The 134,282-nt window shown below is 61.3% G+C and overlaps 9 protein-coding genes and 1 long non-coding RNA gene across 17 annotated transcripts; 5 read left to right on the top strand and 5 right to left on the bottom strand.

Annotated features, from left to right (window-relative positions):
• Window positions 1-2,030: 2,030 nt before the first annotated feature.
• On the top strand, window positions 2,031-7,932 carry LOC142825585 (ATP-sensitive inward rectifier potassium channel 14-like). The gene is made up of 3 exons (XM_075917484.1): window positions 2,031-2,459; window positions 6,098-6,827; window positions 7,371-7,932. Exons 1-3 carry the CDS (start codon window positions 2,434-2,436, stop codon window positions 7,908-7,910), a joined length of 1,296 nt encoding a protein of 431 aa, XP_075773599.1. The 5' UTR covers window positions 2,031-2,433; the 3' UTR covers window positions 7,911-7,932.
• Window positions 7,933-12,685: 4,753 nt separating this feature from the next.
• On the top strand, window positions 12,686-26,257 carry LOC102447982 (cytohesin-2). Its single transcript, XM_075917485.1, has 12 exons — window positions 12,686-12,844; window positions 15,138-15,285; window positions 15,417-15,483; window positions 15,708-15,826; window positions 16,287-16,367; window positions 16,658-16,770; window positions 18,042-18,190; window positions 18,327-18,438; window positions 21,198-21,274; window positions 21,621-21,692; window positions 23,469-23,623; window positions 23,938-26,257. Exons 1-12 carry the CDS (start codon window positions 12,826-12,828, stop codon window positions 24,023-24,025), a joined length of 1,200 nt encoding a protein of 399 aa, XP_075773600.1. The 5' UTR covers window positions 12,686-12,825; the 3' UTR covers window positions 24,026-26,257.
• Window positions 26,258-26,929: 672 nt separating this feature from the next.
• LOC142825584 (neuronal pentraxin-1-like) lies at window positions 26,930-37,197 on the bottom strand. The gene is made up of 5 exons (XM_075917483.1): window positions 36,112-37,197; window positions 30,221-30,413; window positions 27,866-28,113; window positions 27,229-27,408; window positions 26,930-27,139 (listed from the first exon to the last, which is right to left on the bottom strand). Exons 1-5 carry the CDS (start codon window positions 36,649-36,651, stop codon window positions 26,930-26,932), a joined length of 1,371 nt encoding a protein of 456 aa, XP_075773598.1. The 5' UTR covers window positions 36,652-37,197.
• A 1,944-nt stretch (window positions 37,198-39,141) lies between these two features.
• LOC142825582 (uncharacterized) lies at window positions 39,142-43,460 on the bottom strand. The gene is given in 3 exon segments (XM_075917476.1): window positions 39,142-39,516; window positions 40,509-41,962; window positions 41,965-43,460. Coding segments are annotated over 3 exon segments (2,838 nt in total). The 5' UTR covers window positions 43,186-43,460; the 3' UTR covers window positions 39,142-39,353.
• A 677-nt stretch (window positions 43,461-44,137) lies between these two features.
• Window positions 44,138-48,189, bottom strand: LOC142825593 (uncharacterized). The gene is made up of 3 exons (XR_012899975.1): window positions 47,964-48,189; window positions 46,205-46,336; window positions 44,138-45,198 (listed from the first exon to the last, which is right to left on the bottom strand). It is a non-coding gene; the product is annotated as an uncharacterized LOC142825593 (long non-coding RNA).
• Window positions 48,190-48,373: 184 nt separating this feature from the next.
• LOC142825583 (BAR/IMD domain-containing adapter protein 2-like) lies at window positions 48,374-67,050 on the top strand. 5 transcript variants are annotated; one of them, XM_075917481.1, is made up of 14 exons: window positions 48,387-48,625; window positions 51,744-51,819; window positions 51,937-52,023; window positions 55,686-55,747; window positions 56,043-56,114; window positions 56,503-56,640; window positions 57,893-58,045; window positions 58,396-58,608; window positions 58,755-58,974; window positions 61,320-61,521; window positions 62,179-62,250; window positions 62,519-62,693; window positions 62,964-63,007; window positions 65,327-67,050. In XM_075917481.1, the coding sequence occupies exons 1-14, from the start codon at window positions 48,578-48,580 to the stop codon at window positions 65,397-65,399; spliced, it is 1,635 nt and encodes a 544-aa protein (XP_075773596.1). In that variant the 5' UTR covers window positions 48,387-48,577; the 3' UTR covers window positions 65,400-67,050. The 5 variants fall into 5 exon arrangements, with proteins under 5 accessions (XP_075773593.1, XP_075773597.1, XP_075773592.1 ...); XM_075917478.1 differs by having other exon boundaries at window positions 48,374-48,625; window positions 51,744-52,023; window positions 58,770-58,974; XM_075917482.1 differs by lacking the exon at window positions 58,396-58,608 and having other exon boundaries at window positions 48,374-48,625.
• Window positions 67,051-71,279: 4,229 nt separating this feature from the next.
• Window positions 71,280-93,096, bottom strand: LOC102456784 (serine/threonine-protein kinase LMTK3-like). Its single transcript, XM_075917475.1, is given in 17 exon segments — window positions 71,280-71,670; window positions 72,043-72,276; window positions 72,763-72,877; window positions 73,251-73,573; window positions 74,395-75,907; window positions 75,909-76,809; window positions 78,570-78,696; window positions 78,699-78,715; window positions 78,938-79,059; window positions 79,193-79,277; window positions 79,498-79,646; window positions 79,954-80,041; window positions 80,695-80,813; window positions 81,742-81,818; window positions 84,038-84,188; window positions 84,501-84,634; window positions 91,109-93,096. Coding segments are annotated over 17 exon segments (4,260 nt in total). The 5' UTR covers window positions 91,197-93,096; the 3' UTR covers window positions 71,280-71,653.
• Window positions 93,097-99,241: 6,145 nt separating this feature from the next.
• Window positions 99,242-103,864, top strand: RPS9 (ribosomal protein S9). Of its 2 annotated transcripts, none has more exons than XM_075917505.1 (5): window positions 99,242-99,367; window positions 100,637-100,752; window positions 102,329-102,451; window positions 102,565-102,751; window positions 103,422-103,688. In XM_075917505.1, the coding sequence occupies exons 2-5, from the start codon at window positions 100,656-100,658 to the stop codon at window positions 103,534-103,536; spliced, it is 522 nt and encodes a 173-aa protein (XP_075773620.1). In that variant the 5' UTR covers window positions 99,242-99,367; window positions 100,637-100,655; the 3' UTR covers window positions 103,537-103,688. The 2 variants fall into 2 exon arrangements, with proteins under 2 accessions (XP_075773620.1, XP_075773619.1); XM_075917504.1 differs by having other exon boundaries at window positions 99,256-99,367; window positions 103,619-103,864.
• Window positions 103,865-105,054: 1,190 nt separating this feature from the next.
• On the bottom strand, window positions 105,055-109,996 carry LOC142825590 (suppressor of cytokine signaling 3-like). 3 transcript variants are annotated; one of them, XM_075917500.1, is made up of 3 exons: window positions 109,436-109,996; window positions 108,079-108,298; window positions 105,055-106,173 (listed from the first exon to the last, which is right to left on the bottom strand). In XM_075917500.1, the coding sequence occupies exon 3, from the start codon at window positions 106,118-106,120 to the stop codon at window positions 105,509-105,511; it is 612 nt and encodes a 203-aa protein (XP_075773615.1). In that variant the 5' UTR covers window positions 106,121-106,173; window positions 108,079-108,298; window positions 109,436-109,996; the 3' UTR covers window positions 105,055-105,508. The 3 variants fall into 3 exon arrangements, with proteins under 3 accessions (XP_075773615.1, XP_075773616.1, XP_075773614.1); XM_075917501.1 differs by having other exon boundaries at window positions 108,261-108,298; window positions 109,436-109,995; XM_075917499.1 differs by having other exon boundaries at window positions 108,191-108,298; window positions 109,436-109,995.
• A 17,109-nt stretch (window positions 109,997-127,105) lies between these two features.
• LOC142825588 (leukocyte immunoglobulin-like receptor subfamily B member 2) lies at window positions 127,106-131,837 on the top strand. Its single transcript, XM_075917497.1, has 4 exons — window positions 127,106-128,139; window positions 129,258-129,293; window positions 129,570-129,842; window positions 129,987-131,837. Exons 1-4 carry the CDS (start codon window positions 128,109-128,111, stop codon window positions 130,580-130,582), a joined length of 936 nt encoding a protein of 311 aa, XP_075773612.1. The 5' UTR covers window positions 127,106-128,108; the 3' UTR covers window positions 130,583-131,837.
• The last annotated feature ends 2,445 nt before the right edge of the window (window positions 131,838-134,282 follow it).

Genomic DNA, 134,282 nt, shown 5'->3' on the forward strand with positions numbered 1-134,282 from the left:
GCTGCCTTGTAGCGCTGTTGGTAGGATGCGGGAAGTGTTCAGGGTCCATACGATTAGCTTAGTGACTCTATAGCGCCTGGCACCATAGTGGGGGGAGGGTCTCCCAGGCATTATGGCAACCGGGAGGATAAATGATACTCGTAATAAATGTCTGCTCCTCGCCCGAGTCCTGCTTCGCGCTTGAGCTTCTGCAGTATCATGTGTCATGGAGTTCCGCAGGTCAGCCACGTGCTATGGTAACTGCTCTGCTCGAAATGTGCTGCCTTTGGAGGTCCTGACCCTCGCCCACTGTTGCGTTAATAGGGGAGGGGGGGTATGATAATGACTCATCCGGGCACCTGTAACACCCCGACCCCCGCTGCTCAGAGAAGTAGTTAACCCTGTCCAGGCCAGCATTGCCCTCACTGGCGTGTGACTGTAATACAGGGGCCGTTGTAACGTTCGTAATAAAACGGCTGCAGGCTTGAAAGCGGACCCTGGCTTGTGTGGAAATATTATTTTGGAAGAGGTTTTCTGGGGGCTCTTGAGTGCGCCCTCTGGTGTTCTTGTAGGGTCTCGGAACTGCTGGACTCACTCCCAGAGTGGCTGATTATTGTAGGGTTGCTCAGAAGCACAGGCGTTGCTCACAGATTATTTGTCACGGTCGGGTCTCTCAGGAGCCTGGGTTTGCACCCAGACTGGTTTCCTACTCCGGGAGGGCGGAGGGTGGTGCTTGAGCTTTTGGGTTGTTATGGTAGGGTCTCCCGCCCGCGGCTTGGTTACTGCAGGTTCTTTGGGAGCAAGGGACTGTACACGCTGGTTTGTTATTGCAGGGTCCCCCTGCAATCTCCTAGCAGCCTGGCCAGACTATGGGCAGATGTATGAGCATGGGAGGGGGGAGGCTGTAGGGGATGGAGCGCTGTAGGGGGAGGGAGCTGGGGTGGGGCTGTATGGGCATGGGGAGCTGTAGGGGGAGGGGGTGGGGCTGTAATGGCATGGCGGTCTTTAGGGGGATGGGGTGGGGCTGTATGGGCATGGGGGACTGTAGGGGGAGGGGGTCTGTATGAGCATGGGGGGGCTGCAGAGGGCGAGGGGGTGCAGGGGGTGGGGACCTGTAGAGGGTGGAGATGTTGTAGGGGGAGGGGGCAAGAGGTACAAAGGGGAGCCGGGCTCCGCTTCAGCCCAGTCCCCTTTTCCAAACTAAAACTACAACTCCCATGAGCTCCCTCTCTGCAGGGGGGAGGTAACCCCAGCCCCCTCCCCTGAGGACATGGGACGCAGGACAGAGAAGGGGGAAGCTCCCCACACACCCCACCCCCCACCCTGGGGCTGGCAACCTTCCACCTGTCCATGGGAGGGAGACAGCAGCCTGCAGCTGTCTAGGGCCTTGCACGAATTCTTGGTCCTGTCGTGCAAGGAGTCGTGCACGAGTGGGAGCAGATACGGGCGCCGGCCTGGCTCCGGCTGGAGTCAACTCCCGAGGGGCAGAGGAAGAGAGAAAGGCGGCCAGGAGCCTTTCTTGGCCTCAGTATTCCCTGGGCCCACCCCAGAGGGGCTGCGGTCCCAGCGCCAGACGAGGGGTCCCGTATTCCCGACCCCTGCGCCCCACCCGAGAGGAGCCACATCCCAGTGCCAGGCAAGGGGTCCCATCTAACCAGCGCCCCCCATGTCGCACCCCAGAGGCCTCCTGCTGCCAGGCTACGGCCCATCGATCCCAGGCTGTCCAGGACGATTCGCGGATGCAGGAGGCAGCCCGTCCCCTGGGAGCATTTTCCATCCATTGATCACCCCTTGTGCGATCAGCTGGGTGGCCGGAGCAGCAGCTGGATCAGAGAGAGCAAGAGACTGTGGGGAGGAGAAAGGGTGTATGGAAGGAAGAAAGAAGAGGGGTGGTTGGGAAAGAAAGAAAGAAAGAAAGAAAGAAAGAAAGAAAGAAAGAAAGAAAGAAAGAAAGAAAGAAAGAAAGAAAGAAAGAAAGAAATACCTACTTTTCCATCCTACCTTTATTACTTCTTTCTATCTATTCCCTTTCTTTTCCTGTCCCCAATTCCTTTCTTTCTTTCTTTCTTTCTTTCTTTCTTTCTTTCTTTCTTTCTTTCTTTCTTTCTTTCTTTCTTTCTTTCTTTCTTTCTTTCTCCACATTCACTCCTGTCAGTGACCCGAGAACCGGACTCCAGCTGGAGCCTGGCAGAAACCCGCTCAAGCTGGAGTGGACCCTGGCAGCGCCCCGGCCTGCACCCCCTCACCTCCCCCTGCCAGCTCACCCCAGGGCTGGGCCCGGGGCCAAGTGTCTGCAGCACCCACGTGGGAGCGTGCGGGGGGCAGCGCGTGTGACCGGGAGACCCAGCCAGACCCCGCGGCTCCAGCGAGGGGAAGGGCGCTCGAGCCCGGCAGGGGCGAGGGGGAAGTGGGGAGGTGGAGGGCTGGCGCGGGAGGACTCGGCGCGGCGGAGAGATGCGGGACGGGCTGGTCTCGGACGGGTAAGGGATCCTGGCCTGGCCACCACGGGGACCTGGGGCAGTGGAACTGGGGGCGGGGCTGGGGCACTGGGGCTGGCTCCATTCCTTGGGCATCCTGCCCCCAGTACCCCTGCCCAAGGCCATCCCCTCAGGAGGGGGTCGGCTTGGGGGCTGCCCGCAGGAGATGACAAGGGGACCCCCCAAGGACCAGGTAGGCACGGATGCCCAAGAGAGACAGAGGTGAGGGGGGTGGGGATGGAGGGAGGGGCAGGGAGAGGGGGGTGGGGATGGAGGGAGGGGCAGGGAGAGGAGGGGTGGGGGGATGGACAGAGGGGCAGGGAGAGGGGGGTGGGGATGGAGGGTGGGGCAGGGAGAGGAGGGGTGGGGGGATGGACAGAGGGGCAGGGAGGGGGGTTGGGGATGGAGGGTGGGGCAGGGAGAGGAGGGGTGGGGGGATGGACAGAGGGGCAGGGAGAGGGGGGTGGGGATGGAGGGTGGGGCAGGGAGAGGAGGGGTGGGGGGATGGACAGAGGGGCAGGGAGAGGGGGGTGGGGATGGAGGGTGGGGCAGGGAGAGGAGGGGTGGGGGGATGGACAGAGGGGCAGGGAGAGGGGGGTGGGGATGGACAGAGGGGCAGGGAGAGGGGGGTGGGGATGGAGGGTGGGGCAGGGAGAGGAGGGTGGGGGGATGGACAGAGGGGCAGGGAGAGGGGGGTGGGGGGATGGACAGAGGGGCAGGGAGGGGGGGATGGAGGGAGGGGCAGGGAGAGGGGGTTGGGGGATGAAGGAAGGGGCAGGGTGAGGGGGGTGGGGGGGATGGACAGAGGGGCAGGGAGGGGGGGATGGAGGGAGGGGCAGGGAGAGGGGGGGTGGGGGATGAAGGAAGGGGCAGGGGGGGGAGGGGGGATGGACAGAGGGGCAGGGAGAGGGGGGTGGGGATGGACAGAGGGGCAGGGAGAGGGGGGTGGGGATGGAGGGTGGGGCAGGGAGAGGAGGGTGGGGGGATGGACAGAGGGGCAGGGAGAGGGGGGTGGGGGGATGGACAGAGGGGCAGGGAGGGGGGGGGATGAAGGAAGGGGCAGGGAGAGGAGGGGAGGGGGGATGGACAGAGGGGCAGGGAGAGGAGGGGTGGGGGATGGCCGGATGGAGGGTTTGAAAGTTGAGGGCAGAGTGATTGGCTGTACAGATGAGGTGCATGTGGAGCCAGCAGATGGATGGGGGAGGCTGAATGGAGGGGTGGCTGGATGTGGGGTGGCTGGTTGGGGGCGATGGGGATGGTGGGATGAGGCAGGCAGCTGGCTGGTGACGGGAGCTGGGGCAGGGAAGTAGGGGGGCTCCAGGAGCCAATGGGAGGGGCTGGGGGAAGAGGGATCCAGTGGATAGGTCAGGGGATGGAGGCCAATGGGCGGGATCCCCTGTGTGGGGCAGGGGACAGGAGGCCAATGGCGGGTCACCGGGGGGTGGAGAGTCCAGTGGCCGCACTGGGGGGGAGGGGAGAGAATGATGACCCCGATTTAGAGTTGCCCCCAAGAGAAAACGCGTAGGCGAGCTCTTGTTATCCGTGCAAGAGAGACGTGCACAGTGGTTCTCCCCTGCCCTTGTCACAACTATTTACACCAGGCCTGATAATAAACAACAGTGTTTTATCCCGTTCGGCGGAAGGATTTCAATGGTTGTGGGTGAACACAGCCAGATCAAAACAAGTTCCTATATGAAACCAAACCAAAACCACCCACATCAGTCGTTCGAATCCACTAAGAAACGTGCCACGTGCAAATTCTTACCCCAAACAGCTGTTCTTACCGCGGGAAAAGCTGCACCTCAGAGCTGGGTTTTACTCTGACTTGCTCTGCAGCTGCTTTGCCTCTCTTCGGGGGGAGCCAGGCAGTTCCCAAGGCCAGCAGAAGACCAAGGCCTGATGGAGTCCCATGGTTCAAATGGACTTTCCCCTGGGGCGGGAATCTTTTGTTCTACATTCCCCAACGCCACGGAAAAATCCCAGGGTCAAGACGGATCCCAGGACCCGGTGCTATGGTCACATGTCTTTCTAGGACCAACCACCGTCCGGGCTCACAGGACAGACGACTATTGGTGTAATCACAGCGCCATTAAATTTCTCCAGCGGTTCAGTAACGACTCTCACTAGCACACTAGGGGTATGTCTACACTAGGTCGTTAATTCGAGCTAGGTAGGCAAATCAGGGAACCAGAGTTGCAAATGAAGCCGAGGATTTAAATATCACGGGCTTTATTTGCATGTTCCCGTCCGGCCCCCATTTTTAAATCCCCCTTAGTCCGAACGAACTGCCCACGGCCACACGCAGCAGTTTCAAGTTAATCCGAGCTAAGTCCTTAGTGGAATGAGGAGTAACAGTGAATCCGAACTAAGGACTTAGTTTGGATTAACTTTAAACTGCCGTGTGTAGCCGTGGGCAGTTCGTTCGGACTAAGGGGGGGTTTAAAAATGGCGGCCGGACGGGAACATGCAAATAAAACCCGGGATATTTAAATCCCAGGCTTCATTTGCAACCCTGATTTGCCTATCTAGCTGGAATTAATGAGCTAGTGTAGACATACCCTCGAAGACTCACCCAGCGGTGCCCAGGTCCAGAGCCAGCCCCACACTGCGGCCGGCAGCTGCTCCTTGGGGCAGGCCGGGGTGGCGGGAGCCGTGCTTCCGGCCAGCGGCTGCTCCCTGGGCTGGGTAGAACTGCCCCTGCTGTCACACCCCTTCCATTCTGATGATGGGACACAGTCCCATTCCAGGCACGTCCCATGGTCCGGCCACCGCCAGAGCCTGGCCTTGCCTTACGTTCGAAGTGGAGGAAGCTGCCTGCCCCATTTGGTGGTCCTCGCTCGGACCGCTTAGGAGGAGTCCTGGAACAGACGAGCTCACGGACGGACACACGGGAAGACAGATGTGGAGACTGGCTAGGACGCAAAGCAGATTGACCACGACAAACAGAGCCACCCGTCACGTTTCTCGCTTCGCAGGCGGGAATGATACAGACCCGGCCGAGTGTAACTAGAACTTGGGGTGGTTATGTGGCCTGTTTTGCGTAATGCATCTTCACGCGATGCAGAGTCCTAGTCACAGGCCAGTTTTCACAAAGTCTGGGCTGTGACAGATGGGGCTGATCCCAGGGCAGGGAGCAGGCAGGATACCAGGGTAGATGGGCCTGTGGGGCTGATCCGAAGGGGACAAGAGGAGGCAGGATACTGGGGTAGATAGGCCCATGGGGCTGATCCGAGGGGGACAAGAGGAGGCAGGATACTGGGGTAGATGGGCCCGTGGGGCTGATCCGAAGGGGACAAGAGGAGGCAGGATACCGGGGTAGATGGGCCCGTGGGGCTGATCCGAGGGGGACAAGAGGAGGCAGGATACCGGGGTAGATGGGCCCGTGGGGCTGATCCGAGAGGGACAAGAGGAGGCAGGATACCGGGGTAGATGGGCCCGTGGGGCTGATCCGAGGGGGGCAAGAGGAGGCAGGATACCGGGGTAGATGGGCCCGTGGGGCTGATCCGAGGGGGGCAAGAGGAGACAGGATACCGGGGTAGATGGGCCCATGGGGTTGATCTGGGGGAGTGGGACACCGTGCCCCATGACTCCCTCTCCTCACTCCTGCCTGTCCGTCTCTCTCTCTCTCCCCCCATCTCCAGGACGGGAAGAGCCCCGCTGCTGTCCTGCGGTGCCGTCAGCCGCTGTCCCCCCCCCGTGCCCGCTGAGGCTCTGGAGCGGGGGGTGCCCAGGGCCATGGCTCCGGAGCCGCTGCGGGACGAGGAGGCGGCAGGGGGGGAGCCGGGGCCGCCCGCCCGCCGCAGCCGCTTGGTGAGGAAGGACGGGCGCTGCGAGGTGGAGTTCCTCAACCTGGAGGCGCAAAGCCAGCGCTACCTGGACGACCTGTTCACCACCTGCGTGGACGCCCGCTGGCGCTGGCTGGTCCTGTTCTTCTGCCTGGCCTCCCTGCTCTCCTGGCTGCTCTTCGGCCTGGCCTTCTGGCTGCTGGCCGCCCTGCACGGCGACCTGGGGCCCGCGCCCGCCCCCCGCCCGCCCTGCTTCACCGAGCTCTCCGGCCTGCTGGGGGCCTTCCTCCTCTCGCTGGAGACCCAGACGTCCATCGGGTACGGGGCCCGCAGCGTGACGGAGGAGTGCCCGGCCGCCGTGCTGGCCGTGGCGCTGCAGTGCCTGGCCGGCGGCCTGCTGGACGCCTTCCTGCTGGGCGCCCTGGTGGCCAAGATGGCCAAGCCCAAGAAGCGCAACCAGACGCTGCTCTTCAGCCGCTGCGCCGTGGTGGCCCTGCGGGACGGCAAGCTCTGCCTCATGTGGCGCGTGGCCAACCTGCGCCACAGCCACCTGGTGGAGGCCCACGTCCGCGCCCAGCTGCTGCAGGTGGGAGACGCGGGGCGGGGCGGGGGGGGGAGGACTGGGGGAAGAGGGAGGTGGGCTCTGGGAGGGGAGTAAGGTCCAGTGGTTGGAGCTGGGAGCCAGGACTCCTGGGTTCTCTCCCTGGCTCTGGGGAGGGAGCGGGGTCTAGTGGTTAGAGCCATGAGGGTCTGGGAGCCAGGACTCCTGGGTTCTCTCTCTGGCTCTGGGAAGGGAGCGGGGTCTAGTGGTTAGAGCCATGAGGGGGCTGGGAGCCAGGACTCCTGGGTTCTCTCTCTGGCTCTGGGGAGGGAGCGGGGCCTAGTGGTTAGAGCCGTGAGGGGCTGGGAGCCGGGACTCCTGGGTTCTCTCTCTGGCTCTGGGAGGGGAGTGGGGCCTAGTGGTTAGAGCCGTTGAGGGGCTGGGAGCCAGGACTCCTGGGTTCTCTCCGCAGCCCTAGGAGGGGAGTGGGGGCCGAAGCGGGACAGGGATATGTCTCCAGTGGCTGCGGTGGGGCGGGGGGGCTGGCGGGGGTGGCCCCACTTACACCCCGTCGCCACCCCCCACCAGCCCCGCATGACCCCCGAGGGCGAGCTCCTGCCCCTGGACCAGCGGGACGTGGACGTGGGCTTCGACAGCGGCACCGACCGCCTCTTCCTGGTGTCGCCGCTCACCGTGGTGCACCAGATCGACGCCGACAGCCCCTTCTACCGGCTGGGGCCGGCCCAGCTGGCCCGGGCCGACTTCGAGCTGGTGGCCATCTTGGAGGGCATGGTGGAGGCCACGGCCATGACCACGCAGTGCCGCACCTCCTACCTGCCGGGCGAGCTGCGCTGGGGCCACCGCTTCGCCCCCCGTCCTGGCCCGCCGCCGCCGCGGGCGCCACCAGGTCGACTTCCGCCACTTCCACCGCACCTACCCCGTGCCCGGCACCCCCCGCTGCAGCGCCCAGGAGCTGGGCCAGCAGCGCCCCGGCCCAGCCCGCGCCACCCTCTGCTACCTCAACGAGCTGGCCCCCCGCCCCGAGGGGGGGGAGGAGGCGGAGGAGGGCAGCGGCCGGCGGCACGGGACGAAGGTGCCACGGGTGGCCCCAGGGACCTGGAGACGTGACGGTGGCCACGGAGGAGGGGGCCCGGAGGGATGGCTGGAGGGGGAGGGGTTGGGGGACCAGGTCCTGGGGCGGGTGAGTTGGGGGGGAGTCTGGGTTTTGGAAGGGGTGGGGGGACAGGTCCCTTATGGGTTGGGGCTGGCTCATGGGTGGGTTTGGGGCTCAACTGTTGGGAGTTACAGGCACAGCTCTGGGGATCTGGGGGCAATTCTTGGGGGGGTGGTTTCTTGGGGGGACAGTTCTGGGGGCAAATCCTGGGGGTGGGTTCTTGGGGGGGTACTCCCCCAGCTGAGGGGCTCAGGCTCCACCCAGGAAGGAGGGTCCGTAGAGGGCAGCCGAGCGTGAGGCCCCCTGCTGGCAGGGAAGCCTGCAGAGCAGCTGTGTGTCATAAGCCCCGCAGTGCAGGGAGCTTTGCAAGCAGGGGGCTGGGATGGAAGGAGCAGCCCCAGCGGAACTGAGCCGATCCTGCCCCTGCCTGTCCATCTGTCCACCCATCCGTCTCCCCCAAGCAGCCCCAAAGTGACATGGGAATAAAAAGGCTTTGCAGAGGGAAATTGGACCCGTCTGATTATTGGGTGGTGAATGGGGTTGGGTGGGTCACCCCCCCCCGGACTCCTCACCCCATCAGCCAAGCCTGCTCCCCCAGGTAGCCCCAACTCCGCCAGCCAAAGCTGTCCCCCAGAACACCTAGGCAAGGACCCTCCCTTCCCCTCCCCCCCAACCCTGCATCTGGTGGGCTCTGCCCTGGCCCAGGCACAAAATAGTCAGCACAAAATCCCTTTCCGAGAGCGCATTGCCCGGGGGCTGGCTGGGGTGGGGAGGTGGGATGGATGGGGGGTGGAGGGAGGCTAGCTGGGGAGTGCCAGTTTAGTAGGGCTGGGGGGGGGCTATAGCCCCCCCAATTTGGAGTGGCCTAGGCAGGATAAGGGCTGTCCTCAAGGAAGGGCAGTGGGGTGGGTTCTGGGGCGGCTGGGGGGACGGGGCATCCTGCATTTCACACTAAAGCTCTGCTCAGAACCCTGGCTCCAGCAGCCGCTCTTAGCTGCACCCGAATTTGAGTTACTCCCCACTTTGCCTTGGGGGCAGGGAGTTTGCTCCTCAGCAGAGGGCGGCGGGGTGAGGGACTTGTCTTTCCGGTAACTGAAGGATCCTTAGAGGCTCAGGAAAGGAAGGGCAGGAACGAACAGGGGAGCTCCATTGGGGCCGCTCTTCAGAAACGATCCGGGGTGACCGGGGAGGTGGCAAAATTTGCCAAGGACACACAATTACTCAAGTTCCTCAAGCGCACAGCAGGCCGCACAGCGCGACAAGGGGGCCTCACAGGCCTGGGCGAGGGGGTGACACGAGGGCAGGTGGAATTCGGTGACGCACGTGGAAAAACTGAATCCCAGCTACCGATACAAAAGCGGTGGGGTCTGAAATAGCTGTTCCCACACAAGAGCGAGAGCTTGGGATGCTTGTGTAGATAGTTCCCTGAAAACATCCGCTCGGTGCGCAGGGGTCGGGGGAAAAGCTCACCGGAAATTGGCAATCATTCAGATGTGTTCACCCCATTCTTAAAAAAAAGATCGATTGGGAAAGGCATAAACAGGGCATCCGAAATGACTCGGAGGTAAGGCGCAGCTTCTGCGTGAGGAGAGATTACCAAGATGGGGACTTTCCCAAAATGACTAGAGGGTAGAGGCAGACATTCAAGGTCTAGAAAATCACGACCGGTGTGGAAAACCTGAGGAATTTACTCCTTGGCTGACAGAACACAAGGTCGCCCCATTAGAGTTCTAGGCAGCGGGTTTAAAACACAGCAGAGCAATGCGTTTCTTCACTGTCAACCTGTGGAACTCCTTGCCAGGGGACGGTGGCAAGGCCCAAGGTGTAACAGGGTCCCAATAAGAACACAATAAATTACTGGAGGAGGAGTCCATCAGGGAACAGGATGGGTCTGGATGGAGGGATTCTGGAGGAGGCCAAGCACAGCGGGTCCAACCTGATCCCCGTGGGAGCTTGGCAAAGTTTCACTCCCTAAACCCAGCCACTGAACGGCAGCCACGGTGGGGACAGCGCGGACTTCTAGTGTCCCCTCCCAGGCCCAGCCTGGCTTCCTCCCCATCCCTGCCTGCCCCCCAGCCTGGGCTAAGCCCCCTCCCCCCAGCCCAGGCTGCCATGGGGCAGAGTGTGTAGAGTGTGGGGGGGTGTATGTGACTGTGCTCTCGAAGGTGCGGTGCTGTCACCAGTGGCTCTGCTGACACCTTGTCCTGGTGATAAGGGGGAGGCCCAAAATAACCCCTCAAGAGCCCCTAATCGTGGGTCATGAGATAGAGGATAGGCCGGCCTGGAGGGCAGGGGGGGCCGTGCAGTCTGATCCGGGCCATTATGCTCCAGGGCCCACTCTGGATTGACCCTGGGTTGGGGAGAGGCCGAATCCGGCCCTTCCCCCGCTCTGCCACCCCCCTGAGCCCAAGGGCAAGAGATCACAGATGGGGATTAGTGGAGGAGGGACGCAGCCAGATGCCTGCCCCCCCCCCCCCGCCCAGCCTGCCCTCCCCAGCTGCTAACGCCATTCCCGGGCATCCGAGGTCCGTCCCCTCGTCGTCAGGGCCACGGGGCTTGGCAGGGCCCCTGGTCTGGGGCACAGTGTGTGCCAGGCAGACCTTGTGCAGCTGCCCTGCCGGTGCCCCTCACTCCCGACCCACAGCCCCTGCCAGCCCAGCCCTGGGCTCCCCCCCAGCCCTACCGGTGCCCCTCACTCCCGACCCACAGCCCCTGCCAGCCCAGCCCTGGGCTCCCCCCCAGCCCTACCGGTGCCCCTCACTCCCGACCCACAGCCCATGCCAGCCCAGCCCTGGGCTCCCTCCCCAGCCCTACCGGTGCCCCTCACTCCCGACCCACAGCCCCTGCCAGCCCAGCCCTGGGCTCCCCCCCAGCCCTACCGGTGCCCCTCACTCCCGACCCACAGCCCCTGCCAGCCCAGCCCTGGGCTCCCTCCCCAGCCCTGCCGGTGCCCCTCACTCCCGACCCACGGCCCCTGCCAGCCCAGCCCTGGGCTTCCTCCCCAGCCCTACTGGTGCCCCTCACTCCCGACCCACAGCCCCTGCCAGCCCAGCCCTGGGCTCCCTCCCCAGCCCTACTGGTGCCCCTCACTCCTGACCCACAGCCCCTGCCAGCCCAGCACTGGGAGCTGGGGTAGGTGGAGGTGACCCTCAGGGGAAGCCACGTGTGTGTGTGTGTGTCCCGTATGTCCTAGTGTGTGTATGCGAGTGTGTGACCATGTGTGTATGTGTGTGTGTCAGCGTCCGTGTGTGTGTGGATCCATGTTTGTGCATGTCTGTGTGTCCCTGTCTGTGTGCATCTGTGTGTGTGTCCGTGTGTCCTTGTGCCCGTGTGTCCATGTGTCCGTATGTCCCCGTGTCTGTGTGTATCCATGTCTGTGTCCGTGTGTCCGTGTGTCCGTGTGTGTCCGTGTCCGTGTGTCCGTGTGTGTCCATGTCTGTGTCCGTGTGTCCGTGTGTCTGTGTGTCCGTGTGTGTCCGTGTGTGTCCGTGTCCGTGTGTCCGTGTGTCCGTGTGTGTCCATGTCCGTGTGTGTCCGTGTCCGTGTGTCCGTGTGTCCGTGTCCGTGTGTCCGTGTGTGTCCATGTCCGTGTGTGTCCGTGTGTCCTTGTGCCCGTGTGTCCATGTGTCCGTATGTCCCCGTGTCTGTGTGTATCCATGTCTGTGTCCGTGTGTCCGTGTGTGTCCGTGTCCGTGTGTCCGTGTGTGTCCATGTCTGTGTCCGTGTGTCCGTGTGTGTGCGTGTGTGTCCGTGTGTGTCCATGTCCGTGTCCGTGTGTCCGTGTGTGTCCATGTCCGTGTGTGTCCGTGTGTCCGTGTGTCTGTGTGTGTCCATGTCTGTGTCCGTGTGTCCGTGTGTCCGTGTGTGTCCATGTGTCCGTGTGTCCATTTCCATGTGTCCGTGTGTCCGTGTGTCCGTGTCCGTGTGTCCGTGTGTCCATGTGTCCCCGTGTCCGTGTGTCCGTGTGTCTGTGTGTCCGTGTGTGTCCGTGTGTGTCTGTGTGTCTGTGTGTCCGTGTGTGTCCGTGTGTCCGTGTCCGTGTGTCCGTGTGTGTCCGTGTGTCCGTGTCCGTGTCCGTGTCCATGTGTCCGTGTGTGTCCGTGTGTCCGTGTGTCCGTGTCCGTGTGTCCAGCCGTGGGGCATCCCAGGGGCCCTGCATGGGGGGGAGGGGCCTGCCACCTGAGGAGTTGAATATAAATAAATATCTTATTAATATTCATGAGACTCGATTAATTATTCATCACCTTGGCCCCTTAGTAACGGCCAAGCCCCAGCCGGCCCCTAGCAACGGCCTGTTCTTTCACCTCTGTCCCCTGAGCACAGTCAGGGCGAGGCCAGGGAAGGGCGCTTCAGTCTCCTATTGGCTAGTTTGTCCATTATTCACAGTGATTGACAGCCAAGGAGGGAGCGACTGTGGCTGTTCGGACTTTCATTGGCTGCTTGAGCTGTCACTATAATCACAGGGAGGTGTGTTGGATTCTCAGTCATTGATTGGTCGAACTGGATGTCAATTACTGGTAAGGCCGGCTGTCGTACTCCTTGTGCGTCTCATTGGACGAGCTATATTTCAATCTCACAGCTGGGTCGGGTTTTAATCAACCCTCTGGTGCCCATTGGTTGACCTGGCTATCAATCTTAAAATCTGACGGGTTCAGACGGGAGTCTTCTCCTCCCATTGGTTGTCCTTAGCGGGAGGGGTGGTGTTTCTCGGACCCCCGCTCCCCCGTTGGCTGGTCCTGGGGAAGGAGGCGGGACGTTCCCCCGCAGTGCCAGGCCGGGCGGCTGCGGGAGGAGGAAGCCGCCACCGACGCGGCAGCGCAGACGAGACCTGCCCTGGGCCGGAGCAGCCCAGCGACCGCTGCGGACGCCATGGAGGACGGAGTCTATGGTAGGGGCCTAAGGCTGTACCACTTTCAGAGGGGGAGCAGGGACACACCCATTCACTGCTGGCGAGGGGGGTGGAACCGTCCACTCCCAGGGGGCGGGGTTGGTCTGGGCTGAACCACTCCCTCCTTTGTGGGGTATGTGGGCTGTACCATTCTCTTGCTGGTGGGGAGGTGGCAGGGCTGTACCATCCCTCCCCTTGAAGGGGGGGTGTGTGGCCTGAACCATTCCACCCCAATGGGTATGTTGCCCTTTTCTCGTGTAGAGATGGGTTGTACCATTCCTCCCTAATGGGGGGGTAGGAGGCATTGAGGACAGGGTTGGGATGAACCATTTCCTTCCAGATGGGGAATGAGGAGAGGGTTGGGTTGTTCCATTCCTTCCCTTATGGGCGGGGGGCTGGGTTGAACCATTTCCTCCCCCATGGGGGAGCGGAGGGGAGTTGGGCAGAACCTTTTCCCTCCTTTGTAGGGGTGTGTGGGCTGTACCATTCTGTTGCTGATGGGGGAACTGGCGGGGCTGTACCATTCCCTCCTTTAATAGGGACCGTGGTCAGAACCATTAGGGTTGGGGGAGTTGGGCTGTACCATTAGGGTTGGGGGAGTTGCTGTCCATAATGGAGACTAGGCTGCCTTATTGGGGGAGGTGGGAGGAAGGGGCTGGGCTGAACCATTGATTCCCTATGAGGATGGGGGGTGTTGGACTCAACCATTATTGTCCACCCTCCCTTGCAGCTCCTCCCCGTTGACTCCCTGTTCTGGCCAATCAGAGGCAGGGGCCGGGTCCTTGGCAGGCCCCTCCCTCCGACATGCTGCTGGCCCCGCCCCCGACGGCTCTGGGAGCTCCTGGGGGCAGGGGCTTTGTTCTCTGTCCTGCAGCCCCTGGCGCCGGGGCCCCGATCCAGGCCGGGGCTCCCCGCGGGCCGACAGGATCCAAGTGACAGACCCATGTGCAGCGGGGGCCCGATCCGGGGGCCCGAACTCCGAGTGAACAGTAGCCCGGAGCCGGGCTCCTGGGACGTCCCGGGGCAGTCAGCCCGCCCTGCGCTCGGGGCCTCAAAGCCAGGGCTACGGCCGGGAACGTGCCCAGATTCTGCACGTCAGCGACACTGCTCCGTGTGGGCCTGGGGAGGCAGGGAATAGCCACAGCGCAGGGCTCCCCGGCCGCACCCCACGTCTGCAGCCGCGTCTCTGCAGTGGGCAGGAGATAAGAACATCAGAATGGCCAGACTGGGACAGACCAAAGGTCCAACCAGCCCAGCGTCCTCTCTGCCAACAGTGGCCAGTGCCAGGGGCCCCAGAGAGAGTGAAGGGAACAGGGAATCATCCAGTGATCCCCCAGCCTCTGGCGAATGGAGACGAGGGACACCATCCCTACCCACCCTAGCTAATAGCCATTGCTAGGCCTTCCTTCATGAATTGATCTAGTTCTTTTTTGAACCCTGTTAGAGTCCTGGTCTTCACAACATCCTCTGTCAAGGAGTTCCACAGGTTGTGCGCTGCATGAAGACAAACTTCCTTTTGTTTGGTTTAAACCTGCTACCTACTCATTTCATTTGATGACCCCTAGTTCTTATGTTATGGGAACAAGTAAATGACTTTTCCTTATTCACTTTCTGCACACCACTCATGATTGTATAGACCTCTGTCCTATCCCCCCTCAGTCTCCTCTTTTCCAAGCTGAAAAGTCCCAGTCTTTTTAATCTCTCTTTGTATGGGATCCGTTCCGAACCCCTCATCATTTTTTATGCCCTTTTCCGAACCTTTTCAAATGCCAATCTGAGATGAGGTGACCACATCTCTACTCGGTATTCAAGATGTGGGCACCCCATGGATTTCTTCAGAGGCAATAAGATATTCTCTGTCTTACTCTCTATCCCTTTTTTAATGATTCCTAACATTCTGTTTGCTTGTTTGACGGCCGCTGCACACTGCGTGGATGTTTTCAGAGATCTGTCTACAATGACTCCAAGATCTCTGTTGAGTAGTTGTAGCTAAATTAATCCTCATCATATTGTATGTGTAATTGGGATTTTTTTCCCCCAATGTGCATTACTTTACATTTATCAGCATTACATTTCAATTGCCATTTTGATGCCCAGTTGCTTAGTTTGCTGAGATCTTTTTGAAGCTGCCACCTCACTGTTTACCCCTGTACAAACACTCCCATATCCCCCTCACGCTGCAGGTGTCTGTCACTGGAAAGTCGAGACCCATTCACACACACACCCCAGTTTCTCTCTCGCTCCTAGAGCAGGGGAGCTCCCGCATCAGGCTAACCTGTGACCTCCATCTCAGTGCCCCCGGACCTGACCCCCGAGGAGCGGCTGGAGCTGGAGAACATCCGGCGGCGGAAACAAGAGCTGCTGGTGGAAATCCAGCGGCTGAGAGATGAGCTGAGCGAGGCCATGAATGAGGTGGAAGGGCTGGAGGCGAATGAGGGCAGGTAACGAACGTGCTGAACCCCCCCCAGCGCCAGGCGAGGGGTCCCCGTTACCCAGCCCCTGCCCCTCCATGGGCGCTGCCGGGGCTGTTGCAAGTGCTGAACCATGTGGTTATTCCCCATCCAACCCACAGCAAAACCCTCCAGAGGAACCGGAAGATGGGGATGGGCCGCAAGAAATTCAACATGGACCCTAAAAAGGTAGGAAGCGGGTGGGTGCCGGGGCTCCTGGCTTCTCGCTCTGCGCCTGGGAGGAGCTGGGGTGTCGTGGGTAAAGCAGGGGGCGGGGCTGGGAGCCAGGACTCCTGGGTTCTTTCCCTCCATGAGTGTCAGTTCCCCCAGGGGAAGGTGATACCTGGGCAGGGGGTTGGGAGCCGGGCGGGGTCTGTCCCAGGGCTCCCAGCTCCGTTCTCTCCGCCTCACAGGGGATCCAGTTCCTGGTGGAGAACGAACTGCTGCACAACACGCCCGAGGAGATCGCCCGCTTCCTCTACAAGGGCGAGGGGCTCAACAAGACGGCCATCGGCGACTACCTGGGGGAGAGGTGAGGGGGCGGGGCCAACGGGGAGGGGAGGAGCCATCACGGGGGGGAGGGGCCATCGGGGACTACCTGGGGAGATAGGATGGGGCGGGGCTATCCAGGAGGGTTGGAGACTAGCTGAGGGGGCGGGGCCATTGGAGATTAGCTGGAGGGTGGGGCCATTGGGGACTACCTGGGAAGACATGAGGGGGCGGGGCTATCCAGGAGGGTTGGAGACTAGCTGAGGGGGCGGGGCCATTGGAGATTATTAGCTGGAGGGTGGGGCCATTGGGGACTACCTGGTGACTTAGGGATGTGGCTATGGGGGACTGCAGAGGGCGGGGCCATAGAGGACTAGCTCAGGGGGCGGGGCAGGCCTGTGGGCAGAGACAGGGATGCTGTTCTCTCTGATGGGGAGGGGGCAGCCAGAGAGGAGCATGGGAGGGGATTCGCTCTGACCTCTCCCTTGGCCCCGCCCCCGCAGGGAGGAGTTTAACATTGCCGTGCTGCACGCCTTCGTCGACCTGCATGAGTTCACCGACCTCAACCTGGTGCAGGCCCTCAGGTGAGCCGGGGCCGGGCGGGGGGGGGGAGGGGGATCTGCAGGAGGAAGGTTTGGGAGAAGAGAGGGGGAGGGGGAAGTTTGGAGGGAAGAGGGACCTGGGGGAGGAAGCTGAGGCAGGGGAATTTGCAGGGGGGGACGTTTTGCGGGAAGGGGGGGCGGAGGGAGGGTGGGAAGGTTTAGGGGGCTGGAGGAGCTGGGGGAGGGGGTTGGGGGGCAGTTCACCCTCCCCTTTATTCCAGTAATGGGGAGGCTGGTGGGGCCCCCACTTACATGCCCCCCGTCCCCCACAGGCAGTTCCTGTGGAGCTTCCGCCTGCCCGGGGAGGCCCAGAAAATTGACCGCATGATGGAGGCCTTTGCCCAGCGCTACTGTCTCTGCAACCCCGGCGTCTTCCAGTGCACAGGTACCGTGGGGCCCATGCCTGGGCTCTCCCTGGGCAGGAAGGGGAGCGGGGGCTAGTGGTTAGAGCAGGGTGGTGTTGGGGGGGCACTGGGAGCCAGGACTCCTGGGTTCTTCTGGCTCTGGGACAGTGGTGTGGACTCTCGCCTCACTCGGGGGCCGCATACAAGCGAGAAGCAGCAAAACTCCAAATCAAACCCTCACTGACGTGGCCCCCGACTGAGGCGAAAGCTGCCTCCCACATCCCCCTCCCACACCAGTGCCGGGGCGGGGGCCTTCCTGGTAGAGTTTGCACCTGTCACAAGGGGGCGCTGCTGCTGCTCGCGGGCAGACAGGGCTCCTGGTCGTACAGTATAACCGGCTCACAGAACAAGAGACCCACAGGAGACAAGCTGTATCTTTAACAAGTTTTATTGTGAGCAATTCAGAAGCAGTTTTAAAAGCTGTGTGTGTGTGTGATCTAGTAATTAGTAATTAAAAGGCATTAAAAGCAATATTTAAATGGATAATTAACAATCTAAATCTAATCCTTAACCCAATTTAGGAGCCTAATTCTTAATCCAATTTAACACACACACACATACACATCCCACTCACCCCCTGGGGCTGGCCAGACCCCAGGTAATGTTGGTTAATTTGGTTGAGGCACGTCCGACGTGCACGTCACCCCAATATGCCGAATTGATGGACTCCCACTCGTGGGGCAAAATGGTGTGGTATATAACCTCTCGGGGGAGACACACAGTCCGGGTCCGGGTGGGATGTGTATGTGTGTGTGTGTTAAATTGGATTAAGAATTAGGCTCCTAAATTGGGTTAAGGATTAGATTTAGATTGTTAATTATCCATTTAAATATTGCTTTTAATACTTGTGATGTATTAAACACCTTCTTCGGGTGTTCTCACGACAGATCTTGGGGGCGTCCTGCTTACACCACCCAATTCTGAAATAATGGAGTGTCCTTGACTAGGTCTCTCCCTTGTCCCTCCTTATCTGGGAACGTTGCCTCCTCCTTCACCCTCAGCGCACACACGGTTCTTCTATTTCACACCGTCCTTTTTCTTGAAGTTGTAAACAGTCCACGTCCCTCCAGGGCTCTTGCCTGGACCTCAGGGTGGCCTCTCTCCAGTGGGGGGGTGGAGCACCCCAATGCTCGGGGGGATCCCTAAGCCTCTGAGGGCTGGATCCAGGGACCGCGTCTGGCCCCCGCTCCTGAGGTTCCCCACCCTGGCCTAGCGGGTCATTTCCTGCCAACCGACCTCCCTTCTCCCCCAGACACCTGCTACGTCCTCTCCTTCGCCGTCATCATGCTCAACACCAGCCTGCACAACCCCAACGTGCGGGACAAGCCCACGGTGGAACGCTTCATCACCATGAACCGCGGCATCAACGACGGGGGCGACCTGCCTGAGGAGCTGCTGCGGGTGAGGCCGGGCCCGGGGCTGGGGGAGAGAGCTGGGGCTAACCTCGGGGCGAGGTGGTGGAAGGGGCGTGGCCTCATTCTGGCCCCACCCCTGGGCGGGGCATGGCTCGTGGGTGACTCCGCCCCTCGCCCCCCAGAACCTGTATGACAGTATCCGGAACGAGCCGTTCAAGATCCCCGAGGACGACGGGAACGACCTGACCCACACGTTCTTCAACCCCGACCGGGAGGGCTGGCTGCTTAAGCTGGGTGAGAGCGGGACCTCCCGAAGCCCCTCCCCCCCAACCTCCCCCCTCCCCTCCGCCGCTCCCCCCCCCGCGATCTCTGCATGCCTCTGCGCTCTCCTCTCTCTGTGTCCCACCGACCCCTCACTGTGTCCTCAGAGCACCCACCCTCCTTCCGCAGCTCCAGAGACCCCCTCTTCCCCCCCCCCCCCAGCTAGCCTCAGCACGGGCTCCTGGGCCCCCCGGCTCTCACCCCATCAGTGTCAGCTAGAACTCTCCCCCCCCCCCCCCCCCCCCCAAGTCTGTCTCCCACCGCCCAGCCTCCGCTCCAGCTCCTGGTGTTCCTCTCCCCGTGCCCACCTTTGGCCAGGACTCTTGGCTTGGGGTCTGCCCCTGTCCCCGGCCACCTGGCTCTGGCGAGGGTTCCTAGCTTTGTTCCCCCCACACTCCCAGCCTCACCCAGGACTCCTGGGTCCCCCGTGACCCCACCCCCTCTGACACCCGGCCTTGGCCAGGTCTCCTCCTCTCCATCCCTCCACACACCTCAGTCACGTGTCTCTCCCTACCCCACTAGCTGGGCCTTGGCCCGGCCACCTGAATGCGTCTCTGCTGCCTTCCCCACTGGGGCTTTTGAGGGCATCTCCCCCCGATCCCCCCACGGCTGAGATTCCGGGTGGTGGGGGGCTGCACAGCAATAGGGGGAGCTCCTGCCCCCCATGCTACTCCCCACCTTTAAGACAGCTGGGACCCCAGTTCCCCCCCCCCCCCCCCAAGTTTGGAGGTAGAGTCCTCCCGACTAGCGGGGCCATGAAGGGTGAGGACGGGGTTTGTGAGGACGCCACGGTCTGACTTTCTCCTCAGGTTGAGGCCCAGGATAGGGGGTCTGGGGGTCACGGGGGGGGGGGAGCTGGAGCAAGCAGGATGGGGGGCATGTTCTCTAGGCCGGGAGGTCCTAGGCTGAGTCAGCGGGAGAGAGCTGTGGGGACCGGGGGGGGGGGGGGGGGGCGTGGAAGTGGGTACAGACCTGAGCCGGCCTTGCTGGAGGCCGGACCCTCAGGCTGCCTCTAGGGGGCGAGCAGGAGTCCTCTCCCAGGGCAGGGGAGAGGGGAGGGAGGCCTATTGGTCAGAGGGGGGTGCTGCTGGGAGCCAGGACTCCTGGGATCTCTGAGAAGAGTGGGGTCTAGTGGTTAGAGCTGGAGGGACAGGGGGGCGCTGCTGGGAGCCAGGACTCCTGGGTTCTAATGCATCTCTGCCCCAGGGCGGGTGTAGAGCCCCCCCTCCCCCCATGTATCAAACCCCCATGACCCCCGCCAGCAAAAACTCATTCCTTCCTCCCCAAGCCTGCTCCCCCCCCCCCCACCTCCCCCCAGCTCCCATCCCTGCGGCAGGGGGTTGGTTTGACCGTGTTTTTCCTCCTCACGTTGATGTAACTGATTTTTCCTCTTTCTCTCTCTTCTCTCTTCTCTTCCCCGCTCCCCTCTTTCTTTCTCTCCCTCCCCCGTTTTCCTCCCCTCCCCCCCACTCCTTCCCTCCACGGCCCCCCACGGCCCCCCCACTCCCTCGCCGCTGATGCCACTTGCTCTCGGGTCTCACCGTCCCTCCCCAGGAGGTAGGTAACAGAGCGGGGATGGGGGGGGCCCAAGTAACGTCTCGTCCCATTGGAGCCAGATCACTGGGGTAGAAATCTGCCCCCCCCCCCTCCAATCCTGCGAAGCATTTGAATTGGCTGGGGGGGGGGGTCTGGCTGCTTGAGGGGAAGGGGGTCGTCAGCTGCACCCCAGCAATGGTCCCAGATTGGGCTTTGTCTCCACGGGGGTCCCCCCTCCCCTCAAGTAGGTCTTAGGGATTATAGCAGTGGGTGCTGGGAGCTTCCTGGGTTCTCTCCCCGGCTCTGGGAGGGGAGTGGGGCCTAGTGGTTAGAGTAGGAGGCGGCTGGGGGCCAGGACTCCTGGCTTCTCTCCCTGGCTCTGGGAGGGGAGTGGGGCCTAGTGGTTAGAGTAGGAGGCGGCTGGGGGCCAGGACTCCTGGCTTCTCTCCCTGGCTCTGGGACGGGAGTGGGGCCTAGTGGTTAGAGTAGGAGGGGGCTGGGGGCCAGGACTCCTGGCTTCTCTCCCTGGCTCTGGGACGGGAGTGGGGCCTAGTGGTTAGAGTAGGAGGCGGCTGGGGGCCAGGACTCCTGGCTTCTCTCCCCTGCTCTGGGAGGGGAGTGGGGCCTAGTGGTTAGAGTAGGAGGCGGCTGGGGGCCAGGACTCCTGGCTTCTCTCCCCAGCTCTGGGAGGGGAGTGGGGCTTAGTGGTTAGAGTAGGAGGGGGCTGGGGGCCAGGACTCCTGGCTCCTCTCCCCGGCTCAGGGAGGGGAGTGGGGCCTAGTGGTTAGAGCAGGAGGGGGCTGGGGGCCAGGACTCCTGGGTTCTCTCCCCGGCTCAGGGAGGGGAGTGGGGCCTAGTGGTTGGAGCAGGAGGGGGCTGGGGGCCAGGACTCCTGGGTTCTCCCCCCAGCTCTGGGAGGGGAGTTCGGTGAGTGACACCAGTTTCTCAGGCTTCATCCCCTCTCCCTTGGCAGCGCTATGGCAGGCTCAGAGCCCAGGGACACCGCGTGGGTCTTGTGCTTGAAATCGCCCCTCCCCATGCCCGGCTGGGGGCGCCGTATCCATCTTGGCCTGCCCTTGGCCAGGCCGGGTCCTTGTCTCTCACTGCCCCCAGGTGGACCAGGCCAGCAGAGTCGATTGCTCCCCTTCCCGGCTGCCACTGACCCCCCCCCCCCCCCATCTCTGTTTCCCCTACAGGCGGGCGCGTGAAAACGTGGAAAAGACGCTGGTTCATTCTGACTGACAACTGCCTGTACTATTTCGAGTACACCACGGTGAGCCCCGCCCCCCGCCTCCGGAGCCCTTGTGGGCTGGTATCTGCCCCTCAGGCCCATCTACCCCGGTATCTGGGCTCTGACAATGCCTAGAGCCTCCGCCTCAAAGGAAAACCCAGGCATCCCCTAGTGGTCAGTGGTGGAATCGCCTCGGGGGAGCCCCCACCCCCGATCTCTCAGGGGTCGCGCAGGACCCCACAGGCAGCCCCTGCCAGGACTTGGGTGGGTTCTTCCCCTCCCCCTCTCAGGCCCAGGGCCTGCTCTTCCCACTAGGCCCCACAGCCAGGGTGGGGAGTTCCGCAGGCCAAGCCGGTCCCCCCTCACTCCGGCTTTGTTCCTCGCTCAGGACAAGGAGCCGCGAGGGATCATCCCACTAGAGAACCTGAGCATCCGGGAGGTGGAAGATCCCCGCAAGCCGGTGAGGGCAGCGCCCCGGTCCCTCCCCCCGTCCCCTGCTCTGTCCCCGTGGCCCTTGTCTGTCTGTTGCCAGCCCACTCCTTGCCCTTCGGCGCCTCCCTCCTTGTTTTCTCTTGTAGCTGTGCGGCCTGTCACCTGCCCTCCCTCCCTCCGCACGCCTCCATCGTCCCTCCCTCCCTTCCTCCGCACGCCCCTCCCTCCCTCCCTCCGCACGCCTCCATCGTCCCTCCCTCCCTCCCTCCGCACGCCTCCATCGTCCCTCCCTCCCTCCCTCCCTCCCTCCCTCCGCACGCCTCCATCGTCCCTCCCTCCCTCCCTCCGCACGCCTCCATCGTCCCTCCCTTCCTCCCTCCGCACGCCTCCATCGTCCCTCCGCACGCCTCCATCGTCCCTCCGCACGCCTCCATCGTCCCTCCGCACGCCTCCATCGTCCCTCCGCACGCCTCCATCGTCCCTCCGCACGCCTCCATCGTCCCTCCGCACGCCTCCCTCTGCACGCCTCCATCATCCCTCCCTCCGCACGCCTCCATCATCCCTCCCTCCCTCCGCACGCCTCCATCGTCCCTCCGCACGCCTCCATCGTCCCTCCGCACGCCTCCATCGTCCCTCCGTCCCTCCCTCTGCAAACCTCCATCATCCCTCCCTCCACGCGTCCCTTCCTCCATCCATCAACACACCTACATCCCTCCCTCCCTCCGCCCCTTCCTCCCTCCCTCCCACCTCCATCATCCCTCCGTCCCTCCGCACGCCCCTTCCTCCCTCCCTCCCTCCGCACGCCCCCATCATCCCTCCCTCCCTCCGCACGCCCCCATCATCCCTCCCTCCCTCCGCACGCCTCCATCATCCCTCCCTCCCTCCGCACGCCCCTTCCTCCCTCCCTCCGCACGCCTCCATCATCCCTCCGTCCCTCCGCACGCCCCTTCCTCCCTCCCTCCGCACGCCTCCATCATCCCTCCGTCCCTCCGCACGCCCCTTCCTCCCTCCCTCCCTCCCTCCGCACGCCCCCATCATCCCTCCCTCCCTCCGCACGCCCCCATCATCCCTCCCTCCCTCCGCACGCCTCCATCATCCCTCCCTCCCTCCGCACGCCCCTTCCTCCCTCCCTCCGCACGCCTCCATCATCCCTCCGTCCCTCCGCACGCCCCTTCCTCCCTCCCTCCGCACGCCCCCATCATCCCTCCCTCCCTCCGCACGCCCCTTCCTCCCTCCCTCCGCACGCCTCCATCATCCCTCCCTCCCTCCGCACGCCCCTTCCTCCCTCCCTCCGCACGCCTCCATCATCCCTCCGTCCCTCCGCACGCCCCTTCCTCCCTCCCTCCCTCCCTCCGCACGCCTCCATCATCCCTCCCTCCCTCCGCATGCCCCTTCCTCCGTCCCTCCGCACGCCTCCATCGTCCCTCCGCACGCCTCCATCATCTCTCCCTCCCTCCACGCCCCTCCCTCTGTCCCTCCGCACACCTCCATCATCCTTCCCTCCCTCCCTCTGCAAACCTCCACCATCCCTCCCTCCACGCGTCCCTTCCTCCCTCCATCCACACACCCTCCCTCCCTCCCTCCCTCCCTCCGCACGCCTCCATCATCCCTCCCTCTATCCCTCCGTACGCCTCCATCCATCTGTCCCTCCCCGGTACCGTGCTGGGCCCGTATTGTCCCGTATCTCGCTCCCAGCTCTTGGCTTTTCCTTTCAAGCATATCTGAGCTGAGTTGCCGCGGGAGGTGGGGGGGGCTCGTCGCTGGGTGTGACCCGTGACTGATTCTGTCTCTCCTCCCCCCCCAGAACTGCTTTGAGCTCTACATTCCCAACAACAAGGGCCAGCTCATCAAGGCCTGCAAGACGGAGGCCGACGGGCGGGTGGTGGAAGGGAACCACATGGTCTATCGGATCTCCGCCCCCACGCAGGAGGAGAAGGACGAGTGGATCAAATCCATCAAGTGAGTTGCACCCCCCCCCCACCCGTCCCCTCTCCGGGAGAGAACCCAGGAGTCCTGGCTCCCAGCCCCTGCCCAGCGTATCGGGGGGGGGGGGGGAGGGGGAGGGGTTGGTGATTCCAGCTCCTGACAGGGGGAGGTGAGAACAGATGGGGGGGACGAGGTCTGGTCCGCCCCAGTTGGGGGAGGGGAGGCCTGTCCAGTGATGGTACATGAGCCATGGGGCCCTCATGGGATGACTCTACCCCAAAGCCGGAGCTCTGACTTAGCCTCCCCCTCGGGGACCCCCGCCCCCCCTAATGCCCCGCTCTCCCCAGGGCCGCTGTCAGCGTGGACCCCTTCTACGAGATGCTGGCCGCCCGCAAGAAACGCATCTCGGTCAAGAAGAAACAGGAGCAGGCGTGAGCCCGGCCGGCCGGCTGCCTTTCTGCACCCTCCCACTCCGCCCCCTTGGGGGCCACTGAGACTGACACCCCCCCGAGCCGGGGGGCCCTGCCACGGACAGACAGACAGACAGACCAGCTTCCCCTTCCCCAGCACCTGTGTGCACCACCAGCCGGCTCAGACTTCTGACTCGTCCCTCCCCCTGCAGCCCCCTCCCCAGGAGCCCCTGGTGCCAGGGACCAGCAGACCCCTCCCTTCCTGGGGGGAGGCTGCGCCTGGAGAAAGGGGGGCTCAGCCATATCACGGGCTGAGGACCTTGCCGCAGGTTCCAGTCAGGAGTGACTCCGGATTCACCCTGGGGGAGCAGAGATCGGAATCCAACCCTGTCCCTATTGCAATGGGGAGTGACTCCGGATTCACCCCGGGGGAGCAGAGAGCGGAATCCAACCCTGTCCCTATTGCAATGGGGAGTGACTCCGGATTCACCCCGGGGGAGCAGAGATTGGAATCCAACCCTGTCTCTATTGCAATGGGGAGTGACTCCGGATTCACCCCGGGGGAGCAGAGATTGGAATCCAACCCTGTCCCTATTGCAATGGGGAGTGACTCCGGATTCACCCCGGCAGAGCAGAGAGCGGAATCCAACCCTGTCTCTATTGCAATGGGGAGTGACTCCGGATTCACCCCGGCAGAGCAGAGAGCGGAATCCAACCCTGTCTCTATTGCAATGGGGAGTGACTCCGGATTCACCCCGTCAGAGCAGAGAGCGGAATCCAACCCTGTCTCTATTGCAATGGGGAGTGACTCCGGATTCACCCCGGGGGAGCAGAGATTGGAATCCAACCCTGTCCCTATTGCAATGGGGAGTGACTCCGGATTCACCCCGGGGGAGCAGAGATCGGAATCCAACCCTGTCCCTATTGCAATGGGGAGTGACTCCGGATTCACCCCGGCAGAGCAGAGAGCGGAATCCAACCCTGTCTCTATTGCAATGGGGAGTGACTCCGGATTCACCCCGGCAGAGCAGAGAGCGGAATCCAACCCTGTCTCTATTGCAATGGGGAGTGACTCCGGATTCACCCCGGGGGAGCAGAGATTGGAATCCAACCCTGTCTCTATTGCAATGGGGAGTGACTCCGGATTCACCCCGGGGGAGCAGAGATCGGAATCCAACCCTGTCCCTATTGCAATGGGGAGTGACTCCGGATTCACCCCGGCGGAGCAGAGAGCGGAATCCAACCCTGTCCCTATTGCAATGGGGAGTGACTCCGGATTGATCCTGAGGCCCCTAGGTTAGAATCGGGCCTTGCCCCCATTGCAAACGTAACTGACTCTGGATTGACCTTGACTGACTCAGCTCCTCAGCACTTTTCCTTCATGGGGCTGGGGATTTTTGCTGTCTGCCCCTAAGCTCCCGTTTACACTAATCAGCGCCAGGGTGCAATAAGCTATTGCCTGGCAACCCCAGAGACCCCCCCCACCTCAGCCTCAGGGGCTAGGAATTTACCCATGAGTCTGTGCTCCCGCCATGTCTGGCCTCCTGCAGCGCCCCCTAGCTGCCAGCATGGAGTTCTTCCTTCCTCGGGGCAGACTGTGCAAGGGGATTTTAGCCACCCCCAGCCCCTCCATACCTGACACTTAGACACCCCCACCCCTACGCACGCACAACTGGGCCTAGAGCGCAGGGGGTGGGGCTGGAACCCCTCCATTTCCAGGCACCCCCCCTCTAGGCTCCAGCAGCACCCACTACAGATGGGGGGGCTGGAGAACGCTTCCCCCCCCCCACACACACACACAAGGGAAGGCTATTTGCTTTCCAGATGTGGAATCCCGTCCTTCTGATTACCCTCCCGCCGGGAAGTCGGCCGCGAGCTGCCGGAACAGCTAATGGGGGGCTACCCTGCTCCACCGGCTCCTGTCCCCCCCCCCGTCTCCCCCCCCTGCCTTTGTGGATCAGCTGCCGCAGGTCTGCTGGGAGCAGCACGGGGCGACCGCCCTCGGGACCAACAGCTCCCAGCGGGCACGGGATCACAGCAATGCGCCCCATCGTCTCCCACGCCGGGGCCCCCCGGCCTTGCTGCCTCCTGCCGGCGCGGGGATCTCACCCCGCCCTGGCGCGGGTCTGGACAGAGGGGGGCTGGCCCCAATCCTGTGCCCACCGTGGGATTCCAGGGCGGGTTCCGGGTTTTGTAATTATTATTTAAGGATTTGATGGCTCTGACTTTCAACGGGATTAAAACACTACCGCCTTGAGTACAGGCCGGGCGCTGCTGGGGGGCAGGTGGGGGGACCCAGTGGGCACCAAACACCCAGGACAGCAAGGGGGGGGCACCCAACATCTGGCACCTTAAACCTTGTTTGGGGAGCCAGGCCTGCTGGTTCTGCCGTGGCGCGGGGAAGGGAGTGGTGCCCAGTGGTAAGAGCGGAAGGGCGGGGAGCCAGGGTGCGGGGGGAGGGTGGCTGGATGAGACCGGCGGCTTCTGGCCCAGGTGACTGTGGGCCCTGCTCAGCCCTTAGCTCATCTCCGGACGTCTGTGCTACCTCCAGCCGGGCGCAGGACTGGGGGGCTCTTTACACAGGGACCCCGGGCTGCCGCCGGGCTCCATCCGCCTGGGGGCAGTTGGGCGCGTTGGAAGCAAGGACTCGCGGGCAGCGTCGGGGCTGCTGCTGCCTCGGCAGGTTTATTTTGTCCCGCGCCCGTGGTGAGTCCTACGTAAAAGCGCCTGCTACGCCCCGCAGGGCAGCGTATGTACAGCCAGCCCCCCGCTATGTCCAGCAAGAGGGGAAGGGGTCGCCCGGCCCTGCTGCTCTAACCACTAGCCCCCACGCCCCTCCCAGGGCTGGGGAGAGAGCCCGGCTCCCCCCACTGTCCCCACTTGCCGCTCCGTGTGTGGGGGGGGGGAGCCCGGGCGTCTGGGGCAGGGCTCAGTGGCAGGCGCTGAAGGGCAGCTTGGCCACCCCGCCGTGCAGTTCCACGGCGCCCTCGGCCCAGGCCACCAGGTCCCCGCGGGCGTGGCCGGCGCAGGTGGCCAGCTGGTAGACCTCGCCCGGCGCCAGCACGTGGCTCCACACGTTGAAGTCGGCCAGCTCCCCGATGAAGGCCTGCGTGGCGTCGAAGCGGCCGCCCAGCGTGTCCTGGAGGGGGGGAGAGCGGAGAGGTGAGGGGGGTGCAGGGTGGGAGACGGGTTACCCCGGGGGGATGCTCCCAGCCCGGGGCCACGTACCTGCTCCTGCCCCAGGATGAAGATGCCTCCGGGCTTGATGGGGTGCCAGGGGGCCAGGCTCTCCCCGCTGCCGCGCCGCACCCCGTCCTGGTAGCTCTCCCACACGCCGTCCCGCGTCGACCAGGTCACGCAGATGTGGTGCCACTTGGCATCGTGGATGGCCAGGGGCAGGGTGGCAGCCTGCGGGGGTGGGGGGCGGGGTGGGGGTAATGTTGACTCACCTTGCTCCCTGTCCTTGAGGGGAGGCCCCCCTCCATTGGTATAACCCTCTCCTGGGCCCCTGCAGCCCAGCGCCCCCTGCTGGGCCCCCACCCTGCTCCCTGCGGCCCAGTGCCCCCTGCTGGGTCCCTGCAGGCCAGCACCCCTGGCCAGCCCCCGCCCTGCTCCCTGCAGCCCAGAGCCCCCTGTTGGGCCCCCGCCCTGCTCCCTGCAGCCCAGAGCCCCCCGTTGGGCCCCCGCCCTGCTCCCTGCAGCCCAGAGCCCCCCGTTGGGCCCCCGCCCTGCTCCCTGCAGCCCAGAGACCCCCCCCGGGCCCCCACCCTGCTCCCTGCAGCCCAGAGCCCCCTGCTGAGTTCGCGCTCCCTGCTGGCTCCCCCCCCCCCCGGCTCCCTGTGGGCTGGCAGCTCCCCGCCTGCACCTTGTCGTTGATGAGCAGCTCCATGGGGTTGTTGCCCCACTCGATGAGCACCAGCTCGTTGGCCTGGCCCGGCACCGAGTAGGAGAAGGGGGTGCCGACGCCGGGCGCCGAGCCGGACTTGAGCCACAGGCAGACCGTGAAGGCGAAGATCTCGTGGTGCAGCGTCCGCTTCACCTTGACGTACATGTAGTTGGTGCGGAGGGGGAAGCCTACGCGGAAAGCCTCAGCCGGTTTCTCCACCTTGGGCCCTACAGGGGCAAGGTCAGTGCCCGGGGGCCGGTCACAACCCGCCCCAGGAGAAAGGGGGTAATTCTGGCCAATCACCAGCTGCCCCCCCCATCCATTGCTACATCCGTCTGTCCTTCCATCCAGTCGTCACTCCCAGCCAGCCCTGGACTCGCCGGCTGGAGGGGGGAGGTCGTCGCGTCCTGTCCCCGGCAGGACCAAGCACCATCTGGACCATCCCTGCTAGGTGTTTGTCTCACCTGCTGGATCCCACACCCTCCCCCGGCAATTGATTCCAGGGCTGAATCACCCCGACAGGAAGTTTTTCCTAATCTCCAACCTCAACCTCCCCTGCTGCAGTTGAATCCCCTTGCTTCTTGGCCTGGCCTCAGACACTAGGAAGATTCATTTTCCTCCCTCCTCCTCATCACAACCTCGTAGATGCTTGAAAACAGTTGTCTTCCCTCTCTGTCTTCTCTTTTCCAGACAAAAGCCAGGTCCTTCCGTCTCCCCTCAGCACTCCTGTTTTCTAGACCAGTGTTTCTCGATCTTTTTTCGTAAAGTCCCCCTTTTAAAAAAAATGTATAAATACCCCCGGTACCTACCGTTTTCAGACACACACAATTTTTTTCTACCGTTGCAACACATTTGTTTAAACAACTTAATTGTAGCCGGGCGGGTGATGACATCTTTGGGTGTAAAAAGTACAAAAAAAATAAAACGGTGTAAAACGTAAAACAAAGATTCAGTTTTCTCCAAATGTTAGTTGTGCTGAAGTACCCCCCAGACTGCTCTTGAGTACCCCTAGGGTACTTGTACCACTGGTTGAGAAACACTGGTCTAGACCGTCTTTGTGTTGCTCTTCTCTGGTCCCTCTCCAATTTCTCCGCCTTGTTCCTGAAAAGTGGTGCCCAGAACTGGCCGCGATCCTCTAACCGAGGCCTAACCAGCACAGAGCACAGCAACTCCTCGGCTGTGTCTAGACTGGCAAAACTTGCCAGCTGTCTACACTGGCCGCTTGAATTTCCACAAGAACACGGACTTCCTGCTGTCTGAAATCAGTGCTTCTTGCGGAAATACTGTGCTGCTCCCGTTCGGGCAAAAGTCCCTTTTGCGCAAAGCTTTTGCGCAAGAGGGCCAGTGTAGACAGCTCAGATTTGTTTTACGCAAAAAAGCCCCAATGGCGAAAATGGTGATTGGGGCTTTTTTGCGCAAAAACGCGTCTAGATTGGCACGGACGCTTTTCCGCAAAAAAGTGCTTTTGCGGAAAAGCGTCCGTGGCCAATCTAGACGCCCTTTTCCGCAAATGCTTTTAACGGAAAACTTTTCTGTTAAAAGCATTTGTGGAAAATCATGCCAGTCCAGACGTAGCCCTCGTGTCTGGCTCACAGGACTCCTGCAAATGCAGCCCAGAATCATGTGGGCTTTTTTTTTTTTTTTTTACTGTGTCACAGTCTTGCCTCGTGTTTAACGTGTGGTCCGCTAGGACCCCCGGTTCCCTTCCCGCCGGTCTCCTTCCTCGGCAGCCGTTTCCCATTGCGTGTGAACGAAACTGTGTCTTCTGAATTGAATTAGCCAGCCCTCTGTCTGGGTGCCATTGGGTGGAGAGAGGCTGTTCTCAGCAATGGCAGGACTAATAGCAATGGGCTCACGTTGCAACGGGGGAGGCCTAGGTTGGATATTAGAAAAAACTCCCGAGGAGGGAGGAAGCACTGGGACGGGTTCCCCAGGGAGGGGGTGGAATCTCCATTCCTAGAGGTTTTTAAGTCCCGGCTTGACAAAGCCCTGGCTGGGCGGATTGAGTTGGGGTTGGTCCTGCTTTCGGCAGGGGGTTGGACTTGATGACTCCTGAGATCTCTTCCAGCTCTGGGAATCTCTCATGTCCTCTAACCATCCATTCAACAGCCTCCCCATTCATTCAGTTATCAATTCAGCCACCCTGAAGTCCATCCGTGCAGTCTCCTGACAGTAGCAACAATCCGTCTGTCCATCCCTGGTCTGTCCCGCCCCTGGTTCTCCACCTGACTGTCCCTGCAGCGCATCCTATTCATCCGTCCACGTCTCCAAGCTGTATCCTTTGATCCTCCCCCGCCCTCGCCAGCTATCCGCCCCTGCAGCTCTGCCCCTCACCCTTCTCGTGAGAACCGTGGGCCCCATTCTTGTGCCACTGCGGCTCCTCGTGGCCGTGGTGCGGCTCCTCGTGGCCGTGGCCGTGGTGCTCGCTGGCATTGAATTTCTCTCGGATCTGATGCTCCAAAATGCTGATTTTCTTCTGCAGGGCGTCCCGCAGGGAGAGGGAGAACAGGGAGCTGTTGCGGCTGTGCTGGGGGGTGGGTAGGGTGGAAGGAAGGGGCTGTGAGCGAGACCTCATCCTCCTCTGGGTGCCCATCTACCCTGGCGTCCCGTCCCTGCTACCCTGGCTCAGCCCCGTGGGCCCATCTACCCTGGTATCCCGGTATATGAGAGGTCCTCTGCCCAACCGTCCGTCCATCTGATTGTCCAAGAACTTCTAAACGGTTGAGCTGAGACCACAAAATTCCTCTGATCCTAACAGAACGTGAAGCAAAGTCGGGGGCTGGTTGTGCCAGGACAACGGGAGGGGCCCGGAATGGGACTGAGGCTTCTCATAAGACCACAGAGAAAAGAGACAGAATCACCCGGCAGCGGAAAGGGGCTGGCTGGGGGCGCCCGACCCCTGTCTGGGACTGTCCCAGCCCTGAACCTCCCCCCCCCTCCCCGGCTCCCTTTAGAGAGGGTGGGGGAGCTGCACCCCTCCCCCCACTCATACAGGGGCATCGCCGGCTGTTCTCCTTTTCTAGGGCACGAGGGGAAAGTGCCCAGTTTGCTGCATTCCTCACTCTGGCTGGGGGGCGCAGGGGGGCAGATGAACCTGGACCTGCCCCAGCCGGGGGAACATGCCCCCCTCCCCCGACTGTACCCGCTGGAGCTGCAGCGGCCACGGAGGGCTGGGGTTGCCCTCTCCCCCCGGGCCAGCCTGCATCCCGCCCCCCTCCCCCGTAGCCCTACCCCAGAGCAATGACCCCATGAAGAGGAACAAAAATGAACTGAGTTGGGCAAAAGGCCAGAGACCTGCCCCTCCCCCAAATAACCCCTAGGGCTGATCTCTTGCAGCAGGGGTGGGCAAGCAGGTTTGACGGAGGGGCCTCTCCAAGAATTTGGTCAGTGGCCAAAGGCCATGATATTAAAGGAAGGGGTGCGGTCTCTGGGATGGGGGTCGGGCGCAGAAGGCAGCTTGGGTAAGGGATCGGGGTGCAAGTTGGGATGTGGGGTCTGGGAGGAAGTTCGGGTGAAGAAGGGGGGTTGTGAGCTGGGGCACAGGACCGGGGTGTAGGGGTTTGGGCTGTGACCTAGGGGAGGAGGGTGTGGTGACCTGGGATTGGGGTGCAGGAAGGGGGGAAGAGCATTTGGGTGACACGGGACAGGAGAGGGCAGAGGGTCTGGGGTGCCACAGGCAAGCTCAGGGTAGGAGTTGCTTACCTGGGTGACTCCCGGCCAGCAGCCCAGCTGGTTTTTCAGCCCTTCCATACCCTGGCAGGCGGCCGTGTGCATCTGTGAACAGCTGTGAGCCCAACGGGAGGGGTACTTTGCCAAAGAGGCAGCTCCCATTGGCTGGAAACTGACCAATGGGAGCTGCAAGATTTTGCTGAGGGTGGGGTAAGTGTGCCACGCCTTTCCCCCTCCCCCTCCTGGGCTCACAGACAAACAGGGCCCCACAGCCGGCATGTAGGAGCGGGACAGGCAGGGAGCCAGACGGAGGCTCCCACTGCACCGCGGGCCATATTTCACTGGGCCCTCTCTTTGAGAACCCGCCCCCTCCCCCCTCCGGCTGAATCATTGGGAGTGATGGAGAAGCCGCCATGGTCCAATGCAAATCCTGCCAGTGGTTGATTTTGCCAAGTGCGCGGCACCGTCTTTCCAGTCTGACTGCGTCTTGTTTCCGTCTCCAGCTGGATCGGGTTCGACCTTCCTCTGCCCGTGATGAAACATTTATCCCCCTGTAGACACTGGGATCAAGGCTTCCCTTCCCCTTCTCTTTCTCTTCCTGGCGTTTCTAAGGCCGGTTTCCTAACTCTCGTGGTTCTTCTCCAGCCCCCTCTCCAGCGGATCAACGCCCTCTACGGATTTGGGGCACCTGAACTGGATGCAGGAGTCCAGCCCCGCATGGCCTCAGGCCCCTGCTCCTGTGCGAGATTCCCTGCATCCCAGGATCCCCTTGGTCCTTTTGATCAGCATTCCCTGTAAGCTGAGCATTTGGGCGGCCACCCAGGAGAGATTCAGGTGCTGCCCGGCTGATTAGCAGAGCGCCCCCAGCTGGCAGCCTGTGTTTCTATTAGTGGTGCACAGTCACACATGCCTTGGTGCACAGAACAAAATTTATTCTGCACACGGGTTAAAAAAATAGAGGGAACATTGCTTTTGACCCATGGGAGAGCTCAGCTTTGACACTGACTAAGTTTTTCATCTGAGCATGGGGCCACGAGCCGATTCCTGCAGGAGCCTTCTAAAACCAAGCCTGCTTGATGGTGATGCTCCATTTGCAGATACATTTTGAGGCCCAGTGTTTAATCCATTTCTATGGGGCCGGGCTGGTTTAGAGCGGTCTGGTTTTTTTAATCACAATGCCGTGTGCTACCAAGCGAAATGACAGTGAAGTGTAAGCTCAGTTATCTTCATCAACCAAACTTGTCACCCTAGCCAAAGGAAAGATCAAGTTACTTTGATAGCATCTGTTTTCCATAAAACCATGTTGATTGGCACTAATTACATTTCCCTCGTTTAATTCAATAGTGAGTCCTGTATCAGCTACTCCATTATCTGGCAGGGGGTTGCAGTCGGACTGACAGGCCTGGAACTACCCAGGTTATGGCTCTTTACTTTTTTTAAACACTGGCACAATACTGAGGTTCTTCCTGTTTTCTGTAACATCTCCAGTGCTCCATGATGTATTAAAAATCAACATGACTGGGCCAGAAAGCCTCTGGGCCAGCTCTTTTAAAACTCTTGATCGCAAGTTCTCTGGATCGGCTCATTTAAATAGTCTAACTGTAGTTAACACTGCTGAACATTGTCTTCTAACTGCTCTCTCTTTGCTTCCCTTATCAATTTTCTACAATTCCTAGCTTCCCATTTATATTCATTACTATTAACTTCTCCTTTGCTTCTGATTTGTATTCATTGCTATCGACTTCCTCTTTGCTTCTGATTTAGACTCATTACTATCAGCTTCCCCTATCTTCTAGTTGTTAAACCTATCTGCCTTCATTGCTGTTCTAAATTAGATTGTGTTAACCATGAAAGTCTTCTTCCGCAGCTGTGGTTTTTGGGCTTCTGGTATAGTGTTCTTCGGTGGTTTCCAATGAGCATTCACACTTTTCTGATTCAATTCTTCTTCCTAGCTGATCTGGCATATAATTATTTCCTTGTTTGTGATGCTTGTCCTTTTAAAGCACCAAGGCTGTATCTGACCACTCTGGGCTTTTCTCTTATTGCACATTACGAGCCGTGATCCTTTGGATCCAAGCCACTATTAATTTCTAGTTGCGTGATCAGTTCCTCGTTCTCTGTTAGGACAAGTTCTTGTGCAGAATTCCCCATGTAGAGAGCTGCAGCTGTTGCGGTAGGAAATTGCCAGCTCGGATGTTTAGACATTCCCAGGATGATTTCATGTCAGCACCATGTGACCTCCCAAGTTTGTTACTCAAATTGAAGCCCTAGTGATCGTGCAGCATTTGTTCCTGTATTTGCTAGTGGGCAAAAGTAGCCGTTCACTCTGGTCCCTAGTGTGATTGGATGGGGGGGGGGGGGCTGTAGCAGATTCTGGCTAACAACCCTTCTTGTGCTTTATGTGCATTTTCTTCCCAGGTGCCCGTGACGCAGAAACAAGACATGCCATTTCAGGCACAGATTCCTCTTTTGCCCACTTGGTCCTTCCTGACTAATCGTGGATTTTAACCCATTGGGACTAGCTAGATCACCCTTAGGTGCCCCTGGGAGCAGTGCCTCCTGGCTGTCGCCCAGGTGCTGAGCTTTGCCGGACCAGGTGAGAGCTGGTGCCGCCTGGAAGGGACAGGCCCCCTGTCCCCCACCCCCGAGCCACCCCCGAGCCAGCCAACCAGACTGTCCTGCCCTCGCATCCTTTGCTTGCTTGATTCTGTTTCTTCTCGGCAGCCTGATTTGGGTTGGAACCCTTGGCCTGCTCCTCCACCGGGCCCCACTCTCCTCGCATCCCGTTAGGGGGTCAGGGCGGCCAAAACGGATGGGCCAAGATCTAACACAGCTGGATGCCACATTTAGAGACCCCACCCGCCCCGGACCCTTCTGGCCTGGTAGTTCGGCTCAGCACCCTACTGATGCCCTGATCTCCTCCCCCAACCTCTGCCCCCATGGAATCTGACCTCCCTCCCCCTGGAGCCAGGCTGTTCTAGATTTCTGGACAGCTAAGAAGGGAAACACAGGAAGGAAGAGGCCGGGGGGGGGGGGTTATATTTAGCTGAATACGCCGTCTGGGACCCGAGCTGCTCCCACTAATCCATCCCACTCACTAGCCACAAACCCACTGATACTAACGGAGCAGCCTCTGTACAAGGCTTGGGGGGGGGGGGGAAGAGTACGAGGGGCAGCCTGGACCCCATTCTCCTCCAAGAGCTGGGGACAGAACCCAGGAGTCCTGGCTCCCAGCTCCCCTGCTCTAACCACTAGACCTCATTCCCCTCCCAGGGCTGGGCTAGAACCCAGGGGTCCTGGCTCCTGGCTGCCCTTCCCTTCCCTGGGTCCCTTCACTCTGGCGGCAGGAGGTCGAACTGGGTCTCAGGGCGGGAAGCTGAAGCCAGAGGTGTGGAGACAGGAAGTAGCGTATGTCTCTGACGGAGAGAGTTGTTCCATGCGTTTCCCTGAACACTCAGCCCTGGGAACAGCTTGGGGGCCTCTCTGCCCCGGACTCTGGAGGGCGGGCAGCACGATCACAAAAGACCTTGGGGGTGCATGTCTAGGACTCTAACCACTAGACCCCGCTCTCATTCAGTTCACCTTGAGGAATGGGACATGGGGCCTTTCCATCTAGGGCAGGGCCAGCTCTGATCTGCCCCAGGGCAGGCACTGGCTGGCTCGGGGGTGGGAGACAGGGGGCCTGTCCCCTCCAGGCGGCACCAGCTCTCACCTGGCCCCAGGGCAGGGACTGGCTGGCTGCATCCCAGGACCCCAAGGGAAATGCGCCTCTTCCGGGACCGTCCCAGTACTTCAAGGACAAAGGGGTCTTAGCTGGGGTCTTGGCAGATGGTCTTGAAATAGGATCAATCCGCTCACGCCGCAGGGCTGGGATTTGGGGGCTGTTTTTACTTAATTATTTAAAGCCGGAAACCGGGGGTTGGGAGCCAGGGCTCCTGGGCTCTATCCCCGGCTCTGGGAGAGGAGTGGGGTCTAGTGGTTAGAGCAGGGGGCTGGGAACCAGGACTCCTGGGTTTTATTCCCGGCTCTGGGAGGGGCGTGGGGTCTAGTGGTCAGAGGGGGGTGGGCGTGAAGTTCCTGGCTGGCAGGGGGGGATGTTGGGAAGCTGAAGGTAGGGCAGCAGGGTTAGGGGGCAAGCAATGGCAAAGGGTGCAAGGGCATGAGGTGGGGCGATCGTGGGGGGGGGGGGGCTGTCCTGACCATGGAATGGGGGAGGGGACTTGGTCTTGCCCCCCAGAGCGACAGGGGGAAGCTTTGGGGTCACTGCTGGGGGCAATTCTACCCTAGGATAGAGGCATGGGGGCTGAGAGGGTGGGGTGTAGAAGTCATGGCAGGGGGTGGGGCTTGCAGGGGGCTGCACTTGGAGCCCCTCCAGCATTGGGGGGGGGCCAAGGTGCCCCAGTATCTGCAGATGTGCCAAGCCCTCCTTGAATGACTCCAGCGTGTGGGGGGCACTGGTGGGGGGAGAGCAAGGGGGCCGGAGAGGGGGTGGGGAGAATGGCCGGGGAGGGGGGGCGTCAGTGAGGAGGGGGACGAACGTTGCCCCCCCCCGGTACCTGGAGGTGCTCCAATCTCTCCTTGAGCGACTCCAGCATCCGCTCCAGCTGGGGGGCGCCGGCGGGCGCCTCCCGGGGCGGGTCCTCCATGGTGTTGGGGGCAGCGCTGGCCTTGCGGAAGGCGGCCTGGTGCCCGGCGGCGCCCGGCGGCTCGGGGGGCTCGCGGTGCCCGAAGTGCGGGTACTTGTTCTCCCGCCCGGCCCCGTGGCTCAGGTTCTCCTCGTGCCCGCCTGGCCCGTGCTCCCCGCCTGGCCGGCCCTCGCACCGGCTCAGCTTGGCCGTCAGCTCCCGCACCGTCTCCCGCTGGTCCAGGATGGTCTCCTTCTGGTGCACCACCGTCTCCCGCAGGTGCAGGATGGTCTCCTTGGCCTCCTCCAGCGTGCCCACCCAGTGGCCCCCGGCTCGCGCCGGCGGGGCCTGCGGGCAGCCCTGCTCCAGCTCCAGCGGCATGGGGCTGCAGACGAACTTAGGCAGGGCGTACTCGCCCCCGCCGCCAGGCACCCAGCACAGGGCCCAGACGAGAGCCCAGGCCGGCCGCATCCCGGACCCCTCGTCACCGCCCCAGCCCTCCTCCCCCGGAGACGCCCGGCCGCTCTGTGCCCACGGCCGGCGGGCTCCGCGGGCAGCCGGGACGTGGCTTTTTTCTCCCTGCCCTGCCCCGCCCCCCCGGCGCCGGCCCGTCCGCCTCGATTTCCCAAATCCCCCGGTGATGCGGGAAGGGCGCCCGTCTCCCCGGAGACAGGGGAATTAGACGGGCGGGTTAATTGGCTTAAAGCGGCCTGTCAGAGCGCCCCCCCCCCCCCCGGCAATGGGACCCAGGCGTCCTAGCGGGTAGGGATCAGGGGCTTTGGCAGCTCAGTGGATGGGAATTAGCGAGGGGAAGCAACATGCCGGGACACAGAAGGGCTTCCCAGCCGCCGGGTACGGACCCCAGCACGCGTCTGTGTCTTCCCCCCCAGAGCCAGCCGCATCTTGTGTGTGTGTGTGTGCGTCTCTCCCCAGAGCCAGCCGCATCTTGTGTGTGTGCGCGTCTCTCCCCAGAGCCAGCCGCATCTTGTGTATGTGTGTGCGTCTCTCCCCAGAGCCAGCCACATCTTGTGTGTGTGTGTGTGTGTGTGCGCGCGCGTCTCTCCCCAGAGCCAGCCGCATCTTGTGTGTGTGCACGTCTCTCCCCAGAGCCAGCCGCATCTTGTGTGTGTGTGTGTGTGTGTGTGTGTGTGTGTGCGTCTCTCCCCAGAGCTAGCCGCATCTTGTGTGTGTGCGTGTCTCTACCCAGAGCCAGCCGCATCTTGTGTGTGTGTGTGTGTGTGTGTGTGCGTCTCTCCCCAGAGCCAGCCGCATCTTGTGTGTGTGTGCGTGTGCGTCTCTCCCCAGAGCCAGCCGCATCTTGTGTGTGTGTGCGTCTCTCCCCAGAGCCAGCCGCATCTTGTGTGTGTGCGCGTCTCTCCCCAGAGCCAGCCGCATCTTGTGTGTGTGCGCGTCTCTCCCCAGAGCCAGCCGCATCTTGTGTGTGTGTGTGTGTGTGTGTGTGCGTCTCTCCCCAGAGCTAGCCGCATCTTGTGTGTGTGTGTGTCTCTCCCCAGAGCCAGCCGCATCTTGTGTGTGTGCGCGTCTCTCCCCAGAGCCAGCCGCATCTTGTGTGTGTGTGTGTGTGTGTGCGTCTCTCCCCAGAGCCAGCCGCATCTTGTGTGTGTGTGCGTGTGCGTCTCTCCCCAGAGCCAGCCGCATCTTGTGTGTGTGTGCGTCTCTCCCCAGAGCCAGCCGCATCTTGTGTGTGTGTGTGTGTGTGCGTCTCTCCCCAGAGCTAGCCGCATCTTGTGTGTGTGTGTGTCTCTCCCCAGAGCCAGACACATCTTGTGTGTGTGTGTGTCTCTCCCCAGAGCCAGCTGCATCTTGTGTGTGTGTGTGTGTGCGTCTCTCCCCAGAGCTAGCCGCATCTTGTGTGTGTGTGTGTCTCTCCCCAGAGCCAGCCGCATCTTGTGTGTGTGCGCGTCTCTCCCCAGAGCCAGCCGCATCTTGTGTGTGTGTGTGTGTGTGTGCGTCTCTCCCCAGAGCCAGCCGCATCTTGTGTGTGTGTGCGTGTGCGTCTCTCCCCAGAGCCAGCCGCATCTTGTGTGTGTGTGCGTCTCTCCCCAGAGCCAGCCGCATCTTGTGTGTGTGTGTGTGTGTGCGTCTCTCCCCAGAGCTAGCCGCATCTTGTGTGTGTGTGTGTCTCTCCCCAGAGCCAGACACATCTTGTGTGTGTGTGTGTCTCTCCCCAGAGCTAGCCGCATCTTGTGTGTGTGCGTCTCTCCCCAGAGCCAGACACATCTTGTGTGTGTGTGTGTCTCTCCCCAGAGCCAGACACATCTTGTCGTGTGTGTGTGTGCGTGCGTCTCTCCCCAGAGCCAGACACATCTTGTCGTGTGTGTGTGTGTGTGCGTCTCTCCCCAGAGCCAGACACATCTTGTCGTGTGTGTGTGTGTGTGCGTCTCTCCCCAGAGCCAGACACATCTTGTCGTGTGTGTGTGTGTGTGTGTGCATCTCTCCCCAGAGCCAGAGGCATCTTGCCATGTGTGCATGCGTGAATCTCCCCCCTGAGCCAGACACATCTTTCCTTGTGTGTGTGTGTGTGTGTGTGCACGCGTCTCCCCTCCTTCCCTGCCCAAGCCAGACACATCTTGCCTTGTGTGTGTGCGTGCGTCTCCCACCCTGATCCAGCTTCCCTTGTGTGTGCATCTCCGCCCCCCAGAACCAGACACATCTTGCCTTCTGTGTGAGTGTGTGTATGTGTCTCTCCCCCCCGCCAGATGCAGCTTGCGCTGTGTATGCGTGTGTGTGCGTGTGCGTGTGTGTCGCCCCCCCGCCACACACATCCTCCCTGGGGACAATCAGGAGTCACCCCTGACTGCACTGGGGGCGGGGCTGATTTCTAACCTCAGTTCCCCAGGGGTTAATCTGGAGTCCTAGCTGGCTGCGCTGGCATGACTCCAGATTTACTCCGGAGTTTCCAGTCAAGTCCCGGCCCGTCGCCCTCGGCTGTAGGATGCATCCCATGAAAGGAGGCAGCTTTATTCTCACAGCACCAATGTACACAGGAGGCGGGAGTGACTGGCCCCTGCTGGATGGAATAAGCCCCGGTCACCGCCGTGTCATAGTCCACATACCGCTCCGGGCGGAGGGGGAGTCGCTGCAGCACCAGCTGCAGAGGCTGGGGCTGGGCTGGGGGAGGGGAGGGGTGTCCCCTCACCCCCCCGCTGAGGCTAGTCGATCATGTTGAACTGCACTAGCCCCTCGGCCGCCCCGCCGGGCCCCAGGGCCTCCCGCAGCTGGGTCCAGAACATGTCCTCCGCCTCGGGCTGCTCCGGCCAGTGCAGGTAGCTGCGCTGCTTCACCAGCTTCCGCAGGCGGTGGTAGGGCGAGAGGCTGCGGGGGGAGAGGCCGAGATATGAGCCCTGGGACCCACGGCGGGGGTCACGCCCCTCCCACAAACCTAGTACCCGGCCCCACCACCCACAGCAGCGCCCTCGGAGCCCCCCACAGCCAGCACCTGGGCCTGCCCCCCCAGTGCCCTCGGAGCCCCCCACAGCCAGCACCTAGGCCTGCCCCCCCAGTGCCCTCAGAGCCCCCCACAGCCAGCACCTAGGCCTGCCCCCCCAGTGCCCTCAGAGCCCCCCACAGCCAGCACCTGGGCCTGCCCCCCCAGTGCCCTGGGAGCCCCCCGCAGCCAGCACCTGGGCCTGCCCCCCCAGTGCCCTCGGAGCCCCCCACAGCCAGCACCTGGGCCTACCCCCCCAGTGCCCTCGGAGCCCCCCACAGCCAGCACCTGGGCCTGCCCCCCCCGTGCCCTCGGAGCCCCCCACAGCCAGCACCTGGGCCTGCCCCCCCAGTGCCCTCGGAGCCCCCCACAGCCAGCACCTGGGCCCCCCCCCAGTGCCCTCGGAGCCCCCCACAGCCAGCACCTGGGCCTCCCCCCAGTGCCCTCGGAGCCCCCCACAGCCAGCACCTGGGCCTGCCCCCCCAGTGCCCTCGGAGCCCCCCACAGCCAGCACCTGGGCCTGCCCCCACAGTGGCCCCAGGAAGCCCAACCCCACAGCACCCTGGGAGCCCCCCCACAGCTAGCGCCCGGCCCCACCACCCCACAGTGCGCCTGAGAGCCCCCCCCCCCACAACTAGCGCCTGGTCCTACCCCCCACAGTGCCCCTAGGAGCCCCCCCACAACTAACACCCGGGTCCACCCCCACAGGTGCCCCTGAGAGCCCCCCCCACAGCTAGCACCCAGCCCCACCCCCCACCGCACCCCTGGGAGTGCCCCCAGCTAGTGCCCAGCTCCCCTCCTCACTGCCTCTGGCAGCCCTCCTGCCCCACAGCGCCCCCTGCTGGCGGTGGCCGGGGCCGGGTTAGCGGGGGCCCCTCACCGGAAGTTGGGGATCTCCTCTAGGAAGACGACAACCAGCGGGTCCTGGCCCTGGTAGTAGGTCCTGGCGCAGGCCAGCTGCATCTCCAGGGAGCACCACTCGCTCTCCAGGTAGCGGGCGCTGACCAGGCACAGGGCCTTGCGGCTGCTGCTCACCCCAGCCTGCACGTTGTCCAGGTAATAGGCCCCGGGGGCGAAGTCCCGGGGCCCGAAGCAGAGCCGGAACTGGGGCTGCCCTTCCTCCTCCAGCTTGGCCAGCAGCGTGCGCGCCACCCACGCCTCGTCCTGGGGGCAGCAGGACACGTAGGCGTCGTACTGGTAGCCCCGCCGGTCCCGCCGCAGCCGGCCCCGGCCCCAGGCCCGCAGCAGGTAGTACCCGTACCGCAGCGTCCAGCCCAGCTTGGCCCCCACCAGGGACCCCGCCAGCGTCAGGAAGGTGGCGGTGAAAGCGGCGGCGAAGAAGAAGACGCCCGTGTCCATGTTGCAGAAAGCCAGGTCCTGGGCTTGGAAGAGCGCCTCCCGCACGCCGGGCCCCTGGCAGAGGTAGGAGCCCAGCAGGGCCACCTGGACCCCCGGCTCGGCCGCCGACCAATTCTGGAACTTGGCGTTCTCACAGGAGCAGGCCAGGGGGTTCCCGGAGAGGTCCAGGTACCGCAGCGAGTGCAGGGAGTTCAGCAGGTCTACGCTCACGGTCTGCAGACGGTTCTTCTGCAGCGACAGACGCTCCAGAGAGGCCAGGCCGGAGAAGACCTCGCTGGACAGGTCCCGGAGCCAGCTGCGGTCCATGCTCAGCCTCCGGAGGCTGCCCAGGCCTTGGAAGAAGCCCGGGCGGAGGCTGAAGTGGCTTTCCCGGCCGGGGTCGACATCGGAGAGATCCAGGCAGCTGAGGTTGGCCAAGGGGGCCAGCGAGAGGTTGACGAAGACCTTGCCGGGGTTGTCACGCAGGCTGAGCTCCCGGAGGTGGCCCAGGCCTTGGAAGAGTTCGGAGGGCAGCTGGACGGAGGAGCTGGCCTCCTGCGAGCCCAGGTCCAGGCGCTGCAGGGCCAGCAGGCCGGCGAAGGGGGCGGGCGAGTCGTACCGGCTGTAGGCCAGGAGGCCGTTGTGGCTGAGGTCCAGGCTCTCCAGGGCTTTCAGGCCCAGGAAGGAGCCCTTGGAGAGCTTGTAGAGGCCGTTGCGGGCCAGCGAGAGGTGGCGGAGGGAGGTGAGGCCCTTGAAGGCCCTTTTCTGGAGGGTCAGGATGTGGTTGCCGGCGAGCAGCAGGGTGCGGAGGTGGTTCAGGTTCCTGAAGGCGTAGGTCTTGATGTACTGGAGGTTGTTGTCGCTCAGGTCCAGGGTCTCCACCTTGCGGGCGTAGCTGAAGGTGTCGCGGGTGACGGCCGCCAGCTGACAGCCCTGCAGCAGCAGGGTCCTCAGGGAGGCCATGCCCAGAAAGGTCCCCTTGTAGACGTAGGTGAGGAGCGGTTTCGGGACAGGTCCAGGTAGGCCAGGCCGCTGAGGGGCTTGAAGACGCCGTCCGGCAGCTTGGTGAGGTGGTTGCGACGCAGCACCAGAGCCCGGAGCCGGGGCAGCGGCCCGCCCCAGGCGCCGGCACTCAGCCACTGGGCTTTGCACTTGTCCAGCACGAGGGACTCCAGCCGGGGGAAGGCGCGGAAGATGCCCTCGTCCAGCTGGCTCAGCGGGGTGGTGGACAGGTCCAGGTGGGTCAGGTTGGTGCAGGCGCCCAGCTGGCCCAGCTCTCTGGCCGCGACCTTGGAGTGCTGGATTTCCAGGGCGGTCAGCGCCGGCAGGCTGCTCAAGACCCGGCAGGCCAGCCCCAGCTCCGAGGCCAGCGCCGGGCGCATGCTGGACCAGTGCAGGGCCCGGAGGTTGGGCAGTGGCAGGCCCAGGAGGTAGGACATGTTGAGGGGGTTTTCATCCAAGTTCAGCTCCTCCAAGCGGGGCGTCAGGCGGAAGGCCCCGGCCTCCAGGCGGGTCAGGTTGTTGCGGGTCAGGTTGAGCGAGCGCAGGCCGGGCAGCCGGCAGCCGGCGAGGTCCAGCCAGGTGATGTTGTTGTTCTGCAGCTTGAGGTGCTCCAAGGAGGGCATGGAGAGCGGGCCGAGGGGGGCGGAGACCCAGTTGGAGTCCAGGTCGAGGAAGGTGAGGTTAGCCAAGCCGCCGGCGGCCGCGGCCACCTCCTGGAGCCGGGAGAGCCGGTTGTAGGGCAGGTGCAGCTGCTGGAGGCCCCGAGGGGCAGCCAGGGAGGTGGGGTGCAGGGCCGCCAGGGCGTTATGCCCCAGGAGCAGCACCCGCAGGCCCGTCAGGTCGGTGAGAGCCCCGGGGCCCAGGGTCTCCAGCTGGTTCTGGCTGAGGTTCAGCAGCGCCAGCTGGGCCAGGCCCTGGAAGGCGCCGGGCGGGAGGGCGCGGAGGCGGTTGCGGTCCAGCCGCAGCTCCAGCAGGTGGGGCAGGTGGGTGAAGGCGGCGGGCGGCAGGGCCTGCAGGGCGTTGAGGGAGGCGTTGAGCCAGCGGGTGGAGTTAGGCAGCGGGGCGATGGCCGGGCCCAGCTGGGTGATGCCGCGGCCCACGCAGTCCACCAGGTGCGGCTGCTCGTACGACAGCAGGCACCAGGCGAAGCCAAAGGCCCCGGCGCCGCGGGCACAGGCGGCGGCTGCCAGGAGCCACAGGGGCAGGGCCAGGGGCATGGTGGGAGCCGAGGGGCTTGCGGGGGCTGTGAGTGTGTCCCTGCTGGCTCTGTGTGTGTGTGTGTCACTGCCCCCTGCTGGCTGTGTGTGTGTGTGTGTGTGTGTGTGTGTGTGTGTGTGTGTGTCACTGCCCCCTGCTGGCTGTGTGTGTGTGTGTGTGTGTGTGTGTGTGTGTGTGTCACTGCCCCCTGCTGGCTGTGTGTGTGTGTGTGTGTGTCACTGCCCCCTGCTGGTTGTGTCTGTGTGTGTGTGTGTGTGTGTGTGTCACTGCCCCCTGCTGGTTGTGTCTCTGTGTGTGTGTCACTGCCCCCTGCTGGTTGTGTCTGTGTGTGTGTGTGTGTGTGTGTGTCACTGCCCCCTGCTGGTTGTGTGTGTGTGTGTGTGTGTGTGTGTCACTGCCCCCTGCTGGCTGTGTCTGTGTGTGTGTGTGTGTGTGTGTGTGTGTGTGTCACTGCCCCCTGCTGGTTGTGTGTGTGTGTGTGTGTGTGTGTGTCACTGCCCCCTGCTGGTTGTGTCTGTGTGTGTGTGTGTGTGTGTGTGTGTGTGTCACTGCCCCCTGCTGGCTGTGTCTGTGTGTGTGTGTGTGTGTGTGTGTGTGTCACTGCCCCCTGCTGGCTGTGTCTGTGTGTGTGTGTGTGTCACTGCCCCCTGCTGGCTGTGTCTCTGTGTGTGTGTGTGTGTGTGTGTGTGTCACTGCCCCCTGCTGGCTGTGTGTGTGTGTGTGTGTGTGTGTGTGTGTGTGTGTGTCACTGCCCCCTGCTGGCTGTGTGTGTGTGTGTGTGTGTGTGTGTGTGTGTCACTGCCCCCTGCTGGTTGTGTCTGTGTGTGTGTGTGTGTGTGTGTGTCACTGCCCCCTGCTGGTTGTGTCTCTGTGTGTGTGTCACTGCCCCCTGCTGGTTGTGTGTGTGTGTGTGTGTGTGTGTGTGTGTCACTGCCCCCTGCTGGTTGTGTGTGTGTGTGTGTGTGTGTGTGTGTGTCACTGCCCCCTGCTGGTTGTGTCTGTGTGTGTGTGTGTGTGTGTGTCACTGCCCCCTGCTGGTTGTGTGTGTGTGTGTGTGTGTGTGTGTGTGTGTGTGTGTGTCACTGCCCCCTGCTGGTTGTGTCTCTGTGTGTGTTTTCACTGCCCCCTGCTGGCTGTGTGTGTGTGTGTGTGTGTCACTGCCCCCTGCTGGCTGTGTGTGTGTGCGTGTGTGTGCCTCTGCCCCCTGGTTGGATGTGTGTGTGTGTCACTGCCCCCTGCTGGCTGTGTGTGTGTGTGTGTGTGTGTCTCTGCCCCCTGCTGGCTGTGCGTGTGTGTGTCTCTGCCCCCCCCCGGTTGGATGTGTGTGTGTGTCTCTGCCCCCTGCTGGCTGTGTGTGTGTGTGTGTGTCACTGCCCCCTGCTGGTTGTGTGTGTGTGTGTGTGTGTGTGTGTGTGGCAGTGTACCCTGCTGGCTGTGTGTGTGTGTGTGTGTGTGGCAGTGTACCCTGCTGGTTGTGTCTCTGTGTGTGTGTGGCAGTGTACCCTGCTGGCTGTGTGTGTGTGTGTGTCTCTGCCCCCCGCTGGCTGTGTGTATATGTGTGTGTGTCTCTCTCTGTCCCCTGCTGTGATGTGTGCGTGTGTGTGGCAGTGTCCCCTGCTGGTTGTATATGTGTGTGTGTGTCTCTGCCCCCTGCTGGCTGTGTGTGTGTGTCTCTTGCCCCTGCTGGGATGTGTGTGGGGGGGGCACTACCCCCTGCTGGGTGTGTGTGTGTGTGTGTGTGTGTGTGTGTGTGTGTGTGTGCCCCCTGCTGGTTGTGTGTGTGTGTGGCACTGCCCCTGCTAGTTGTGTGTGTGTGTGTCTGCCCCCTGCTGTGATATGCGTGTGTGTGTGTGTGCGTGTGTGTGCGCGCGTGTGTGTCTCTGCCCCTGAGTGACCTGGGAGCGGTGCTGTGATTGGTTGCTCAGGGAACTTGATGGCACCCCTAGTCCAAGGGCAGCTGCTTTAGAAGAGCCCCGGCTCCGGCTGCGCTGCCCGACCCAGCCCAGAGGCCCCTGCAATGAAAAAAGCAACTTGTGTTCTGGGCACTAGTGGCGGGAGCAGGGGCTGGGAGCTGGGACTCCGGGGTTCTCTCCCCTGCTCCTCGGGGAGGGGAGTGGGGACTAGGGGTTAGAGCGAGGCCCGGCGGCGGGTTCTCTCCCCACGCCTGCCACCAGCACTCTGCGCCCTGCGGGGCCAGTGAGCACTTCCCCTTCTGCAGAGCCGGGCGACGGAAACTGGCTCGGGAGCCCGGTGGGATCAGAGCGATAGTGAGGGGAAAGGGCTTAAATCCAGGCTAAGCAGCGTCGCTGGGGCGCGGGGCTCCCACCTGGCAGCAGGTGCCCGACTCAGTTCTGGGGCCCCTGCGTACCAGCTTGACTGGGTCTCCATCCTATCCCCAGGGCGCGACCCCCCCAATCAAGTCTCCACCCCTCCCCACTTCAGGAGAGAGGCCAAGAGCTGTCTGGGCCCTGGGTACAAGAGTCCCCTAGATGGGGTCCCCTGGAAATGGGGGGGCTGTGTTGGGTGACGTTCTGGGGGGGGGGAAGGGGATGGCTGCCCCCTGCTATGGCCCAGCACTCTGCGGGGCAGCGCTTCTGGGGCACTTCCTGCTGGAGCTGGCAACTCGGGGGGCAGAGAGTGGGGGGGGTCCCAGTTGAGGGGTTGGCTGCCCCGTACCCCTCTCTCAGCTTTCATGGGTGGGGCTGGAGCTGTTAAATCCTTACTAGGAAGAAAGGGGGGTTGTGGGCAGCTGTGGGGCCTTGCAGCGAGTCAAGGGGGGCAGGAGTATGCCCATGTGACCAGCCCCCCAATTTGGCCAGTGCCCCTCATTCCCGCCCCGCAGCCCCTGCTGGCCCCGCCCTGCCCCCCAGCCCTACAAGTGCCCCTCACTCTCCCCCCCCAAACCTGTGGTGAAAGTAATTTAAAGTTTCTTACAGGTGCAGGTTCTTACCGGCCTATAACCCAGGCTCCCTGCCAGCTCTGGAACTAGCTCCCCTGCCCGCCCTGCCCCGCTCTCACCTGCCGTCAGAGCGCAGACTTTCCGCAGGGTCCGTCCCCTCCCTTTTAGTGAACTAAAACTTCTCCCTTGGGTGTCACTTGGCTGCTACTTCCTCCTCCTGCAGCGCGCTGCTGACAGCATCGGAAACCAATCTGCTGCGGAAATTGCAGCAGCGGACGTGTGTGCAGAGTGGGTCAAAGGGGCACCCTGCCCCACACAGGTCATGAGCCCCTCGCCCACTCCTGCAGCCCAGTGCCTCCTCCTGGCCCCTCTCTGCAGCCCAGTGCCCCCCCCCCCCCGCCTCCCAACAGCCCCTAGTGCCCTGCTTGGGGTAGAATAGTGATAGAAATGTAGCCGTGTTAGTCTGGGGTAGTTGAAGCAAAATGCAGGACAATGTAGCACTTTAAAGACTAACAAGATGGTTTATTAGATGATGAGCTTTCGTGGGCCAGACCCACTTCCTCAGATCAAATAGTGGAAGAAAGTAGTCACAACCATATATACCAAAGGATACAATTAAAAAAAATGAACAAATATGAAAAGGACAAATCACATTGCAGAACAGAAGGGGGATGCGGGGGGGGGGGGGGGGGGGGGGGGGGAGGGGGGAGGAAGGAAGGTAAGTGTCTGTGAATTGCTGATATTAAAGGTAGGGAGAGTGGGATGTTTGTGAGTTAATGGTATTACAGGTGATAATTGGGGAAACTGTCTTGGTAATGGGTGAGAAAGTTCAAAGACTTGGGGTACTGGGCCCAGCCCTGGCTGCTGGGGAGCTGCTGTGGCGGTGGGTGGGCAGCAGGGGGCAGGCTGGCTGCAGGCTCCAATCTGAGCGGGAGCCCATCCATCGCTGGGGCGGGGCAGGTGCTGGCCCCAGTCCCATGGGAACAGGGAGCCCAGAGCGCCATGGACGTGCCTGGGAGCCCAGCCAGCCCTGGGGAGCGAGGCGGGGAGGCTGCCGACGTCGCGCCGGGGAAAGGGGCCGCACAGACCTGGGGGGAGGCTGCAGCAGACAACTGGGAGAGGAACCCAGGGAGGGGAGAAAGGGGAAGAGGGGGCAGAGTCCTGCTGGTGCCCCCAGTCCTGACCCACCGGCCCAGCCCTGGGCTCCCCCGCCCCCCAGTACTGCTGGTGCCCCCCAGTTCCGACCCGCAGCTCCCGTGGCACATGAGGCATAAATTGCAAGTGACATTTGGTCACAGATTTTAGGACTTAGAAGGGAGCGCGCCCCCTGCTGGCCCCCTCCGTGCACCCGAGCGCCCCCTGCTGTGGCCCCCTCCGTGCACCCGAGCGCCCCCTGCTGGCCCCTTCGGTGCACTCCAGCGCCCCCTGCGGCCCCCTCTGTGCACCCCAGTGCCCCCTGCTGGCCCCTTCGGTGCACTCCAGCGCCCCCTGTTGGCCCCTTCGGTGCACCCCAGCGCCCCCTGCTGGCCCCCTCCTTGCACCCCAGAGCCCCCTGTTGGCTCCTTCGGTGCACCCCAGCGCCCCCTGCTGGCACCCTCCGTGCACCCCAGCGCCCCCTGCTGGCCCCTTCAGTGCACTCCAGCGCCCCCTGCTGGCCCCTTCAGTGCACTCCAGCACCCCCTGCTGGCCCCCTCGGTGCACCCCAACGCCCCCTGTTGGCCCCTTCGGTGCACTCCAGCGCCCCCTGCTGGCCCCCTCGGTGCACCCCAGCGCCCCCTGTTGGCCCCTTCGGTGCACTCCAGCGCCCCCTGCTGGCCCCTTCGGTGCACTCCAGCGCCCCCTGCTGGCCCCTTCCCCTGCAGCACAGGCGCCCCCTACCGCCACAATGGGGTCAGCCCGAACTGCCCCATGGCCCCTTGGTCCATCCACCGGGCTGATCGCAGCGAGGCCAGGACGGGGTGTATTTCGATTGGGGAACGGCGGGGGAGGGGTGCGTTCTCCTGTTTCTTTGCATATGCAAATAAGTCAAGAGGCCCCTCCCATTTCATGCTAAACTGCCCTAGATTGGGAGGGGCGGGGCAGGCACGGGCGACTTCCGATTGGCTGGAAAGTTTTGTACAGTCTGGAGAGGTGGACGGATTTTTTTGTCTCTGTCTCTCGCTGGAACCCCCCCCCCCCCCGCATCCCGGCCCCATAACTCCTCCCCCTCCAGAACCCCGCCCCCCAGGAGCTCCCCCTCTGTCGCTCGTTTCCTCCCCCCCACCCCCTTCCCCACATCTCCACCTGCCCCCCAAGCGCGGACCTACCCCCCAGCTCCCCACGCTCCCCAGCTCCCTCCCTTCCTGACCCCCAACTCCGCCCCCTCCCCCTCCTCCCGCCGGTGCTGCCCACCCCGGCCCCCGCCCCTTCCCGCAGCCCCCGCCCTCCGGTCCCTGCCTCGGGGCGCGCCGCGTCCCAGCTCTCGGCCGGTCCCCGCCGCCTCCGGTGCCAGCATGTCCCGCTCGGACGAAGTCAACCGGCTCACGGAGAGTGTCTATAGGGTGAGCCGCCGCCGGGCCCCGCGCCCCCCCGCGACCCGTTCCCTGCTCCCCCCTTTGCACCCCCTCGGCCCGTTCCCTGCCTCCCCCCCCCCCCGTGCCCCACGGCCCGTTCCCTGCCTCCCCCCCCCCGCGCCCCACGGCTGTCTCCTTGCCTCTCCCTTCGCCGTCCCCCCTTGCCTGCATAGTTACTCTCCTCCGTCCCCCATCCCTGCCCCACAGCTCCCTGGTCCCCCTTCGCCCCCCCTCCCGCTGGAGCCTGGCAGGGCAAAGTTTGGGGAGGGGGTGCATGTGGGGGGTGGATGGAGAAGGGGCATGGAGGAGGGGTGCATGGGAGGCATAGTAGGATGGGGGGGACATCTGGATTCTGCTGTCTCCAAGGGGCTCTAACTCCCCCATTTGCTTTGTCCCATCTATGGGGGGGGGGGGTTGGGGTGCTGGGAGTCCTGCCACTCACCCCAAGTTTCCCTGGGCACCAGAGACAGGTCAGTTGCCAGGGTCTGGCCCCCTCTGCTTCTAGCTCTTTGGGGCTGGGGCTTTAACCCCAATCTGGGGGGCAGCCCTGAGGGAGAGGGGTCAATCCGGTGTAACCCCTGTTTGCAGCGAGGCTGAGTTCTGATCTCGGCTCCCTCCAGAGTCAATCCGGAGTCACCCCTGATTGCTGGGAGACTGGGTCCTGATCTCGGCTCCCCCCCCAGAGTCAATCCGGAGTCACCCCTGATTGCTGGGAGACTGGGTCCTGATCTCGGCTCCCCCCCCCCCAGAGTCAATCTGGAGTCATCCCTGATTGCTGGGAGGCTGGGTTCTGATCTCCGCTCCCTCCAGAGTCAATCCGGAGTCACCCTTGATTGCTGGGAGGCTGGTCCTGATCTCGGCTCCCCCCCCAGAGTCAATCCGGAGTCACCCTTGATTGCTGGGAGGCTGGGTTCTGATCTCCGCTCCCTCCAGAGTCAATCCGGAGTCACCCTTGATTGCTGGGAGGCTGGTCCTGATCTCGGCTCCCCCCCCAGAGTCAATCCGGAGTCACCCCTGATTGCTGGGAGGCTGGGTTCTGACCTCAGCCCCTGCCCTCCCCAGCACAGCGTGGGGCCCACACCTCGGAGATCTGGATTCCTCCCCGAAGCTCGAAGCTTGGTGCTGTTGTCCCTGCTCAGCAGGGAATCGAGAGAAATGAACCCACAAATGAGGGTGAATGTCGGGGGACAGTTTCCTGCCCATCTCGCCGGGGGGGGGGGGTCGGCTGGTGTCTGCAGGACCCCTCCATGCAGTGCCCTGCCTCTGGACATGATCCCCTCCAAAGGGCTGGGGTGCAGAGCGCTGCCGGGGCTGCGCCTGGTGTGGATCCCAGCTCCCCTGCCCCCGGTCCTGCCAGCCCCTGTCCCAGCTGCCCAGGAGCAGGGGGGATTAGACGCGGGGGGAGGGGGAGCTGCGATTTCTGGCCAGCTGAGATTCTTTTGACAGGCTCCCTGGTTCCCGGGGAAACAACCAGTGGGAACAGCAAGGGATCGGGCTGGGCTCCAGAGGCCGCTCAGAACTGCCCCCCTATAGGCAGGGAGGGGGGGAGGGAACGGCCGTGACACTGGGCACCCCCGATCCGCACCGATGGGCCCTGGGGGGAGGGAACGGCCGTGGCGCAGGGCACCCCCGATCTGCACCGATGGGCTCTGGGGGGCAGGGAACGGCCGTGGCGCAGGGCACCCCCGATCCGCACCGATGGGCTCTGGGGGGCAGGGAACGGCCGTGGCGCAGGGCACCCCCGATCCGCACCGATGGGCCCTGGGGGGCAGGGAACGGCCGTGGCGCAGGGCACCCCCGATCCGCACCGATGGGCCCTGGGGGGGAGGGAATGGCCGTGGCGCAGGGCACCCCCGATCCGCACCGATGGGCCCTGGGGGGCAGGGAACGGCCGTGGCGCAGGGCACCCCCGATCCGCACCGATGGGCCCTGGGGGGAGGGAACGGCCGTGGCGCAGGGCACCCCCGATCCGCACCGATGGGCCCTGGGGGGGAGGGAATGGCCGTGGCGCAGGGCACCCCCGATCCGCACCGATGGGCCCTGGGGGGCAGGGAACGGCCGTGGCGCAGGGCACCCCCGATCCGCACCAATGGGCCCTGGGGGGCAGGGAACGGCCGTGACACTGGGCACCCCCGATCTGCACCGATGGGCCCTGGGGGGCAGGGAACGGCCGTGGCGCAGGGCACCCCCGATCTGCACCGATGGGCCCTGGGGGGAGGGAACGGCCGTGGTGCAGGGCACCCCCGATCCGCACCGGGAGCCAGGGAATAGCTCCAGGACAGGGCATCCAGGCTACGTCCAGTGTCACAATGAGGTGTATCAGGCCGTCTGTCTGTCCTCACCCCTGCGTCCGCGTGGCCAGCGATAGCTGCGTGTGCTCGTTTGTTATTGTAGGGCCTACGGAGGTCTGCATGGGAACCCAGGAGTGCTGGCTTCCAGCCTCCTCTGCTCTCACCACTAGACCCCACCCCCCTCCCTGAGCACGGGAGAGAACCCAGGCGTCCTGGCTCCCCTCCCCCCCGGAGACAGCGTCTTTGCGCCCGACCCGCTGTCCTCGAAGCGACTGAGCTGAGCCGACTGATCCGGGCTGAGCTGGTGCTGGGCTCCCGTGGGTCAGGCGGGGAAGGGCTGGCAGCCGGTCCCGGCCTTCACCCCAGCTCGTCGCCCTCCCGCTGGGGCCGTGGGGCCGGGCCTGGGGCTGAGCCGCCCGCGTCTGCCCCATCTGCCACCAGTTGGCTGGGGAGGCACCAGAGCCCTAGGGCTCGGTATGGCGCATGTCCCCCCCCATTTGTCTGTCCATCGGCCCCCGCCCAACCCATCCGCCCTCCATCTTCATACACACCCCGGCCTCTATCCGGCCGTCCGTCTCCACCGCCCCTCCAGCCGCCGTCCCTTTATCCGTCCGTCCGTCTGTCCGTCCCCCATGTGCGTTTCCGTCAGCCCGTCCGGTTCCCGTACCCCCAGCCCCACCCCAGAGGGGCTGCTTTCTGGGCCGGGGGTTCCCGTACCCCCAGCCCCCGCGCCCCACCTCAGGGGCCTGCGTGCCAGCCAGCCTGGGTGATAGGACCGACTCTGTGGAGCTGTGATTGGCCCTTGTTCGGTGCAGGTGATTCTGGACCAGTTCAACCCCGGGCTGAGGAGTTTTGTCACGATGGGGAAGAGTTACCAGCGAGCCCTCTCAGGTAAACGGCGCTTCCCCCCCGCCGGGCCCTGCCCCATCTCCTGCCCCCTGAGCCAGCCGGGCCCTAGAGGGGCCGGGCGCTGTGTCCATCGCTCCAGGGCGCTCTCTTTTCCTGCAGGGGTGACGGTAGCGGCCAAGGGCTATTTCGATGCCCTGGTGAAGCTGGGGGAATTGGCCAGCGACAGCCAAGGGTCCAAGGAACTGGGTAAGGTGACAGTGGGGGGGGGGGGGGGGGGGGGGGGGAGGGGGGGATGGACTGTCTGTTCCAGGTCAGCCCATCTGCCCCAGAATCCTTCCTCCTCCTGCCCTCCCACCCTGGGTCAGCGCCACTGGCCCATCTACCCTGGTATCCAGCCTGCTCTCCCCCCTTACTCCCCCGATCAGAGCCACTGGCCCATCTACCCTGGTATCCAGCCTGCTCTCCCCCCTTACTCCCCCGATCAGAGCCACTGGCCCATCTACCCTGGTATCCAGCCTGCTCTCCCCCCTTACTCCCCCGATCAGAGCCACTGGCCCATCTACCCCGGTATCCAGCCTGCTCTCCCCCCTTACTCCCCCGATCAGAGCCACTGGCCCATCTACCCTGGTATCCAGCCTGCTCTCCCCCCTTACTCCCCCGATCAGAGCCACTGGCCCATCTACCCTGGTATCCAGCCTGCTCTCCCCCCTTACTCCCCCGATCAGAGCCACTGGCCCATCTACCCTGGTATCCAGCCTGCTCTCCCCCCTTACTCCCCCGATCAGAGCCACTGGCCCATCTACCCTGGTATCCAGCCTGCTCTCCCCCCTTACTCCCCCGATCAGAGCCACTGGCCCATCTACCCCGGTATCCAGCCTGCTCTCCCCCCTTACTCCCCCGATCAGCGCCACTGGCCCATCTACCCCGGTATCCAGCCTGCTCTCCCCCCTTACTCCCCCGATCAGAGCCACTGGCCCATCTACCCCGGTATCCAGCCTGCTCTCCCCCCTTACTCCCCCGATCAGCGCCACTGGCCCATCTACCCTGGTATCCAGCCTGCTCTCCCCCCTTACTCCCCCGATCAGTGCCACTGGCCCATCTACCCTGGTATCCGGCCTGCTCTCCCCCCTTACTCCCCCGATCAGAGCCACTGGCCCATCTACCCCGGTATCCGGCCTGCTCTCCCCCCTTACTCCCCCGATCAGAGCCACTGGCCCATCTACCCTGGTATCCAGCCTGCTCTCCCCCCTTACTCCCCCGATCAGAGCCACTGGCCCATCTACCCTGGTATCCAGCCTGCTCTCCCCCCTTACTCCCCCGATCAGAGCCACTGGCCCATCTACCCTGGTATCCAGCCTGCTCTCCCCCCTTACTCCCCCGATCAGAGCCACTGGCCCATCTACCCTGGTATCCAGCCTGCTCTCTCCCCTTACTCCCCCGATCAGAGCCACTGGCCCATCTACCCCGGTATCCAGCCTGCTCTCCCCCCTTACTCCCCCGATCAGAGCCACTGGCCCATCTACCCTGGTATCCAGCCTGCTCTCCCCCCTTACTCCCCCGATCAGCGCCACTGGCCCATCTACCCTGGTATCCAGCCTGCTCTCCCCCCTTACTCCCCCGATTAGCGCCACTGGCCCATCTACCCTGGTATCCAGCCTGCTCTCCCCCCTTACTCCCCCGATCAGAGCCACTGGCCCATCTACCCCGGTATCCAGCCTGCTCTCCCCCCTTACTCCCGCGATCAGCGCCACTGGCCCATCTACCCTGGTATCCAGCCTGCTCTCCCCCCTTACTCCCCCGATCAGAGCCACTGGCCCATCTACCCTGGTATCCAGCCTGCTCTCCCCCCTTACTCCCCTGATCAGAGCCACTGGCCCATCTACCCTGGTATCCAGCCTGCTCTCCCCCCTTACTCCCCTGATCAGCGCCACTGGCCCATCTACCCTGGTATCCGGCCTGCTCTCCCCCCTTACTCCCCTGATCAGAGCCACTGGCCCATCTACCCTGGTATCCAGCCTGCTCTCCCCCCTTACTCCCCCGATCAGAGCCACTGGCCCATCTACCCTGGTATCCAGCCTGCTCTCCCCCCTTACTCCCCCGATCAGAGCCACTGGCCCATCTACCCTGGTATCCGGCCCCCATGTCTTCGTGCTGGGGGCATCCTGCGGCAGGAAGATGCTGTTTTCCTGCTGGAAGCTGCAATTTCCTCCCCTCTGCCCCTCCCCCGTCCAGGGCTGGGCCAGCCTGGGGGGAGTGGGGGAGGGGGAAGTGTCTGTGTCCTGACCCCCCCCCCCCCCCACTCCCGCATCTCCACGACCAGCCGTGCCCCTTTGCCTTGCCTGGCAGCAGTTTCAACCCTTCAGGGCCTGGCCTTTCCCCTCCCCCCACAACTCTGCTCCAGGGGCCCAATTCCCCCTCCCCCCAGCAGTGAGCTGCCCAGGGGTGGGGGCTCAAAGGGGTGGGTGGAGTGGGGGGAGAGGGGGGGTCGTGTTCCCCAGCTTCTAGGGTCAAGTCGAGATTGTGTATGTGTGGGCGGGGGGCACTGTCGTTCGGCGGGGGGTGGGGTGCATGCACCCGTGTGTGTGTGTGTATGACGCACAGAGGGGGCTGTGTGTGTGTGTGTGTGTGTGTGTGTGGTGCATGGGGGGGGGTGTGCACGCTGGGAGTGTGTGGTGCACAGAGGGGGTGTGTGTGTGTAATGTACAATCGGCGTGTGTGTGGTGCACAGGGGGGTGTGTGGGTATGTGTGGTGCACAGAGAGGGTGGGGGTGTGTGTGGTGCTTGGGGAGCGCGTGCTCGCTGCGGGTGTGTGGTGCACAGAGGGGGTAGAGGGTGTGTGTAATGCATGGGAGTGGTGCACAGAGGGGGTGGTGTGTGCGGTGGGGTGTGTGTGTATGTACTGGGGGGTGCGTTGGAGGTGTGTGTGGGGGGGTGCACGGAGGGGGTGGGGTGTGCAGTGGGGTGTCTGTGTGTATGTACTGGGGGTGCGTTGGAGGTGTGTGCGCGCGTGGGGAGTGCACAGGGGGTGAGGTGTTCGGTGGGGTGTGTGTGTATGTACTGGGGGTTGCGTTGGAGGTGTTTGTGCGTGGGGGGTGCACAGAGGGGGTGGGGTGTGTGGTGGGGTGTGTGTGGGTACTGGGGGGGGTGCGTTGGAGGTGTGTGTGCCCGTGGGGGGTGCACAGAGGGGTGTGTGTGGTGGGAGGGTGTATGTACTGGGGGGTGTTGGAGGTGTGTGTGTGCGTGGGGGGTGCACAGAAGGGGTGGTGTGTGCGGTGGGGTGTGTGTGGGTACTGGGGGGTGCGTTGGAGGTGTGTATGTGCATAGAGGGGGTGGGGTGTGCAGTGGGGTGTGTGTAGGTACTGGGGGGTGTTGGAGGTGTGTGTGTGCGTGGGGGGTGCACAGAAGGGGTGGTGTGTGCGGTGGGGTGTGTGTGGGTACTGGGGGGTGCGTTGGAGGGGGTGGGGTGTACAGTGGGGTGTGTGTAGGTACTGGGGGGTGTTGGAGGTGTGTGTGTGCGTGGTGCGTGGGGTATGCTGATGTGGTCAGTGATCTGAGGGGTGAATGGGCCCGAGGGAGGGATCCAAGGTGCCCCTGGGAGTTGGGGCAGCAGACGGGTGTGATTGGGGTGTGGTGTCGGGGGCGGAGCAGGTGGGTGCAGACTGCAGGAGGGGGCGGGGGCCTGGTGAACCGTGTGTGCGAGTTGTCAGGTTCGGGGTGACTGTGGGAGGGTCACCAGCCCTGCACCCCCAGGCTTGGGTGGGAGCGCTGGGCGTGTTAACAGGGGGGGCAGGTGCTCACATGTGGAAGTGGGGAGCCAGAGCCCATGTGTGCGTGGGGGGGGCAGACAGGCGTGGCCCTTTCTTCCATCAGAGGATTATGGGATGGACTAACCCCCCCACCCCCCCCAGGAGACACCCTGTTCCAGATGGCTGAGGTGCATCGCCAGATCCAGGTGCAGCTGGAGGAAACAGTGAGTAACTTCCCCCGCCCACCCCCGTCCCGTTATCTCCTCCCCTGCCCCCCACCGACCCGCCCTCGCTGCCTTCTCAGGCACCCCCAGATCCACCCCCAAGTCCCTCATTCCTGGGGCATGGCGGGGGGGACCCTGTGTTCTCAGATGGGGGGGGATACTGCAGGGGGCAGGGGAAGAGGGGGATACTGGGAGGCTTTTTGGGGGGGCTGTCATGGGGGGAGACAGAAGTGGGGCAGGGGAGTATCTTGCTCGCTGCCCCCCCCCCTCATCCTCCCCCTCCTGCTGTTCACAGCTGAAGCTTTTCCACTCAGAACTGCTGTCCCAGCTGGAGCAGAAACTGGAGCTGGACGTGAAATACCTGCTGGTGAGAGCACGGCCCCCCCTTCCGTGGCCCCCCTAACTTGGTGCCTGCCCCCCCACACTGCCCTCTGCCCCTCAGCCTGGTATTGCCCCCTGCATGCTGCCCTGTGCCCCCTCAGCCTGGTGCCTGCCCCCCCGCTGCCTTGTGTCCCCCAGCTTGGTGCCTGCCCCCCCCGCTGCCGTGTGCCCCCCCAGCCTGGTGCCTGCCCCCTGCTCTCACAGTTTCCCCAGCTGTGCCACTCACAAGTTCAGACCCAGACTGGGGTCCCCTTTGTCCCAGGCGCGGCGCAGAGCAAGCCAGCCCTGCCTAGGGCCCCGGGGAGTCCTGTCCCCACCCCTCTGCCCCCTCCCCAGGGTGACCTGCACCCCCCTGCTCTGTGGCACCCCCGCAGGCCACCCTGAAGAAGTACCAGAGTGAGCACCGTGCCAAGACGGAGGCCATCGAGAAGTGCCAGGCCGAGCTGAAAAAACTGCGCAAGAAGTGTCAGAGCAGCAAGAACCCCCAGAAATACGGGGACCGCGAGGTGCAGGTGAGGGGCTGGGAGGGGGACCAGGAGGGGCTGGGGAAGGTAAATGCAGTGGAGGGCAGCAAGAGCGGCTGGGGGGGGGGCCATCTGCCCCCCCCCCGGGCCGAGACCCTCCCCCACATGTTCGTGCTCCTGCCCAGTCTCACATGCGGCGCGCTTGGCACGGTCTCGCAGGCGCAGCGCCCCTGAACTCACGGGGGAGCCCGACATCAGGCCTGGCTTTGCTGGGGGCCGCGAGGGGGTGGGGGCAGAAAGGGCCCCAGGCTGGGCCCTCGCCCGCCCGCCACGGGGCTCTGGCAGCGAGGGGCAGCGGGTGGGAAAACAAGGGACGACACGGGGCCATCGCATCCGGCCGGAAGCCGGGCAGGACGGCGGCGCTGGGGCCGCAGGCAGGCCGGGCTCTGCCCCCCGGCGGGTGGGGTCCGGGCCCCGAGGGCTCGCGGCTCCGAAGGGTTTTAACATTCTTTGGCCAGCTGGTGCCTGGGCCCCTAATCTCAGCGTAAGGGGCTTTGCGTGGGTGGGCAGGTGGGGGGTGGAACCCGGGCCACGGGGGGTGGGGGCATGCGCTGGGGGAGGGGCTGCCCGCAGTGTGGGGAGAGACACGATTGGGGGAGCCCATGTGGTGCTGGGGGGGGCGCAGAGTGGAATTGTTTCTGGCAAGTGTTTCCTTCTCCCCCCCCCCCCCGCAGCCCTCTGCCTCCCCCCACCCCTGGTCAGGGCCCTCCCCCTCCCCCCCTCATTAGCATGTCAGGCGCCTGCTCCTTCCCCTCCCTCCCCGCCTTGGCTCCGGAAGGCCCCCCTTTGTCGGCACCCATTGCCTGGGGAACCATTACTTCGGGGTCACAGCCCCCATTCTTCAGGCTGCGGGGGGAGTGGGGAAGTGGGGGGGGGCAAGGGAGTGGGGGAGTGTTAACCCTTCCCCCACTGAAACCAATTTGGGGCATCGGGGCCTAATGCAGGGGGCTGTTGGGGGCCATATGTGGGGGGCTATTCAGGGTCCAATACGGGGCATCAGGACCTGATGTGGGGGGGGTATTTGTGGTCCAGTACGGGGCATTGGGGCTGATGGGGGAATATTTGGGGTGTGGTTTGGCGTCTGAGGCTGATCTGGGGGGGCTGTCGGTGGTGTGATGCAGAGCGGGTACCTAGGCCCAGCTCTGTGGTGGGGAGGTCTGATGTTGGGGTGATTGTCCCCCCCCCGCATGCTTTGGTGCAGCCCCGGACTATTTTCTTGTGCCCTTCCTCCCCCCTTTAGTACGTGGAGGTGATGAGCGCCAAGCAGAGCGAGCTGGACCGCTTTGTGGCGGAGGGATACAAGGCGGCCCTCACCGAGGAGCGCCGCCGGTACTCGTTCCTGGTGGATCGCCAGTGCGCTGTGTCCAAGCACTTCAGTGCCTACCACGCCAAGGTGAGCCGCCCGCCCGTATCCCTCCACCCAAGCGAGATCCCTCCGCCTGCACGCAGTCCTCATATCTCTCCACCCACACTTCCTCTGTAACCCTCCGCCCCAACAAAGAGTCCCCTCGTGGGATGTCACTGTATCTTTTCACCTCGTGGGCCCCCCTGGAGTGGGGCGGGAGGCTGGTGGGGGTCAGTGCAGACGAGCCCCCGAGGAGTGCCTGAGAGTAGCAGAGGCACAATATTGGGGGGAGCGGTGTAGTTCCTGTGGGGGGCCCAGTTGGGGGTCATCCTATGGGGGTTCCCCCAGCTGGGGGGCAGTGGGAGCCCCACCCACCCATCTTTGTCCCCCCCCCACAGGTGAAGGAGCTGCTGGGGGCCAAGCTGCCCAGCTGGCAGCAGTCCTGCGTCCAGCCCACACGCCTGCCCGACCGCGCCCTGGCCCTGGTGAAGCAGACGGCTAACAGCCCCCCCGCGCCCGCCGCCTCTGACCCACTGCCCGCCCCCCAGCCCCTGGAGGTGCCCGCCGAGCTGACGCCCCTGCTGGGGGGCGGGGGCCTGGCCCTCAACCACGTACGTCTCTGCCCCCGGGGAACGGGGAGCGGTGCGGCTGACGGGCCCCCCGAGAGAGACCCGGGCGCCTGGGTCTCCAAGCCCCGACGGGAGGGTGAGCCCAGTCCCTGGTGAGCAGAACCCCCACCGCTTCTCTCCTTCCTCAGCGCATCTCCCTGCAGGAAGCGACCGCGCTCCCCAACGGCGACTCCCACCGCACCCGGGGCTCCCGCGACCTGGGGCACCCGCCCCCCAGCGAGCCCCTCACCTCCCCGCTAGGCCTGCCGGCCACGCAGACCCCCCCGCCGCCCCGGGCCAGCGACGGCTACTCCTGTACCCTGCCCATCCCCCGCAAAGCGTCCACGGAGACCCGCCTTGCCACGCTTGGTAAGTGCCTGCCCGTGCCCCCCCCAGTGCTGCCGGTGTCCCTCACTCCTGCCCTGCAGCCCCTGGCCCCCCCAGTCCTGCCGGTGCCCTTCACTCCCGCCCCGCAGCCCCTGACCGAACAGGCCTCCGCTAAGCTGACCTGCTCGGACACCCAGATGAGGCGGGGCGGGGGGGGTTCATAGAATCATAGAATAATAGGACTGGAAGGGACCTCGAGAGGTCATCGAGTCCAGCCCCCCGCCCTCAAGGCAGGACCAAGCTCCGTCTACACCATCCCTGACAGATGTCTATCTAACCTGTTCTTAAATATCTCCAGAGAGGGAGATTCCACCACCTCCCTTGGCAATTTATTCCAATATTTGACCACCCTGACAGTTAGGAATTTTTTCCTAATGTCCAATCTAAACCTCCCCTGCTGCACTTTAAGCCCATTACTCCTTGTCCTGTCCTCAGAAACCAAGAGGAACAAATTTTCTCCTTCCTCCTTGGCTGTGTCTAGACTGCAGGCTTCTTTCGAAAGAGGCTCTTTCGAAAGCATCTTTCGAAAGAGCCTCTTTCGAAAGATCGCGTCTAGACAGCAGGCGGATCTTTCGATAGAGGAAATCCGCTTTTTCGAAAGAGAGCACCCAGCGAGTCTGGATGCTCTCTTTCGAAGACGGCCTCTTTACATTGAAGAACGCCTTCCTTCGAAAGAGGAACTTTCGAAGGAAGGCGTTCTTCCTCGTGAAACGAGGTTTACCGCCATCGAAAGAAAAGCCGCGTTCTTTCGAAATAATTTCGAAAGAACGCGGCTTGAGTCTGGATGCAGGGGAAGTTCTTTCGAAAAAAGGGTACTTTTTTCGAAAGAACCCCTGAGTGTGGACACGGCCCTTGTGACACCCTTTTAGATATTTGAAAACCGCTCTCATGTCCCCCCTTAATCTTCTTTTTTCCAAACTAAACAAGCCCAGTTCATGAAGCCTGGCTTCATAGGTCATGTTCTCTAAACCTTTAATCATTCTTGTCGCTCTTCTCTGTAACCTTTCCAATTTCTCCACATCTTTCTTGAAATGTGGCGCCCAGAACTGGACACAGTACTCCAGCTGAGGCCTAACTAGTGCAGAGTAGAGCGGCAGAATGACTTCACGAGTTTTGCTTACAACACACCTGTTGATACAACCTAGAATCATATTTGCTTTTTTTGCAACAGCATCACACTGTTGACTCATATTCAACTTGTGGTCCACTATGACCCCTAGATCCCTTTCCGCCATGCTCCTTCCTAGACAGTCGCTTCCCATCTTGTATGTATGGAACTGATTGTTCCTTCCTAAGTGGAGCACTTTGCATTTCTCTTTATTAAACCTCATCCTGTTTACCTCTGACCATTTCTCTAACTTGCTAAGGTCATTTTGAATTATGTCCCTATCCTCCAAAGAAGTCGCAACCCCACCCAGTTTGGTATCATCTGCAAACTTAATAAGCGTACTCTCTATCCCAATATCTACATCATTGATGAAGATATTGAACAGTACGGGTCCCAAAACAGACCCTTGCGGAACTCCACTTGTTATCCCTTTCCAGCAGGATTTAGCACCGTTAACAACTCTCTGACTACGGTTATCCAGCCAATTATGCACCCACCTTATCGTGGCCCTATCTAAGCTATATTTGCCTAGTTTATCAATAAGAATATCATGCGAGACCGTATCAAATGCCTTACTAAAGTCTAGGTATATGACATCCACCGCTTCTCCCTTATCCACAAGGCTCGTTATCTTATCAAAGAATGCTATCAGATTAGTTTGGCATGACTTGTTCTTCACAAACCCATGCTGGCTATTCCCTATCACTTTATTACTTTCCAAGTGTTTGCATAGGGGTTCGTCTGAACCCAGCTGACTCCTCTCACCTGTGACCCCAGATGGGGCTGTCCAGTCCCCCGTCCCTGTCCCCCCCGCACTCGCCAGTTTCCAGCCTTCCTGTCATGAGGCTCAGGCTCTGTGGGGGGCTGGTGTGGGGGAGGGTGACCCCATACGGGTGGGGGGGGAAGCTGCCCTCCCTCCCCCCAGGCCTGACATTTTGCCCAGCTTAAGCCAATTAAGAGTCCGGCTCTGAGCCGCTTGCTGCGATCTCGTGCCCTGGGCTGACCTGGCTGGAGCTGGGACAGACCTGGGGGGAGGCATCTGTCACACAGACCCCCCCATGACCCGGCTGTCATCTGTATCCTCCTGGGCCGCTCCCAAGCCCCCCACGGGGACCCCACGTGTGTTCCCCAGGCCCCTCCTCTTGGATCCCCCCAAGCCCCTTTCCAGGGAGGGAAAGGGGGGGGACTCTGCCTGACCCCCTTTCCTCACCCCCCCCAGCGGAGAACAAGACCCTGCCGCGGATCGGGGCGCTGATGGGGCCGCCCCCACGGGCCGAGCGGCGCCAGGTGCAGGCCGTGTTCTCCCACGCGGCCGGCGAGAACAGCACCCTGCTCAACTTCCAGGAGGGGGACGTCATCGCGCTGCTGGTGACTGAGGCCCGGGACGGCTGGCACTACGGGGAGAACGAAGCCACGCACATGTGAGAGCCCCCTCCGCGGGCGGACCACTGGCCCCCACTGCCCTGCCCGAGCCGGGGGCAGAGCCCAGGAGACCTGGCTCCCAGCTCTAACCACTGGCCCCCACTGCCCTGCCCGAGCCGGGGGCAGAGCCCAGGAGACCTGGCTCCCAGCTCTAACCACTGACCCCCACTCTCCTCCCAGAGCCAGGGAGAGAACCCAGGAGTCCTGGCTCCTAGCTCTAACCACTAGCCCCCACTCCGCTCCCAGAGCCAGGGAGAGAGCCTACCTAGGAGTCCTGGCTCCCAGCCCTAACCACTGACCCCCACTCCTTACCCAGAGCCAGGGGAAGAGCCTAGCGGTCGTGGGGCTCAGCTCTAACCACTAGCTCCCACTGCCCTGCCAGAGCCAGGGAGAGAACCCAGGAATCCTGGCTCCCAATCACTCTACCTACTCTAACCACTAGCCCCCACTCCCTTCCCAGAGCTGGGGAGAGAACCCAGGAGTCCTGGCTCCTAGCTCTAACCACTAGCCCCAACTTCCCCCCCAGAGCCCCTGGACCGGATCCGATTCCTAGCAGGGCCCTCACTGCGTCTTCAGCTGCCCCAGCGGGTGTGTGTGTGTGTGTGTGTTTGTGTGTGTGTGTGTCCGTCCGGTCTGACCTCTGCTCCCCCCTCCAGGAAAGGCTGGTTCCCCTTCTCATATACTCGTCCGATCCCCCCCACCGAGAGCCCTGAGAAACCCCATGGCAGGTGAGCTGGGGGTGGGCGTGCCATGCGGTGGGGGAGGATGAAGAGTGGGCTGGGGATGTGGGGCTGGCATAGGGGGTGGGACGTGGAGGGCTGAGGGGCTGGGGAGGGGGTGAAGTTGGGGGCCAGACAGTGGTACTGAGTTGGGGGGTGGGGGTGCTGAGGTGGGGCAGGATGTAGGGCAGAGAGGGGGAGATGGGGCCTGGGGGACATGCAGTGGTGGGGGGCAGGGGGCCAGCTCCAGGGCCTCATTTTCACCCCCCCTCCCCAGCTTTCCGCTGAGCAAAGTGAACAGCAGCAGCACGGGGACCCTGGACAAGGCGGGGTGCGCGGGGCCCAGCCCGGAGGGGGGCCCTGGGGGGGCCGCCTCGCGCTACACCCCTTCCCCCCGCCCCGGCACCTTCCGCCAGCGCCCCTACAGCATGATCAACCCCGACCTGTCGCAGGTGAGTGGGGGAGCCCTCCAGGTGAGCGCCCCCCGGGGCCTCTCCATGGGGTGGGGGGCGCAGGGGACCGGCCGTGCGGCTCAGAGGGGGCGAGTGACGGGGTTGGCCGTCTGGCACCCCCCCAATCACCATGCAGGGGGCCTGGCGGAGGAACCCCCACACCCTGGGGGCGTGTGAGGACCCCCATGTGCCCGGCCCCTCCTCTCTCCTGCCCCCCCTCCCCCTAGTCTCACCCTCTGGTTAATCCGCTTCTCTCCTGCCTCTTCCCAGTTGGCGAACGAATTTGGGAGCCCCCCGAACTCGTCCCCGTCCAGGTGAGAGCAGCGAGGGCCGTGCCCTGGGGCTCTGCCCCTCCAGTGAAGCCCCATCTGACGGCTCTCGCCCACTGATGTCCTGCCCCCCCGCCTCCCATGCTGCCCCCCATTCTCTCCCCACCTCCCATGCTGGGCCTCTGCCTCCCCCGCTAAACCTCTATCCCCTGCTTTCCACGCTGCCCTCCTGGCCCCTCAGGGTATGTCTACACTAGAAAGTTAGTTCGAACTAACTTTAATAGGCGCTACACTAGCGCTCTGCTAGTTCGAATTTGAATCGAACTAGCGGAGCGCTTAGTTCGAACTAGGAAAACCTCATTTTACGAGGACTAACGCCTAGTTCGAACTAGCTAGTTCGAACTAAGGGCTGTGTAGCCCTTTAGTTCGAACTAGTGGGAGGCTAGCCCTCCCCAGGTTTCCCTGGTGGCCACTCTGGCCAACACCAGGGAAACTCTATGCCCCCCTCCCGGCCCCGGACCCCTTAAAGGGGCACGGGCTGGCTACGGTGTCCGTGCCAGGTGCAAGCCTGCCAGCACCCAGCTAGCAGACCCTGCACCTGGCACGGCACAGAGCCACCCACCCGATGCCTCCCAGCCCACCCCCTCTTGCCGGGACCAGGCTGGCGGCTCCCGGGAGCTTGCCCTGGACCGCAAGAGGCGGGCACCTTCCTGGGCTAGTGCGGACATCGTGGACCTCGTCCACGATCTCCGCACTAGGCACAGGAAAGTGGCCGTCTAGGGCAGGAGAGCTGCCAGCCTGGCCACCCAGGAGCAGGTGTGCATGAAAATCAAGGGGGTCCACTGAGACCCCCGACCCTGAGCCCTGAGCTTACAATGGCCGTCCTGGGTCAGACCAAAGGTCCATCTAGCCCAGTAGCCTCTCTGCCAACAGCGGCCAACCCTAGGGACCCTGGAGGGGATGGACCGAAGACAATGACCAAGCCATTTGTCTCGTGCCATCCCTCTCCAGCCTTCCACAAACTTTGGGCAGGGACACCACTCCTACCCTCTGGCTAATAGGACTCCATGGACCCAACCTCCATCACTTGATCTCACTTCCCTTTAAACTCTGTTCTAGTTCTAGCCTTCACAGCCTCCTGCAGCAAGGAGTTCCACAGGTTAACTATTTGCTTTGGGAAGAAGAACAACTTTCTCTTACTAGTTTCAAGCCTGCTACCCATTCCTTTCCTTTGGTGTCCTCTAGTCCTTCTTTATGGGAACTCATGAAGAACTTTTCTGAATGCACCCTCTCCACCCAACCCCTGCTTTTAGAGACCTCTATCCTGTCCCCCCTCCGTCTCCTCTTTTCTAAGCTGAACAGTCCCAGTCTCTGTAGCCTCTCTTCATCTGGGACCTGTTCCCAACCCCTGATCATGTTAGTTGCCCTCCCCTCTCCCAGCCTTTCTCTTCCCCTCTCCCACCTCCTTTTCCCAGTCTCCCCCAGTTTTTTTCAATAAAGACAGAGTCAATGTTGGAAGAAACATTAGCTTTATTTTGTACATCAATAAGAAGGGGGGCTAGGGAAGGGCAAGTGGAAGAAGGTGAGGGAGGAATGGGGCACGAGCCCCCGATGGGGAGGACTGGGCTGGCTCTGCGGGCTTCTGGGGGTGGAAGCTCTCCTGCAGCCCCCCAATTACTCCCTCTCCCCAGATGGCAGCCTGCGGCAAGTGCAGCCGGGCTGATGGCCGAGTGGTGTGATGTGCCCAGTGTGGGCACTCAGGGCACTCCAAGCCAGAACTTCTTTGCAAGCGGGGCACCCCTTAGAACTGTGTGTCCGGGGTGGGGGTCGGGACCCTTTAAGCGCAGCCCTCGGCTAGCCTGAGACAGTATCTCCACGCTCTAAGTCCTCCTTTTATGCCCTGCCGGCACTGCTTCCGGCCATCATTAAGCCCTGTTCAGAGTCCACTCAATGTGGACTTACTAGTTCGAACTAGCAAAACGCTAGTTCGAACTAGTTTTTAGTTCTAGATGCGTTAGTTCGAACTAGCTTAGTTCGAATTAACTAATTCGAACTAAGTTAGTTCGAACTAGCGCTGTAGTGTAGACGTACCCTCAGCCTCCCACGCTCCCCCCACCTTCCACCCTGGGTCTCTGCCCCACTGCCTCCCATGCTGCCCCCCTGCTCCCCCACCTCCCACGCTGGGCCTCAGGCCCCCTAAGTTCACCCCCAGCCCCGTCCCCTGTGGGGCTCTAAACTCAGAATTCTCCCTCCTTCCCCATGGCTCTCTTGAAAGGTTTGCCCCCCCTTGCAGGAATCTCTCCCCCCCCCCCCCGCACACACTAGCACCGTGACCCCCCCCCACCCACTTTCTGTCTCCCCCAGGTCTAACCCCTTCGCTCACGTGAGGCTGAAGCGGACGGTGACCAACGACCGCTCGGCCCCCCTCATCCAGTGAAGCCGCGAGGATGCCCGCCCGCCTCCCCTGCTGATTCCCCCCCGCCCCGCAAACAGATGCCAGGATCCCCCCCACACACACTGTGAAGGACCAGCGAGCTGTGGGGGGGGGGGGGGGGGGCCGCGGCACGTGCAGCCTGCGGCTCCCCCTAGTGGCCGCTTTCCGAAGAGCATCCCGGCAGCCTGGCTCCGGCCCCCCTCACCCCGGGGGAGCAGCTGGGGCGGGATCGAATCCCACCGGCAACAGCAGTGGGGGGGTGGGACAGAGCTGGGGGGTATCCAGGGAGCGAGGAGATGGGGCAGCGGGGGAAGGGCGCCGAGCTGGGCCCGAGGGGAGCTGGAGCATGGGGGGCTGGGGACACGCGGGGCCCCGGGAAAGTTGGGGTGAGGGAGGGGGAGGCTGCAGGCTGCTCCTTGAAATAACAGCAGCCCGGTTGAGCGACCCCTCTGTGGGCGACGTGTCTGTCTGTCCGTCCCCTTTTCTGTCTGTCCGCGCCCCCCTCTATCACCCTACAGCCATCCCCCCCCCGGACCCCCCTTCTGCTTCCAGGCCAGGCCCCACCCCCTCTGGGCTGCAGCCCCCTCCCGGGAGCTCTGTGAGGCGCCCCAAGGTTCACAGTGTTGTCCAGCCCGGCCTTGTCCCTGTGTCTGTCCACCCCAGGGGCCAGGCCCGCGTCTCCCTCCCCTCCAGCCAGCTGCGTCTCGGCCCCTTGTCCCTGCTGGGTTCCCGGCTGGAGCGCCCCCTCGCCTCGGGGGTAATTGCCCGGATGTAACCCCAGAACCGCTCGCTGGCTCCCGTCAGCGCGGGGCAGCAGGCCGGGTGGCGTGGGCGAAGCGGGTCCGGGAGGCAGGGGCAGCGTGAAGGGGGCGAAGGGAAAAGCCGGGCCGCTGGGCTGGGGGTGGCGTCCTTCGACCGGGCTCGGAAGCAAAGCGAGCCGGCAGGGCCAAGAGCGAGGGAGGCGGGGGGCAGGTTATCCGGCAGGGCGAAGGGGAAAGGGTCGGAGTTCAGACGGGAGAGAGGGACCTAGTGGAGTCGCCGGGGTCTGGGGGGCGCTGACGAACGGGGCAGAGTCCCAAGGGATCTGCGCGAGCAGGCGATGAAACGCCGGGTTCAGAAAAGAGCCAGATTAATGCCTGGGGGTCAGGTCCCGCCGGGGCAGAGCCAGGCTGGGCAGGGCCGGGGGCGGAGGAGTGGGGACGTGGATTCGGGGGGCTCGCTCGCTGCTCGTGGCCACTCCGGGGAAAAGGGAAGCGATCCGGAAGGGAGCCAGGGACCAGACCCTCCTGTCGCTCCGTAGGCTCCGGCGGGCGGCCCAGGTGCGTGCGCGGGGGAGCAGAAGGTAACGGGAAGGGGGGGGCAGGTGGAAGGGCTGTGGGAGCAGAGCCGGGGAGGACGGGGACTGGACGAGAGATGCCAAAGGGGGGGGGGGGGACGTGAGAGGGCTGGAGAAGGGATGGGAAGGAGAAAGGGCCCAGGGAAGGGTTTATCCCTCCGGGGGGGCCGAGAGCCGGGGCTCAGACGCGGGACCGGACAGGTTAAGCCAACACGCCCCTGCACAGTCACCTGGGGGCGCCAGCGGGTTGGAGAGAGGAGGGACGTCCCTGGGCGTGGAGGCAGCCCCCCGCTGTGGGTGTTACCTCTGCCTGCCCAAGGCAGGGGGCTGCCAAGGGGGAGACCACGTGCCCCTCCCCTTGTTCCTGTCCCATGACACACCAGGGCCAAGCAGCGCCCCCCCCCCATGTGTGGCCATTCTTCCATGGTCCTGGTGGTGCCCCTGGGCTGGGGGGTGCCTCCACTGATGGGGGCAATTCCAGCCACCCCTTGACTTCCCTGTTTGCCCCACGCTGGGCAGCTCCCTGGCTCCATGCCCCGTGGGGCCGGCGGTGTCCCAAGAGCAGCTTGGGAATCGGGGAGCCGTGCAAAACAGGGAAACTGAGGCACCCCCCCAAATCCCCACTTCATCATACCAACTAGCAGCAGTTATCAATACAGACCCTTAGACACATTGATTTCCTGCCCAGCCTTGCCCCCACCCACCCCTTCTTCCCCCACACCCTCTATCTGTCCTCCCCCTATCTATCCAGCCCCCCTCTCCTCCTCCCTGTCCTGCACCCCCTCTGCCTGTCCATCCCCCCAAGGGCTGGCTGTCCCCACACCTGCCTTGGTCCATGTGCTCACATGCATCTCACTCTAGCTCCCTCCCTCGCCTGCTGATGCAGATTTCTTGGGGGGGGAGAGGGAGAACCCCATAATGACACCCCAGAAAGTGCCTTCTCTGTGGGATGCCTGGCTGGGGGGGGGGGGGCAAGCGCCAAGCCCTGTAACCCCCCCCCCCCCACCGGGCTATGGCTGGGGGATGCTGTATTGGGAACTGCATCAAACTAACCCCTCTTGCTGCCCAGGGTGAGGGCAGCGCCCCCTGCTGGGCTTTGGGAAGGCAGCAGGGGTGTGAGCTGGGGGGGGGGAGAAGAGGGGGTTGTTAGAGCCTTGAAATGATCTTGTCAATTACACCTAGATTGTTACTAAACCCTGTGTGTGTGTGTGTGTGTGTGTGTGTGTGTGTGTCCCTCTGGCCCTGCTGCCCCCTGCTGGCGGGGAGGGGCCCTGCGTGTCCCTGCTGCCCCCCGCTGGCGGGGAGGGGCCCTGCGTGTCCCTGTCGCCCCCTGCTGGCGGGGAGGGGCCCTGCGTGTCCCTGTCGCCCCCTGCTGGCGGGGAGGGGCCCTATGTGTCCCTGACGCCCCCTGCTGGCGGGGAGGGGCCCTGCGTGTCCCTGCTTCCCCCTGCTGGCGGGGAGGGGCCCTGCGTGTCCCTGACGCCCCCTGCTGGCGAGGAGGGGCCCTGCGTGTCCCTGACGCCCCCTGCTGGCGGGGAGGGGCCCTGCGTGTCCCTGCTTCCCCCTGCTGGCGGGGAGGGGCCCTGTGTGTCCCTGACGCCCCCTGCTGGCGGGGAGGGGCCCTGCGTGTCCCTGCTTCCCCCTGCTGGCGGGGAGGGGCCCTGTGTGTCCCTGTCGCCCCCTGCTGGCGGGGAGGGGCCCTGCGTGTCCCTGCTTCCCCCTGCTGGCGGGGAGGGGCCCTGCGTGTCCCTGCCGCCCCCTGCTGGCGAGGAGGGGCCCTGCGTGTCCCTGCTTCCCCCTGCTGGCGGGGAGGGGCCCTGCGTGTCCCTGACGCCCCCTGCTGGCGAGGAGGGGCCCTGCGTGTCCCTGCTTCCCCCTGCTGGCGGGGAGGGGCCCTGCGTGTCCCTGCCGTCCCCTGCTGGCGAGGAGGGGCCCTGCGTGTCCCTGTCGCCCCCTGCTGGCGAGGAGGGGCCCTGCGTGTCCCTGCTGCCCCCTGCTGGCGGGGAGGGGCCCTGCGTGTCCGTGCTGCCCGTTCTGTCCCATCCATCCCCTTTGTCAATCCTGCCATGTACCCAACACCCCCCCTCCATCCTGCTATCCCATACAGTGCAGCAGTCTAGCCATCCACCCCTCTGCTCCCACTTCCTTTCATCTCTCACTCCACATCCTCTTCCATCACCCCCCACACCGCCCCCGCAAACTGCATCACTGCCCATTCATTCCTCCAGCCTCCCCACACCACCCCCAAACCGCATCGCCGCCCATTCCTCCAGCCCCCCACCTCACCCCCCAAAGTGCATCACTGCCCAGTCCTCCAGCCCCCCATTGCCCCCCCAACTGCATCACTGCCCAGTCCTCCAGCCCCCCCCACGTTGCCCCCCAAACTGCATCACTGCCAGTCCTTCCCTCCGTGACCCCCGGGAGTAAAGGACATTTGGGATTTAAGGTTCACTCTTTTTTTAATCTCGCTTCATTTTGGCAAATCAGAAGGAGCTCGAAGGTGGTGCCGGCTGGAATGCCGGGCACCTCCCTGTGCCCACATATTTACAGACATGGCCGCATTTGGCAGCTGCCTGGTGAGGGGAGGAGGGTTCAAGGGGCTCAGTCCTTGTGGGGCAGGTGCTTCCCCCCCAAACAAACAAACAAACCCAGAAGCATACGCTGGAGCATGCCATGAAATCCAGGTCCAGCCCCACTTCTGACAGCAGGTACTGGGTGCTGTGGGGCTGGGAAAGGGGGCTGGACACCAGAGTGGGCGTGAGTGAGGGGGACAGGGGTGGGTAGGATCAGGCTGATCAAAGGAGGAGGCGGGATACTGGGATAGATGGGCCCATGGAGCTGATTGGAGGAGGCGGGATACTGGGATAGATGGGTCCATGGAGCTGATTGGAGGAGGCGGGATACTGGGATAGAAGGGCCCGTGGGGCTGATCGAAGGAGGAGGCAGGATACTGGGGTAGAAGGGCCCGTGGGGCTGATCGAAGGAGGAGGCGGGATACCGAGGTAGAAGGGCCCGTGGGGGCTGATCGAAGGAGGAGGCGGGATACCGGGGTAGAAGGGCCCGTGGGGCTGATCGAAGGAGGAGGCGGGATACCTGGGTAGAAGGGCCCGTGGGGCTGATCGAAGGAGGAGGCGGGATACCGGGGTAGAAGGGCCCGTGGGGCTGATCGAAGAAGGAGGCGGGATACAGAGGTAGAAGGGCCCGTGGGGCTGATCGAAGGAGGAGGCGGGATACCGGGGTAGAAGGGCCCGTGGGGCTGATCGAAGGAGGAGGCAGGATACTGGGGTAGAAGGGCCCGTGGGGCTGATCGAAGGAGGAGGCAGGATACTGGGGTAGAAGGGCCCGTGGGGCTGATCGAAGGAGGAGGCGGGATACCGAGGTAGAAGGGCCCGTGGGGCTGATCGAAGGAGGAGGTGGGATACCGGGGGAGAAGGGCCCATGGGGCTGATCGAAGGAGGAGGCGGGATACCGGGGTAGAAGGGCCCGTGGGGCTGATCGAAGGAGGAGGCGGGATACCGGGGTAGAAGGGCCTGTGGGGCTGATCGAAGGAGGAGGCGGGATACTGGGGTAGAAGGGCCCATGGGGCTGATCGAAGGAGGAGGCGGGATACCGGGGAAAAAGGGCCCGTGGGGCTGATCGAAGGAGGAGGCGGGATGCCGGGGTAGAAGGGCCCGTGGGGCTGATCGAAGGAGGAGGCGGGATACCGGGGTAGAAGGGCCCGTGGGGCTGATCGAAGGAGGAGGCGGGATACCGGGGTAGAAGGGCCCGTAGGGCTGATCGAAGGAGGAGGCGGGATACCGGGCTAGAAGGGCCCGTGGGGCTGATCGAAGAAGGAGGCGGGATACAGAGGTAGAAGGGCCCGTGGGGCTGATCGAAGGAGGAGGCGGGATACCGGGGTAGAAGGGCCCGTGGGGCTGATCGAAGGAAGAGGCAGGATACCGGGGTAGATGGTCCCCCAAGAGGGGAGAGGCCTATTTCCTGACCCTAACCTAATGCACTCCAATGGGCAAAAGACAGGTGAACCCTCAGAACTAGGAAATACACCCAATCAAACCCGCCCGCCCCCTCCAACAGGCCATGTCCTCCGTGCGCTGCATAATCAGCAGAGCTCCCTCCCACCCCAGTAAGAACCCAGTTACCCCGGGGCTCTGCTCGGATCCCAGGAACATCCCAGCCTGCTGTGGGACCCCTACAGCAGAGACCAGTGTGTGTTGGACCTTTTAAGAGCCGCCCCCTCCCCCCGGTCATTCCTTCCCTGTCCCCCCCATCCCATACTCATCCTGGGGGGGGGAAGGTGTTTGTACAATGCTGCCCCCATTCGTCCGTCCGTCCATCCTTCAGGCACCGTCTGGAACCACGTGGGGAAAGCAATGGGGGAATGGGACGCTACATTCCACAGCGGGAGGAAAGGGCTGGTTGGGGGGAGGAGACCCCCCCCCCATCGCTGATGAGTGCAGGGATGTTTCCCCCCTTTGCTTGAGACACAAGGGGGTTCAGCAAGCCGGGGGGAGCCAGTCTAGCCCCCCCCTCTGTTTCTCACTGCCCCCCTAGATTGGATTTGGCACAAGACAGTTTCGACAGCAAACTCCCATGTGGGGAGGAAGGGGGCGGAGAGAGGCCCGTGGGGGGGGTGTACATTCAGCAGCATGGCTGCCCCCCACCTACCCCCCATCCTCTGAGTCACTGTAAAAAATTGTCCAGAGAAGCAAGTCCTCGGAGCAGGTCCCCAAAATGCTGGCCGGGGCCAGGCGTGTCCCTGTCCTGCGCCCCAAGGCCGGCTCCAATGAGTCTCTGCGTTCCCCAGAACGTGCCTGGCACATGCGTCTCCCTGCCAGACCTGGGGTGGGACGCAGGGGGCAATGGCCCAGAGCCATCCCAAGCAGTCCCTGATAGCCGTGGGGGGCGGGGTCCGGTCCCTGCCTCAGTTCTCAATTGGGTCTGGAAGAAAAGAAAAGAGGGGCATAGGTCAGAGCAAAATAACTGGACCAGCCCCACGGGCCCATCTACCCTGGTATCCCGCCTCCTCCCTGCCTGTGGACCAGCCCCATGGGCCCATCTACCCTGGTATCCTGCCTGCTCTTGTACCAGTCCCATCTACTCCAGTATCCCGCCTGCCTCTGGACCAGCCCCACAGGCCCATCTACTCCAGTATCCTGCCTGCATGAGGACCCGCCCCATGGGCCCATCTACCCCGGTATCCCGCCTGCTCCTGGACCAGCCCCATGAGCCCATCTGCCCTGAGATCCCGCCTCCTCCCTGTCCCGGACCAGCCCCACAGGCCCATCTACCCTGGTCTCCTGTCCCACTCACTGGCCGTGGGAGCCAGCTCGGCTTCGCGGGGGGCCAGGTGAGGCTCGAGGGCGGGGGAAACGGTGAAGCGGGAGAAGCGCAGGGCGTCCATCAGGCTGGGCTCCGCCCCCTTGGCCGGGAGCAGCACAGGGGGTGGCGTCGGGGGGGCCCCCGAGCTGGGGTCCGTCACCATGGAGACGAAGGAGGGGTTCTGGGCCATCAGGGGGAAGTCGTCGTCCCACTCGAAGCTGCCACCTGTGTGTGGGGGGGGGAGGGTGAGAGGGGGCGCGGCCAGCCCCGCCCACTGCCAATGGCCCCGCCCCACTGGGGCCACTGCCCTTTATCCCATTGATAAGTGCAGCTGATGTCCCCTCTCCTCATTGGTTAATGTGGCCAACTACCCCTTCCCCATTGGTTGAAGCAGTCGCTGCTCCCCTCCCCCATTGGTCAGGGTGGCCGACGCCCCCTTACTTAAGGGGATAGCTGGCTTGTGCCTGGCCCCATCTGTCTCCCCGTGACCCCCTGACACCTGCCCCCCCCCCCGTTCTCCTCCCTGCCCCCACCCCCACCTCCAGCCACTCAGCTACTGTGTCTGGCCACATGCAAATGCACATTTTACAATATGCAAACGAGCTCCAGAAACACTGGGGGGTGTCGGTCAGCCGCCCAACGGGACGGGTCGCCCGTGTCCTGGCCCCGCCCTCCTGCCTCCCCCGCCCCCCGCCCCGGTGCCGCGCTCACTGAATCCGTCGGCGGGCGGGAAGGCCTCGAGGCCGGGCTGCCCCGCGGGGCCCTGGCTGCTGCCGCCCTCGCCCTCCGGGCCGCTCTGCGAGCTCAGCTCGTTGGTGGGCGTCTCCTGGGGGCAGACCGGGGAGAATTCATGTCTTGGCCCCGCCCATCCCTGGCCCCTCCCCCTTCCCGGGGCCCCTTCCTCTTTCTTGTCCCTGCCTTCCTACACCAGACTCCGCCCCTGACTCTCTTGGCCCCGCCCCTGTGGGAGAGGTAGATGTGACATCATGGCACACCCCCCTGCACTTACACTCTAGCTCACTGGCTCCTCCCCCAGCCCCCAGGCTCCACCCCGTCCCTCAAGCCCCGCCCCCATTCCCAAAGCCCTGCCCTCACCTGGTCGCGGAGGTAGACGGTGATATCCTCGAAGAGCAAAATCTTTTGCTGTCCCCGCCCCCATCCTGCAGGCCCCGCCCCCACCCTGCAGGCCCCGCCCTCACCTGGTCGAAGAGGTAGATGGTGACGTCGTCGAAGAAGGACACCATCTTGCGCTTGCGGTCCAGCTCGGCTGCCTCCTCGGCCGAGCGCGGCGACTTGAGCAGCCCCCGCAGGTAGCGCCCGTCGTCCGAGTCGCTGACCACGATGGGGACGCCCCCGGCCCCCGGCGCCTCCTCGTCCTCGTCCTCCTCGCCCAGCCCCGGCCCCTCCCGCTCGGCCCCCTCCTCCTCCGGCCCCAGCCCCCCGCAGCCCTTCCGAGCCCCCGGGCCGCCAAAGGGCTGCAGGCTCAGGGGGGGCAGGGCGAGCGACAGGCGGGAGACCTTGGCTGGGGGCGGGGCAAAGGGCGGGGGCGAGAGACAGAGAGAAGTGCAGAGGTCAAAGGTCAAGGGACAGATGGGTGAGACCCCCCCCGTCCTCCATCCCCCTCCCCCGCCGCCCCAACCTCCATCCGTCCGTCCGTCCATCCATCCATCCCACCCCATCCCCCTCCCCCGCCGCCCCATCCTCCATCCGTCCGTCCGTCCATCCATCCATCCCACCCCATCCCCCTCCCCCGCTGCCCCGTCCTCCATCCATCTGTCCGTCCATCCCACCCCATCCCCCTCCCCCGCCGCCCCGTCCTCCATCCATCTGTCCGTCCATCCATCCATCCCACCCCATCCCCCTCCCCCGCCGCCCTCTCCTCCATCCATCTGTCCATCCATCCATCCATCCCACCCCATCCCCCTCCCCCGCTGCCCCGTCCTCCATCCATCTGTCCGTCCATCCCACCCCATCCCCCTCCCCCGCCGCCCCGTCCTCCATCCATCTGTCCGTCCATCCCACCCCATCCCCCTCCCCCGCTGCCCCGTCCTCCATCCGTCTGTCCGTCCATCCCACCCCACCCCATCCTACATCCATTCCTCCCCACACTCCCCACCATCCACCCATCCCCACACCCCCGACTATCCATCCCTCCATGCCCCTACACACCCCTCTATCGTGCCGGCCTCGCCCCTCTCCACATCACGCTCTGCGGGCGCCTCCCAGACGGCCCCCCCTCCTCCCCAGACGGCTCCCCCCCTCCCCAGACGGCTCCCCCCTCCTCCCCAGACGGCTCCCCCCCCTCCTCTGCAGAGGGTCCTTGGTGCCCCGGCGTCTCCCTACCTTTGATGTCCTCGCTGCCGGGGCTCCCTGCTGTGCTGCCGCCCGGGTGGGGCTGCGGCGGCTCCCCTGCTGGGTTGGCCCCCTCGAGGCTGGGGGTAGGGGCCTCCTGGCTCAGCTCCCGCGCCCCCCGACTGTCCCGCTGTCCTTCCTCGCCGCGCGGCCCCTCCTCCTCCTGGGGCCCGCCCACCGCCTCCCCGCCGCCTCCGGCCGCCTCGTCTCCGCCGCCGGCGCCCCGGGCCTCCGCCGGCCCCTCCCTGGGCTCCAGGGCATAGAGCCGGATCACTGCCTCCTCCTTCACGGCTGGGGCCCCGCACGCCGGGGCCTGGCGGCTGCAGAGCAGGTTGCGGGTGATGTTCTCCCGCAGCGACACCAGCAGCTGCTCCTTGCACACCTGGACCACGAAGCCGGCCTCTGCCTTGGCCGGCGCCGGCTGCCCCCTGCCCTGCCCCGCCGCCGGCTCCTCCTCCCCCCGATCCCCCTCGGCCTCGCCGTCGGAAAAATAGGCCGAGTCCCGGTGGGACGTGGCCAGCCCCCGCCCCGTGCCCGCCTCGTCCTCCTCGGCCCCCGGCGTCTCCTCCGACAGCGTCAGGTCGCTGGTGGACTCCGAGAGAGGTGTGGGGGGCAGCGGGGGGGCGCCCTCTTGGCCGGGCAGCTCCCCGTCCTCTCCCTCGGGCCGCCCCTCGGCCTCCTTGCAGACGAACTCCGGGGAGAAGGTGCTCTCCGTCTCGTAGCCGCTGTCGGCAACCTTGGGGCCCGGCGAGGAGAAGTGGGAGGCCGGGCTGCAGCCCTCGGAGGAGCTGGCGTTGGAGGGAAGGTCCAGCGAGTCCCCCGAGTCCAGCGGGCCCCTCCGGCCGAGCGCCGGGCCGTCGGCCGCTTCGGGCAGGATGGCGATGGTCTCCTCCTCGGCGCTCTCCGCCAGCGTGGCCAGCGGGGGGATTTCCACCGGCACGATGGCGCTGCAGCAGGCGGCGGCCAGGCCGGGGAAAGGGGAGCCCGGCGGCCGCCCGGCCGCCCCCCGCTTGGGGTAGTCCTGGAGTTCGTAGCTCACCACGGCCGCGCCCATCAGCGGGTCGTAGAACGCCGAGGGAGGGGGCGGGGTCCCGGCCGGAGGGGGCGGGGCGAGCGGCCCCGCCCCGCCCACCCCCGGGGCGCCCTCTCCCGCCTCGGGGGGCCCCTCGCCCAGCAGGATGGGGCAGTCGGAAAGGGAGCCCCGCTCCACCTTCAGGGAGGAGTCGTCCTCCGTGCCGTAGCTGTCCCGGTGGGGGCGGGGGATGGGGGCGTGGTTGCTCCAGCCGCTCACCACCTCCCCCCGGCCCGGGGCGCAGCGGCAGCGCCCGCCCCGGCTGCAGAGCGGGCAGAGCAGGGGGTTGCGCCGCCCGTCCCCGCCGCTGCTGGCGTCCTCCCCGTCCGTGCTGCCGGCCGAGCTCTGCTCCTCCATCAGCGAGGGCTCCCGGTCCCAGGGGGGCGAGGGGTGGAACTCCGAGGGGTCCCCCGCCAGCGTCTCCCCGGCCCCCCCGCTCCTCCAGCCCCTCGCAGTCCCAGCCGCGCTGCTGCTCCTCCAGCTCCCGGTACACGTGGATGAGCGACTCCCCCAGGAAGACGCCCCCCGGCGCCGGCTCCGTCAGGCAGGTCTCCTGGATCTCGGCCCGGAAGGGGTTGGCGCCGCCCCGCCCCGGCTCCCGGGACAGGGCCATGAAGGGGTTGGTGGTGCCGGGGACCCAGCTGGCCGGTCCCTCTGGCAGGAGGTGGGGGAGGTGGCGCCGGGCCGGCGGCGGGGGGCTGCCCCCGCCCGCTTCGATGGGGTCCCAGTCGGACGGGAAGAGGGGCTCCGGCGGGGAGCTGGGCCCCCCGTACTGGCGCTCGTAGACAGGGCTAGGGGCGCAGACGGTGCCCTCGGGCCCTTCCCCGTCGCCATGCTCCTCCAAGCGGATGTAGTACTCGCTGCTGACCGAGGGGCTGCGGGCGCTGATCACCGGGACCACGCTGGGCGTCTCCAGGCTCTGCCGCACTGGGGCTTCGTAGAAAGGGTTGGCGCCGGGCACAGCCAGCCCGCCGTTGCTGGAGGGCGTGGCCCCGGGGGCCGAGCCGGCCTTCCAGCGCCCCAGCCGGGCCTTCTCCCACATGTACTCGAAGTTGAGCCCGCGGCTGCTCTCGGTGACCGTCAGGACGTCGTCCAGGTCGGCGCCCTGGAAACCATCCAGCAGCGGGTAGGCTGAGATCTCCGCGGAGCAGCGCCGGGGCGGCGGGGAGGCGGCCGGCGAGCGCTTGGGCTTCAGGGCGTTCCAGCGCCACTCAAAGCTCTCCTCCGCCTGCGCATGGGAGCGCTCCGTCAGCAGGTAGCTCAGCTGCAGGTGCAGCTCCTCCAGGGTGGGGCGCTGGGGCGCCGGCAGCCAGCACGACTGCATCACCTCGTACCTGCGGGGGCAAGGAGAGGGGTTGGGGCGCTGCGGCTGCTAGGGTTGCCAGATGGTTTAACAAAAAATACCGAACACCTGCCTGTCCCCCCGCCCCCCAAAAAATGGAACAAAATTATATTGAGGGAAAAAAGGGGGAGACCAAAGTTGCTGAGCAAAACAAAACAAAAAGGGCGCTGCCCCTTTAAATGCTTTAAATGGCCCCACGCCCCTCACATGTCCAGTATTTTCTGTTTTTTTACCGGACAGGGGACCTGAATAAAGGATAGTCCGGGTGAGAACCGGACACCTGGCAATCCTAGCGGCTGTGAGGCCTATGGCCACTGCTCCCTAGGGCTGTGCATCCGGGCAGAGCCCCCCCAGGGAGCATCCAATGGTTCTCTGCAGAGAGGGGCTGTGCACAGTTCTCTGCTCGGCCTCCTGTGACCTGAACCCCTGGCTAGCTGCCCCCTGTACTCATTTGGAACCCGGGTCCCTCCCACAAGACTGGGGCGCCCACCCACCTCCCCGGATTTCAAATAGTGCCGCCATCGTGAGCCCGACGTTGCGCTCATAGGGCAAAAGGCTTTTTTTTAAAAACTCGAAGGAGTGGGGAGCAGTCAGGGCAGGAAAAGACAGAACAGTCAGAAAACAACAATCGGAAAATGAACAGCTGGAGAGGCAGAAGAACCACCAGAGAGAGAGAGAGAGAGAGAGAGAGAGACAAGGACCAGGAAAAAAAAAACCCAGCTGTAGAGATCAAAGAACAATAAAAAAAATAACAGCCGGAGAGACACAGAAGGACCAGCAGGAACCGCAGCCCGAGAGACAGCTGGAGAAACGTAAAAGAACATTCTGAAAACAACTGCTAGAAATAGAACAGTCAGAAAACAATCAGAGACAGAGAGAATGGCCAAAAAGTAACAGCTAAGATACAGAAGAACAGTCAAGAAAGAGGCAGAAGAACAGCCTAAAAAAACACCCCTCAGAGAGACTGTAGAATAGGCAGAAACAGAGGAACAGTTGGGGGAAAAACAGATTGTCAGAGAGAAACAGAAGAACTGCTGGACAGAATGAAAACAGTCAGGAAATAATAGCCAGAAAGAGAAAAGGACAGCTGCAGAGAACAACTGGACAGAGAGGCAGAAGAACAGTAAGAAAGTAATGGCTGTAGAGACAGAAAAATAGTTGGCAAGAGAAGAACAGTCAGAAAAAAAATCAAAGAGAGGCAGAAAAACAGTCAGAAAACAGCCAAAGTGAGAACAGCCAGGAAATAATAGCCCAAGAGGCAGAGAACAGTCAGAAGTAGCAGATGGAGAAACAGAAGTCAGAAAGAGCTAGAGACCAGTCAGAGGGAGGAAAAACAGCGAAAGAGACAAGAAGGGGCAGTGTAGCCAGCTCCTTCTGCCGCAAGAGCCTCGTCCGCAAAAATGGCAGCTCATTAGATATGCAAATGAGGCTCAGCGATATTCCACGCTTAGCCTCATTTGCATATTTCTGGCGCAAGAACCCGCCAGTGTAGACATAGCTCTGGAGAGAGGGAGGCAGAAGACCAAGTGGAAAACAAGAGCGAGAAAGAAGAACAGCCAGAAAACAACAGCCGGAGAGGCAGAACGAGGCGGGAGAGACGAATGGGGTCGCAGCCGTCTGTGAGTCTGTCAGGCGCACACCATGTCCAGCGGTCCTCAGCCTTTCGGGGTACCGGTACCAGGCTAAGGCTGTGAGCAGCCAGTTACCTGATGCCTCTCCCCCTCCCCAAATCTCCAGGGAGCCAGCACTCACCAGTAATCAGAGTAGGGCAGCTTCAGGCGTGGCTTGGCCAGCTTCATCTGCTGCTCCTTGATGACGAAGGCGAGAACCTCTTCGTCCGACAGGTGCCGGTAGGGCTGGCTGCCGAATTCAAACAGCAGATCGTCACCCCCAGAGACCTGGAGAGGACAGGGTTATAGGATGAGTGCCTGGATTCCTCGCCTGGGGCGGGGCAGGCACACAGGGACCCCTCGCTTGGTGCTGAGATGCGGCCCCTCTGGGGTGGGGCCCGAGGGCAGGTTAACAGCCATGTAGAACAGGTAGCTCAGGGGCCGCGATCTCCCCAAAGCGCCCCCCCCCCCGACCGACCCCGGCTCCCCAGGGCCACACGCTCCGCTCACCAGACGTTGCTCTCCTTGCTCTGATCCACCACCATGAGGGTCCCGTGAACCTCGTCCAGCAGCTCCGGCGCCACCCAGCGCAGCGGGATCCACAGCCGGTCGGGGGTGATGTAATAATCCTCCTGCAGGGGCCGGGGGGGGGGGTGGGGGGGGGGTCAGCACTGGGCAGGAACCTCCCTGGGGCTGGATGAGCTGGCGCCCCCTGGAGGACACAGCCCCTGCCCCGTTCCCCGCCCCCCACCCCAGGGTGCTCACCTTGTAGTTGTTGTGGGAGAGGCCGTAGTCGCCGACCCGGACGGTGAGGTCGGAAGTCAGCAGGCAGTTCCGCAGGGCTAGGTCGCTGTGCGGGGGGATGTGGGGAGACCCCGTCAGTGGCCGGCAGCCTCCTCCGGGGACCCCCCTCGGCATCAGCCCTGCCCTGGGGAGAGCGCCACCTCCCAGCCCCTCCCCCCGCTCTAACCCCTGCCCCGCACTCCCCTCCCGGAGATGGGAGAGGATCCAGGAGCCCTGCCTCCCAGCTTCCCCCCGCTAGCCCCTCTTCCCTCCCGCCGCCGGCTCACCTGTGGATGTAGTTGTGCTTGTGCAGGTGCAGCAGCCCCAGGGTGAGCTCGTAGGCCATGCGCTGCAGGGTGCCGAGCTCGCGGGTCAGCAGGTCGGGGGTCAGGCCGTCCGCCTGGCGCTGGGCACGCAGGTAGCGCTTCAAGTCACCCTGGGGCAACGGGAGGGGCAGAGGCCAGTGAGGGCAGGGTACAGCTCGGGGGGGGGGGGGGCACTCAGCAGCAACTGGGCCTGCGAGTGCTGGCCCAAGCAGCTGAGGGAGTGGAGACTCCCCACCCAGCCTGTGGCAGTATGGGGGCTATGACACACAAGTCAGCAATGCGCACAGCCCCCCCGGAGACAGCGTGCTCCCCTGCTCTGACACACACAGACCGGGCAGATCGGACCCCTCCTGCCGCCCACCCCCCCGGGGCAGGTCTGACCCCAGCTGCGGGGGGGAGGGGCAGCGGTGCACTCACCAGCTGACAGAACTCCATGATGAGCAGGAAGGGGATGGTCTCTGTGCACAGCCCCAGGCACTGCAGGATGTTTGGGTGCTGGAGGGTTCTTCAATCAAGGGGGGGGGGGTCAGAGAGAGAGAGAAAGCACTGTCATTGCCCCCCGGTAACGGCAGCCCCCACATGCCTGGGTTCTGCGAGGGGAGTAGTGGCTAGTGGTTAGAGCCGGGGGGGGGGGGGGGGGGGGAGGCGCCAGGACACCTGGGTTCTCCCTACTGCTCTGATGATGACGGGGGAGGGGCCAGCCCCTCTCCCTTGTGCCTTGATTCCCCCCCTCCGTAAGCTCCGGGGGAGCACCGGCCGTTGCACAGGGGGCAGGACGTTTCCCGAAGGGCTGGAAGAGGCGGTGGGATCCAGTGATTCGATCCCACCCGGCCTCGGACCCGCCCCAGACCCTCCCGTCCTGCATGGCTGGGGCGGGAGAAGGAGGATTTTTAGCGGCAGGGGTTTTATCTTGGCCCTGTGGCTTTAAACGCCCTGCCCTCCATCTGTCAGTCTGGGCTGAATCAGCAGGACCCCCGGTCCCTGGGGAGCCCCGTGGGTCCCATGCACGCCTCCGCCCGCTACAGCTGCTCTTGGGGTTCTGAGGATGCTGAGATGCGGCTGCTTCTGGGGTGGGGCGCAGGGGCTGGGGAGACGAGGAGCTCTCGCCCGGCGCTGAGATGCAGCCACTTCTGGGGAGCCTCCTCCTCCCCTAATTACCGATAGGGCTGAGCCTCGGACAGGAACTTCCGCTGCTCCAGGGGCCCGGCGCTGGCCCGGAGCTCCTTTACCACCACCTGGGCTGGGGTGAAGTCGGAGAAGATCTCCCCCAGGATCACCTAGGAGACAGAGCTGACGGTCACAACGCAGGCTCTGCACCCAGGTGGGGCCCCATCCCCCCCATCTTGGGGGGCTCAGACCGGTGCTCGGTCTCTGAGAACCGCCCGGCCTTCCACCTCTCCACCATGGGGGCTGCTGAGACCCAACAAACCTGATTCATGTGAGGTCCACCACATGGGGATTGCTTCCTGTCACTAGAAAAGAAAGGCCCCATTCCCTGCCCCCCTGAGCCAGCCAGGCCCTGCCCTCCTGAGCCAGCCAGGCCCTGCCCTGGAGCTGGGTGGGAGCCGGCGACCCCCAGAGGGGACAGAGCCCTGCCCCATTCTCTACCCCCCTGAGCCAGCCAGGCCCTGCCCTGGAGCTGGGTGGGAGCCGGCGACCCCCAGAGGGGACAGACCCCTGCCCCATTCCCTGCCCCCCTGAGCCAGCCAGGCCCTGCCCTGGAGCTGGGTGGGAGCCGGCGACCCCCAGAGGGGACAGACCCCTGCCCCATTCCCTGCCCCCCTGAGCCAGCCAGGCCCTGCCCTGGAGCTGGGTGGGAGCCGGCGACCCCCAGAGGGGACAGACCCCTGCCCCATTCCCTGCCCCCCTGAGCCAGCCAGGCCCTGCCCTGGAGCTGGGTGGGAGCCGGCGACCCCCAGAGGGGACAGACCCCTGCCCCATTCCCTGCCCCCCTGAGCCAGCCAGGCCCTACCCTGGAGCTGGGTGGGAGCCGGCGACCCCCAGAGGGGACAGACCCCTGCCCCATTCCCTGCCCCCCTGAGCCAGCCAGGCCCTACCCTGGAGCTGGGTGGGAGCCGGCGACCCCCAGAGGGGACAGACCCCTGCCCCATTCCCTGCCCCCCTGAGCCAGCCAGGCCCTGTGATTGGGCCATGACACCTGTGGAGCCGGAAGGGGGGTAGCGAAGGAGGGAGGGATGCACTCACCTTCCCAAACCAGCCGTTGCCGATCTCCTGCAGGTAGCTGAGGTGCTGCCGGCTCAGGCCCATGTGTTTCACCAGGTCTGGAAAGCGACACAGGAGGTGAGGTAGGAGCTGAACCCTGTGAGTCCCTTCGCCGGGAGCTCTTGTGATGGCCCCCTACGAATCCCTCCTCCCAGCAGGAAAGAGCCTTGGGATCCCCCTTCAGGGCTCCCCCCGCCGCGGGACTGTGCCATCAGCTCATTCGCAATGCGGTTTCCAGAGTCACTGGCTGGTCTAGAACCATTTTCTCAGTCACGGCATTCCTCATTGGGTCATCTAGAACATGGCTGTTAACAGCGGAGCCACCTTGATGGCTAGTCTAGAACACAGTTGTTTCACCAGCCTTTGTTTGGAACCTCGCTGGTCTAGAATTGGGTTGCAGGAGTCATTCAAGCTCCAAACATTTTCCCTACGAACACCGCAGTGTCCCGCAGTGATCTAGACCCAGAGCTGTTGCTGTCCAGAACACGGGAGTCCAGAACACTACTTGCCTGCAAGGAGATTTCTAGAGTTTCTGCATCCAGGGTAGCTCAACAAGAACATTGTTAATCTTAACCCTCTTTTCCCGGGTCATTGATTCCACGTTTGGTGTGTCTAGGGCAGTGTTTCTGAAACTTTTTAAGATGGAGGAACACCAAACAATAATTTTTTTTATGAGGAACACCAAGAAAAAAAGAATCCGAGGAAAAGTTATTGAGCAAAAAAGAAAAAGAAAAATAGGGTCGGGGGGGGGGGGGGTTATTGAGGGAGAAAAAAAAAGTCGCCTATCCCTTTAAGGGTGGCCATTTTGAATTCTGTTGTTCTCACGGCATATCTCCGACTGCCTCATGGCACACCGGTGTGCCACAGACACAGTTTAAGAAATGCTGGTCTAGGGTCTGCTTTATAGTGCTGATTCCTGCTTCGTTGGTTGGTCTTTTACAGCCTATTTTCTTGATTTGCTGCATTAACGCTGGCTACTCTAGAGCTTAGCTTCCAGCTACTGAATCTCACTGGTTAGCAGAGAATGTGGTTACCAGAGTCTCTGTCCTCTGGCTGGCTAGCCTAGAACACAGCTCTGTGGTCTTTTGTCCTATCTACTAATCCAGAATGTGGTATCTAATCCCACTGTGTCCAGATGCTAATTCAAGGCTACAAACATCTCAGCCCCTTTCTCTGGTCTAGTTTGGACCTAATTAATCATCAGTGCTTGATCTAGATCTTGATTTCTAGAGTCTGTTTAGAGACTATTTGAAGACCGGCCCTGTGGCTAAACTCTCACTGGGTATCTTAGACCCTTATGTCCAGAGCCACTCCAACCCTGTTCACCCGGAAACAGAGTCAGTCCATCTCTACTGACCATGTTGAGTACTCTAGAACCAGAGGTTCTTCATCCCCATTGATTCCCTGAAAACAAGAGTCACCGTACCCTAGTTGAGTAGTCTAGAATCAACGCCTCCCCGTGGACTAGCTTAGAATCAGCACCACCGTTTCCAATGGCTAGACTAGAACCAGCGCCTCCCCATGGACTAGTTTAGAACCGGCGCCTCCATTCCCAATTACTAATCTAGAACCAGAGCCCCCACTACCATAGGCTAGTCTAGAACCCGAACTACCCCTTGTCCATTGAACCAAGGCCTCCCTGTGCACTAGCTTAGAACGAGTACCACCATTTCCAATGATGAGTCTAGAACCAGAGACTTCCCATAGACTAGCTTAGAGCTAGCCACCATTCCCAATGATTAGTCTAGAACCAGAGACTCCCTGTGGACTAGCTTAGTACCAGTACCACCATTCCCAATGACTAGTCTAGAACCAGAGACTCCCCGTGGACTAGCTTAGTACCAGTACCACCATTCCCAATGACTAGTCCAGAACCAGAGACTCCCCGTGGACTAGCTTAGTACCAGTACCACCATTCTCAATGACTAGTCTAGAACCAGAGACTCCCCGTGGACTAGCTTAGTACCAGTACCACCATTCTCAATGACTAGTCTAGAACCAGAGACTCCCTGTGGACTAGCATAGAGCCAGCGCCACCATTCCCAATGACTAGTCTAGAACTAGAGCTTGCCCGCTGTCATAGACTTGTCCAGAAACCAGAACTTCCCCTTGCCCATTGACTAAGAACCAGGGTCACTCTGTCCCCATTGAGTAGCCTAGAACCAAGCTTCCACAGTCCATTCCCATTGCACAACCTAGAATCTGATTTTCCAATCCACCCTGTACCCACAGTCCAAGCATGTGTCAGCCCCAGCTGGGAGACTAGCACATCCCCTACCTGTCTTGGGCATCTGCTGGTTGGTAGCAGGGAGGGAGACCTCGGAGAGCGGCAGGATGTAGACATCTGGGATGGACTGGGAGGATGAGGTCTCCTCAGCGGGTGGCGTGTACTCCCCCGAATACTCCTCCCCATCTGGGTTCTCAAACTCCTACAAGGCAGCGATGGAGAGGGACACATGAGGACCAGGGGACCTTGTGTCTCTCTACTTGCTTGCACCATTCGCCAGACACACCGTCTCACATACCCCCCCGTGTCACACAGAGGCCTTGTCACACATCCGTGCCCCTCCCCCACAGTGCCACACATGATGTCACACAGAGGCATTGTCACACACAAGTCTCGGGAGGCCTTTCTTCGGCTCAGAATGGGAGTGTTCTAGGTTATGTGGCTTTCCCTTTAAAGGGCCAGCGCGCCGTGCGCCACCCAGCCACGCTTCTCCCCAGCCCCCGAAGTCTTTCACCTTGAAGCCGACATCGCCCCGTTTGCAGCACAGGCAGGTGAGGAGGAGGAAGACAAAGGCCAGGAGACCCGAACAGGAGATCAAGACCACAGCATAGGGAGGGGCGAGAGGGAACCGGCCTTGGGACAGCCCGTCTGTGGGAGAGAGAAATGTGAGCAAGAAATCACCGGGTGTGGAGATGCAGCCCCTCTGGGGTGGAGCACGGGGGCTGGTTATGTGGGAATCCCTTGCCCAGCACGGAGACACATACTCTGTGGGGTGGGGCATGGTAGTTCATTATACAGGGATCCCTTTCTCATTGCTCAGATGCAGCCACCTCTGGGGTGGGGCATGGGGGCTGGTTGCAGAGGGATCCCTCACCCAGCGCTGAGACGTGACAACCTCTGGGCTGAGGCCCAGGGGCTGGCTATACAGACATACCTTTTCCCCTGCTGAAATGCAGCCACTTCTGGGGTGGGGCATTATAATATGGGGCCATGAGAAGCTGCAGCCACCTCTGGTGTAGGGCGTTATATGGGGCCATGAGAAGATGCAGCCAGCTCTGAGGCACAGGGCTAGGTGTACAGGGACCCTTCCCCCGGTGCTGAGGTGTGGGGCGCAGCACGGGGGCAGGTTAGGCTGCTGAGTTCAGCTAGCAATGTAACAGCTCATTTCTGCCCCTCCCCTGCACAGGGTCATTAGCTCAGAGTCTGCACCGCTACCAGAGGGCACTGCCCAAACCCATCCCAGGATGCCCCGTGAGCCCAGACCCTCCCCCCTTACCGAGTCTGTCCGAATGGGGTTCCATAGGGCAACCCCCCTGGGAACGGTGCCCGGTACCAGGCGTTACAGGGCAAATACTGCCCAGGCCCAGTGGAATTAGTAATTCATGGCAAATGCAAGATTTGGAGAGGGGCCGGGTGGCTGAGAGCAGCGGGGACAGACAGACCCCCCTGAATTCACCCATTGGGAACCAGGCCCAGTTTCCCAACTGCTCCAGGCTGAGACACTCCCTGCACCTCACCCACTGGACCTACGGCTCCTCCCCCGATCCCTTTTCTGAAACGTGGCCCAGAAAACCCTCCAAACACCCAGACCCAGACACCCCTGCCCCCATCAACCTGCCGGGACCAAGCCCAGGTCCCATCAACTCCAGTCATGCCAGCTGCTCCAGAGCCCCCCGAATGGGGGACTCAACCCCCCCCAAGAGCCCCACCAGCACCCCATCTCCCAACCCCCCGTCCCCCACTCTTCTGCTGTCACATGAGCTCCGGACCAAACCATCTCACTAGCCCAGGGGTGATTCATCTGCTGCAAGGCAGGGCCGGGCTGGCTGCCTGCGGGGAGAAAACCCCTGCACGATCTCAGCCCCCCCAACCAGCCCCAGACGGTGATGGGGTGGAATCGGCGGCAGGGACGGGACGCACACCCTGGTGATCACAGCACAGGGGTGGAAGGCAGGTGGGATACAGCCAAGGAAGCAGAAACAGGAACGAGGAAGGGGGAGAGCGGAGGAAGGGCTGAAGAAGAGGAAGCTGAAGAAATGCAGCAAAGGACGGGCTGGAGGAGGAAGGGGAAGGAAGGAAGGGCTGGAGGAAGGGGGAGCGAAGGAAGGGCTGGAGGAGGAAGAGAGAGGGAAGGAAGGGCTGGAGGAGGAAGGGAGACGGAAGGAAGGGCTGGAGGAAGGGGGAGCGGAGGAAGGGCTGGAGGCAGGGGCGGCCCGTCTATAAAGGTGGACTAGGTGGCTGCCTAGGGTGCCAAGTTAAATGGGCACCAAATGGTGGCGCAATATCACTGAGGGGTTTGGAGGTGGGGGCGCCGATTGCTTGGTTCGCCTAGGGCACCAGTTGTTGGCAGCTAGTCTAGGGCCACCCCTTGCTGGAGGAAGAAGGGGGAGCAGAGGAAGGGCTGGAGGAAGAGGGAGGGAAGGGAGGTCCAGAGGAAGAAGGGGCTGGAGGAAGGGGGTTAGGGTTGGAGGAGGAAGGGGAAGGAAGGAAGGGTCTGGAGGAGGAAGGGGAAGGAAGGAAGGGTCTGGAGGAGGAAGGGCCAGAAGAAGAAGGGGGAGCGGAGGAAGGGCCGGAGGAGGAAGGGGGAGCGGAGGAAGGGCTGGAGGAAGAAGGGGGAGCGGAGGAAGGGCCAGAGGAGGAAGGGGGAGCAGAGGAAGGGCTGGAGGAAGAAGGGGGAGCGGAGGAAGGGCCAGAGGAGGAAGGGGGAGCGGAGGAAGGGCCAGAGGAGGAAGGGGGAGCGGAGGAAGGGCCGGAGGAGGAAGGGGGATGGAGGAAGGGCCGGAGGAAGAAGGGGGATGGAGGAAGGGTCTGGAGGAAGAAAAGGGAGCGGAGGAAGGGCCGGAGGAGGAAGGGGGATGGAGGAAGGGTCTGGAGGAAGAAAAGGGAGCGGAGGAAGGGCCGGAGGAGGAAGGGGGATGGAGGAAGGGTCTGGAGGAAGAAAAGGGAGCGGAGGAAGGGCCGGAGGAGGAAGGGGGATGGAGGAAGGGTCTGGAGGAAGAAAAGGGAGCGGAGGAAGGGCCGGAGGAGGAAGGGGGAGCGGAGGAAGGGCCGGAGGAGGAAGGGGGAGCGGAGGAAGGGCCGGAGGAGGAAGGGGGATGGAGGAAGGGCCGGAGGAAGAAGGGGAAGGAAGGAAGGGCCGGAGGAAGAAGGGGGAGCGGAGGAAGGGCCGGAGGAGGAAGGGGGAGCGGAGGAAGGGCCGGAGGAGGAAGGGGAGCGGAGGAAGGGCCGGAGGAGGGAGGGGGATGGAGGAAGGGCCGGAGGAGGAAGGGGGAGCGGAGGAAGGGCCAGAGGAGGAAGGGGGAGCGGAGGAAGGGCCGGAGGAGGAAGGGGGACAGAGGAAGGGCCGGAGGAAGAAGGGGGAGCGGAGGAAGGGCCGGAGGAAGAAGGGGGAGCGGAGGAAGGGCCAGAGGAGGAAGGGGGAGTGGAGGAAGGGCCGGAGGAGGAAGGGGGAGCGGAGGAAGGGCCAGAGGAGGAAGGGGGAGCGGAGGAAGGGCCGGAGGAAGAAGGGGGAGCGGAGGAAGGGCCGGAGGAAGAAGGGGGAGTGGAGGAAGGGCCGGAGGAGGAAGGGGGAGCGGAGGAAGGGCCGGAGGAGGAAGGGGGAGCAGAGGAAGGGCCGGAGGAGGAAGGGGGATGGAAGAAGGGCCGGAGGAGGAAGGGGGAGCGGAGGAAGGGCCGGAGGAGGAAGGAGGAGCGGAGGAAGGGCCGGAGGAGGAAGGGGGATGGAAGAAGGGCCGGAGGAGGAAGGGGGAGCGGAGGAAGGGCCGGAGGAGGAAGGGGGATGGAAGAAGGGCCGGAGGAGGAAGGAGGAGTGGAGGAAGGGCCGGAGGAGGAAGGGGGAGCAGAGGAAGGGCCGGAGGAGGAAGGGGAAGGAAGGAAGGAAGGGCCGGAGGAGGAAGGGGGAGCAGAGGAAGGGCCGGAGGAGGGAGGGGGATGGAGGAAGGGCCGGAGGAGGAAGGGGGAGTGGAGGAAGGGCCGGAGGAGGAAGGGGAAGGAAGGAAGGAAGGGCCGGAGGAGGAAGGGGGAGCAGAGGAAGGGCCGGAGGAGGAAGGGGGAGTGGAGGAAGGGCCGGAGGAGGAAGGGGGATGGAAGAAGGGCCGGAGGAGGAAGGGGGAGCGGAGGAAGGGCCGGAGGAGGGAGGGGGATGGAAGAAGGGCCGGAGGAGGAAGGGGGAGCGGAGGAAGGGCCGGAGGAGGAAGGGGGAGCAGAGGAAGGGCCGGAGGAGGGAGGGGGATGGAAGAAGGGCCGGAGGAGGAAGGGGGAGCGGAGGAAGGGCCGGAGGAAGAAGGGGGAGCGGAGGAAGGGCCGGAGGAGGAAGGGGGAGTGGAGGAAGGGCCGGAGGAGGGAGGGGGATGGAAGAAGGGCCGGAGGAGGAAGGGGGAGCGGAGGAAGGGCCGGAGGAGGAAGGGGGAGCAGAGGAAGGGCCGGAGGAGGGAGGGGGATGGAAGAAGGGCCGGAGGAGGAAGGGGGAGCGGAGGAAGGGCCGGAGGAAGAAGGGGGAGCGGAGGAAGGGCCGGAGGAGGAAAGGGGATGGAGGAAGGGCCGGAGGAGGAAGGGGGAGCAGAGGAAGGGCCGGAGGAGGAAGGGGGAGCAGAGGAAGGGCTGGAGGAGGAAGGGGGACGGAGGAAGGGCCGGAGGAGGGAGGGGGATGGAGGAAGGGCCGGAGGAGGAAGGGGGAGCCGAGGAAGGGCCGGAGGAAGAAGGGGGAGCGGAGGAAGGGCCGGAGGAGGAAGGGGGAGCGGAGGAAGGGCCGGAGGAGGAAGGGGGAGCAGAGGAAGGGCCGGAGGAGGAAGGGGGAGCAGAGGAAGGGCTGGAGGAGGAAGGGGGAGCGGAGGAAGGGCCGGAGGAGGAAGGGGGAGCAGAGGAAGGGCTGGAGGAGGAAGGGGGAGCAGAGGAAGGGCCGGAGGAGGAAGGGGGAGCAGAGGAAGGGCCGGAGGAAGAAGGGGGAGCGGAGGAAGGGCCGGAGGAGGAAGGGGGAGCAGAGGAAGGGCCGGAGGAAGAAGGGGGAGCAGAGGAAGGGCCGGAGGAAGAAGGGGGAGCGGAGGAAGGGCCGGAGGAGGAAGGGGGAGCAGAGGAAGGGCCGGAGGAGGAAGGGGGAGCAGAGGAAGGGCCGGAGGAGGAAGGGGGACGGAGGAAGGGCCGGAGGAGGAAGGGGGAGCGGAGGAAGGGCCGGAGGAGGAAGGGGGAGCGGAGGAAGGGCCGGAGGAGGAAGGGGGAGCGGAGGAAGGGCCGGAGGAAGAAGGGGGAGCGGAGGAAGGGGGACAGAGGAAGGGCTGGAGGAGGAAGGGAGAGCAGAGGAAGGGCCGGAGGAGGAAGGGGGAGCCGAGGAAGGGGGACAGAGGAAGGGCTGGAGGAGGAAGGGAGAGCAGAGGAAGGGCCGGAGGAGGAAGGGGGAGCGGAGGAAGGGCCGGAGGAAGAAGGGGGAGCGGAGGAAGGGCCGGAGGAGGAAGGGGGATGGAGGAAGGGCCGGAGGAGGAAGGGGGAGCGGAGGAAGGGCCGGAGGAGGAAGGGGGAGCGGAGGAAGGGCCGGAGGAGGAAGGGGGAGCAGAGGAAGGGCCGGAGGAGGAAGGGGGAGCAGAGGAAGGGCCGGAGGAGGAAGGGGGAGCCGAGGAAGGGCCGGAGGAAGAAGGGGGAGCGGAGGAAGGGCCGGAGGAGGAAGGGGGAGCAGAGGAAGGGCCGGAGGAGGAAGGGGGACGGAGGAAGGGCCGGAGGAGGGAGGGGGAGCAGAGGAAGGGCCGGAGGAGGAAGGGGGAGCAGAGGAAGGGCTGGAGGAGGAAGGGGGACGGAGGAAGGGCCGGAGGAGGGAGGGGGATGGAGGAAGGGCCGGAGGAGGAAGGGGGAGCCGAGGAAGGGCCGGAGGAAGAAGGGGGAGCGGAGGAAGGGCCGGAGGAGGAAGGGAGAGCAGAGGAAGGGCCGGAGGAGGAAGGGGGAGCAGAGGAAGGGCCGGAGGAGGAAGGGGGAGCAGAGGAAGGGCTGGAGGAGGAAGGGGGACGGAGGAAGGGCCGGAGGAGGGAGGGGGATGGAGGAAGGGCCGGAGGAGGAAGGGGGAGCCGAGGAAGGGCCGGAGGAAGAAGGGGGAGCGGAGGAAGGGCCGGAGGAGGAAGGGAGAGCAGAGGAAGGGCCGGAGGAGGAAGGGAGAGCAGAGGAAGGGCCGGAGGAGGAAGGGGGAGCAGAGGAAGGGCCGGAGGAGGAAGGGGGAGCAGAGGAAGGGCCGGAGGAGGAAGGGGGAGCAGAGGAAGGGCCGGAGGAGGAAGGGAGAGCAGAGGAAGGGCTGGAGGAAGAAGGGGGAGCGGAGGAAGGGCCGGAGGAGGAAGGGGGAGCAGAGGAAGGGCCGGAGGAGGAAGGGGGAGCAGAGGAAGGGCCGGAGGAGGAAGGGGGAGCGGAGGAAGGGCCGGAGGAGGAAGGGGGAGCAGAGGAAGGGCCGGAGGAGGAAGGGGGAGCGGAGGAAGGGCCGGAGGAGGAAGGGGGATGGAGGAAGGGCCGGAGGAGGAAGGGGGAGCAGAGGAAGGGCCGGAGGAGGAAGGGGGAGCGGAGGAAGGGCCGGAGGAGGAAGGGGGATGGAGGAAGGGCCGGAGGAGGAAGGGGGAGCCGAGGAAGGGGGACAGAGGAAGGGCCGGAGGAGGAAGGGGGAGCCGAGGAAGGGCCGGAGGAGGAAGGGGGAGCCGAGGAAGGGGAGCGGAGGAAGGGCCGGAGGAGGAAGGGGAAGGAAGGGGGAGCCGAGGAAGGGGGACAGAGGAAGGGCCGGAGGAGGAAGGGGGAGCAGAGGAAGGGGGACAGAGGAAGGGCCGGAGGAGGAAGGGGGAGCCGAGGAAGGGGGACAGAGGAAGGGGGACAGAGGAAGGGCCGGAGGAGGAAGGGGGAGCCGAGGAAGGGGGAGCAGAGGAAGGGGGACAGAGGAAGGGGGACAGAGGAAGGGCCGGAGGAGGAAGGGGGAGCCGAGGAAGGGGGACAGAGGAAGGGCCGGAGGAGGAAGGGGAAGGAAGGACGAAGGGGGAGGAAGGAGGGGCGAGGAAAGCAAAGGATGGACGGAGAGACGGATGGACCCGCAGGGTCGGTGGAACCGCCGGGGTATCTGCCCCCTCCCCGCGCCCAGACACCGGGGAGGCCTCCAGGCCGGGTGCTCACCGTTCTCCAGCGGCGCGGCCAGTGCTCTGTCCGGGTTGAAATACGACATAGAGGCGGCCAGCAGGACGACGGGTCCCTGCCTTAGCATTGTCGGGGCTCGGCGGGCATGGATCGGCGGGGGCCCGGACAGCCTCGGGTCAGGGGGGGCGCGGGGCTGAGCCAGGGGAGGGAAACCAGGCGGGGGATCCGCAGGGGGCGGTGGGGGGACGCCCGGCGGCGCTCACACATCCGAAGGGGCGAGGGGATCCCGGGCAGCAGCGCACCCCGGCTTGGCATCTCCGGGACGACGGGCCGCCCCGGCCGCGGCTGCTACCTGCTTTCCATCCCGAAGCATCTTCCTCGCTCCGTCTCCTCGGGAGCCCGGGGGCAGAGCAGAGAAAGGCTCAGACGCGGTGTACGGCCATGCCAACAATGGAGGGGGGAGGAGAAGAATTGGGGAGGGGGGGATGCGGGGTGGAAAGGAAGACGGGAGGGTTGGGGGGAGATCCGGGCCGACGTCTGGGTTCTCCCCCCTTTCCCAGGGGTGGGAGGGGCGGGGATGTGGAGGGGGAAGGGGAGAAGAAAAGGAGGATGGAGCCCAATGGGAGGCTGGGTGCTTTCGGCATCCGCCTGGCTGGGGAGCTGGGTTGCTGGAATTGATGGAGAAAAGACCCACCCCTCGGACAGACACCCCTCCCTCCCGCGCCGCTGGGCTCGCCGATTGGGCCCGGGGGCTGTCCGTCAGGGCCAGCAGCCCACAGAACGGCCAGAGGACGGTGGGGAGGGGCCGAAGAGATGCAGGAGATGGGGGGGGGGGGGGAGCGTCTCCATGGTTACCTTCTCTCTGGTACCAGCCTGAGCTGCAGCAGGGCACTGTGGGAGAGGGATGGGGAGGGACGGTGTGTGAGGGGGGATTTGGGGAGAGGGTGGAGTTTGGGGGTGCAAGGTGTGGGGGGAGCCACCGAGGATTCCCCAAATCAAGGAGGGGAGGGGGCTGAGTAGAGGTGTCATCCACAAACACACACAGTGTCACCTACACAATGAGCCATCCAGACACAACACACGCACACAGCTTACACACACACAGACACAGTGTCACACACACTAGCAATGTCTCACATTCAGCTTGTAGATGCACAATCTCACACACACGGCTTGCACGCACAATGTCTCTCTCACACACGGCTTGTACACCTACTGTCACATGCACACTGTTCACACACACTCTGACAATGTTACACACACAGCTTGTACACACAGTGTCAGCCGCACACCCTGACAATGTTACACACACGGCTTGAATACACAGTGTCAACGCACACCCTGATAGTCTCACACACTACACACCATGACAGTGACACACACAGAGCTCATACACACAGTGTCACACCCAATCACACACATGGAGTTTATACACACTGACAGTGTCACACACGCAATTCGTACACACCCTGACAACATCACGCCCCCTCCTTGTACACAAACTGTCACACACACAGAGCTTAGAAACCTAGAACCAGTAGGGATCTCAAGAGGTCATCAAGTCCAGTCCCCTGCCCTCACAGCAGGACCAAACGCGGTCGAGATCAGTGTTTCTCAACCTTTTTTTATAAAGTACCCCTTTGAAAAAAAATTAGAAATACCCACAGTACCTACAGTTTTCAGAAACGCAACATTTTTTCTACCATTATAATGCATTTGTTTAAACAACTTAATCGTAGCTTGAGGGGCGATTACATTTTTGGGTGTAAAAAGTACAAAAATAATAAAGCGTTGTAAAAATTAATACAAACATTCAGTTTTCTCCACATTTCAGTTGTGTTTACGTACCCCCCCGACTTCTCTTCAGTACCCTCTAAGGGTACTCGTATCACTGGCTGAGAAACACTGGTGTATACCATCCCTGACAGGTGTCTGTCTAACCTGTTCTTAAATAGCTTGCACATCCTCTGACTAAGTCACACACACACACACACATACACACACACACACACACACAGCTTGTACACACCCTGCCCATAAACACCCGACACGCGTGGTTCATACACACACTGACTCTCTCGCACGCCAACATGTTTCATATGCACAGTGTCACACACACACGCTACCTCACACCCGCACACGCTGTCGCCAGCACATAGTCACAAGGCCAGGTCTCCTACATACCTGGCCAGCCTCACGCACAACGGCTCCCACACAAACCCAGGCTGCCACATGCACCCAGGCTGCCTCAGACACAGTGTCTCACATACTCACGTCTCGTGCACACTCACACACAAGGATGTGTGTGCATACAGTGCCCCTCACACACACACACGCACACACGCAGCCCCTAGCATTGTTACTGATTTCCTTGCATTAGTGGCCAATGGCCCCAGTCAAGGATCAGGCCCCGTCGCACTCGGAGCTGCACAGACGCAGAGACTGAAATGCCAGTGTGTGCCTTGCAGTCTCAGTACACAATTACACGCAGGGTCACAGGCATCCGCAATGTTCCACCCACACAGTCACACAGACTCTCCAGACACACAGTCTCACATACCCCCCGTGTCACACAGAGGCCTTCTCGCACATCCGTGCCCCTCCCCCACAGTGCCACACATGGACACACAGTCACACATGATGTCACACAGAGGCATTGTCACACACTCATACAGTGCTACTTAGAGACACCACCTCACACACTCCTCCCCCAGTGTCATGCAGTCACACCACACAGTGTCATATACACGTACACACAATCACACAGATACCCAGGCACATGGTATCACACTCAGAAACAGTCACACACTCAGTGTCACACACACAGACACACAGTCTCATGCACTTAGTCACACATATTGTCACACAAACACAGTGACAGAGACTCACATACCCAGATGCGCAACCGCAGTGTCACACATGGGTACACACACACACACACACACACACACACACACACACACACACACACAGAGGCACCCTCACAGACACAGTAAGACAGTGTCTCACATACCCAGACTACAGTTTCACATGCACACAGAGTCACAGGCAGCCTGAGTGTCACATACTCACTCTCTCTCTCTCTCTCTCTCTCTCTCACACACACACACACACACACACACACACTCAGTGTCACATCCAGACACACAAACAGGCATTGTCAGACACACAGGCATTTTCAGACATACCCGGACACAGTCTCTCTCTACACACACACACACATGCACATGCTCTCTCTCATGATGTGAGACACACACATACTGTGATAGGGCATCTGCCAAACACCGGTGGAGAAAGGGTTAAAAGCAGCCCAGGGGAGGTGGGGTGCAGCAAACAGCCAGTCAGAGAGGGGCTGCAAAAAGCAGCCAATCAGGGCAGAGCAGGCATATATATAAAGAAGGCTGCAGGGCAGGAGAATGAGTTCTTTCTTGGGAGGCCAGGGAAGAAGGATGGGGGCGGGGCAGGGCAGGGCAGGGCAGGGCAGGGCAGGGCAGGGCAACTCCAAGCTGCCTGCCAGGCTGAGGCTGGATGCTGGGGAAATAGATAGAGGTGTTGGAGGCCCTGCAGTATGTGGCTGCTGGCTACAAGGTCCTATAGCTGAGGTGTCTTGCCCCATCCCGGCTTGCTGCTGGGGGAAGTGGCCCCTGAAAGGCTGCAGTCAGTCCCTGAGGTGAGTGGCTGGGCCGAGGTCTGCTGTTTGCCTGGGAAAGCAGAGTGGGGTCCCATCCCATGACAGCTGTTTCTCTTTCACATGCCCAGTTTGTCTCTCGCATGGTCACGCCCGTGTACAGTATCATGCACAAGCACACATGACATTTTGCACACCCAGACCCCCTCTCTTTCTCCCTCTGTCTCGTGCACACAAATATCTCACACTAGTGAACAGAGAGGCCTCCACATGACCCTGACTCAGGGCAGCCTCCTTGGGCGGGTGTGTTTCCAGGGGTCGCCCGCCAGGCTTGGCTCTTGCACCTTGGCATCAATGACCCAGAAGCAAACCGAGCCCCCGTCCGTGCCAATAATGTTTGTGGATGACCAGCAGTCTGGGCAGCGAGGACAGGCTGCGGGAGGCGGGCAAACCACCTACACCAGGCCGGGCTGAAATTCACGGCCCTCCAGCCAAGAGCAAAGAACCGAGACCCGTGCTTCTGGGCTGGGCGGAGGCGTGGTCCCAGGACCAGGCATCTGGAATAGATCCGGGTGACAGGGGTTGGAAAATCAGCTGACTGCAGATGCTGAGGCCCCAAGGGCTAAGGTCAGACTAGGGTACACAAATGGGGGGAGAAGGGACCACAGAGTTTAGTTCACCTCTGGATTTGGCCCTGGAGCGACTGCGGCTGGACTCCTGCATCCGGTTTTGGTGCCCCGGGCTAGGGATGTGACTAGTGGACTATTGACTCGACTAGTCGCTTCCCCCACCCTTGCTGTCTCGATCAGAGAGAGACAGCCGGGGGGGAGCAGGAGCCGGTGCTGGGGAGAGCCGGCTTGAAAGCGGGTTTTCCCCCCGGCATCATCTCTGCAGGGAGGCAAAGCCGCAGCGGGGGACTTGGCATTCCCGGCTCGCACCCGGTCCCCCCCGCTGTGCTTGCTTTTTAAATGTATTAAGAGCCATGCGCGCACGAACGGCCACCGCAAGCGGGCAGGGGGCAGAGGGTGCAAACCCAGGGGCGGTGGTTATCCTCGCTGGGGAGCGCGAGTTATGTTGGGTGCAGTCGAACCCCTCGCCCACCCAGGGAACCAGAGCCCAATTGAAGCAGACATCTCGCATGCATCCTGCTGGGCTCCCTCTCCCTCCTCTACTGGGATTCCCCCTTCTCCTCCCCAGCTTCCCCCCTTACTGGGATCCACGCCCCCTTCCCCGCTGGGGCTATTGTCATCCGTGGTGATGGTGCTAAGCCCGGCTGCTTAGCTCCTCGGGGTGCCAGTCCCAGGGGATCGCTGAGCTGAGAGACACCCCGCTCCAAGATGAGTTGGATTAGAAATAGGGCATGGGGAGGGGAGAGCTGGCAGGTGTGTGATGCCGTCGTTGTTACAGACCCACACAACCCTAAAGATGCATGCACACAGACGCACACACCCAAACACAGAGAGACACACACAACCCCAAACCAGAGACAGACACACAACCCCAAACAGGCACACACCGTGTTCTCTCTCAGACATGCACAACCTCAAACACGTACGTGCATGCACCGACAACCCCTAACTACACAGCCAGAGCCGTACACATAGATGCACCTATGCAGACCTCAGAGCACACAGCTACGCCCACACACAGCTACAAACATCCCTACACGTGTGGGAAACACACAAACACCCCCCTCCCCTCATTCCAAGCATGCATGAAGAAACCAGCTGTCACAAACCACGCCCCCACCCACAGGCACTCCACCACACTGTCTGTGCACAAATGTCACCCGGTGGTCTGCATCCTGGCTCTGGGAGGGGTGCAGGGTGTAGCGGGGGGTTTCTCTCCCCAGCTGAGGAAGGGGAGTGGTGTCTAATGAGCATGGAGGCTGGGAGTCCAGCACCCTACAAACACTCGGTTAGGAGAAAAACACCCAGTAAATCAGCAGTTTGAGTCTCTGCCATTTGCGGCAGCTGGGCGCTTTACCGCTTCCCCAGTAAAAACGTCCAGCACGAAGGTAGATTTACAGGTTCCCGGCTCAGTCTGGGCTGCCAGCCACAGTCTGTGTCTGAGATGGGGAAGCAGGCCTAAGGGAACCAGCCAAACCTCAAAGGGCTGCAGACCCAGGGCCCTTCCGCGTCACGCTCTGACAGTGGCTGGGTTCTAATCCCACCCCCTCAGGTCAATCTGGAGTCACCCCCAAATGCACTTGGGGCAGGGCCAGGTTCTGATCTCAGCTAGACCATCTCGTGCAATTATCCCCCGGCCTACGGCGGAGGATTAGTTAACATTCTGTCCACACCATTCCTGTTTCCACTGACATGATCCTTCTCACTCCTGTCTGTTACCCTTTTTCATCCTGCTTTCTTAAAATACCAGCAAAGAGCTTTTCTCTTCTCAGCTCTTTGCTCCTCCCAGCATAAACATCCCTAAGATGGGCACAGACCCTTCGAAAGGTTTGGCTCGAGACAGGAGGAGCTCACAACGTTTGCCACCCCTCTCTGTCTTTTATCGTGCACTCAACAGGTTCCGATGTTTCCTTTGGAAGTTGATCTCCATCCCCCTGCAATGGTGGCCGTGCAAAAGTCCTGACCACATGCTGGGCACTTCCACTTCCCGTGTGATGCTGGGTGCCCTGGCCTTCCACTGGCTGCAGCTTGTTAGAAATTAATGGAGATTGCTTATCACCTAGAGCTGGAAGGGACCTTGACAGGCCATCAAGTCCAGTCCCTTGCCTTTGCAGCAGGACCAAATACCATCCCTGACAAATTTTTGCCCCAATTCCCTAAATGGCCTCCACGAGGATTGAACTCATAACCTTGGGGTTTGCAAGCTAATGCTCAAACCACTGAGCTATCCCTCCCCCAATTGATCCATGTACTAGATGGATCAATTCTATGATGTCCAGGCCACGTTCGGTTGGCAATTAACATAAAGCAGCCCAAGCATGTTCTAAAGTAGTATGCCCCCGTGCTGCTGCATCAACTCCACTTCACTTCCGCCAGGGATCAGGCTGCATCATGTGCTCCGGGCACCAATTTCTTCAACGCCCACTGAAAACAGCGGGGAAATACCTGTCGATGGGTCAGTTCTCCAGCCAGTGACTTTTCTGGATCTAGGCTGATTTACACCACTGCTGGGTGACCTTGTCCCGTGGGTCGTACTCCAATTTGCTGAGGGTTCAACTTGCTTCCACTGACTTACAGAGGAAACCTCCTGTGGGTTTCAGCGGGAGCAGGACTGGTCTCGGTGGAGAAATGGGCTGTACAGAGGCTGCATTATCTAATAGTGATAGAAATGTAGCCGTGTTAGTCTGGGGTAGCTGAAGCAAAATGCAGGACAATGTAGCACTTTAAAGACTAACAAGATGGTTTATTAGATGATGAGCTTTCGTGGGCCAGACCCACTTCCTCAGATCTGGGGAAGTGGGTCTGGCCCACGAAAGCTCATCATCTAATAAACCATCTTGTTAGTCTTTAAAGTGCTACATTGTCCTGCATTTTGCTTCTGCATTATCTAAGGCAGTGTTTCTCAAACTGTGCTCTGCGGAGACCTGGAGCTCCCCGAGACATCTCCAGGGGCGCCGAGAGGTTGACAAACTGGAAACATTGATAGGTAGAACACATACAATCCGTGGACCGCTGGGGCTCTGCATACATTTTTACGCATGTAAAGGGCTCTGGAGCCCAAAAAGTTTGAGAACCGCTGATCTAAGACACTGGCTCACAAACAGGGGGTCCCAACCCACCTGGGGGTCGCAGGGAGGTTCTAGATGGTCACCTTAGTGAAAAGGCAGGAAGGCTCTGGTCCACTGGCCAGGGAACTGACTTGGGATAGGAGCACAGAATCGATTCCCTGCTCATGTCTTGGTTTCTCTCTGTGGGTCTGTGCACAGTGGGGCCCTGGACTTCAGCTGGGCCAGGGACCGTCTCTCACTGTATCTGGACAGCAGCTGGCACAATGGAGCCCTGATCTCAGGGGCTGTCTCATGTTGTGGGACTGGGCAACACCGGCATCAACCTTCCCTCCTCTCCTCCACGGTCTGGAAAGGACGTAGCAATGCAGGGGCTCGGTCACAGGCCTGCAGACATTCACAAGAACAGTGGTTCGAAGCCTCCGTCAGACCCCTGAGCACCAGTGCACAGGAGCGGGGCCCCCCCAGGGTCAGTGATCACAGCCCTCATGCCAAGGAAATGGTGCCCTGCCTTGGGGCAGGAAGGGGGGTGGTTACCCCCCCAAAAATGGCCATTGGGGCAGGAGGGGAGGAGGGATCACCCCCCCCCCCCGCAATGCAATGGTCACCCCCCCTTGGGACAGGAAGGGATCACCCCCCCCGCAATGAAATAGTCACCCCCCCCCTTGGGACAGGAAGGGATCACGTGGGGGTCACCCTCCCCCCACCAATGGCCGCCCCAGCCAAGTCTCCCACGCGCACGTGACGCGCTAGGATTCTCTCTCTCTCTCTCTCCCTCCCGATTTCCCTCGCCTCCCGGAAGCGCTCAGCCATTGGCCAGCCAGGAGTCCCCGTCCCATTGGCCAGCGGGACCCCGGCAGCGCCCCGCTATTGGTCGGCGTGACGAGGGGCGGGGCCTTCCCCATGCCCTTTATAAAGCCGGGCCCTGGCGCGCCGCCTTCTTTCCTTCAACCGCCAGCGTCGTTGGGAGCTTCAGGTACGTGGGGGCGCTGGGGGGGGCCGAGCGAGGCCAGGTTCAGGGGGAGCCCTTGGGACAAAAAGGGGGGGGGGGTGGCCGGCGCGAGAAGCGGCGTCCGTTCTCCCCCGCCCGCTTGTGCGGGCGGGCGGTCGCGCATGCGCACAGTGCAGCTGCCGCGCATGCGCACAGCGTTCCCCCGTCCACGTTCTGGCGCGTGCGGCCTCTGGTCCCGGCGCGCGCTTGCTGGCAGGGAGGGGCGGGATTCGCACCCCCATCCCCTTTCATCGTGCAAAGGGGCGGGGCTCCCCCGTGCCTCAGTTTCCCCCTTGGTCCTTGTTGGGGGGGCAGTCACGTTGCACCCCCCCAATGGCTCTGAGGGCTCCTCCCCCGGCCAGGACCCGGCTCAGGCTGCTCTGGGGCCATGGCGGGGCTCGAACCCACAAGTCTTCAGGCTTCTCTAATGGGGTAGCTGGTGCTGGCCATGGTGATGCTCAGGGATGGGTGGGACTTGAACCCTGGGGTCCCCAGGCCTTGGCCCTATCCCCTAGGTCGTTCCCCCCCCCCCCATGATCTCTAGCTGCAGCCCCCAAGGGGCATGTTAGGGATGTGCAGACTTGTTGGGGGCAGAGACCTGCTGGGGTGCTCCGTGCCTCTTGGAGGAGGCTTCTGCTGGGCAGGTAAAAGGGAGACGTGGAGCTGCCCTATAGTTACCTGGCAGCGCAGGGGGCTGATCCTGCTCCCCGGGAGTGGGTGTGGAATCTCACGGAGACACCTGCTGATGCCCAGTGGTTACAGTTTTGCATCCCCAGGCTTAGCACCAGCGGTGGCCCCTGGCATTCCTCCCCCCAGCTCCCTGCCGGGCCTGCTCCCTGCTGTGCCCTGCTCTCATGCTAGGGGCTCCGTGTCCCCCTTCTCCATACCAATGTCTGTGATGCCATGGGGCACCAGGCTGGGCAGCTGTGTCCAGGTGGGGTCACAGGGTTCAGAAAGCAGCTTTGTGCATGTGGCCAAACAAGAGAGCCAGTGTGGTAGAGATGCCGATTTGCCCAAGTGGTTGCAGGATGCTGGCCCTTTGGCCTGAGTGGGGTGGGCACAGGAGGCCTAGGAAGGGAAGATGGGGTCCACCTGAGAGCAGTTCAGTGCTGAAGTCATCCAGAGCAAGTTGCATGCTGGGTTTGTGGGGTGGCTGCTAGAGGATCCTGGCCCCACGAGCTTTTGGTTGAGGGCCGGTGGGGATTGTGCAGTATTATCCTGTCTTCTCTTAGCTCAATTTTTTTTCACCCCCAGGGCCAGAGCCTCGGCCAGGATGCCCGTTGCCCGGAGCTGGGTGTGCCGGAAGACCTATGTAACCCCCCGGCGTCCCTTCGAGAAATCCCGTCTCGACCAGGAGTTGAAGCTCATTGGTGAGTTTGGGGGCAAGCTTCAGGCTGGTGCCTGCCTGGGGAAATCAGCAGGGAATTACCTGGGGCCCAACAGAAGGTGCTTGGCTCCTGCAGTCAGGGAGTGGGGAGAGGAGGGTAGAGAAAGGGTTGCAATCTGGCAGTCAGACTGGCACTAGGGAGCATTGTGCCATAGTTGTGCATTCATGGCCCAAGAACCATTTTCTGGCCTGCAGGGGACTTTAACCCCATTAGTCCAGGTAATGGTCAACCTGCTGTCCCTCCAGTCTGTGAGATACAGTCCTGACCTGAGTCTGTGAGATACAGTCCTGACCTGTGTCTGTGCTGGGGGAAGTGACAGGGCTATAAGAACAGCCATTCTGGGTCAGACTGAAAGTCCATCGAGCCCTGTATCCTGTTTTCTTCTGACAGTGTCCAATGCCAAGTGCCCCAGAGAATGAACTGGACAGGGGATCAAGTGGTCCAGCCCTGACAGGCAAGGGACACCATCCTGGCTAATAGCCATTGATGGACCTATTCTCTATGAATGTATCTAGCTCTTATTTGAACCCTGTTAAAGTCCTGGCCTGCACAACATCCTTTGTCAAGGAGTTCCACAGATTGTGCGTTTTGTGAAGAAATACTACTTTTGTTTTAAACTTGCTGCCTACTAATTTCATTTGGTGATCCCTAGGTCTATGTGCTATGGGAAGGCGTAAATAACTTTCTCTTGTTTACTTTCTCCTCCAGTCACACTTTTATAGACCCCTCTCTCTCTCTCTCTCTCTCTCTCTCTCTCTCTCTCTCTCTCTCTCTCTCTCTTTACACACACACACACACACACACACACACACACACACACACACACACACACACACACACACACACACACACACACACACACACACACACACACACCTTAGTTTTCTTTTCCAAGCTAAAAAGTCCCAGTCTTAATTAAACCTTGCCTATGGCAGGCATTCCATACTCTTAATAGGTTTTGTTGCCCTTTTCTGACCCTTTTCCTATGCCAAGTTACCTGCTTTGAGATGAGGTGACCCATCTGCACACAGATTGAGATATGGGCATACCATGGACTTATATAGAGGCAATAAGATAGTTTTGTCGTATTCTGTATCCCCTTTCTTAATGATTCCCGGCCTTTGTTTTCCTTTTTGGCTGCCGCTGTAAGTTGAATGGCTGTTTTCAGAAAACTATTCACAGTGACTCCCAAGATCTCTTGAGGGGTAACCATCATTCTATATGGGTAGCTGGAATTGTTTTCCAACATGCATTAATTTGCATGTATCAATATTGATTTTCATCTCCCATTTTGTTGCCTATTTGCCCAGTTTTGCGAGATCCCTTTGAAGCTTTTCAATCTTGTAGCTGTAAATTTGGCTCCTTCACTGTTGACCCCTTTCTCCAGAGCATTTCGGAAGATGCTGAATAGGCTTAGTCCCATTACGGACCCCTGGGGGCCGCCTCTAGTTGCCCCTCTCCATTCTGAACACACACTTGTTTATTCCCTGGATACTCCGCCCCCATGCCCTGTCACAGAGATGGCTGCCTGTGGGTAACAGCCCTGCTTCTCCTCTAGGCGAGTATGGGCTGCGGAACAAGCGGGAAGTTTGGCGTGTGAAATTCACTCTGGCCAAAATCCGCAAGGCGGCCCGGGAGCTGCTCACGCTGGACGAGAAGGACCCCAGGCGTCTTTTTGAAGGTAGGGGGCCGGAGGGGCATGGAGCTGCACCATGCGGCTGTCCCAGCAGTCGGTGGGAGGGGAAAGAGGCAGGGTCCCTGGGATCTCACTCCTCCATCTCATGCCCTCCCCAGGCAACGCCCTGCTGCGGCGGCTGGTGCGCATCGGGGTGCTGGACGAAGGCAAGATGAAGCTGGATTATATCCTGGGCCTCAAGATTGAGGATTTCCTGGAGAGACGCCTCCAGACCCAGGTCTTCAAGCTGGGGCTGGCCAAGTCCATCCACCATGCCCGGGTGCTGATCCGCCAGCGGCACATCCGGTAGGGCAGCCCTGTGTGTGTTGGGAGGGGTGTAGTGCGTGCTCTCTGTCTCTCTGTCTCTCTCTCTCTCCAGGAGAGGAGGGTCTAGTGCTTCCATCATGGGGGTGGGAGCTGGGAGCGCCGACTCCTGGGTTCAGTTGCTGGCTCTGCACCCTGCAGCTGCTAGTTTGCTGGGGCGGCGACTGACCCTGTGAAGGACACAGCCCGTAGCTGGTCCCCGGGACGTGGGGAGTTGGGCTGTTGCTCCTCCTCTCCCTGTGCCTAAAGCTTTGCTCTTGCTGTGTTGTGTAGCCCTCCTGGATGAGCCTGTGGGGGTGCACGGAGCCCCCCGGCCAAGGGGCTGGGCTGTGATCTAGGCAGGCCCCTGCGCTCCGGCTAGTGGGTGGCAGGGCTGCCTATGTCGGCAAGGCTCACTGCGGCAAAGCCGTACACCTTGTGAAGGGCCTGGCTGTCTGCTGCACAGGTAACACTCGCTGCTCCCTGACCCCTGCTGAGCAGGGGCCTGCGAATGGGGTCTGGTTCAATGGGACCCACCTGGTTCTGATACCAGCTCCTCTGGCATCAGTCTGCAGTGGGGACAAGGCTGAGATGACTTCTGCTGTCCCATGGTCAATCCGGAGCCACCACTTTTCTTTGGATGACTCTGGCGTCACATCTGGTAACCAAACAGGTGCTGGCTTGGCAGCAGGGAGGAGAAGCAGCTGAGTGCAGCTGGCTCTGGGGAGTGTCAGTGGGAGGAGCCATTGGATGATGATGGGGTGAGCCATCTTCCCCAGGGGTTGTGAAATCCTACCTGGGGTCTGGCTGCCCCTGAGCACTGTGGGAAGGTGTCTCGGTGCCAGCCCTCACCTCTCCCCTCTTCCCCAGTGTGCGGAAGCAGGTGGTGAACATCCCGTCCTTCATCGTGCGGCTGGACTCGCAGAAGCACATCGACTTCTCGCTGCGCTCGCCCTATGGGGGTGGCCGGCCCGGCCGTGTCAAGAGGAAGAACGCCAAGAAGGGGCAGGGTGGTGCTGGGGGGGCGGATGAGGAAGAGGAGGATTAAAGACACCGGTGGTACCCTGGGGGTGGGAAGCCTGTTCTATTGTGTCAATAAACCAGTTTGGAGTGGAATGTGTACAGGGCTGACTGGGTGCTGGGGTGGGGGTTGGTTTGTGGGCACGGGCCTCTGGGCTGCAGACATGGGCCTCGGTCTTGTACTTCACAGCGGGGGGAGGGTGCCGCTATCTTTGTAGCTGGGCTTCTTGTCACTTTCCCTCTTCTGGGCCATGTGACCTGTGGCCAGGAGTTCCACAGCTTGTGGCTCTTGAGTGGCCCTGTCCTGCCTGTTTGCCCTCCTGATCCAGGTGATGCGCTGGCCTTGGACAGGGGGGGCGGATGTGATCTGAGCCCATGCTAAGGCCCCCAGCTGTGTAAAATTTGGCCGCATTAAGTCTGATGTGGGCTGGCTGGTACCAGGGATGGAAGGTGACCTTTGGGGGGGGGGGAGACCTGAGCCCTGCATAGCTACAGCAGCGGAGACCCAGCTCAGCCCGGGCCCTAGCAGCAGGCAGGGCTGTGTGAAGGGAGGGTGGGGGCAGACTGGCTTGTGGCTAGATCTTCTCCCTCCCCCTTCGCCTGGTCTGGCTGCTAGTCCCCTTTCCCCTGGCTGGAGGGGTGGTTTCATGAGACTCTGCCCCCTGCCTGCTGCACGGCTTGGTCTGCCCAGAGCTAAGCCTGAGGCCTCCTGTGCTGTGCAGGGGCTGCAGAGGGGAGGAGGGCTCTGGTCCTGCCAGTAACAAGTTGGGGCTGGCTGAGGGAATGCCCTGGGCTGTGCCTGCTATCACGGCTGGGATGTTATCAGCTGGGCCCGGCCCAGCCAGCATGGGTGGCTCCCGGGCCCTGCCCCAGCTTGCTGGGAAATGAAGGTGGAATGCTGGCACAGCTGGGCCTGGCCGTTGGCGCCCTTTGCTCCGACCCTGCGGCCTGCGCTAGCAGCCGCCCGGGCAGAAGCGAAAGCTGGCGGGCGGAAGCAGCTGGTGTTTTCCTGTGGTGCCGAGATGGTTTTCAGTAAATGTGCTCCCCTGAGTCAGCGTGCGTGGTGCCAAGAGCCTTCCGGGAACCGTGGGGTCAGGCCGAGTCACTGCCAGCCACCGCTGGGGGAAAGGGGAGGGCTGTTTGTACTCAGGGAGCCAATGCAGGTGGGGGGGGGGGGGAAGAGAGGGCGCCAGTGGCTTTTCCCCTGGCTGGGTGCTGAATGGCTGCCATGCAGCTTGGGGTCCCTGTGTCCCAGGCAGCCCCCAAAGCACCAGTGGGAGGCGGGGTGCAGCAAAGAAAGGTTTATTCCATCCCAAAGCAGTGGTACAAGCCCCCCTGTGTGGCCTGTGGCCCCCCCAGCTGGGGGCACCAGGGCCACACGCATGCCTGGCAGGAGACCAGAGGGTGGGGGGGTGCTGGGGGAGCCCCCCACAGCTGCCATGGGACTAAAGATCCAGACTCGTCTCCCAGAACCGGGAACAACCCAGAGGTCCTGGCTCCCAGCTGTCCCCTCCCTGCCCTGGGGTGCTGGGTTCGCCATCCGGTGAGGGGACAGACCCGTCCTTCCCACTGTTCTGGAAAGGCCAGGGGAGGCTTCCTTCCCTCCCCCCAGCTGGGCTGCGTTACCGGGGTCCTGCACCCCCGCCTCCACAAGCCTGGGGTGGGGGGTGTCTTGGCCCTGGCCCCACCTTGGTCCAGCTGTGCTGACAGTCCTGGCAGGCCGGGAGTTCCCCAGCCCCCCTAGCAGCGCAGGGAGTTGCGTAGGGCCCGGGGCACGGGCAGCCCCTCGAGCGCAGCTTCCCCCGTCCCTGCCCGGACGCTGGCCCGCACGGCCCGTCGGCACAGCTCCTGCAGCGTGGCCACCTTGCAGCGCAGCGGGCGGGCGAGCGCCAGGGGCTCAGGGCGGCTGCCCTGGGCCTCCAGGTAGCAGGGGGGGCCTGGGGGCCCGCCCTGCGCCAAGTAATGTTCCACCAGCTGCACCACGCAGGCGAAGGCGGGAGGGCGGGGGGCCCCGGGCAGTGTCTCCAGGTGGAAGGCTGCCCCCTGCTGCTGGATGCGCAGGTTGGTGATGCCGCTGCTGGTGCGGAGGCTGAGGGTGAAGAGGTGCCGGTGGTCGGAGGAGTCGCGGACCAGGAAGGCCCCCGGCGGGTGGGGGCTTAACAGCCGCTTGGCCTCCGCCCCCGACAGGCTCCCCCAGTAGAAGCCGCTGGCCTCCAGCCGCTCCAGCGCTGTCTCCACCCGCTCGAAGTCCCCGCAGAAGCTCCTGTAATGGTAGGAGGGGGCGGGGGCCCCGCTCATGGCCGCTGCAGGGTAGGGGCAGCACGGCAGACAGGGCCCGCACAACGGGACCATCGCGCTGCCCGGCTCAGTCCTCCCCGTCACTGCGGCCCCTCCAGCGGGGTCATCTGTGGGGAGAAGGGGAGGGGTCAGTGGGAACGGGGCGGGGGGGTGAGGAGCCCAGGGCTGGGCTGGTAGGGGGCTGCTGCTGGGGAGCAGGGGGTCTCCGTGCAGGAGACGGGCTGGTTTCCATCACACGCAGGCTGTTTAACGCGCCCCACAACCTGCCCAACGACCCATGGGCTGAGGAGAGACCCAGCCCGTCCTGAATCCCAGCCCGTCCCTCCCCTCCAACCACTGCACCCCACTCCCTTCCCAGAGCTGGAGAGAGAACCCAGGTGTCCGGCCTCCCCTGCTCTGACCAGTAGGCCCCACTGCCCTCCCAGAGCAGGAGAAAGAACCCTGGACTGTTCTGGCTCCCAGCCCCCCTGAGAATCACACCCAGGACGTGAGGGGTGGGGAAGGGGTGTGTGCACTTACTTGCATGCTGGGAATTCTGTGAAGAAAACACACACACACGCCAGAGACGCAGTTGCTACACACACAGCAATGTTAACACACAAATGGGCTTGGACACACACGGACTCACCTACCCTCCCAGTCAGCTTCAGCCGCCCCCCGCCCACACCCACGTACACAAACATCACAGTGCAACGCACAGCAAACTGCACCCTTTAGAATTAGACAAACCACCCTACGCATACAAACGTGGTCGCACACACACACTCCCAGAAGCACAGGGACACACACATGCACAGTTCTGTAGATACTCACACAACCATCCCCTGCAGGAGAACATACTGGAGTTAAAATTCTATGGCATGTGTGTGGCTGTCCCTTGCTGGAGTGGGTGAGCCCTGTGCTGTGTGTTTGTATACACACCATACGGTTAAGACACACGCACAAAATATACACACAACTCCCCCCCACAGAAACATGCTCACAGAGCAACACATACTACATATTAGTCCATACAATTATACAAACACATTGAAAACACACCCACACAAACACAGCCACCCATACATATGCACCCTCTCACACAGATATAATACACAAATGCACACAGGCTTAGTCAACACAAATATATCTCTCTGATGTTTCTGGTTTGTCTCTGCGTATACTGCAACACAAAAAGCAGAAACTCACAGATTATGCACAGAGAGTTGTGTGTGTGTGCAACATACCCACAGACAAAACATGTATAAACTCACAACAAAATGTAAACACTCATAACGTATGTGCACACAAGCTGTACACACACACATTCAATCAATCCTCCTCACACGAAATGTTCACACAACACACACACTCCTCCCCACAAGAAATAAACAAACAAAATGTACACACACACAATCCTCACAAGGAATAAACAAAATGTACACATGCACAATCCTTCTCACACAAAATGTACACACAACACGCACAATCCTCCCCACAAAAATAAACAAAATATACACACACACAATCCTCCTCACACAAAATGTATGCACAACACGCACAATCCTCCCCACAAGAAATAAACAAAATGTACACAGAACATGCACAATCCTCCCCACAAAAAATAAACAAAATTGTACACACACACACACAATCCTTCTCACACAAAATGTACACACAACACGCACAATCCTCCCCACAAAAAATAAACAAAATTGTATACACACACACAATCCTTCTCACACAAAATGTACACACAACACGCACAATCCTCCCCGCAAGAAATAAATGAACAAAAAGGTACACATGCACAATCCCCCTCACACAAAATGTACACAAACACACACAATCCCCCCACAAGAAATAAACTAACACAACACACACACTTACCCACACAATCCCCACGCACACGCCATAAGCACAAGCAGTCCTCAAACAAAAAGTACATACAACACATACACAATCCTCAGCACTCAAATGCACATATGCATATACACAATCCACACACAATTCCCTCCCCCCCACACACACACTTTTCACAAACTCTTCTGCTCTCTGGCCTCAGCCCCAGGCCAGCGGCCGCAGAGAACAAGGAGCGAATCCTGCTTTCTCTCTGTGTACCCCTGGGGCCAACGGGGTACAAACATTTTAAGACTTCCCCGAATTCACTCCCTGTTCCAACTTCCTCCAGGAAACCCTGATCTCTGGAGCAAACCTTCAGCTCCCCGCCGGAATCAGGAACTCTCGCCGGGCCTAAAAAACAAGAAATCGGGCCCGTTGGTTTGTTTTTTTAACTCGCGCTCTCAAAACCTTTGACATTGGCCAAGGGGCCGGATCTGCCTCCTGCTCCGGGAAAGCGAGGAGCCCACTTCTGGGAACTCTTTTACGTAAGGCGCGTGTAAACCACTCCAGAGGGATCTTGCCGCACGTGCGTAACTTTCGGCGCTTTGATTTGTCCTGTGCATTGCCGTGCAACGCACTCGCACCAGGCTCATTTCTTGGAAGTCCCAAGGCCCGGGGCCAGGGTGATGGGCATCCGGCCCTCCAGTCTGAACTCAAATAGCCACATTCAATTTAACCCCCTTCCCGCCAACTGACCCCAGCTAGGGTGAGCAAGTGTGAAAAACCCGGGTAGGGGTAGAAGGTGTTAGGTGCCTATATAAGAGAAAGCCCCAAATAGCAGCACGGTCCCTATAAAATTAAGGCATCTTGTCGCCCTCACCCCGAATAACTAAAATCAATGTTTTAAACACCCCTCCCCCAAACTGATCCCAACTAACTAAACTAAACCCAGTGGAAAAAACTCCCAAAGCCACGAAGAGACCCCAACTAACGACACTAAACCCAAGGCACCCAACACACCCCAGGCTGTCAGCCGAGCCCCCAAATCAGCAGGCTATTAAAGGGGTGGCAGAATTAACCACCTGGCAAAGAGAAAAATCCACCATCAGGCTGGTGAAAAGAAAAGAAAAAAATTCACAATTTACACAGAAAATCCGATGGGGGAAAAAAATGAAACCCGCCCCTTCAGAGAGGCATCATAAAGGTCTTTCTTAAAAGACCCCCCCCCCCCAATTTCTCAAAGTCAACCCCCCTATTAATGAGGATGGTTAACCTCAGGAGCAGCCCCCCACCTCCAGGAGCAGGCGCCAGAGAGAGGGTGTTGCTAAAAAGTGCTCGACCCCCCCCCCCAGATTGTCTCCCCCACCGCTGTTTCATTGGGAGGGGGAGGGGCAAATGTGGGGCCAGATGAGCCAGAGGTGCCCTTGATCCAGCCCCCCCCCCCCCCCCCGCTAAATCCCCTGCTTCTATTTTCGGGTCTGCCCAGGGCAGCCCCCTCTGACCGAGCAGTCCCCCCCCCCCCCCGACAATCACCCCGTTTTAACTCACCCCTTTCCGCCCCCGGGCAGCTGTGGGGCTGTCGCAAGCCGGACTCCCACTCCGGCGCGCTGGGAACTCCTCCTGCAGCCCTGGGAGGGCGGCGGGGGGGGGGGGGGGACTAGCAAATCAGCCGCCCCCCCCTTGAGCCGCAGGAAAGCCCCCCGCGGGGGGGTCCATCCCAGCCAGGAAGGCGGCCCCGGAGGGGGGGGGGATCTTTTGCACAAGGAGCTAGGATGCACCGTGGGGGGGCAGGAAAGGTCTGTCGCTGCCCCCCCCCCCCCGCGCTGATTTACACCGGGCCAGAGTCTCCCCGGGCAGGACAGGGGGAGGGGGCGTGTCCGGGGCGGGATATTTATTTTTGTGAATGGGCCCCGTCCCCATTGGCCGCGGGGGGCGGGCTGGCGGGGCTGTGATTGGCAGGCAGAGCTGGGCAAGACCTCGCCCCCCCCCCCCCCCCAGGCGCAGGGAGATTCCTGGAAGAGCGGGGGGAGGGAGTGTTGGTAAAAGGGAGGGGGGGGGGCCGCCCAGGGACACCGCGGGGACCAGGCGCTCGAGGGCGCGGTGCCCTCGCTGGCTTCTCTCCCCTTTCCCGGGGGGGGGGGCGTAAAATCCCCCCCCGCCAAGAAACACACAAGCCCTGTTAACCCTGCAGCGCCCGCGCGTGACAGCGGAGTGTCCCCCCCCACGCACGCTCCTCCGGCCCCCTCCCCCGCCCGCTCCCTCCCCGCAACTCCCCCCACCCCTCCTCTTCCCCGAACCACCCTGCACCTCTTCTCCCCCCTCCTCTTCCCCCCCCCCGGCCCTCCACTCCCCCCCCCCCCGGCCCTCCACTCCCCCAACCCCTCCGGCCCCCCTCCCCCGCCCGCTCCCTCCCCTCAACTCCCCCCCACCCCTCCTCTTCCCCGAACCACCCTGCACCTCTTCTCCCCCCTCCTCTTCCCCCCCCCCGGCCCCCCTCCTCTCTCCGTCTCCTCCTCTGTCTGCTCCCTTCCACCCCTCCTCCTCACCCAATGCCCCTCCAACCCCGTCCTCTGCCTGCCCCCAACTCCCTCCAAACTCTTCTCACCAGCTTCCCTCCTTTTCTGCCCCCAGCCCTCTGCTCCTCCCCCTCCCTACTCCCTCCCACCCCTCCTGCCCTTCCCCCTCCTCCCCTGCTCCCCACCACTCCCTCTTCCTCTCCCCTTTTCGCCACCTCCCCTGCTCCCTTGTCTCCCTTCCCCTCCTCCTGCTCCTTCCCCCTCCTGCGCCCCTCTCCTCTTCATCCCCCTCCTGCTGCCCCTTCCTGCTTCTGCTCCCCTCTCCTTCCTTCTTTGTTTGCTCCGCCCCTCCTGCCCTTCTATCCTTCCCCATCTTCCACTGCTCCCGCCCCCCCATGTTTCCCTCTGTGTCACTTCCCGAAGCTTTGCCCCCCGCAGATAGGGGGTGAGGGCAAAGAGGGGCCAGTCTCCCCGTCTCATCCTGCCCGTTGCCTCTCGGATGTGGGGCAAAGGGAGGGGGGTCCATTTTGCAATCTGGAGGGAAAGGGGGTTTTGCAAGACTGGTGCCCGGAAGTGGGGCTGAGACCCGGCGAACTCCACACAGATGTGAGCCACAAAAGAGGAAGAACGTTTGCTGTCTATCGATCTGGCTCCGGTTCAGCGCTGGAGCCCCCAGAGGGGACAGGCCCCTCCCACATTCCCTGCCCCCCTGAGCCAGCCAGGCCCTGCCCTGGGGCCAGTGGGAGCCGGCGCCCCCTAGAGGGGACAAGCTCCTGCCCCATTCCCTGAGCCAGCCAGGCCCTGTCCTGAGGCCAGTGAGAGCCGGCGCCTCCTAGAGGGGACAGGCCTCTGCCCCATCCCTTGCCCCTCTGAGCCCGCCAGGCCCTGCCCTGTGCCCAGCTGAGAGCCCTCGTCCCACGGAGGAGATGGGGAAACTGAGGCACGAAAGGGGGACTTTGCCCAGATCAAGTCATTGTCCCGGCTGTGGAGAAAACCCAGGAGTCCTGGCTCCCAGCCCCCTTGATCTACCCAACTAGACCCTCCTTCCCTCCCAGAGGGGGGAAAGAGCCCAGGAGTCCTGGTCCCCCCGCCCCCACTGCCACCCACATCATGTGCAGGAACCCTGCTCCCTCCCCCCCAACACCCACAGAGGCAGGTTCCCTGGGGCGGGAGCTGGCTGGCAGTGACATAATTTCATTTCCCAGCCGCGGTAACACGCAGAGGGCCCCTGAGGACAGCCTGTGAGTGGGACGCCCGCCCGGGCCTGGGCAGGGCCTGGCTGGCTCAGGGGGGCAGGGAATGTCGCAGGGGCCTGTCCCCTCCAGGGGATGCTGGCTCCCACCCAGGCGTGGGCAGGGCCTGGCTGGCTCAGGGGGGCAGGGAATGGGGCAGGGGCACTGGCCCCGATCGGATAGAGCCATTCCTGCTCTGTGGCCTTCACATGTGCTGAGTTTGTTGGGTCTCAGCCCTGCTCCTAGGCATCCCCCCCGCCCTGGGGCTTGACACCCCACTGATCCCCCCCTTGCATCTCAGCAGAGAGGCCCAGATTGTGAGGCTCCTTCTGCCCCCTGCCTTTTCCTGGGGGGGGTCACTGGTGGAGAGGGGAGCTGTGCAGGTGTGGACATGGGGGGGGGCATTTACCCCATGGTGCACACAGAGCTGGGGGGGGGGAGGCTCCCCTGGGGTTTCTGGCCAGCCCGGTGTTTACGAGCGGCTGGTTCCTGGCAGAGGCGAGGTGCCGGTAAGGCTGCCGGCTTCCTAGCAGCCATTAGCAGAGGCACGCGGCAGAATGCTAAACAGCAATCACAACAAAGGCTGTGCATGGGGGGGGGCGGCTGCCGGTAGCACCCCAGAGCCCCCCCTTGCCAGCACCCCCTTGCCCATGAGGACCCCCCCCATTCGATCCTCGGTGGTGGTGTCACTTGGCAGCCCCCGACTGAGGCCAGGCATCTCACCGCATGCATGGGGGCAGAAAGGGGGTTGTTATGGCAACTCCCTCCTGCCCAGCAAGAGCGGAAGGGGAGAGGCGCCCCCTGCTGGTGGGAAGCAGGACTGTCCGGCTGTGTGTCATAAACCCTGCACTGCTCCCTGCTCGCCGGGATTCCTTGGGTTTTCTCCGCAGCCGGGACAATGACTTGATCTGGGCAAAGTCCCCCTTTCGTGACTCAGTTTCCCCATCTCCTCCGTGGGACGAGGGCTCTCAGCTGGGCACAGGGCAGGCCCTGGCGGGTTCCCAGCAGCAGGATCCGGGGACGTACCAGGTGGGCTGGGAGGTGGGTAACGCTGCCCCTGGAGCGGCCGCTCCCTTCTCTCCTGCTCGTGCCGCCCTGCCAGCTCTGCCCCTGGCCGGTCCCACGCTGCGCCAGGGATTGTCTGGGTGGAACAGCCGCTGTGCCCCACCCCAGAGAGGCCGCATCCCAGCCCCAGGCAAGGGGTCCCCGGATACCCAGAGCAATCCCATTTCGCCAGGGCTTGCACACAGAACTGGGGGCGTCTGGGGTGCCCCAGGAGGCTGGTGTGTGGTTCTGTGTTTATTACAAATCTGGAAATGAACAGGATGCAAATTAACACAAACAGCCGCCTTGGTGCGTCCCCTCCTGCTCCTAGCTCCAATTCCCCCCAACAAGTGGGGCTGGATGGGGGGGCACCAGTTGCAGGCACTTCTGGGGGGGCTATAAGTAAAGTTTATTCTCTGGGGGGGAATCACTGTGTCAGCCTTGGGGGCCGACACTCCCTGCCCCATCGCTCCAGGGTCAGACTACAGGGGTTGCAGCAGGGCCCCCCGGCTCCCGCTGACGGCGGCCTACAGGACGGGGGCAGGGGCTGGGCCCCCCCGCTTGGCCTGCAGCGCCTGGTGGTCCAGCTCAGCGTAGGTGAGTCCCTCGGCGCCGGGATTGGGCTTCTGGGGCTGGGGGGGAGGGAGAGGAGCGTCACAGTGTGTGTGTGTGTGTGTGTGTGTGTGTGTGTGTGTGTGTGTGTGTGTGTGTAAAGAGCCACTGTGTCTGTGTGTGTTTGTGGAACAAGTCAGCGTGTGTGTGGGCAGAGTCCGCGTGTGTGCGTGCGTGTACGCCAGCACATACACACGCACGAAAGTTCTGATCCTTGCCGCCAGGGGACAATCACACACACACACATGCACACACACACACACACACACACACACACACACACACACACACACACAGCAGTCACGTTGCACTTCAGAGCTGAGGAAGTGGGTCTGCCCCATGAAAGCTCGTCACCTAATAAACTATCTTGTTAGTCTTTAAAGTGCTACATGACTGCACGCACACACACACACACACACACACACACACACACACACACACACACACACACTCTCTCTCTCTCTCTCTCTCTCTCTCTCTCTCTCTCTCTCTTTCTCTCCCAGCCAGCAGGGGGCTCTGGGGCACTTCTATTTCACTGAGAGCCCAGTGATCCCCCCCTCACACTAGCCCCCCTCTGAGCCCCACGGGGCAGAGACCTGGGAATTCTCCCCTTGGCATATTTAGGGGAAGGGTTCAGGGTCAGGCTCTGATTCTCTGTGTTCTGGGCCTTGCGCCCCCTCCTCTCCCTCTGAACCCCCATTCCGGTGTCAGTCTGAAGGGGGTGTAGGAGCCCGGGGGGTAGGGGGCCCGGTGTGAGAACATAGCTCTAGAGGGGCCAGTGAAGGGCCAGACGCTGGATTGTTTATTGGCATGGGGGGTGGTGATAGGCTTGGGAGGGGCCTTGGGGAGTGAGGGGGAAGTGAGGGGGGCTATTACTGGGACATCCTGCTGCTTCCCTTGGCTCCCGAGGGCGTCCGTGGAACAGAGACACCCCCCTGGTGAGGGGCTGGACCCAGATCTGGTCCCTGGTCCAGCCCTCTGCCAGCCCCCTGCCTACCAGGAAGTGCCAGGGTGGGGCAGGGTCACGAGGTCCAGGGGACAATGGGGGAAACTGAGGCACATAGTGGGGATAGGGCACCTCCCAACGTGCACAGAAACTCAGGATTGCACCCCACATCAGCATGCCCCCCCAAAGGATGGGGCCCCTGCCGGGGGACACCCAGGGAACAACCCAGCTCCCATCCCTGCCCCTCCTCTCACTCCCCATGGCTGCCCCCTCATGTCTAACACACACAGTGGCTGCCTCCTCGGATTCCCTGTGGGGTCAGAGAGTGAGAGAGAGACAGTAACAGAGCCCTGGAGCCCTGGACCCAGCCCCTGGCTCTAACCACTAGGCCCCACTCCTCCCAGAGCTGGGGAGAGACTCCAGGAGTCCTGAGGCAGGTAGATGGGGGGGAGGGGCAGAACTGGGGTCTCACCTGCTCTGCCTCGATGCTGGTCCCTCCCCTGCAGAGACACAAAGCAGAATTGTCCACGAGTCGACCCGGGTCCCCTGTGTCAGCCCTGACCCTCCGCCCCACAGGGCAGCTGGGATAGGACCCCGCCCCCCCAACACACACTCTGTCAGGGGAGCCCCCATCCCTCTCGCTGCTGAGAGACAGTCTGAGCCCTGCCCCATACTGCATAGCGCCCCCTACAGACCCCTGTGCCCCATACTGACCCCCTCAGTCCCTCCCACAGACACCCCGCCCCCGCTACGGAGCCCCCCGCCCCACACTGTGCAGCACAGCGCCCCCTAGCCCTGCCCGAGGGCCATGGCACCAGCACTGAGAGCCAGGGGACAGCGCCCCCTGCTGAGTCCCCTGCCCCACCCCTGGGTTCCCGGCCTGTCTCCCCTCCAAGCCCTGCCCCTTCCCAGCCCTGCTTAGCAGCAGGTTTAACCCTTCCCTCGCTGGGGCACTCACGGGCTCGGGTGCGTCTGTGGCAGAGGAGGCTGGCGGCCCCCACGATCACCCCAGCCACGATGGGGCTGTTGAGATCTGTTCCCAATCCACCCCGGAAGCAGCAGGAGGCCGTGAGCGGCTGGTTCGTTACCTGCTGCCCCATCCAGGACTCAGGGACCCACAGCAATGGGGCTAGTGGGGGAGGGGCAGGAGCAGAGGGGATTTGGGGTAATACTGGTCAGACGACTACTGTCAATGGCAGGGGCTGTCCTGGAGGGACTGACTAGGGGGGATGTACCTCAGGCCCCATGTGCTCCTGGATCCCACAGCCCGGCCCCTCGGATCCTGCTCCTGTCCTGGGAATTCCTCGGCAGCTGCACCTCATCTCTGCATAGGAGTTCTCTGGGTGCTGGCTTTGTAGGGGAGCCTGGACTCCCCTGCCTTGGCCACAGTGCGGCTCCCGGAAAAAGCAAACCCCAGGCCTGTCACGAGCCTGCTGCATGTAAGGGGACAGGGGTAGCTCAGTGGTTTGAGCATTAACCTGCTTAAACCCAGGGTTGTGAGTTCAATCCTGGAGGGGGCCATTTGGGGCAAAAATCTGTCACAGGTGGTACTTGCTCCTGCTGTGAAGGTAGAGGACTGGACTCCATGACCTTTCAAGGCCCCTTCCAGCTCTAGGTGAGAGGCAGTCTCTATTCATTTCAAGCATGCAGGAATATTTGGACTAACAATGCTGATGAAGCATGAGATGCGAGACCATGTCAAGGGTGTAGCCTTGTAGTGGGACATCTGGTTCTGATCAGCAAAAATGACAGATACAGCTGTCAGCTACACCTGGAGCAGGATGGACCTCAGATAGGGGCATTGAGCATGTGGTGTATCCCACCCCACTGTGGCTGCTAGTATTAAAACAACCAGTCTTGCTTTGCTAGAAAGTGGGCTTAGTTGAAAGAACAATTGACAGGCAGGAGTGACCCCCCCAGGTCCTGCTCTAACTAAAAGTAAAATAGCTCCAGCCTGGCATCCTGAAAGGTGGGAATCAAAGGGTCTTTGTTGACCTCCTTCCTGGTACTGTAGGGATGTGTCAGTGAACAAGGCTTTATTATTTAGTAGATCTTCTATTAACCTCTTTTGCGTTGCTTTGCACTATATTAATTGCTTTAGAATCCATCGTACTTAAGGTTTACATTGTGCCGTAATGGTTTGTAAGGCTTGTAAAACTTAAACAACTGTAGTCACTGCTTACAGCTGGCAGTAAATTAGGAAAGTGGTTCAGTAGCGCTGGAGCGTCCTGGTTTCTCTCGGCTCTAAAATAAAGCGAACCCCACGACAATTGGCATCGCGAACAGGATCCAAGGGACCCAGACAGATGCAGGGGATTTGGGAACCATGCCACCTTCCAGGAGTGGCAGGGGAGGGAAGGATAAGGACCAAGGGATGATGCCGGGATGGTATTTGGTAATCCCTGCACTGTCCCTGTGCATTTTACAAGCCAAACTCAGCTGCTGGTCAGCTGGGATCACAATAAAACTCAAGTAATTTGGTAAAAAGTGGGGGAAATACGGATTGGCATTTGTAAAGCTTTAATGAATAGGAATCAAAGTGAAGGAGCTAGAATTTTGCAATGAATGTAAAATGTCTTAAACAGCATTCCACTACATTAGCTTCCTAAATACTTGAAAATGTGGATTTGCCCAAGAAAAGGAAGTAGGAGGTGTGGGGGCTAATTACGGAGCCCATCCTTCTGACTAAATTAGTACTGGACAAAACCCATGTCCGTGGAAAGGGGCCATTCAGCAGAGAAAGCAGGATCAGGCCCAGGCAGACAAGAAAGCAAACAGGCAAGAATTTGCTATGTCTAGACTGCCGGCTTCTTTTGGAAGAAGCTTTTCCAGAAGAGATCGTCTGAAAAACGTCTTTGGAAAGAGCGCCCACACTGCCAAAGCGCACTGGAAAAGCCATCTGCTCTTTCGACAGACAGCGTCCAGACTGAATGGACGCTTTCTTGCATTTCAGCTGTGATTATATGGATGGAGGCACCTGGACTTTTTCCTCTTTCCTCTTCTTTTGAAAGGACTGCCTCTTCCCTGTCCACACACGCCCTTTTCCCAAAGAGCTCTTTCGGAAAAACGCTTCTTAATGTAAGAACGTAAGAACGGCCGTACTGGGTCAGACCAAAGGTCCTTCTAGCCCAGTATCCTGTCTGCCGACAGTGGCCAGCACCAGGTGCCCCAGAGAGGGTGGACTGAAGACAATGATCAAGCGATTTGTCTCCTGCCATCCCTCTCCAGCCTCTGACAAACAGAGGCCAGGGACACCCTCTCTACCCCCTGGCTAATAGCCTTTTATGGACCTAACCTCCATGAAATTATCTAGCTTCTCTTTAAACTCTGTTCTAGTCCTAGCCTTCACAGCCTCCTCTGTCAAGGAGTTCCACAGGTTGACTACACGCTGTGTGAAGAAGAACTTTCTTTTATTAGTTTTAAACCTGCTCCCCATTAATTTCATTTGGTGTCCTCTAGTTCTTCTATTTAGGGAACTAATAAATAACTTTTCTTTATCCGCCCTCTCCACACCACTCATGATTTTATAGACCTCTATCATATCCCGCCCTGGTCTCCTCTTTTCTAAACTGAAAAGTCCCAGTCGCTTTAACCTCTCCTCATATGGGACCCATTCCAAACCCCTATCTTTTTTGAGGTGAGGAGACCACATCTGTACGCAGTATTCTTCCTCCTAGAATGAGGATTACCAGCACCAGAAAACCCCCTCTGTTCTTTCGATTGTCTTTCAAAGGAATGTGATTGCAGTGTGGACGTAACTCAAGCTTTTTTTTTTTGGAAAAACAATTTTTCTGAAAAAATTCTGTAGCGTAGACATACTGTGAGAGTTGGTAAGAGGTTCGGAGCCTGGAGGACATAGTGGCAGGAATAAGGGAAGACAGTAAGTACAGACATCAGAAATTTAAATTCTAAGAAAATTCCTTGGAATGCTGATATCTAAAGGAATGAAGTTTTCATTTGAACTGAAGGCCAAAGCAAGTGATTAAGGTAAAAAGAGAGCGAGAAGTTAATTCTGCGGAGTCTAGAAGGAATTGAGCAATTGTTGTAATATGCTAGAAAGAAACGTGTTATAGGAACAGAATCCTTTGTTTCTTTTCGGTCTGTCCGGAGGAAAGATGGGTTCTTTTTCTCAAGGAATGTCTGTAAAGAATCCAGGCAAAAAGAGAGTCTGATTTAAATAATTTAGCCATGGTCACTGTAATGGAATTTGCTGAAAGAGCATAAGGGAATGTAATTTTTGTATATCTATCAGGAAATAGCGTAAATATAAGTTAAAAGAGTGTGTGCATGTACATGTGTGTATATATTGTGTCAATATGTGAGGTTTCTAGGACCTAACCAGTGGTTTTGGATGTTTATGAAATTCTGTTTTATAGGTTTCAGGTAAATGAACTGGTTTTGTTGAGTTTTGAATAATGCCATTTCATTCGGAGTTGCAAACTTGACAAGACACTTTTGCCAGATATTGGTAATTAGTGTTGCTTGGCTTTTTGAATCTAGCATTTAACCTAGTTATGGCTGTGATAAGAGGCAGCCAGAATCAGAAAAATGGGGAAAAGACTAAAGGAAGAGATTCTGGATTTCTTGTTTTCGGCAAAATAGCAAACAGACAGGACTTTAAAGTGAACAGCAATCAGGACTTTAACATTTATTGTGTCTCTTTTAAGGCAGAGACGCTAAGTTGCTGATAATTTTGAATATCAGAGCGAGCCAAATAGTGTCTCTGGAAATACAAGTGGCAGCCCAAAAAGGATCTGCTTACATGCATAATACACCTATTTTTTAAAAACTTACCCAAATCTCCAGGATAAATTAAAGCCCATGCAAAGATTTCAGGAAGACATGGAACACACTGGCCCCAAAGATAATTTTTTTAAAGGCATGGTAAACATCCACTTGTAAGAAAATGTATGTGACTGTTATTGTTTAATCCTGGGAAAATTTAATGTTTATAAAGTAACCCTGTACTAATGTATAATGCATGTGGTTTGTTTTGGAAAAGGAAAACTCTTAAGTATGATGAAGTGGTAGTTGGAAATAAAACTTGGTCTACTTATAAAGCAAAAGTACAGGGAAGTATTGGGGTAGTTGCAGGCAAAGAGAAAAATCAGCAAGAATATCTCTAAAAGAAGAAGTATTTTAAGATATATGTGCCACCTCCACGGGGTAGAAATGTTTTCTTTTGTCTTTCAGAACATCAGAAAGAGCTGATACCAGCTGGAGAGCAATGAGAATAATATGGATTTATTGTCACGACAACATTGTTTCATGTGTTGTTGTGTCTTATGTGTTGTGTCTCATGTGTCGTGCTGTATGTTTGTTGTTTTGTGTCGTTTGTCTCAATGCTAGCATTATTGGGTATTGTCTTGGGAAAAGAGGAGGTACTGTAGTAAGCAGGAAAATCGATGACTCTCTAATCAGACCTCGTCCTCTCCCTACCCCTCCGTCTCCTGTCACCACCGAAAGAGCAAGGATCAGGCGGTGGCATGGTTGTTGGGGCAAACTTGCTGGGTTTGGCAAGCTGAAACTATGTAAGTAAAACAGAAGTTGGAGCCGGTAGGTGCAAAAAGAAACTGTGTAGCAAGTAAAGAAAGTGGTGCAGGCACAGGAAAGTTAAATTCCTGTGAATGGTAACAGCTTAGTATGGGAATGGTTTAAGCGAATGTTTCTCAACCTTTTTTTTTAATAAAGTACCCCTTTAAAAAAAAAAAAGATAAGTACCCCCTTTAACTAAATTTTGTAAGTACCTACAGTTGTTTTCAGACACACAATTTTTTTCCCCACCATTGCAACACATTTGTTTAAACAACTTAATCATAGCCGGGCGGGTGATGACATTTTTGGGTGTAAAAAGTACAAAAATAATAAAGCTCTGTAAACTTAAAACAAACATTCAGTTTTCTCCACGTTTCAGTTGTGTGGACGTATACCCGCCCCCAGACTTCTCTCCAGTACCCCTGAGGGTACTCATACCCCTGGTTGAGAAACACTGGTTTAAGCTAGTAAAGGTAATCGTTTAAAGACTAGGCAGGTAAGCAAAGTGGTGTGGAATATGAATAACTGATAAATCACAGGTGGGAGGTGTCCCGTTCCTAAAGCACACGCAGGTACAATAAGGGGAAACAACTCATGTCCTTTCTGTTGTAACCCCAGGATGGGCTAGTAAACAGGTGATGTACCTGAATCTCGAGGCTAATGCCTGGAGACTGGGGTCACCATCGCCAAGGGTGTGGGGCACACCTATTAGGTCTTAAATCTCTTGCAACAATTAATTTTTGTGTCCGGGTGTATTGGAAACCCTGAGAATAGTTCTGTCTTTTCTCTGCAGATGCTGCTAATCCTGCGCCCATGGATGGCGGAAGCGTTTGAAGGTCAACGTGTCATTATTTAAACAAGAAGAAATGTAAAAACAATTGCTGCTCTGCATCTGAGATTGGCTTGACCTGTCCTCCCACAGCTCCAACACCGTCTGGGGCAAGAACCACGTCCCTGCATTATCAGCCATCTACTGACCGGGTGATTGGACCTCCGACTGTAACTCTGGAGTTACAGGCTGCATTTGGGGCCACCCGGAGCAGAGCTTGTCAGCATCGATTTGGGAATGCGAAATGAGGGCATCCACGTCCCTGGCGGAGCCGGTAACCTTACCTTGGAATTCAGCCTTTCAGTCTGAAATAGCAAGAACCCGACATTACGGGCAGAAGATACCAAATCTGTCACCGAAGTAGTAATTGTAATTGGTCCGGGACTGTATATGGGACTTATAAATATTTGGAGATAAATGGATTGCAGCTTAAATTCATGATTATAATCACAGGTGTTAATGGCTTACTTGATGGTAACAAAAAGCCAGAGAGGGTATTGCATTTGGGAACGAGCACGGGGCGGGGGGGGGGGGGGGGATCTATAGCCACTACTGGGCAAAGCAAATTGGGTGGACATGGGGACATGGATGGGATTGGCATGGGGGACACACAGTGCGATATTATCTCTCCATCGGACCCACTAACCAGTGGAAGTGCCCTCTCTCCTGGGTCATGCCAGGCCTGAGGAGTTTGTACTATCTTCACCAGGGGTAGCCTCTTCACCAGGAAATGGGGGTGCTCCAGATGCGCCTGCAAACCTTGAAAACCTGCCTATTGACGTGGGGATGGCTGTTGCCTGGGTTAATATGCAAACTTTTGCAAATAACCAATATAAAGGACATGCTGGATGGGTGCAGCGTGGGCACCATGTGATCCTGCCCCCGAGGTGTACACAACGGAAGCCCTTGTTTATTAATATTATTTCCTCGAGCGCCTGCGGGTGATCAGGCTACATTCCTGCCTGTTTACCAGCATGTCTCTGTCCCCATGATTGTAATGAGTCGTATTGGGACATGCCAGGTGGCTTCTACCATCGGGTGTCTTATTAGATCACCACAGTGAGGAACACATGAATGGTTTGTAAACCAGACACCCACTCTTGGCCCCAAGCGGGGTGCTGTTTGCAATGAAATAGGCCAATTGAAGCAGGCCATGAGCACATATGGTGTAGCCTTGCCCAAGGAAAGACAGGTATCTGTGACCATTATACACCAGGGCTGTCTATACACTGGCACCCTTTTCCGGAAAAGGGATGCTAATGAGACACTTCGGAATTGCAAATGCCGCGGGGGATTTAAATATCCCCCGCGGCATTTGCATGAACATGGCTGCCGCTTTTTTCCGGCTCGGGGTTTTGCCGGAGAAAAGCGCCAGTCTAGACGGGATCTTGCGGAAAATAAACCCTTTTGAAAGTAGGAATAAGGGATCTTCCAGAAAAGGGTTTATTTTCCGCAAGATCCCGTCTAGACTGGCGCTTTTCTCTGGCAAAACCCCGAGCCGGAAAAAAGCGGCAGCCATGTTCATGCAAATGCCGCGGAGGATATTTAAATCCCCCACGGCATTTGCAATTCCGAAGTGTCTCCGAAAAGGGTGCCAATGTAGACACAGCCCATTAGAAGCAGCTGATATAGAATAGGTAGCAGGGCGATATTGGGGCGATATATTTGCAGGATATTTACTCACAGCTAATGCGCTTTTAAGTGTTTTGATCCGCCCTATAGTATTGCGATGTATACTGATGCTTTTAGGACTGGCTCTGTGTCTCTGTACGCAGCAAGTGGTTTCTCGTGGGGCTCGTATTAAAGAGCAGTTCCGTTGGCACATTCCTGACCACATGTTTTATCGCTGCAGACTCGTCTTGGTCGGGGGGGGGGGGGGGGGGAGCCTGGACTACCCCGCCTGGACAATAACTGGGGCGGTCTGCCTTGCCCACAGTGCGGCTCGCTAAAAAAGCAAACCCCAGGCCTGTCTCTAGCCTGGTGTGTGTAAACACGCAGGCAAGGTCGGGGAGGCAGGAATGTTTGGAATAACAATGCCGACGAAGCGTGGGATGCGAGACCACGCCAAGAACACACCGCAAGCAACCTTGTACTGGGACTTCTGGTTCTGATCAGCAAAAACGACAGATGCAGCCGTTCAGCTGTCAGCTACGCCCAGAGCAGCAGCATCCTGAGCAGGAGAGATCCCAGATAGGGGCACCGGGCATGTGACGTAGCCTACCCAACACGTGATCAATTGGTCGATAGTATTAGAACGACCGAGTCTCGCTTTGCTATAAAATGGGCTGAGTCAGAACAATCGACAGGCGGGAATGGGCAGAGTGACCCCCCCCAGGTTCTGCTCGATGTAACTAGAAGTAAATAGACCCTTCCCACCAGCGGCCCCAATGTCTGGTGTCCCGACAGGTGGGACACAAAGGGTCTACAGCCTCCTGCCTAGTACTGTAGGTGGCATATGGGTGATGTGTCAGTGAACTAGGCTCTATGATTGTATTATAGTAGATCTTCTATGAACTGCTTTTGTGTTGCTTTGCGCTGTATTAATTGCTTTAGAATTTATCGTATTTAAGGTTTACATTGTGTCGTAATGGTTTGTAAGGCTTGTAAAACTTAACCAACTATAGCAACTACATAAAGTTGGCAGTAAGTAGGAAAGTGGTTCAGTAGCCCTGGAGTGTCCTGGTTTCCCTTGGATCTAAAATAAATCGAACCACACAACAGCCTTCGCGATTGTCGAACCACACCACAGCCTTTGTGATTGTCGAACCACACCACAGCCTTCGCGATTGTCGAACCACACCACAGCCTTTGTGACTGTCGGGAGAACCGTGCCCTGCTGAAGCGAGCAGCAGCGGAAGATGTACTGCGCTGCAGTTCCAACGGCCATCGTTAGGCTCCAGAGTCAACAGCGTGTGACTCTGAAGCGGTGGAGTCACGTGTTAGCTCTATGTCTGTCTGGGTTGGAAGGTCGCAGGGTTAACGCCGTGCTGGGCAGCCCCCTGTGGAAGGGATCCCTGCTCCTGAGCCCTTCCCCCAGGCTCTCTGCCGACTCAGGCAGACAGGCGGGATTCATGGGGCTGTTATCCCCGGCTCCCCATCCCCCGCACCTTTCTCCCAGAGCTGTGCCCCATGGGTTGCTTTGTGGTGGGCAGCACAGCTCCCCGGTCATTGGGGGGGCAGCCAAGCAGGGGCTGTGCGCTGGGGGGTGGGGCTCTCTCAAGCCCTGACCCACCAAGCTGATCTGGCACCTCTCCAGTGACCGCCCCCCCCCCAGCATATGAAATGAATCCAGGCAGGTTTCACCCCAAATGGAATATTTGTTATGTTCATAAGCACACGGGGAAAAGGCAATACACTGTGTTTATTGAGAACACAGCAGAGAAGCAGTAAGCATCTGCATGCGCGCGCACACACACACACACACACACACACACACACAGAAAGACAAAGGCAGACCCTGCAGATGGTGCATAATTCACACACACACACACACACACACACACACACACACAGAGGCAGGACCTGCAGCTGGTGCGTAGCTCCCAGTCCATGGTGGCTCAGGTCAGTCTCATGGGCCAGGCCAGGCTGGCTGAGCAGGGAGTCGGGGTTCCTCTGAGACGCCCCCGAGGCTTGGCTTGCAGGGCTGAACCCACAGTCCCATGCCCAGAGCGCTGGGCCCGGCAGAGGGGGCACTTAGCCAGGGAGCAGGATACATCACTGGGGTGGGGGGTGGGGTTCTCAGTGCAGGGGGCAGCAGAAGGTTCGGGGCTGAGGGAGGGGGCAGCCTGGCCCCCAGGTGAGCAGCGGAGCAGGGGGCCCGGGGGGGCAATTCCCTGCTCTGGGGATGCACAGAGGAGTCAGGGTCCAGGGATGGCTCAGCTGGCACCACCCCCAGCACTGAAACCCCGTCCCCCCCCGTCCCCAGGAATGGCAGTGACAACGGATGCTGAGTCGAGATGGGGAGTGATCCCTGAGTCACTGTTCCAGCCCCTCCCCGCTTCCTGACAGACGCTGGTTCTGTTCCCACAGGGGGAACCGACCTGACCGAGCCCGGACTGGCGCCGGCTCCTACCCACTGGGTTGACTCATATTTAGTTTGTGGTCCCCTCTGGCCCCTAGATCCCTTCCTGCAGCATCCTTCCTAGACAGTCACTTCCCATTGGGTGTGTGCGACACTGACTGTTCCTCCCTACGTGGAGGACTCTGCATTTCTCCTTATTGAACCTCAGCCTGTTTGCCTCAGACCATTTCTCCAGCTTGTCCAGAGCAGTCTGAATCAGGACCCCTCCTCCAAAGCACTGGCAACCCCTCCCAGCCTGGAATCATCTGCAGACTTAATAAGCGTCCTCTCTGTGCCAATAGCGAAATTGCGGATGAAGAACATTGAACAGAATCGCCCCCCAAAACAGACCCCTGCAGAGCCCCACTGGCTATGCTCTTCCAGCATGACTCTGAGCCACTGATAACTACTCTCTGAGAACGGTTATCCGGCCAGTCACGCGCCCTCCTTACAGTAGCCCCATCTAGGTTGTATTTCCCTCGTTTGTTGATAAGAAGGTCATGCGAGACCATGTCAAATGCCTTTCTAAGGTCTAGGTATCCCACATCCACCGCCTCTCACAAGGCTTGTCATCCTAGCAAAGAAAACTATGCAACTGGTCTGACATGATTTGTTCTTTACAAATCCATGTCGGCTGTTACCTCTCATCTTATTATCTTCCAGATGTTTGCAGATTAATTCCTTAATTACTTGCTCCATTATCTTCCCTGGCACAGATGTTAAACTGCCTGGTCTGTAGTTCCCTGGGTTGTTCCTATTTCCCGTTTCTAGCTGGGCACGATCTTTGCCCTTTTCCAGTCTTCTGGCACCTCTCCCGACTTCCATGACTTTTCAAAGATGATAGCGAAAGGCTCAGACACCTCCTCTAGCGGCGCCTGGAGTATTCTTGGATGTGTTTCACCAGGCCCTGGGGATTTGAAAGCATCTCATTTTTCTAAGGAATTTTTAACTTGTTCTTTTCCTATTTTAACTTCTGAACCTGCCCCGTTCCACCGGCATTCCCTATGTCAGGCATCCCGCCACCACCAGCCTTCTTGGTGAAACCCGGCACAAAGAAGTCATTAAGCACCTCTGCCATTTCCATGTTTTCTGTTATTGTTTCTCCCTCCTCACTGAGCAATGGGCCACCTGTCCTTGGTCTTCCTCTTGCTTCTAATCGATTTGTAGAATGTCTTCTTGTCACCTTTCCTGTCTCTAGCCAGAATGAGATCGTTTTGTGCCTCCGCCTTTCTAATCTGGCCCCTACACACGTGTGTTATTTGCTTCTATTCATCTGTGTTCTTTGTCCGAGTTTCCACTTTTTGTGGAACTCTTTTTGGATTTTTAGATCATTTGAGATCTTCTGGTTAAGGAGGGTGGTCTCTTGCCATACCTCCTAGCCAGTAATAATGTCCCTTTGAAAAACTGCCAACTCTCTTCAGTTGTTTTTCCTTTTAGTCTTGCTTAACCATGGGCCCTTATCTACCAGCTCTCTGAGTTTCCTGAAGGTTTCCTTCTCCCTCTAGGGCTGACTCCGGTTAAGTTTATAGCCACATCAGGGGTGGTGTCCTAGAGCAGGTGACACTCCCTTCTACACTACTCCCCCAGGGCTGGGCCCGGGGTGATATGGGCCCCTCTGACTCATCATCTGTCTCTGCCCCCAGGAGCTTGTATGTGGCCATGCAGAGAAGAGACTCTCCCAGTGCATGAGTCTCGCATGGTGCCACGGCTCATGTCACACGTGGTCAGGTTTGCCGAGTGAGCAGAGTCAAATCCTCCAGCACCAGGAAATGCTGCAGTTGCAATGTCTTGATCACCCTTAACTCTGCCCACCATCCTTTAATTGCATGAGCTATGTGCCTATATGGGTCATGCAATATTGTGGGTTTGTGGAGAGGGCAAAGTCAGTGCGAATTGCTTAAAGACAGGGCTACTGACAGCCCCAAACTGGGGGTCCTCCTCTATAAAGCATAAGAACATAAGAACGGCCAGACTGGGTCAGACCAAAGATCCATGCAGCCCAGTGTCCTATCTGCCCACAGTGGCCAGTGCCAGATGCCCCAGAGGGAGTGAACACAACTGATCCTTCTCCTGTCATCCATTTCCAGACAAACAGAGGCTAGGGTCACCATTGATTGACCTCATTGCCATGAATCTATCTAGCTCTTTTTTAAGGTAAAAAAGTCCTAGTCTTCACCACATCCCCTGGCGAGGAGTTCCACAGGTTGACTGAGCGCTGCGCAAAGAAAAACTTCTTTTGTTTGTTCTAAACCTGCTGCCTCTTCATTTCATCTGGTGACCCCTAGTTCTTATGTTATGAGAACAAGTAAATAACTTTTCCTTATTCGCTTTGTCCACACCACTCGTGATTGTATAGACCTCTCTCCTATCCCCCCTCAGTCTTCTCTTTTCGAAGCTGAAAAGTCCAAGTCTTTTAAATCTCTCTTCACATAGGACCCGTTCCAAGCCCCTCATCATTTTTGTGACCCTTTTCTGAACCTTTTCCAATGCCAAGAGGTCTGTTTTTGAGATGAGGCGCCCACGTCCATACGCAGGATTCAAGATGTGGGAGTACCTTGGTTTTATATAGAGGCAATGATTCTTAATGATTCCTAACATCCTGTTTGCTTTTTTGACGGCCGCTGCCCACTGAGTGGATGTTTTCAGAGAACCGTCCACGATGACTCCAAGATCTTTCTCTCTTGTTGCACAAGAACGTTCACAGCAAAGTTCTTCCAGCGTGGACTGGCAGCACCTGAGGTGCATTGTCAGTCAAGAGCTGCTCCTCACTTGGCCAGCCGCCCTTTCACACTAGGTGGGCGACGCCGGTGATCATCTCCCAGGAGCGAACATCTGACCTACAAGTACAGAGCCAAGACTCCTAACTTCAAGTCCAAAGCTGACAGATGCACATGAGCCGTGTACACAGAACCGGCGAATCGCGAGCTTCCGAGAGACGCCTCCCGCGACGCACTTAGCACAAGAGTCGGCGCAAGCGCGGAACGGGGGGTGCAACAACGGTTTGTGTGTTCCCATCACAACCCAGTGATGTCACAGGTCGCTGGCTGCTTGAACCCGGCATGTCACGGGGGAAGGGGATCTGCACGGAGCTAGCGACCAAACCCAGAGATCTCCTGGCTCCCGGCCCACCTGCCCCGAGTCTGCGGGGCACACAGAGCGAGAGCTCTCCTCACCCCCGCACAGAGACTCGGCGAAGCTACGAGCTACGTGACGCGGGGCCAGGCTGGCGGTCCCAGGGCTTCCTGGGTGTCACAGGGACTGCTGCTTATTTTGCCTCCAACAGATTTGGCCGGCAAATTAGAGACAAGAAGTGTGGGATGCAGGAAGGAATGAGCCATCCCCGGCTTCCTGGAGGTGCAGCCACCAGCCGAGTTCCTCATTCGGGGCTCAGTGGAGCCGGGCACCAGGGCGTTGGTGGCAGCGCTGAGGGGACCCTCACTGGTCATCATGGCATCTGCTCTCAGCATCCTCTTCCTCGGTGAGTACTGGAGATACCCAGAGTGTGTGCCCATGGGGGGGGTCTGAGACCAGGGCGTGTGCCCATGGAGGGGGGGAGGGAATCTGAGACCAGGGCGTGTGCCCATGGGGGGGGGATCTGAGACCAGGGCGTGTGCCCATGGGGGGGTCTGAGACCAGGGCATGTGCCCATGGGGGGGCCTGAGACCAGGGCGTGTGCCCATGGAGGGGGGGAGGGAATCTGAGACCAGGGCGTGTGCCCATGGGGGGGGGGATCTGAGACCAGGGCGTGTGCCCATGGGGGGGGGATCTGAGACCAGGGCGTGTGCCCATGGGGGGTCTGAGACCAGGGCGTGTGCCCATGGGGGGGTCTGAGACCAGGGCATGTGCCCATGGGGGAGTCTGAGACCAGGGTGTGTGCCCATGGGGGGGTCTGAGACCAGGGCATGTGCCCATGGGGGGGTCTGAGACCAGGGCATGTGCCCATGGGGAGGTCTGAGACCAGGGCATGTGCCCATGGGGGGGTCTGAGACCAGGGCGTGTGCCCATGGGGGGGTCTGAGACCAGGGCATGTGCCCATGGGGAGGTCTGAGACCAGGGCATGTGCCCATGGGGGGGGGGGTCTGAGACCAGGGTGTAGGGCAGGGGTAGACAAGACCTGGGTGAGATGCCGAGGGCCGCACTCTGCCATGACCGTAGTGGCAGGTGCAGGTCTGGGATGGAGGTTGGATGCTAGAGGGAGGCGGGGGCAGGAGATTGGGGGCCCATGTGTGGGAAGGGGTGGGGGTGCAAGAGGGAGGGGCAGAGGGCTGGAGGGAGGGAAGGGCTGGGATTCCAGGAGCAGGCTCTGGCTGGGAGGCGTTTACCCGGGTGACTCCCGGCCAGCAGCCCAGCCGGTCCCTCAGGCTTCCTGCCTGCCCCACCCCGCTCAGAGCGGCCGGCTGCGGGGCCATGTGCTGCTCTGAGCACTGGAAGCGGCGGGGGGGGGGGGGGGAACCTCATGGGCTGCCTGTGCTGGGTCAGGGCAGCTTGCGAAGCCCGTCCCCCCTCTCCAGCTCGCAGCGTTCACACACCAAAGGGCCCTGGCGCGGGATCCACTTGCTCAGGGCTCTGGCCCCTAACGACCCGTCTCCTCCCCAGGCTGCTGGCTGGCGGGGCAGAGCGGGGCGCGGGGAGGTGAGTACCCCTGGGGCTGGGGAGACTTGATTGTGAAGGGGGGGAAGAGCTGAACCCTCCCCCAAACCTCAGTTCAATCTCCTTGTCAGGGCAGTCGGGGGTGACTCCGGTTTGACCCGGGGGCTGAGATCGGACCCAGCCCGCTGGGCCCCGTGGGGGCAGGGAGGTGTCTGTGACCCCGGCGCTACCCCTGGGCCTGGGTGCGAGGGGCCGGTCACAGACACACGGGAGGGGCTGGGCTCTCCCCAGCTCACTCCTATTTCTGTGTGAGCGCAGAGCCCCGAGTCTCCATCTCCGCCAGCCCCGGCGAGGTGATCGCCCCGGGGGGAGCCCTCACCATCCGCTGCTGCTGCCGGTTCGGGGGCCGTTTATTTCTGTATAAAGACGGAGCCGAATTCCGGGAGCTGTATCCCGCCGGGGACGGGGGCGAATTCACCATCCGCAGCGCCAGGCAGGAAGACGCAGGGAGCTACAGCTGCGAGTCCCGCGCCGGATGGTGGCTGTTCCAGTGGGCGTACGACTCCGACACCCTACACATCAGTGTGGCAGGTGAGGGGCCCGGCCCGGCGCCCCCACCCCGCACTGGGGGGGTCAAGGGGGCACTCGGGCCAGGTGCTGCCGTCAGCCCAGCAGGGGGCGGGCGCCGTGACCGTGCCGGGGTCTGTCTCACGGCCTGTCCCTTTCCCACTGCAGAGACCTACTACCCCAAACCCTCCATCTCCCTGCGCCCCAGCAGGCGGGTCGCCCTGGGGGGAGCCGTGAACATCTGGTGCTGGGGCGGGCCCCAGAACATGAGGTTCCTGCTGTCCAAAGAGGGGACCCTGCACGCGCTGCAGGAGGTGGAGCCCGCGAGGGACGTGGCCGGGTTTCCCATCCGCAACGTGAGCCGGCAGGACGCGGGGAGCTACCGCTGCTATTATCGCACCCCGTGGGACCCGGCCGTCCGGTCCCGGCCCAGCGACCCCGTGGAGCTGGTGGTAGCAGGTGAGGGGCCCGGCTCAGCATCCCCACCCCCGGCTGGGCCCTCAGGGGGTCGTGGTCCTGACGGGACGCTCAGAGGTGGGCTCTGTCCTTGCCCGGACAGGGAGCGGGCACCGAGCCGCTGGGGGGTCCCCAGACAAGCGGCCACAGCAGCCGCTGCAGATTCAGGGCTGAAGGAGGCGGGGATCCCTGCCCCGGGCGGAGCTGCAGGTCAGAGGGTCTTTCCCAAGGGGCTGCTCCCCCAGACTTGTCCTTTGGGGACACACAGGAGTCAGGTCCAGGGGCTGCCCAGCCATCCCCAGCCCTGAACACACTCCCCCCCCCCCCCCCGGGCAGTTATAGCTCCTGGAGGGCGAGGGGTGGGGTGGGAGAAGGATTCGTGTGTGGGGGGGGGGCAGGGGGTTGTTAGGGACTTAGGAAGCCCCCCCCATGCAGACAGTGGTCTACCCCAAGCCTGTCCCATTCAGCCCTGTCCCCACATCCCCCCATCCCCTTGTGTCCCTGCAGCCCCTGTCCCCAGACTCAATGCTGTCACCCCACACTCTGCATTCAGAACCCCAGTGTGTGACCCCCCCAGCAGCCCTGTGGGCCCCTCCCTGTCCCAGCCTGGCTCCATGGGCAGGTGCTGTCAGGGTGCTACTTTGCACTTGTGCTTCCCTGCAGCCCAGGGCAGGCCTGGAAATCCCCCCCCCCCCCAATACAGAAGTGCTGCAGTTCCGCCTCTCGCCACCAGAGGGCGTGGAAAGGCCGCGGAGCTGCCGGCTGCTCTGGTGCCATAGCGGCCTCTGGCGGGGGAAGGCGGAACTGCAGCGCCGCTGAGGCAACGTGTCTTTTCTGCGGAGTAAAACCAGAGTCCTAGAATCCCAGGGCGGGCAGAGACCTCAGGAGTCACCGAGTCCAGCCCCCTGCCCAAGGCAGGACCAACCCCGACTCAATCAGCCCAGCCAAGGCTTCCTCAAGCCGGGACTTAAACACCTCTAGGGATGGAGATTCCACCCCTCCCTGGGGAACCCGTCCCAGTGCTTCCCCACCCTCCTAGGGAAAGAGTTTTTCCTAATGTCCAACCTAGACCTCCCCCACTGCAACTGGAGCCCATTGCTCCTTGTTCTGCCATCTGCCCCCACTGAGAACAGCCTCTCTCCAGCCTCTTCCATAGCAGTTCCTTCAGTTCCCCAACTCCCCCCAATTCTTCTCTTCTGCAGACTAAACAAACCCAGATCCCTCAGCCTCTCCTCGCAGGTCATGCGCTCATCATTTCGGTCACCTTCTGCTGGACTCTCTCCAATGTGTCCCCATCCTTTCCATAGTGGGGATCCCAGAACTGGATGCAAGACTCCAAGGCTGCGTCTAGACTGGCAAGCGCAAAAACTTGCCAGCTGTCTACACTGGCCGCTTGATTTTGCGCAAAAGCACTGACGTTCTATTGGCCGAAATCAGTGCTTCTTGCGCAAATGCTTTGACGTTCCCGTTCGGGCAAAAGCCCTTTTCCGGAAATGTTTTTGCGCAAGAGGGCCAGTGGAGACAGCTAAAACGTGTTTTGCGCAAACAAGCCCCGATGGCGAAAATGGCGGTCGGGGCTTTCTTGCGCAAAACCGCGTCTAGATTGGCACGGACGCTTTTCCACAAAAAGTGCTTTTGCGGAAAAGCGTCCGTGCCAATCTAGACGCTTTTTTCCGTAAATGCTTTTAACTGAAAAACGTTTCCATTAAAAGCATTTGCGGAAAATCGTGCCAGTCTAGATGTAGCTCAAGTGTGGCCTCACCAGTGCCGAAAAACGGGAAATAACGACTTCTCTAGATCTGCTGGAAATGCTTCTCCTAATGCACCCTAATATGCCATTAGCCTTCTTGGCTACAAGGGCCCACTGTTGGCTCATATCCAGCTTCTCATCCGCTGTAATCCCCAGGTACTTTTCTGCCAAACTGCTACTTAGCCCGTCGGTCCCCAGCCTGTAACAATGCTTGGGATCTTCCATCCCAAGGGCAGGACTCTGCACTTGTCCTTGTTGAACCTCATCCGATTTCTTTTGGCCCAATCCTCCAATGTGTCTAGGTCACTTGGGACCCCACCCCTGTCCTCCAACGTATCTATGTCTCCCCCAGCTTAGTGTCATCCACTAACCTGCTGAGGGTATAACGACCTCACCCAGATCATTAATAAAGATGTTGAACAAAACCGGTCCTAGAACCGTATCTTGGGGCACTCCGCTAGAAACTGATCGCCAGCCAGACATCAAGCCATTGATCACTACCCGTTAGGCCAGACAATCTAGCCAGCTTTCTATCCACCTTACAGTCCATTTCTCCCATCCATACTCCCTTAAGTTGCTGGCAAGAATATTGTGGGAGACGGTATCGAAAGCTTTGCTAAAGTCCAGGTATATCACCCTCTGGCTTCCCCACGTCCACAGAGTCAATTACCTCATCATAGAAGCTAATCAGGTTGGTCAGGCAGGACTTGCCCTTGGTGACTCCATGCTGACTATTCCTGATCACTTTCCCCTCTTCCAAGTGCTTCAGAATGGATTCCTTGAGGATCCCCTCCAGGACTTTTTCCGGGGACTGAGGTGAGGCTGTCTGGTCTGTAGTTCCCTGGATCGTCCTTCTTCCGTTTTTTAAAGATGGGCACTTACGTTTGCCTTTTCCCAATCCTCCGGGATCTCCCGATCTCCACCAGTTTTCTGAGATAACGGCCAAAGGCTCTGCAATGACATCTGCCAATTCCCTCAGCACCCTCGGATGTACTAAATCCGGGCCCATGGATTTGTGTATTTAGCTTTTCTAAATAGCGCCTAACCTGTTCTTGCAGGTTAAGTGAATTCTGCGCGTCCTGGGGCTGCCAACCCTCCAGGACTGGCCTAGGGGGTCCAGATTGCCCCAGGATTAACAGGCAGTGGGGGCAGGGCGGTGTCTGTGACCCCGGCGCTGTCCCTGGGGGCGTGCGAGGGGTCGGTCCCAGACACACGGGGAGGGGTTGGGTCTGCCCAGCTCACTCCTGTCCCTGTGTGAACACAGAGCTCCCTGCGCCCAGACCCTCCATCTCCGTCAGCCCCAGTGGGGGGGTCGCTGGGGGGGCAGCCGTCACCATCCGCTGTCCGTGGCGGTGCCGGGGCAGGAGGCTGTGGCTGTGTAAAGATGGAGTCGGAATCCGGGAGCTGGACGTTGCTGGGGCCGGAGCTGAATTCCCCATCCCCAGCGCCGGGCGGGGGGACGCAGGGAGCTACAGCTGCCGATCCCGCTCCACATCGGAGCCGCCCGACTGGTCGGAGCCCAGGGACGTCGCCTGGGTCTTTGTAGCAGGTGGGGGCCCCGGCCTGGCACCCCCACTCCCAGCCCTACAGCCTGCCAGACCCCCAGGGGGTCTCCGGGCCCAGCTGAAGGGACCCCTGGCCAGGGAGCGGGACAGTCTCTCTGGGGGGCTCCCAGCCCATGAGTTTGGGGGCTCATGAAGGGGGGACCCTGCCCCCAGGGGACTTTGGGGTGTCACTAGACCTGCCTGTGCCCCCATTTCCCCTCGTATGAATGGGGAAGTCGCTTTGCAGCCCAGACAACTGATGCCGTAACAAACACCGGGTCATGGGGCGAGCGGCCCCGGCATGTCAGCCCCTCCCCCGGGGCCGGGTGCTCGGTCCCGTCCCTCCCCCCCAACGCTCGTTTCAATCCCACAGAGGGAACCGACCTGGCTGGGCCCCAGCAGCTGGATCCCCCCATGATGGCGCTGCAGGGAGACGGTGAGTGGGAGAAATGGAGCAATTCACCCCCGGGCACAGGGCTCCCGCTCAGACGCCCTCGGGGCCATTCGGGCCTTTGGAGGGGGCCGGTCCCTGCACAGAACCGACGGGCTCAGCTCTTCTGTCGGGGGGGACGGACAGACCCTGGGGACGCCCGGCCGAGGGGCAGTGGGGATGTGGGGCCCCGGGAGCGCAGGGCGGTGGCCGGACGGGAGCACGTCTGGGGAGGGACGGACAGACGGACTCAGACCGTGTCCGCGTGAGACCTGGGCCCCAAA

Source organism: Pelodiscus sinensis, unplaced genomic scaffold (assembly GCF_049634645.1).
Source record: "Pelodiscus sinensis isolate JC-2024 unplaced genomic scaffold, ASM4963464v1 ctg86, whole genome shotgun sequence".
Taxonomy (NCBI): domain Eukaryota; kingdom Metazoa; phylum Chordata; order Testudines; family Trionychidae; genus Pelodiscus; species Pelodiscus sinensis.

Bases quoted from the DNA above. Each gene is read 5' to 3' on its own strand.
- LOC142825585 (XM_075917484.1), top strand. From the start codon at position 2,434: ATGCGGGACGGGCTGGTCTCGGACGG. The intron at 2,460-6,097 runs GTAAGGGATCCT...CCCCATCTCCAG, and splicing joins GACGGGCTGGTCTCGGACGG to GACGGGAAGAGCCCCGCTGC. The intron at 6,828-7,370 runs GTGGGAGACGCG...ACCCCCCACCAG, and splicing joins TCCGCGCCCAGCTGCTGCAG to CCCCGCATGACCCCCGAGGG.
- LOC102447982 (XM_075917485.1), top strand. The intron at 16,771-18,041 runs GTACCGTGGGGC...CTTCTCCCCCAG, and splicing joins CGGCGTCTTCCAGTGCACAG to ACACCTGCTACGTCCTCTCC. The intron at 18,439-21,197 runs GTGAGAGCGGGA...TTTCCCCTACAG, and splicing joins GGGCTGGCTGCTTAAGCTGG to GCGGGCGCGTGAAAACGTGG.
- LOC142825584 (XM_075917483.1), bottom strand. From the start codon at position 36,651: ATGCGGCCGGCCTGGGCTCTCGTCTGGGCCCTGTGCTGGGTGCCTGGC. The intron at 30,414-36,111 runs GTACCGGGGGGG...CCCACCCCCCAG, and splicing joins AGAGATTGGAGCACCTCCAG to CACAGCCGCAACAGCTCCCT. The intron at 27,409-27,865 runs GTGCAGGCGGGG...CCACCCCCGCAG, and splicing joins AGCTGCTCATCAACGACAAG to GCTGCCACCCTGCCCCTGGC.
- LOC142825583 (XM_075917477.1), top strand. From the start codon at position 48,578: ATGTCCCGCTCGGACGAAGTCAACCGGCTCACGGAGAGTGTCTATAGG. The intron at 58,609-58,754 runs GTACGTCTCTGC...CTCCTTCCTCAG, and splicing joins GGGGCCTGGCCCTCAACCAC to CGCATCTCCCTGCAGGAAGC. The intron at 62,251-62,518 runs GTGAGCTGGGGG...CCCCCTCCCCAG, and splicing joins CCTGAGAAACCCCATGGCAG to CTTTCCGCTGAGCAAAGTGA.
- RPS9 (XM_075917504.1), top strand. From the start codon at position 100,656: ATGCCCGTTGCCCGGAGCTGGGTGTGCCGGAAGACCTATGTAACCCCC. The intron at 100,753-102,328 runs GTGAGTTTGGGG...CTTCTCCTCTAG, and splicing joins CCAGGAGTTGAAGCTCATTG to GCGAGTATGGGCTGCGGAAC. The intron at 102,452-102,564 runs GTAGGGGGCCGG...TGCCCTCCCCAG, and splicing joins CCCCAGGCGTCTTTTTGAAG to GCAACGCCCTGCTGCGGCGG.
- LOC142825590 (XM_075917500.1), bottom strand. From the start codon at position 106,120: ATGGTCCCGTTGTGCGGGCCCTGTCTGCCGTGCTGCCCCTACCCTGCA.
- LOC142825588 (XM_075917497.1), top strand. From the start codon at position 128,109: ATGGCATCTGCTCTCAGCATCCTCTTCCTCG. The intron at 128,140-129,257 runs GTGAGTACTGGA...TCTCCTCCCCAG, and splicing joins TCTCAGCATCCTCTTCCTCG to GCTGCTGGCTGGCGGGGCAG. The intron at 129,294-129,569 runs GTGAGTACCCCT...GTGTGAGCGCAG, and splicing joins GCAGAGCGGGGCGCGGGGAG to AGCCCCGAGTCTCCATCTCC.